We start from the raw sequence: 144179 nt of genomic DNA, 5'->3' as shown, positions 1-144179 counted from the left end.
AAAAAGGAGAGAAACCCACAGTAAACAGAACCAGAGCCCTCATCAAACTGTGCATGAAACTGACCCTGCCACTATTTCTTTTTTCAGTCATGGGAAGTAATAGATTGTTTGCTTTTATTGGTTATGCGATCTTAGGTTGAGCTCTCTTTTACTTGCATCTGAAAGCATCCTACTCAGTACACCTATTGTATTTATCCAACATTTTCAATTGAAACATCACACCGAAACATTTATTTTTTTAATAAAAAACTGCAAAGAATTAAATCCTTGGAGAGAGATAAATGCTACCCAAAGGAAGTACTGAATTCTTTTTACTGACTACTGAGATTTTTAGGGAATAATTTTTTCTCTTTTCCTGCCCACTGTATTAAAAGAATCACTAAATAGTCTGATTTTTGTCCTCCTCATGATCATTAACCTTCATTAGGCCCTAGAGATGCAACCAGAGACTAATCTTGAACTTATTTTTTTATCTGTTAGTGCAACATTTTTTTATCTGTTAGTGCAATATCAAGCTTTCCGATACTTCCTAGAAAGTATTTCAAAGATTCAGTGACTTAACCCACCAGCCATCCTTAAGACCCAAGAACCAAGATGAGCAGTCATTGAGGGGACACTCCCAGGCTGTATTCAGAGCTCAGTCAGGAGGGGACTGTTGGGATCCAGGGCGTTAAAGACAGAGGAATCAATGGAAATAGCATATTCAGTGGAGCCTGGCTACATTTGGGAGACTCTGGTTGTCCTTTCCCAAACAGTTCAGCTATTCTGAACAACGAATTGATTTCTTAATTGGAATGGTTAGTACTTAGTCAAAAGCATAGACTAAAATGCCAAAACTTGAAGTCTGATTCACATCAACATAAAAATACTACTGATAGGAAGTTCTTTTCAGTGGCTATAGAATTTCAGTTTTACAAGATGAAAAAATTATGGAAACTGGATATCTTAACACTATTGAACTGTACACTTCAAAATGGTTAATCTGGTAAATATTACATGTGTATTTTACCACAACTGTGTTTGTGTGTGTGTGTGTGTGTGTGTGTCTATAACTGAAAGGGGAGGAGAATTAACTTTCATTGTCACCAAATAAGGTTTGGACTTGTATATGTAATCGTATTGATAATAATATCATCACATATGTAGTAGTAATTTCAATGTGCCAGTTACTGATTCTTGAGTGTTTTTCACTTATCTAATGTAATTCTCACAACAATACTATAGGTAGGGTAGTATTATTATTATTACTGTTATTATTATTCCAATTTTCTCATAAGGGAAGTGACCCATGGAGAAGTTTTTCCCCACCCCACACCCCCCCACCCCCACCCCACCCCCACCCCCACCCCTGCCCCTAGCCTCTGTAGTTGGTTTCTCTTGCTCATGGGCCCAGAGTCCTCAGCATGTTGGGGCGGGCGAGAGGCCAAGGGCCCAGTCTGGATCAACCCAGAGGACCTTAGGGAAGGAGACCAGAGACAGTGGCTGGGTTTGCTGCAGGAGAATTTTCCCTCTGAGGTTCCAAGTCTCCAAAGCACTGGGGATCAAATCAAGAAGTAGAAAGAAACACTCAAAGTGAAATTCAAGATGCTGGAAAAGATGGAAAGGCCTCTTCTCCCTGGAGTCTCCCCTTCTCCCCTCCTTCCGGCAGGCAGGAAAGGGAAGGCTGTTCCAGGCGGGGAGGAGAGGGCTTCAGAGGGTCTTCTGGGGCAACTCAATCAAAGAAATTATTTTCCCACAGACGAAGCCAAGAAAATCTTAATGGCTTTTTCCTGATTGAGGAATAAATCTATTAATTTATGGCCCAGCCCCAAACCAGTTGTGTCAACCCCACCCATCTCCTTAAAAAAAAAAAAAAATGCGAGAAATGCTTCAAACTTCCACTTATTTTCATGATTTCTATCTTCTTTCTCCTATTTCTTGTTCTTTGTTCACCCACACTGTTCTTCCATACACCACCCTGCTCCTCTCACTCCTATCTCTTCACCTATTTTCCAATAAATTGCCACCTTTGTCAATGCCATGTTCCTATCCCAGGACACACTAAATCTGAGGTGCTAAAGCTTCAGAGGTATGACCCCTCACCTTCCCCAGGCAAAGTAAAGACACCAGTGCCCTTGCAGAAACCTCAAGGTGCCTCATACCTAAACGGCCTTCTGCATCCCAGAGCATGCGTTGTAATCAAAACTGGGGTCCAGGAGAGTTTTAGGGTACAGAGACCCGGCCCCAGAGAGGCACAATTATTACTGGAATTAACACGCTGGAGGGGCGGTGGCGGCGAGGGGGGGGGGGACCCTGAGGGGCCGGTGGGGGTGGTAATTGCTAGATGGCTCGTATTTACCACACTCTGCCACCCTGCTGGCCTGACCTTGAGAGCCCCAAGCTCTGAGAGCCAGGATGAGTGTCCTACCCCTTTGCAGAAACACTAGGAATGGGAAACTCTGGATTTCTGAGGCAATTCAGCGCCCTGGCACCTGCATGACCCACTACTCGACATAAGTATTTGTTTCAGTAGTACTATAGATGATTTAGATAGTGTAGGCTATGGAGAAAGGGAGATGTAAATTACTCCCCACTCCTCTTGCTAACGTGTGTCCTTCGAAAAGTCTATTAAATATATTTTGCCACAGTTTACTCATCTGTAAGATGGGGATAATATAAGACATCACCTAACCGGAGTTTGGTAAAAAGCAAATGAGTTAATACATAGGAAGTTTTTAGAACAGCGCCTGACATGGAAGCATGCCACAATTTTCTACGTGTCAATTGAAAAGTCGTTCCCGGTTTTATTGGTTAAACTATGTTAGGCTAAACCGCCCCTACAGGTGGCTGGTCACGCGGTTACACTGCATGACCCCAGCCCTGATGACAACATGAATAAAGGGACCTGTCTTGCTCTGGCCCCGTGCTCACAGTTCATGAGGGCCAGTGTGACCAGACACTCTTGGTGCTAACCCAGTAAGAATGAAGTGTGCGCGCTCAGACCTCTACCGAGTCTCCCCACCCGGCTGGTCGCCCTCACCATCTTCGCACCTCCTTCGGTACCCAAGGCCCCAGTTCTCACCCAGTCTGGCTTTTTGATGCTCCCTTTAATCTGCCACCGGTCGAAGGGCCGAGGACTGAGTCTAGGCCCCGACGTGACCCCAGGAGGAAGCGACCGAAGGGACCCGTGAGCTGTTCGCACAGCGCATCACTTAGCCTTACGCTGGGCTTGCAGTCCCACCCGCGCCCAGGGCGCGATTCCAAACCCCTAGTATAGACGAGCCCCCCGCTCACGCCTCGGGGTGCGGGTGTCCTAGGTTCGAGCCCATCTCCTGCCAGACTTTCGTTTTCAGCCGCGCCCTCGGGGGGAGGTTCGTGGCCTGAGCGAGACGGGAAGGAGACTCGTGGGTACCATACATGGCCCTGTGCCTGCCGCCCCAGTTCGCGGCCTCGGCTCACAGGGCCCCATCCTGCTGGTGCGCTGGCCTCTGGAGCCAGAAAGTGTACACAGACCATAAATTTCCAGCCCCGCCCGGCGCGGCTCTCGGAAGCCGGGGTCCGCCCGCCTCTCGCGGACTCCCCGCGCCGGGCCCCTCACTCGAGCCGGGGGGACTGCGGCGGGCAGCAGAGCGCTGCTGGGAGCCGCGGCGGCGCCTGTCCGGGTCGCCTCTCCGCTCTGCGGCCGCAAGGGCTGCATAGCAGCGCTAGGAGCCGGGCCACAGCTTCCAGGAGTCTCCTCCACGCAGCCGAGGAGGTTGGGTTGGAGAGATGGAGCGGCGCGGGAGACGGAAGAGACCTGGGGGAGGCCAGCAGAGGATGGAACGAGGACGAGGTGACTCGGAGCGCGGAGGGGAAAGTGTCTTTGACTTCAAGACCACCTCTCACTGGAGGTGAAGGAGAACCGTGCACGTGGGGATCAGTCGCTTAGCGCTGTTTTTGTGGTAGGCCCTCACCTCCTGTGGTCGTCCGCTACCCACCTGGCATGCGTTCTCCCAGGAGGTGAAGTGACTGGAATCTTAACAGATTTCCACGTGGTTGCGTCAACATTCACAATTTAAGGTGGATATTGGATAGAAGGATCCCAAAAGTTCATCATAAAAGAGAACAAAGGTTTTCTTTGAACGTTTGCTTTGTAGAGAGACTCCCAGAAGCCCACCAGCTCAGTAATTGGATCAAGAAACTTGTGAGTTTCAGGGTCAGAGGCTCGGCCACGCCCCCTGCTAGTCGAGTACCTACCTGGATCAAATTACCCCATCTCTATGTCTTATCCTATTAAAAAAAAAAAAGGAAGAACAGTGTCTTCCCGCCTAGTGTTGCTGAGAAGGGTAAATGAGATGCGAGATTGTCAATTCCCGCTTAAAGAGTGGGCGAGGATCGCATCTGCTTCCTCCATTTTCACTTGCACGCCCGGACTGTGGATGATTGCAAACCGCGAATAACGAGGCATCTCCAGCCAGAAGAGATTAGCGGTGTAATGATGGTATAGTGGTGATCGTTTAATAACAATCCTCACTTGTAGAGATCGGTCTCCCCAAGACCATTCTTCTGTGATAGGAAAACCGAAAAGGGTGAAAAAGAGGTGACAAAGGAAGGTTCCGGCTTCTCAAACTTTGGGGTCGGAGGACATACCTCCGGGAGCCTTCAGATCGCTGCAGCCTGCGCGGGCGCCAGTCCCTAAACCAGAACCCGCCCAGCACGTAGTTAGGGCTCACATCGCAGGCGCGGGCGATGATGGATGACCAGGAGGCTACGGACGGCCCGTAGGTCGCAGGCACATCGTCCTCGGTTCCTAAACAATGCCTCTGTGAAGGAAGTCACCCTTGAGGGTCTTTTATTTTGTTTTTAGGAACCCATTCCTTTTTTAAAATCATGATGAAAATCATTGTCTTTCGTTATATTTTGGTTCATAGACGAGGCTGGAGCCACCACCTATGCAGGCATATCGCTCCTGTAATGCCACATACCCTGCCGCTCACCTTGTCCCCCATAATGGCCCCGGAACCAAGCCAGCATGGCCCAGCTCCCTTTCAGGTCCTGAGTGGAGCCTTGAACCATCTCAGGAACAACGGAAGGTCGGAGCACAGGGAGAGGAGAGGGGGAAAAAAAATGGGAAAGGGTGGGGATGTCCAAAGCGCAGAGGAGGATAAGGGAGTGTTAATCCGAAGGAAATGGGAAAGCTTAAATCATACTCTTCATTGAATTTTTAAACTGTGTATTTGACTCCTTTTTCTACCCTAGCTTTTCATCCCATTTGTTCAACCACAAAACTGCGCTCTTGGCGTGCAGGACAGAAGCTAGCACTGGCAGCGGGGACTCTGAGGGAGGCAGGGTCCAGGAGACTGGTTTACTTCGCTGCGGAGAACCCGGAGGAAGCCTTACAAGGACGAGCTCCCCGGCGCTGCCCACCCGCGCGGGGCAGATGTCTGGACCAACCTAGGCGACTTCGAGGCCTGAGGGCCCTGACCTTGGCCTCGGGGCTTGGCCGGCGGGTTGAGTATCCAAGAAGACAGAGGACTCGGGACCCTCCACTAGACCCAAAAGAGTGGTGAACGGGGCGGAGTCAGGTGACTCCCGGAAGCCTGAGGCTTTGAGCGGGATCTGCTTGCGGAAGGGGCGGGGGAGGGGGAAGGTGGAAGATTGGCCGCGGGGCGCCTCGTGGACACTGCCTTGGACGGCGTGCACGGCCTGTGATTCTCTCCATGGAGGGATCCAGAAAATAGCTGGATGCAGCGACCCTTGCCTGTGGGGATGGCTAGAGGCGCAGTCTTATTCACGCATTAGTTTATTTGCTCGTTCATTTCTTCATCTGCTCACTTCTTGAGCTCCCATCACGTGTTAGGAACTATGCGGTGTGCACTCTTCACCCCGATTCTGACAAATACAAATAAACAGCCCTGACTAATCAAAGTGAGGCTGAAATTCACTGACCAGAAAATCATCCGACGCGAGTAAGGGGGTCGTGAGGGTAGCTCCGGAATCCCACCACATAGCCAACGCTGCTTCCCAGCAGAGGGAGAGGTGCAGATTCACTGAAGTCAGCTCATCACCCCGTCTTTCTGGCTCTGCACTACCTTTCCTTGATCCCAGAGATGCTCCCGTAAGCCCCAGCGCCCTGCGCCGCGAGGCCCGAGTGGGGTCCGAAGGAATCACAGAAAGCCTCGATGGCTTTAGTTTTGATCCTTCTGCCGACCGCTAGCAACATGACTGTGGACGAGTCATTCAACTTACGAGATGCGGCCAACGGTGTCCATCTATGCGCAACTGCCGGGATGACCTGGAGCTAACAGCTGTGTTGAGCGCTGCTCGTGAATTCGTTTTCTCGCTGCTCTGTGACGGCCTTAGTATCGCGGACCCTTGTGTGTATACTCAGCCAGATGATTGAGGGCTTCCAAGTCCACTCCTCCCAGGGTCACCGCTCGGTAACTCCGTACTTTGTTCTTAGCTTTCTCCTGTGTTCACAGTGCTAAGGAGGCGATCACATTGTATAGGATCTACTGAGTCTACAAATAATCACAAGGGCAGCAGTAATTGTGTTATTCGTTTATTCAATAAACACTTTCTGAGGAGCCTTCCCTGTGCCAAGCTCTGCCATAGCTGTAAAATTTCTCCAACCGCGCAGCAGAGCCCAGCCAGGCGCTCAAGTGCCTTTCCCTGTTTAAAAGGAGAATTGATGTCCGGTTTCCGTTTTGAACACCCTCCCTGTACGCAGTCAGTTAAGAACATAAAAAAAAATTCCTGAAGTTCCATGTGTCCTGACAGGATCTTAGCAGCGGGCACATATTTTTCCCTCCTTGGGCCCCTGACACTTCCTTTAAAGCCAAAGTGTCAGAAGATTCTAGCTTCTTTCCCTTCCAACTCCCAAAGGAACGTCCCAACCACACCCACAAGAGTCCTATGGGGCTCCTGCTGTGTGCACAGAGTACAGTGCTGGGAGTACCAAGAGGAAGAAGTGTCAGTGGGCATCTTGCAAGGCAACCCCTGCTGTCATCTAGCAGCGCATCCAAACACTCTGGGCTGCTCCTTAAAGGATTTCCCCAGGGACACTGTGTCTGCACCACATTAAAGATCCGCCTATGCATTTAATTTTCTGGAAAGTAGGGATGGTCATGCATTTTTTTCCAACTGTGCAAATACCTCCAAGGACCTCAAATACTGCAATGGATAAACGAATAAATGAATATAATAACATCTAAGCCTAGAGCGTTGATTTGATGCCGCTCACTATTCTCATTTCACATTTGATAATGCAATTAATTGTCAATGACTTGTAAGTTAGGTAACTTCGATTATCTCCTCAGGTAATTTCATTTCCTGCTGTACAGATGAGGAAACTGAAAGTCAAATGATTAATTTCCCAAAGTCTCGCCGTTAGTTATTAGTGAATGAATCGATGTTTCTTGGGCTAGTTTGGCTTCCCCTATTCGGGCTTGGGATCAGGTATGTGTGCTCCTTTTGACACGCATGACTTGGTGCCCCACCCGCCAGCCTCTTCCCATACCGGATCCCCAGAAAGTGTTCATTGGGGTCACCCAGCTGCCAGCTCTGAGTGCACCTCAGGTGGTGCTCAAAAGAGGGATGATCAATTATCTGCCCCGGATGGGACCAGGTCCAAGAGCAGGGAAGAGAGGAGTCGGTGTGGCTAGGTAGCCACCATCAGACCTGGCACCCTGTGCTGCCCAGAATCCCAACCATCAGCAACGATCGACGGAAGCGGAAAAGCACCAAGGATGAGGAGGTATTCTGTGAACAGGGCGAGGCTGGGGGTCTTAGACACTATAAGCAAAGCTAAGCCTGTACCTAGGGGGTGCAGGCTGAAGGGCAGGGGTGTCAATCCCCGGGGAAGCCCAGACCTGCGGCTCTTGAAGGACCCCTCTTCTTTGGCACCTTAAGAAGCACTAACCCCACGGCCAGACCGAGAGTTGGCACTCATTCTCTAGAGGAACTGGGCAAACGTCAAGACTCCTGACCTTCGTGGCCTCGTCCTTTAAAATGAAGTAATCGCACCTGCGGGGACTTTTCATCTTCGTTCCCAAAGTGAATGAGGGCAAGGCAGCTAAGGAACCCAGGGGCCTAGGGCTTCTCTAAACTCGGAGGGCCGCAGCTGGCCTCGCAGAGTATGTTCTCCGTTAGAACCGGGTGGGATGGGAGACTGTTATCTTACAAAGTGCACCCGGTGTGAGTAGTTGGGAATCCCAGGGGGCGCTGCAGGTCTTGATACTCCAAGAAGAAGCCGCCGCGGAGAATGCGGGTCTTTGGCACGCCGGCCAATCCCACCGCAACCTCGAAGGTGTGGCTGTGGGCCAGATATGAGCACACTAAACCGGGGTGTATCTCCCCCCACCACCCCACCCGCGACCATCTGCAGTTAAAGTCCTGCTTAAAACCTAGTAGTTACATCTTCACAAAGACCACGGAGTGTGCAACCCTCTTACCCCCACTCCACCCCAGACTAAACTGGAGGGGATCCGAGAGCCCTGAGCATTTAGGGTCCTCTCGGGCATCTTTCATGCATTGGAGAAGGAAATGGCAACCCACTCCAGTGTTCTTGCCAGGAGGATCCCAGGGACGGGGGAGCCTGGTGGGCTGCCGTCTATGGGGTCGCAGCAGCAGCAGCAACCGGCATCTTGAAGTAACATCACTGCGTCGTAAGGGAAGGCCTGAGCTCTCAGCACCTCTACCCGCTCTTCCTTCTTAAGAAAAGACGAAGGTGGAGGGAATCTAGGGCGCGCTCAAACCGGAGGAGGGTGCGAGGACCTCAGCCTCTGACTTCTCTCCACTGCTTGCTTCAGAGTCGCGCAAGGCACATCCTGCACTCCGAGAGTCTGTCTGAGGTCTTCGGTGGGGTCAGATCCTGGAACAGGTTAAAGCTCAACAAGCTAGAGCTCAAGACTCAAACGCCCGTAGAAAATCCTCTACTGCAGGGGACCCCACAGTTCCCGGAGACTGTGGTTACAGGAGAACCCGGGGTCAGCTTCCCGTTAGCTAACTTCGGCTTCTGCTACCTAGAGCAGGAGCGACCAGCAGGCCGAGCACTCAGCGCTCACCTGCCCCAAACTGGCCGCGCACTGGAACCCTTGCCAAACCCCAATGTAGACCCTAGTTAAAGGGAGCAAGGTAGATCCTAGAGCCACTGGGACCCTCTGAGGTGCGCAAGGATTTGTGACAACGGGAGCTACTGCCCCCACACCCATCATACACGCAAATTCAAGCTGGAGGAGGGGAAGAGGGGGAGATCAGGGGGATCTCCTTGTCGGGTATGCGGGCCACAGCTTCAAGACTCCACTTGAAGTGAGGCAGGGTCAGACAGTGTTAACCTCGGTGGGGACAGGACGGCGAGGCTACACGCTCCCAACACCTCCCAGTGTCGCGGTCCTGCCCACCCTCGACTGAGGCTGACAAACGCAGCGGAACGCGGCGCCTGCTTTCAGGTGCTTAGTCGGCGAATCTTGGCGCAAGAAAACTTTTCTAGAGACAAGCGCTCCACCCACCCACACTGGCAGAGAAAGGCGGTGTGAGGCTCCTGACTTGGCCATTTAGAGGAAAACGCGGGACTTGATTTGCGTGGTTTACTCACGAAGCCCTGAGCTAGCCCGTAGACGGTCCCTCGTGCTCGTCTGCGTCTACGTTTATGTGTGCCTCGGAGGGCCTGTGCATTTGTATTTGACCTCCGTGTGTAAAAAAGTTGTGTGTGTGTGCGCACGTGCGTGCAGTCGAAGGGCATAGCAGATCTTCTTCGCGTCCCAGAGAGGCGCGCGTAGGTCGCCAGCTCTCTGCGCGCCCTGAGCAGCGCCTTGGTAACCTTGCTCGGAGGGCTTGGCGCCGCCAGGACTCCGGGGCTGGCGAGGCGGGGCTCTGCTCTGGGCAAAGAGTTATTACTGCTTTGAGCAAAAGGCGAGGCCTGGGGGGCGCGCGGGTAGGGGCAGGGGTCTCGGCTCAGCTCCAGGGCACGCGCGCACCAGCTCACGCCACGCCCCAGCCTGGAGGGTCTCGGCAGGCCTGGGGTCCGCGGACCTTGCGCTCTCTTCCTTCTCTTCCATGCCTGCGAAATCTCGGTCTTTGTTCAACAATTTCTAGCCTCCCTGGCCACTCTTGTTAGCATCGAGCGCCACTGGGAAAAACCCCGTATCCCGGGCCAAGCGAGCAGTCCCAGGATGAGGCGGCCTGGCCCAAAATGTGGGTTTTCCATCCAGCTACTCGGCCGCCTAGAGAGACCCTCCGAAAGGGCAGCTTTTCTTTAAAACGAACTTCAACTTCTCCCGGACTTATGATACTCCCTTCTTGAGTAGACAGCCGCCAGATTTTCATGTGCAAAATACTCAGGAATGAGAGGTGGGGTGGTTGGGGAGGGGGCGCCTCCTACGACACTCTCCCCCACCCTCCGCCCCGCCCTGCGAGCATCCCGACTCTGGCTGCCGGCTCATTTTCTTCCCAGCCCCCCAGCTCCATCATGCCCTCTAGTCTGGCTGGGACCTGGCCAGGATGAGGACGAATTCTACCTGAAATCACACCACTGCAGTCCCTGGGCGACGTTTTCCTTGCGTTTCAAAAGCTGGGGACGCAGGCAAAGAAACGCGGCGCGGGGTTTGAGAGCCTGCAGCATCCCGCCGACCTCGGGAGTGGCGGGGCGGCTGCGGTGTGCATAAAGCACCTCCCCCCGCCTCAGCTCGCCTTCTCAGCCAGAACTGCATTTAAGTGCCTCAAAATTCAACGTTCCTGGGATGTCCCGGTTTCAGTATTTCGGGAATAGGAAGAAATGAATCTGGCTACTGAAGGCAAAATAGAGGCACAGAGACAATCCTACAGTTCAGGCAGCAGAGCCCGTGCCTGAAAGTGTGAAGGAATCAACCTAACTTAGGGTTGGGACTCACAGCCAAGTGGTGAGACTGCCATCACCCCCCAAAACAAGTGGCCCATTTAGGGATAACAGCTGGATGATGTCCCCATTTACCTTGAGGTCCCTTCCAGGGCGCTGTACCTTTCTCTTATCTTTCCTAGGCCAGACCACCCCAGCGGTTCCCTCTCCCCACTGTGAACATTCCTCCAGGAGCTCAGCTCCACTGGGGGTACTGAGTGGCTGACTGAGGCAAGGAATGGTCAGCCTTGCATCCCTGGGCTGCACTCTGGGACTTGTCCAGGTAACCAGCCGAGCCAGGCCAAAGAGAGCTAAATCTGGGGGCTCCACTGTGTCCTTGGGCCCATAAGTCTAGAACAGAAGTCTTTGTGCTCAAGCAAGTGGGTCAAAAGGGGGAGGCAGCTAAGCCAGACCAGGGAGCCTCTTGGAGCTCCAACCAGGGCTGGGTCTAGGGGTATCCTAGGTTCACTGTCCTCGCATCTCTTCAGGGGCAACATTCTCCCTCCCAATGGGCCCCATGGGACAACTGGCTTCCTGTGATGGATGGTGGGTCTGTAAGAGGGCTATGCCCTCGCCCCAGCTCAGTGTCAAAGACCGGGGTGATCAGGTTTTGTCCACAAGGCCTATTTGTTCTAAACTCTCCTGAAATAACATTTTACCAACTCCAGACATTTCGTAGTTTCGAGGGAAAGGGGTGTGGCTGTCTTGGAGAGAGATTTGACTCTTCAAGTTTTCAAAAAAAAAAAAAAAAGAGGAAAAAATTGAATGGCCCATCCCAGAAGCTACGTGGAGGCAAAAATAGATTTGCTATATTCCATTTGCAGTATGAGGGGAAAACTGCCTTTCATCCCACCTCAGCTTGCGGATGGTCGCCTGTAGTGACCCATCTATCAGAAGATCGTGTGTGTGTGTGTGTGTGTGTGTGCATGCTGATGGGGGAGGTACAGATGGTGTGCAGTGTTTCAGGCCCTTCACTGACCAAATATGAGCCAGAAGGTCCAAGTTCTGGTTTGGGCTCCTCCTCAATCTGGGACAAGGGAAGTGACCTTGAACAAATCACCATTCTGCCATGCAATACTTTGGCAGCTTTAAAATCATCACAGGCTCAGTCTTCCAGCCCTAACCACTGGCAGATAGTGTGTGGTCCTTTTCTCTGGACACTGCGAACCTGCCCAGTCCCCCTACTCCATCCACAATCAAGGGGTGGGTTTGCCCTGGAATTGCCTCTCTAGACTCCAGTACCAGCGCTGGAGAGGTTAACCTTGTCCCCCACTACCCTCTTCTCCATCAGCCCTGCTTAACTCTGCTTACAGCTGCTGTGGAAAGCTGGTGCACACACTCCTGGTGAAGCCATCTGCGGGACAGGCCTAACAGAGTCTATGGCCGACAGGGCTCCCAGGACATACTCTGGTGCATAGATCGCTCGATGGATCGTGGCAGCTGGCGTGGGCTATGGACTAATGGAACCTCTAAGCCTTTGCCCAAGTCTGCAGAGAGGTGGCTCCGGGGTTGCAGTATGCTCCCCCCCAAGCTCTAGTCCCCCACCTCCAGCGGCTGCACCCCGCAGTGCCTCGGGCTAAAGTCCAGGTCAGAGATCCCAGACCCTAAGGACCACCTCGCCCCAGCAAGCCAAGTGGCCTTTACAAACCAGAGTAAACATTTTATTTACAAGTTTGTGGTATCCTAAGTGCATCACGTCTTTGCACCGTGACCCCTAGTGAGGGGAAAACTGTTTAGTCCAACGCTTCACAGTGTGAGCTGCTTGTATCCGGGCAGGAGTGTTCGTCTGGCGCTGGGAGCCTGGCGGTGGCGGTTGGGGTGGGTGGCGGGGGGCACTCAGACTCGCCTCGGCTCTGTGCCGGGTGGGCTGCACCGGCCCGGAGAGGCGATGAGCGAAACTCCGCCGCCGCGTCTCAAACCCCGGGGCCCCGCCGCCACTGGAGAGTAGGCACAGAATCCAGCCCACACTGGAAGGCTGGGGGTCTGCACGCAGGACTCCTCCAATCTCGTCCAGTCTAGAGGCCGCCGAGGGGCGCCGGGACGGGCTCGGGGCTTTTGGGAGCGCTGCTGAGGGAGGGCTGGGGTGCGGGGAGCAGCTCTGAGGCGCCGCCGCTGCTGTGACTGCCGGAGCTCCCGGCGCTGGTGGTGCTGCCGCTACTCAGGCCGCCGAAGTTGAAGCCGCCGCCGCCGCCGCCGCCACTGCCTCCACTGCCTCCGCTGCTGGCGGCCAGGAGGGCGCCGGCCGCTGAGGCCTTGATGACCGTCGTTTGGTGCAGAGACCGCTCGGTCCCTTCAGTCCGCTCCGTGTCGCTGGGGGCCATGTCCAGTGACTCGGGGTCGCTGCTCTCGCTCTCCGCCTCACCCTCCGAGCGGCTAGGGCTCCGCTCCTCCGGCTCGCCGTCGGGGGCCGGGGCTCCGCCCGACGGCTTCTCGCCCGCCTCCTTGTCTTTGTCCTTCTGGGCCTGAGCCTCCTTGGAGTGCCGCCACTTCATCCGCCGGTTCTGGAACCACACTTTCACCTGCGACGCGCCGAGCCGCACCGGGAGACAAAAAGGGACGTGGAGATGAGAGGCAAGCTCGCTCCAATCCGGCTCTCGAGCATCCCAGACCCTCTCCCAAAGGCGGGAAAACATCACTGATCGTCCCCAGCACCTCTACCACAGGCCAGGTACTGGGCTAGGAGCAGGGACCCAGAGGCAGCCGAGGGAAACCACGGGGACCACCAGGGATCCTGGTTTAGGGAAGCCGCTAGGACCGTTTCTCAAAATGTGGTCCTCCGACCTGTAGCCTGAAGTCACCTGGATGCTTGTTGGAAAGGCGGGTCCTTGCACCTTGCCCTCAAACTAGGGGCACCAATACTCTAAGTCGATGCTTCTTAACCCCACGTAAGCCAGGACCACCCCCTGCCACGAATCTGATTAATCTATGGATCCCTGGTCCAGAAAAATGCACATATACCCAAGATTTTGCACACAATTTCAAGGGTTTGGTAGCCCACTGTTAAGAATCCTTGCTAAGTCCGCTGCTCCTCTACTGCCATTACTGAAGGCAAGTCAGTACAAAAGTATTTCTTTTTAAGGAGGAACCCTGAGAAACAAGGGGAAGGGGATTCAAAGAGTTAATCCCAGTGGCATGGGGGCACCAATGGACCTTCAGTAAAAGAGCATTTTCTTGGTGTGTGTGTACTCAGAGACTGATAAGGATCCTGCCCCTGCCTGGATAAACTAATTCTTCTGAGGGCTCAGAAAACGCTGGCATTAAACCTGTGCAAAGTGGAGGAAGGGGGTAGGGATGGTTCGGAGAATCTATATAAATATATAATCCCCTGGGGGACCCAATGCTTTCACACAAGTCCCAGCTTCCCTTTTAAAAATAACATCCACAGCTGGTGGAAAACGGCTGGGCTCTTCCAGTGTGTGTGCTGGGGAAGGGAGTTGTGTAATGAAGGACAGAAGGGGGGTGGGCTAAGGGAGCTGTGAAAAAATGCCTTTGGCGTCTGCCCTGTTCAGAATATTCAGCACCCAGGAAGCAAGGGCCACTGCTGTGAGGTATGGAAGAACTGTGACTCTTTATTTTCAAAACTTAAAATAGTTTTAAGTTTTGAAAATAAAGTTTTCAAAACCTTTATTTTTTATTAAAAAATAAAAATCCAGGTCTTGAACTTGAGAAAAGGAAAAAGTTGAATTCAGGCACAAGAGATTCACTATTTGAAGATTTGTTTTAAAAAACAAACCAAACCAAAAAAAAAAAAAAAACTCAAGCAGGCAGAACCTGGTGTAATGTTCTTAGGCGCTCTAAGAAAATCTTTTTTTTCTTTCTCTTCCTCACTGCCCCCCTCCCATCAGGCCGTTAGAAAAGGGGACTGACTGTGGCCGCTCCAAGTGGACTTCTCACCCTACTGGGGCTAAGTAATTCCGTTTGAAATGATGTTTTCACTTCCTCACAACTGGGGATTTCACAATCCAGCAGCAGCAGAAGGAGGAGGAGGAGGAGGGGAGGACAAGAGGAGGGGAAACAACAACAACAACAATCTCTTGACTTTGGATTTTTATCTCTTCTGAAACTGCCCCCTACGGCCAACTGCGCCACATTGGAGTACATAATTATTATCTCCTGCGGCCTATTTGCTTTCTCAGCAACAGGCTTTCCCTTGTTGGCCAAAATAAACATGCGGCAGCTTGTGACATATATCTTTAGGGTGGGCTATTCTTTGTGCCCTTCTCCCCCCACCCTCTTCCTCTCTCCCTCTCAAGTTAAGAAGTCCACGAAGTCTCGTGAAATTCAAGATTTAGTGTTTCCACCGCAAAAGGAGAGTCAGGCCGGGCGGAGGGGCCTTGGGGCTAGGCCGCGAGCTGCTGCCCCACCGAAGGGCTGTGCGTCGGGGCCCGTGCGGGCTTACCTGCGCATCCGTGAGACCCAGCATCGCGGCCAGCTGCTTTCGGTCTGGCTTGGTCACGTACTTCTGAATCTCAAACCTTTTCTCCAGACCTTTTCTCTGCAGGTTAGAGAAGACTGCCCGAGACCACGAGCGCTTTCTCTTGTACGTCTGAGGCATCGTGTCCTTCGTGAGCACGGCATAGGGACCTGCCAGCAGCGGGGAGCCGGAACAGGAGAGAGACAGGAGGGCCCAGTTAGTGCTCTGTCCGCGGCCTGCGCGCCTGGGGCTCACACGATGCTTAAAATTGTTTTGCCTCAACAGTCGGCTCTGAAAGCTCTTTCACGCAGGCACGGAATGGCCTCTCTAAAGAGGAAACTTAGGGCTCATAAGACCATAGGCGGAAGGCCTAATGGGAGTGTGGAGTGGACAAGCCCGGGGTTTCGTCGGTTAATTCCAAAGAAAAGACATAAACCGAATGCGTGACCATCGGTTATTCTCAGAGTGGGCGAAAATAACCCTTGGGCCTAAAGGATCCAAAGATGACAGCCTCGATTCTCTACTCGTGTGTGTGTGTGCACTCGCTTGCGCACCCAGGTGCGCAAGTGTTTGAGGTCATTCCAAAATGTGTGTATGTTAACAAGCAATACCACTTGGTGCACTTTCAAACCACCCTGTCGGGAGAAGTGACTAGGGAAAGCCCCTTCCCCATCACCCCACCGGCCCCCCACACACTTTCTTGACTCCCCAAGCTCCCCCATCCCCCAGGCTACAGAAGACTGAGCTAGCTTCCTGGGAAATCTTTCGCTTTCTCTCCCGCATCAACTCCGGGATTGCTAAACCGCGGCGTGCATGTGAAACTCCAGTAGATGTGTGGGCGGTCGACCTAAGCGTGAGGCGGGCGCTCGGGAGGGTTTTCGTACCTGGAAATGTGTCTTGAAACTGATGTTGAACTGAATTTCTCGGGTTTGAGCTTAAGGGACTCAGGATGGCAGAGGCCTCGTTAATGGGATCTAGAGACGCGAAGAACTGGCCGGCGGAGGGCTGCAGGCCAGGAAGATGCACCCCCGCAGGCCGCCCGCCAGTGAGCAGCGACGTGAGATCTGGGGACAAGGGAAAAGAAGAGGTGTTATCCCTCCACAGACCCACACTCACATTCTCTGGGATTTGTTTCTGTCTGTCGCCCAACACCCCCTCCATTCCGCTTTCCTGGAGCGAAGTCGTGAGAGACCTCTGTCTCCAGCCCCCAAGACGCCTCTCTCCGGACACTGGCAAAAGGGCAGTGCACGAAATGTTCCTGTGTGTGCCCTGTAGGTCCACATCCATGCGTATAACTGGGAAGGGCTTTTGGCAAAGAGGCCTAAACAAGACACTTTCAGGTGTCTTCCAAGAATTCCATAGAACTAAACCATCCCCTCCCACCCCTAAAGAAGCCCTCACTCTGCTCTCTCCTCTTGAGGAGTTCAGTCAGTATTGTTCATCTACAGTCCTTGGGTGGAATTGCACCAGAAATCAGACCAAAGGAAGCGAAAATGTTCCCCAAAAGGGCTTTTCCTGTCCAATAATGTAGTTCTCTCTCCAGATATGTTATTAAAGAGACACACAGATGATAGTCCATTGAGCAAATATTTACACCAACCATTTTTATGAATATTGATTCTGTGACTGTGTGTTTTTAAAGCATCCCTGGATTCTTCGTGTTTTTGTTTTTATTTTAACGTAGAGCAAGTGAGTTTCAAACCTAATGCTTCACAGTCTCCTTACAATTCATTTCCTTTTCCCTCATTTTACCAACTTGTTCTTAATCCTAAAAACACTCAAAGGCATCCCAAACGGCCCCAGGGATCGGTGAGTGCGTCAGTTCCCTGATCAGAGGCCTGCAGCCTCTCTCCCAAGACCTACCTCTCAGTGTGTTGCCTTCCTTGACTTTGGGGTCAAATTCTGCAGACAAAATGCGGTCTATTCCAAACTTGAGGTCCTTGCTGGAGGGGGCCGGGGCGGAGCCGCTCTGGTGGGGGTTAGGGACCACCCGCGACCCGGAGGCCGGGGGCTGCAAGGCTCCAGCCCGGGGTGGAGGCGGAGGCTGTTGCTGCTGCGGTTGTTGCTGCTGCTGTTGTTGCTGTGGGTGATGGTGGTGGTAGGCGGCTGAGAGCGGGGACAGTCGCTGAGGGAAGCCAGCAGGGACCTCGGAGGGCGCCACCACCGGGGTGGGTCGAAGCGGGGATCTGGCGGCAGCTTGGAAAGAGGCGTGCGGGTGAGCCGATCCCAAGTGCGCGGTGAGGGCAGCGGCCGAGGCCCCCGCCAGACCCTCCGGGGTCGCCCCGGGCTCCCCAACACCCGCGTGCAGGATGTCCGCGATGCAGAAGGAGGGTTTCTTGACGGCGGCGGGGTCCAGAGGAAAGGAGCAGCCGCCGGGGCCGGCAGAGGAGCAGTAGGCGGCCGACCAGAGGCTGAAGTTGGACGCGTAGAAGGGAGCCAGCCCGGCGGCAAACATCCTGGCGGGGTGCGCCGAGAGGCCGCCGCGGCCTGGCTCGGCCGGGTGGATGGGTGGGTGCGCGGGGAGAGGAACGCTAAGTCCAGGAGGAGGCGGCAGCCCCGCCGGGGACGCTCAGCTTACTCGTCTCCGTCCGAACTGCAGACAGGCCAGGGAGCCCTAGCGCCACGGAGGGAGGAGGCGAGGGCCGGATCTCGGCCGGCCGGCCACAGCCTCGGCCCCTGGCCTCACTTTAAAGGCGGCGCGGCGCCCGCGCTCCCCGCGGGCTGGTAGGCGAACCAGGGGCGCTGGAGCGGCTAGGCGGGCGGGGGCCGCGGTTGCACGAACGCCAGGGAAGCCGGGGAGACGGGAATCGGGCACCGAAAGAAACACCCAAACAGCTAAGCCTTAAGAGCTAAATTTAAAACAACAACAATAATAATCCGTTAGTTTGAAAAAAAAAAAAAAAATAGAGAGGGGGGGAAAAAAACTCCTCTCTAAAAACTCCCAAAGTTTTGGCAGGAGCTTTCGAGTCAGACCCAGGGTAGAACCTCGATCCGATCGCTCATTGGCCACGCTGGCGACCAATGGGGAGTGGGAAACGGAGGGGAACTGGGAAAGGGGGCGTGTCCCGCCCCCTCGGCCACGCCCCGGCCACGCCAAACTGTTTGCTGCTGCCGCGTGGGCTGAGCTGTGTTAGGCGCGCACTCTGCATAGAGCAGGGGCCCGAACCGCTGCTCCAGGGAGTCCTAACCTCCCACTAACTTCTACGGCTCCGAATCGGCACCAGGCGTGGAGAGTTGGCCACAGCGCTCCTGGAGCGCTCTCTCAAGGAAACTGGTGCTCCTGCCTATTTTCGAGGGTACAAAGCCGGCCTCTTAGAATGCTGACGGCGCCCAAGTCTTCCCTCCTCTCTTTACTTCTCTCGGCCCGATTTTTCTCCAGTCGGCCTCTATCCCCGAGAGTAGGTGTCCTCTACCAAGCTCAGTCTTTCGTAGGTCCCGGCCCCCGCGCGGCCCTGCCCTGGGCTATCGCACGCGAGTGCCCCGGCACTGAGCACCCCCCTCCCTCGCCCCCCGCAAGTGAGCACCTCGTCTGCTTCCCGGCCGCGGAGATCCTTAGGGAAGAGAGGAGGGGCGGTCACAAATGAGCTTTATTCTGAGCTGTCACACACTGACAACTTGAACGAGTAACTTTTCAAACAAAATAAGACGGATGTCTCCGAACGCCTCCCTTGGACGCAGTCAAACCTTCTCCCCTCCCCACCCCTCGAGCCTCAGGGACAACAAAACAGGCCGCCGTCCGAAACCCGGGAGCGCGGCACGCGCGTCCCCTCCTCTGCTGCACCTTGTAGGAAATGTCACCCTCCCTCCTCCGCCACATCCCCGATCACGTGGCGTCCGTTGTTTTGCAAGTGCCCACAAGAGTCGATTTCCTTGGGGTTAAATGCTGCTTTCATTGCGACTGTTTCCCCAGGGAACCCCTTAGGCCTGGTCGCAGGAAAAGCTGCAGTGGGGGCGGACGCCTTCTATTCGCACTTGGGGTCTTTGGAGCACAGAGTCGGTGTAGTGGGGGTTTTCTGCAACATCAACATCTCTATTTTAAGAATTCGTTCTCTTTTAAATTAGACTCAGAATGGATTTCCCCACCCCTCTCCCAAACAAACCACAGGCCACCCAGATGAGTTCTTCCTGCACATTTTCAGGAAGAAAATAAAATGATACTAATAGTGAAGCCACGAAATCTTTTGTTTTCGATTGTCCTAATAAGCATCTTCTAATAGAACTTCCGTGCTTCTGTGGCATTTTCCTCCCCAAACTTTCAGTATCGTTGCCATAAAGCTTCTGTGGCATTTTAAAATTTCACTTCAGTACTAACAGGTCTTTACCAAAGAAACCCAGGAAGACAACTGAATTTGCTTTGCCTATCTCGAGTTCGGGGTTTGGGCTAGTGGTTTCTGGTCACTAGTTGCATATGCTGTCATTTTAAGTTTTTGGCTTTCTCCAGGAAAGTAACAATCACTAATCAATTATTTGTAACCAGTCAGCTTTGAGAACAACACTGGCCCCGCCTCTCTCCCCAACCAGCTTCTGTCTCTCTCTGTCCTCTGTCTCTCCCTGCCTCTCTTACTCAAGAGGGTTTCTTGCCCTGCTCCGTGGAGCCGGGAAAGAAGTCTTAGGTCCAGAGACTGAAAGGGGGTAGCAGTGGGGTGATCTGCTAAGGTCATGGGCAGCTAGGGCAAGAGAAATGCAGGAAGACCAGCCCTTTTGTTAGACGAGTATAAAGCCACTTGAGGTGTTGGACCCTCCTTAAAAGGCTCCAGCGCAGGCTTTGCAGGAATACGCTAAGGATTCCAGGGAAACTCTAGTGGGAGGGCGCGGCCTCTGTATAACTTCGCTGCCCTCGGGGAAAGACACTAGCGCCAGTGTGTGTAGGGGCTGCCTGGAGCCCTCTCTTCCTCCCTTTTTTTCTGGTGTCACTTCCAATTCCGCTGAAGCCACGGCCTAAGCACAAACTCACAGTTCGAAAAGAGGCGCATTTAGGCCTCACCCCAGGCAGCCCGCCCGCAAATGCGAAGCGACCCTCGGGAACCGGCGCGGGATGCATGCGGGGCGGAACGTGGGCTCTGCGGGTTTCCAGCGAAGCCCACTACCCGCATCTGCAGCATTTCAAGGCCCGGAGCAGGAGGGGCGAGGATGGGGCCACAGGGTGCATTTACCCCGCAGACTCCTAACACTGCCGCCCACTCCTCTCTGCCCGCCAAACCCGCACGGCCTGATTGTAAATTGCCACCGGACCAGCGTGCCCTTCATTACTCTCAGTTTCATTGCAACCGCATCAGCGCCTCTCAGACCCACCCGGAGCTCCCGGAGGGAAACGCGAAAAAGGAAACCTTTGGAACCCCTTTCTGCCTCCCCTCCACACGCCTTTGGCCCAGGCTCCGACTCTGCGAGCCCCTCGCCCTCTTTTGAGTGCTCAGAATCTCCTCCTCCTCCCTACTCCCTCCACCCACTCAGAACCAAGAAAGCAGCAGGAAACCCTGGACTCGCCGGAGTTCAGGTCATCTCCTGTTTTTTGATGGGCTCAAACTCCGGCTAAATGAGCGGATGTGCCTGCGAGATTGGGCTCAAAATAGAAGCGGCCTTAGTATTTTAGGATACTGCAGAAATCCTTATTTCTTCCGGAGAAAAACTCTATAATGACTCCTAGCACTTCCCCTTTCAATATTTGTGCAACTTTATCTCCACCGACAAGTTGCTCGGGTGACGCAAATCCGCCCTTGTGTATTACAACTACCAAAATAAATGCGCGGAAATCAATTCCCTTCTAGCAATGAAAATATAAATATACAGCTGCGACTTTCCCCTTTAATCTTTGCTTTCCGAGCGGCTCCGGGCTGTGGCAAAATGAACCGGTCCAGAGCAATTGAGACAGGCCAAGGCCCTGGGGGCAGAGGCGAGGGCTCCGGGGGCCTGGTAGCCGCGGATTCCGGGTTCTAGCAGAAGTGAAGAGGGCCAGACTGAGCCAAATTAACTTGAGCTTAAATTTGGCAGCGCTGTCTTTTGAGGAAGCTCAGAAGAAAAGACATTTGCATAGCTACACTGGGCAAATTACAATTGACAATAGAGCAACAGAAGTAGTGGTTTATACTAAAAGGTTTAACAACTTTGGGCGGTGGGGGACGGGGAGGAGGGACGCTAGAGGGGTAGATGCCACAATGGCATCGAATTAATTCTAAGAGCTGTCTTTAATGCATACGACCCTTCCCTTCTAAATCAGAGGTTTATGCATTGACTGAAGCAAGAGATGGGTCCCATTGCCCTCTGGTTGTGCTGTATTCCAAGTCTCCATCCTCCAATGCAAATTCTTGTCCTAAACTTGGGGACACAGATACACACCCACTGAGCATAAAAACTCAAGCTTGAGCTTTGCTTATTATATAACATAACTCTTCAAGGGCTTCAGCTGTCCAGATGTGCTTTCTGCTTTGTTCTTGCTTTTGGATTCTGAGCAGAATAACGCACAAATTAATTGCTCTGTGGATTTGGGACCCCCTTACGCACAATCTTAATTTTAAATACTTTTTCAAACAAAGGAAAGGATGGAAATAATTAAATATTCACAGTCAAAATAAGAAGGAAACTTAGCTTACCCAGCTCTCAGGATATGAGAGGTTTGCAGCAATGTAGGAATCTGAGTATATTCCGCCTGTCATTCTGCCAGCCCAAGATTTATAGACTGCTGGGCCAGTGCTTGCATTTAGTAGTGGGTGCGGGCTTTCTGTTCCTTATGGATGCTATGTACTAGAGTTTGGGACTCTAGGGAACACACACACGTCCCTTAGATTATTCTAAATAGGCCACAATGCCCTTGTCCTGGAGACCTTAATATTCTGGAAGTTAATATAGTTCCTGAGTTTTTAAAGATAGTTAGACTTTGATAGAGGTTAGGAAAGGTGAATAACGATGTGGTAGGACCACAAAGTCCATAGCCACTTGATTTATTCCTTTTCTCATTTCCCAGGTGAGGTAGACTCACAGGTGGCCATCTCTTTATGTGTCCATAGCCCTGCCCTTGACCTCTTGCCAACAGGACTGGTTTTGGAGCTGCAGACAGCCTTTTGGGTCTGGTCTCACTTAGCTTTTCTTCTCATAGAGTTTCTCACATATTTCTTTTATCCCATGAATAGGATATACCACTTCACATACATGTACTTCCTCTCTCCCTCTTTCTCTCTCTCTCCCTCTCTCTTTCTTACACACACACACACACACACACACACACACACACACACACACCCCAATCACTGGGGATCTTAGAGACTGGGGAGAAGGGCAGGACAGGCAGTTTGGGGTTTTCTCCAGGCAGTTTGGAGCTTTCTGCTGTTGTAAAATGCTGTATCTCTGTCTCTCCAAGTCGTCTCTCCACACTCAGCCAAGAAAGACCTCAGACCTCATAAGGCATAATGATAGAACCCATTTCCACGTGGCATTTATAACAGAGACTCACATATATGTGCAGTGAAGTCATGTCCTCCTAAGAGTAAGTTACGAGAGACCATCTTAACATGGAAGCATTTTAGTACTTCATTCAACAGGTTTCTGTGTGGTAGCCGGAAGCATTCTCACTTCTCCTCCACATATTAGTCACTTGCCTTGTAGAAGCTGGATTTGCTGCTTGAGTTATTGAATCTGAATAGCTGAGATTTGACATCTAGGGAGTGAGTTGAATGTCAAGGTAAGAGAAGCAGGTGTAGGTGAAAATTGTATGTTAAAAAACAACTCTGGTGTTGAGAGGGAGAGAGAAAAGGCATTCCCAGAAGAATATTTATCTAGATGAACAAAGCTTTCCTTTCCTTTGAGATAATATTCCCATGTTAGAGAATAGGTTCTAAGAACAGAGGAGGGACTTAATTACTTCCAGATTAAGAGGCAGGAGTGAGAAGGAATCCTCTGAAGGGAGAGGATTCTCAGTTTAATGTAGATAGAGCCCAAGGGCTGTCCCCATCTCAGTGGTGCCAGTTCTGCCCTTCCAGAATTGAGACAGCTCTGAATTTAAGGGTGGAATCCTGCCAGGCCTGTTACAGCTCAAGTCCCTGCATCACTTCATCCCTCAGTGAGCCCCCTTCATACCAAAAGTTGGTTCTCTACTGACACCTGCTGGGCCATCTCTGCATCGTTGTCTAGTAGTGCTTGTCCTTGGCCAGCAACATTGCTGTGATGAGAGCTGACTCTTCCTTTTGCAAAAATGCAGGTTTCTAAAATTGGCTTGGACCAGCAGCTGCTTCCTTCCATATTGCCGACAATATGGAAAGATCTTGTAGGATGTCTTTGAAATCACCAGAGGGGGTGAGGGAAGTTGTCAGCCTTCAGTTCTGATACCTTACATTTTACAGATCTCAAGGCCAGCTCACATTTATTATTTTACTTATTCTTTAAAATACCCATTGTAAGAATGAAGAGGAGGTATTATTATCCCTCCTCATGTGAGTTTAGGAAGTTACCCCTCAGAGAGGTTAAGTGGCTTGTCTAAGGTTACATGGTTAGGAAATGGTGTTGCAGGGAGCAAAGGCTACATTTTCTGACTCATCAGCCAGAGCTATGCCCCTTGGCCAATTTCTTTAGGGGAAATGGTTTATTCAGAGGAAAAACTCTCTGCCCTCCATCTGAATGTGCATCAATTTCAGGCAAGGGGCTAGAGTGTAGAATTGTGTCTAACACGGGGGTTGTCACAGGAATGCTGTTAAACAAGAACAGATGGGTGATCACACCACTAAATTGTGATTAGAGGTGTTTGGAAGATCCTGGATTCATATCATTTCTCTCCCCTTCTCCTCAAGGTAGCTGAAATTCTACTCTTGGAGGATTTTCCTATTTGGAGATGAGGCATCTTACTATAAATCCATGTATCTGATCCTTTTCATCGTGCACCACCAATCTGAGGGCAAAGAGCCTTTGCAGGGGGAGGACAGAAGGATACTGTGAGCATGACAAGCACACAAGGGCTCAGGCCTTAGTGGAGCAAAGGGAGGAGCGTGAGAGCATTGGGCTCCTTGCAGGAAACTAAAGAGGGAAATTGCAGAATGGATTTTTTTTAATTTTTATTGGCATATAGTTGCTTTACAATTTTGTGTTAGTTTCTGCTGTACAACGAAGTAAACCAGCTACATATATACACCCCACCCCATCCCACCCCATCTAGGACATCACAGAGTACCAGGCTGAGCTCCGTGTGCCATACAGCACCTTCCCACTAGCGGTCTATTTTACACAGGGCAGTGTATATAAGTCAGCCCTAATCTCTCAATTCATCTCACCCTTCCCTTCTCCCCCTGTGTCTACATGTCCTTTCTCTATGTCTGCGTCTCTATTCCTGCCCTAGAAATTGGTTCATCTATACTGGTTTTCTAGAACCCACATATATGCATTAATATTAGAGATCTGCTTTTCTCTTTCTGGCTTACTTCACTCTGTATGACAGACTCGAGGTCCATCCACATCTCTACAAATGGCATTTTAGAGTTCTTCTAGGGTCTGTCCTCTGTCTACAAATTGTCTAAATAGTAAGAAAGAAGCAAAGATGGGTACTTCAATGCCCAGAGCTCTGCCATTCATTTTCCCCCATCAGCACCAAATAGTTTTATAGGATTTCAATCCCCAACTGAAAGACACACAAAAAAGATAACCTTTCACTTTTGAATCCCAGAGAGAACAGTATAGCTGTATTCTAGTTATTTCATGTTCTTTTATCTGAATCTTGGGTATTAAAAAGTGACTATAATACTCTCTTCATGGGTCTTAGAATCAGAATCATAAAGAAGTAGAAAAGCAAGTCCAGGGTCACAAAGACCCCAGTGGAAATGGGATCTTCCTGCTAACCAGTATCCACCTACCTCAGCCTGGTTACAGAAACTTTGTTCCTGAGAGAAATAGGGGTGGCATGAAGTGTAGATGGAGGTAAAGGTGGGAAGAGAGGATGAATTCAAAAAGTTTAGATGATAGAGTAGACAGGATACTCAGTGACTTCATTTAAACAGTCCCTGTTAGAGCACATACTGTATTAGAACATGGATATAACCACATTCAATCACAAATTCGTAGACGGGGTGCTTGATGAGAATTTAACATTCAGCTTTATGGTTTGTTTTTTCTTGTGTGGCTGCTTCCTCCCTTGGGAGATGCTGACAAAATTTTCATGTTTCTTCCAAGTGATGAATTGTGCTTGAATTTATACTTTTGAACTCAGGGCTCACTGTTCTGTTTGTAATCAGACTCAGATAAATAAGCTGGTAGGTTCAAAGTGGAAGTATTTACAAAAGCCTAATTTGATAATTTGGGGTGGCCATGAGCCTGTTGGGGAAGGCAAGGTTTGTAACATAATTGTATTTCAGTACCCTCATTTTGTAGAGAATAGAATACAATTAGTGTTGACTTCCCAAGTGGCTCAATGGTAAAGAATCTGCCTACCAATGCAGGAGATGCAGATGTGGGTTCAATCCCTCGGTAGGGAAGATCCCCTGGAGGAAGGCATGGCAAGTCACTCCAGTATACTTGCTTGGAAAATCCCATGGTCAGAGTAGCCTGGTGGGCTACAGTCTATGGGGTAGCAAAGAGTTGAACATGACTGCGTGCTCCCTGTCCACCACCACCAGGGATGCAATCTTCAGGAGGTTTATCTTATTATTCATTTAGTTGTTAGCCTTAACAGCGCTTTACCAGCAAAGTGAGAAATCCCAACACTCAGAATATATGAGGTCTCTTGGTGATGGAGAAGAAACCATTACAGAACCAACTGCCACTTCAGAGTGTGAGTTCTTCCCTTGATGGGCCCCACTGTGTTGTTTGTTCATTGTGTTTTTTTCAGAATCCACAAAGGGAAGAAGTTTTATTTCAAGAATACTAAAATTTAGACCTCTTTGATGGTCCAGTGGTTGAAAATCCGCCTGCCAATGTGGGGAATGTGGGTTGGATCCCTGCTCCGGGAAGATCCCACATGCCCGGGGGCAACTAAGCCCATGCACCACAAGTACTGAGCCCACGTGCCAACTACTGAAGACTGTGCTCTGAGACAAGAGAAGCCACTAAAATGAGAAGCCCACGCCCCACAACAGAGAGTAGCGCCTGCTGGCTGCAACTAGAGAAAGGCTGCACACAGCAATGAAGACCCAGAGCAACCATAAAGAAATATTTTTTAATTCCTTAAAAGAAAAGAACATGAACATTTCAGATGCTCCCTGGTATCACCACATGGGAAACCATGTGAGCAGAAAATGAACACAAAGATGAAGCTGGCCCACACAGGTGACACACACAGGTTGACTCTTCTTTCCCACCTGGAAGAGGGTGAATTGTTGACAATTCTCCACCTAATTCAGGTGCAAGCTCTCCTAAAACATTGGCTTGGCGTTGAGTTCATATGAATAACTCCCTGACTCTTCTGTGTATATGGAGCCCCCTACTCAAACTCCCTACTTGTTTGTCACACTGGTACCTCACACCGGGCACATCCCACACTGAGCTCATCATTTATCTTCACGAACTCTTTCTCCTCCGAGGTTCTTGGTAAAGGCACCACAGCCTCTGTTTGGTTTTTGAACCCAAATCTGATAGTCATCCTGGACTCTTTTTCACTCATTTTTCACATCTAATCAGTCTTCCAGCTCTCGAGGATATCAAAAAGCCTTCCACTTCTGTCTGTACCCTGACCGCCACCTCAGTCCAGCCACCATCCATCCTCCCCTAAACTGTTATGGAGCCTCCTACTGGCCTTCCTGCAGCCATCCTTGTCCCCCTCCAGTCTGCTCTCTATTCCACAAACCAAGGGATCTACTGACAACTCATTTTTAATCAAAGCCCTCCTCTATCCTACTGCCCTTAGCATACAGTCTCTAATCTTGCACATCTCCTCCAAAGCTCTCCATGCTCTGGTCACTGGCCCAGACCCATCCGGTTCCACCATCTTCACCCTCTGGATGAAGCTGAGTCAGCCTCCTCTAGGCCCTGTGAGCACACCGTGCCTTCTCTGCTGTGGAGTCTTTGCAGGACCTTTCCTGACTAAGCCTCTGTGTAGCCCACTCACTTACCTTTCAGCTGTCAGTGTAAAAGACGCTTCCTCAAGGAAGCCTCCCTTGATTTCACAGCTAAGTTAGGTCTGCCCCTCCTTTGGTCCAGCCTCTAGGTCTGAGTACCTCTTGGAAGTGGCCCTCATCACTTGTCCTCTGCCTCTCCTCCAAGGACAGGGCCTATGTGTATGTGCCTAGCAAAGTGCCAGATACATATTAGGTGTTCAAGGAACATTTGTGGACAAGTTTATGGTTGAAATAATGGGTTGGCTCCTTGATTCCGTATCTCAGTTGGTTCATCTTAGTCTCTCGCGTCTGCTGCCGCCCACCTGTTCTTTTGCCTTTGTCCCCTTTCTGTGTATGAAACTAAGTCAACAGACAGAGAGGTGGGAAGCAAGCTCCCTTCGCTCCTTTTACTCAAAACTTGGCAGTTTCCTTTGTTCTTGCCACTGAATGGGGCTGTTGACTTAGTGGGAGAGTCTGCTTCCTCACACGTGGGTCTTCCCCTTACCCAAGATATTTTACTTTATACAGCAGTACCAATAGACTGCAGAAATATGACAGGCGAGAGGTTAAGTAAGTCCCCTTCTCTCTTTGCAATCAATTTCATAGAAAATTGAAGGTTATGAAAAGTTTTCAGTAGTATAGGAAAATGCACTACCTGTTCAAGTATTTTTATTAGCATTATGAGCTGAACTCTACTAATACATGCATATGCATAGAGAAAAGATAGGTGAGTATCATAGTGAACATCTGTTATCTTTTTATTTGTTTATTTATTTGCTTGTTTGGCTGTACCAGATCTCGGTTGTGGCACACAGGATCTTTGTTGCAGCATGTGGAATCTAGTTTCCTGACCCGGGATCGAACCCAGACCCCCTGCATGGGAGCTCAGAGTCTTAGCCACTGAACCACCAGGGAAGTCCCCATCTGTTACTTTTTTGATCAGTCTAGCATGCTCCCTTTTGGAAACAACCCAACTTCTTCCCCAGAGTTTGAGTTGTGAATTATGGGACCCTGCACGGGACAGGTATATGACAAGTTTATGAGAGTGGGACCAATCAGAGTCCTTTTCCAAGATGGATGGAGATGATGAAAAACAGGATCTCTCCCTTTCCCCAGAATTACCAGTTCAGAGAAAAATACATGTCTGGATGCCCAGCTTGCCATTAGGAGAAGAAAACCTATCCGAGAGAAAACCCAAGAAGAACTGAGAGAGAGAGAGGCTTGAATGTCAGCATCTAATGTTCTTTGGGCTGCTGGGTGGGATTCATGGCCTTCCTTTGTGAACTACACTATTGTGCTATCTATTTCCAGGGCTTTGTTGCTCCTGTTGAAAATCGTGGGATTTAATTTGATTTTTCCTCTGTTTCTCATTGCTTTTGATTTGGATAACATTCTGTAATGTGAATGTGTGATAATATATCATCCCTGTATTGATGGGCATTAACTAGGTTTCTAGTTGTTTCTCCACTATGACCACAATCAGTTCTGCAAGAAGCACCATTGTGTATCAGTCCTTATATACTGACTACTCTATTTCTGTTTTTAAAAAAAAAGATTCCCCAAAGTAAGGTTGCTGGGTCAAAGGGGACATAAATATATAATTATATTTTAATTAGTTTTTTATATAATTAATTAAATACTGTTATATATATTTTATCTGAATATCTATATACACATATTAAGTAGACATTGTCAGATTGCTTTCTAAAATAGTTGTAACAATTCACATTTCCACTGTTAATTATAACATTATCTTTCTTCCCCACAGCCCTGCCAGCAATAGACATTGTTTTGGTCTTTTTAAACTTCTGCCAACTTGATGGATATGAATTGATATCTCATTATTATTTCAATTCACATTACCCCAACTTCTCACAAGGGTGCCCAATTCTCCTATTCTCTTGTTCCATAGATGTTCACAGACTTTAATGATTGCAGCTCTAATTGGTAAAAACACATAACTCTTCAAGCACCCCATTTTCAACTTCCCCTTGTCAGAGGAATCCCAGCTCCACAAGCCCTTGCATTAGCCTGAAACCTCTTTCTCTCTCTAGCATTCAGAGCACATGCTTTTTCTTGCCTCCCGCTTTTGGTATCAGGCTGCCCATGATCAGAATTCAATGAGGGCAAAAGTCTGTGTCCGGTTCATGAGCAAAATGAAATCCTTCAGTTTATACTCAGGTGTCGGTGCACTACTAAAAGTGAATCACCCTGAATACTTAAAGTATCTGACCAACTAGGTACGGTTTGGAAACAGGCCTAGGAAGGCCTTGATCCAAACCATCTCACCCTCCACTCCTGCCCTCAGCTGAACATCCAGGTCACCTTTTTCCACTGCAACTTGAGAGCGGAGTCTATTTTGGTGGCCGGCAGAGCCCCAACTCCACCTCGATGACTCTGGCTCTGAGAATGCCTCTCAGCTTCAAATGTCTCTCTCTCTCTCTCTAGCACCTACCCCTCCTCCCTCCACCCCACCCTTCTCTCCCCAGCAGCCACGTGTGATGGAGAATTCACAGGAAAAGTGCAATCTGAGGTGATCAAAGGCTTCCCTGGTGGCTCAGCTGATAAGGAATTCACCTGCAATGTGGGAGACCTGGGTTCAATCCCAGACCTGGGTTCAAGCCCAGAAGCCAGCATCTCAGACGGCAGTGAACCTCAAGCTTCGATGCAGGCACGGCGTGGACAGTTACCCCAATCTGTGGGAAAGTTAAAAAGGTTTCAACTATCCTCTCTCTTCCTTTGCCCTTCTCTCTCTTCTCCCATCAACTGTCCCATTTAATCATCAAAGTCATGGAGAATCTTCTGAAATTTCTCACAAAATGATCCAAAGTGAAAGTGAAAGTTGCTCAGTCGTGTCCAACTCTTTGCGACCCCATGAACCACACAGTCCATGGAATTCTCCAGGCCAGAATACTTGAGTGGGTAGCCTTTCCCTTCTCCAGGGTATTTTCCCAACCTAGGGATCGAACCCAGGTCTCCTGCGCTGCAGGTGGATTCTTTACCAGCTGAGCTATCGGGAAGCCCAAAACCTATTGCCAACATCCCTGAGTCAGATAGACACAAATAGTGAGTGCTGCTGCTGCTGCTGCTAAGTCTCTTCAGTCTTGTCAACTCTGTGCAACCCCATAGATGGCAGCCCACCACGCTCCCCCATCCCTGGGATTCTCCAGGCAAGAACACTGGAGTGGGTTGCCATTTCCTTCTCCAATGCATGAAAGTGAAAAGTGAAAGTGAAGTCGCTCAGTCATGTCCGACTCTTAGTGACCCCATGGACTGCAGCCCACCAGGCTCCTCCATCCATGGGATTCGCCCAAAAACAAACTAAGCACTTACAGACATCCTCTCGCTTGATTCAGAAAACAAGCCCAGGAAGGAGCTGTCCTGTGTTGCCATTTCACTTGGGGAAGCAGAGTTTTAAACGCTTAAGTAACTTCCCTAAGGTCACAGGTAGTAAGCCATGGACCCTGGATTTGAACTTGCTTTTTTGGCCACTATGGCCCATTCTCATCTCTGGCCTTTCTTCTTTTTGTTGTTGTTCTTTCTGTAGATAATCAGTCAGGAATTTCTCTCCTAGGCACCACTGCCTCTTGAATTGTAGCCCCCTGCTTAGGAATCCTCTCCAAGGGGGACTTCCCTGGTGGTCCAGTGGCTAAGAATCCACCTGCCAATGCAGGGGACATGGGTTTAATCACTGGGAAACTAAGATCCCATATGTCATGGAGCAAATAAGCCCAAGCGCCACAGCTAGAGAGTCTGTGCACCACAACTAGAGAGTCCACACGCTGCAGCAAAAGATCCCGCGTGATACAATGAAGGTCCCTTGTGCTGCATAAGACCGAGGCAGCCAAATAAATAAACAGAAATGTTTTAAGTTTTAAAAAAAGAGAAAATCTTTTTCCTGCCTTTCATATCTGAAATTCTCCATCTCCATTGACTAAGCCAGATTCCCTTCACCAAGTCAAGTGTGTTCTCTTTTCCTACCTGGCCCTCGGATTTCACCTCCTTTCATCCTCCCTTTTTCCCTGGGCTTCAGCCTCTCTGCCCTTTCTGATCGTACAACATGCTAAGCTCAGTGACTTTGCATTTCCTGTTCTTTCTACTTAGGACACTCTTTCTTGACTTTTGCATGACTTGTGCATTTTGTGTCACTCAGAACTGAACTCAACTGTTATCTTATAAAAGAGCATCCTTGCAACTTCCCTGATGGCCCAGTGGTTAAGACTCTATGCTTCCAAGGCAGGGGCGTGGGTTCCGTCCCTGGTCAGGGAACTAAGATCCCACATGCTATACGGTGTCGCCTAGCCAGGAGAAATATCAATAACCTCAGATATGCAGATGACACCACCCTTATGGCAGAAAGTGAAGAGGAACTAAAGAGCCTCCTGAGGAAAGTGAAGGAGGAGAGTGAAAAAGTTGGCTTAAAGCTCAACATTCAGAAAACGAAGATCATGGCATCCGGTCCCATCACTTCATGGCAAATAGATGGGGAAACAGTGGAAACAGTGTCAGACTTTATTTTTGGGGGCTCCAAAATCACTGCAGATGGTGACTGCAGTCATGAAATTAAAACGCTTACTCCTTGGAAGGAAAGTTATGACCAACCTAGATAGCATACTCAAAAGCAGAGACATTACTTTGCCAACAAAGGTCTGTCTAGTCAAGGCTATAGTTTTTCCTGTGGTCATGTATGGATGTGAGAGTTGGACTGTGAAGAAAGCTGAGCGCCAAAGAATTGATGCTTTTGAACTGTGATGTTAGAGAAGACTCTTGAGAGTCCCTTGGATTGCAAAGAGATCCAACCAGACCATTCTAAAGGAGATCAGCCCTGGGTGTTGTTTGGAAGGACTGATGCTAAAGCTGAAACTCCGGTACTTTGGCCACCTCATGCAAAGAGTTGACTCATTGGAAAAGACCCTGATGCTGGGAGGGATTAGGGGCAGGAAGAGAAGGGGACAACAGAGGATGAGATGGCTGGATGGCATTACCGACTCGATAGACATGAGTTTGAGTGAACTCCGGGGGTTGGTGATGGACAGGGAGGCCTGGGGTGCTGCCAGTTCATGGGGTCGCAAAGACTCGGACACGACTGAGTGACTGAACTAAACTGAACTGAAAGATTAAAAAAAAAAAAAAGAGGTCATCCCTGAAGCCCGCTTGTTACTCTCTGTCACACTATCCTATTTTCTTTTCTTCTTTTTTTTTTAAATTTCTTTCCTTTCATAAACAGCTGGAACTGTTTTATTGTTTTGCACACATGTTGATTGTTTATCTGTCTCCACTCAACTGTAAACTCCATGAGAATAAGTCTTTATCTGCCAGGTCACCACTGTTTCTCTTATAAGATGCACCAAGCACATAGAATATGTTCAACAGCTTTTGTTGGTTGACTGATAACCAGAATGCACCATAGTGTCTTCCTCATTCTAACATCTCCACTGAAAAACATTCATCCTCCCAAATCTATATCCACCATTTCTTTCACAATTCGGACTAAGCTCACTTGTGAAGATCATCTTGAGGAGTCCCTCCTGGTGATACCTGTTCAATGTCTCTTTTATAAAAATCTACAGAAGCTCTGATTCCATGCTCACCACTTTCCCATGTGTCACTTTTCAGATGCCTTGCCATTTTCAGATGTCTTATACACCCTATTTCTTAGGGGTGCTCTTTCTCTAAATATTCCAAGAAGATGAAACATACTAGGTAGTTTTAAAGGAAAACACAGATGTAGCTATCAAAATAGCTTATTTATAGCTTTGAATGCTCTAATTTGCAATGTTTTAGTTTTCTATATGACATCACAAATTCCCATCAATTTATTGGTTTAAAACAAAACATCTCTTATTAGGCTACCGTGGTTCTCAAGGCCACTCTTTTAATTCTGTAATTGATTTTCCACAGACTTGACATTTTCACATGGTTTTCTGTTGTTTTCGGTTTTCTTTACTTAAGCTGTTGTTTCTTGATGTTCACTCATTTCTTCCTGATGACATTTTAATGTTTTTCTATTGGTAGTCATGAATTTTTATTTATTGAAGATGCCTTATGACTTTTTTGTCATAGTTCCTTATCCCAGTTATGGGACTTGCCTTTATTTGCTTTATCCCTGTCCCTTAACCTCCATGAGAGCTTGGGACCTTGCCGTACAAGCCCAGGTGTCAAAGGGTCCACATCCTCCTCCCAGCCTCTGCTACACTCCCTACACTTGGGGAACAACCCCTCCTTCCTTGTCAGACTTGTCCAGTGATGTCTGATTTCCTGTGCTGCCTACTATAGTCTAAGGCTGCATCTTCTGTATATAGCAAGAGCCTGCTGTGTCTACTTGCAGACCTAGTTTCCTGGCAACTGAGACTTTAGTCTGCTTAGTTTCAGTTTCAGCTATTCTCAGGTAACCTCTCAAGGCTGAATTGAACACGTCAAATATGTAAAACAAAGGGAGGGGACAGTGACCCTTAAACTATCCCCAGCCAAAAATCTATGGCCAGTCATTTGATGAGTTTGGTGGTCACAACTCATTACAGATGGCCTTGAAATATGTTTAGTACAATTGTTTAACAAATTTGATTGTTGTTAAATTGTTGTTGTCTAACAAATTTGATTGTTGTTAAACAAATTAAATAATTGTTTAACAAATAAACACAATGTTATTCTTGTGTCTATTGAATTATTTTAAATAGTTCTTTTTAATGCTCTCAATAGTGTTTCACTATGAGGGCTCTTTGTTTCTTTGAAGCTGGTATGTCTCAGTACTTTTTTAAATATAGACATTATCTAATAACTATAGAAAATGTAGGTTTTATGGAAATATCATAGGAAACTATGTAACTTCACTCTTATGAAGAGACTGTAAAGGGGGGAGTATATCTCAGAAGAGAGGGATGTACGATTCTCAGAGCAAACTCCACACTTAACAATTGTATTTACATAACTCCAGTGAAAGAAAGGAAGACCCCAACATGTGTATATGGGGAGGAGGAATGCTCTACAATAGGTTTCAATTTTTAAAACATCATGTACCAAAGCTTAAAGTTACCAAGATCAAGACCAAAAGAGTGGTAGGAACTTCTAAATGTAGTTGCAGAATGGCTAGAGCCCATGGTGAAATTAGATTTCTAAGAAAGAAAGAAAAAAAAATAGGACTTCCAAGTCTGTGTCTAAAAAGGATGAAAAAACAGCATGCTTCAGTGAAAATCATGTGATATCAGCTGATAACAAAGAGAAATCATAATTATTCAACTCATTTTATTCACTTCTTCTTCAGAGAGAATGATTTTCAAAATTTTTAATAGCTAATGTAAAGTCGGAGTTCCAATACAGTATACTCTTCTACAATCTCTTCTTCCTTGGAGGTACTAAAAAGTAGTTACCTTAAATTAGTTCAGTTCTTGAGCCTAGAAATACTATATCCCAAAGTGCTAAAAAGCATTCAGATATGATATTAAGTAGTTGCTAACTATATCATTGGGAATTTGTGAGGAATGGGAGAGTTACCAAAATCTAGAGACAAAAATTAGCCCAAATTTTAAAGATTTTTAAATGTTAGACTGGTAAAGATGATGATGTTCTCTAGGCAAGTTGATAATTTGTCTGATTTTGAAAAACATGATTCCACTGAAACAATATGGATTTTTAAAAGAACAAGTCATGTCAAACTCATAACATTTTTCCCTAAAAAGTTATTAACTTGATAGAATAATTCATTCATTTCATTCACAAATATTTATTGAGCCAGGTATTACATACCAAGAACTCTTCTAGGCAACCTAGCAGAACAAAACAGATTAATCCTTGTTTTAAAAAGCATGCTTTCTACTGGTGTAGCAGGCAAAAACTGAATCGATATGTCATATCTATTAATGATGATAAATGCTGTGGAGAAAAATAAAGCTGGGTAAGGGGTTAAACATAAAAGAAAGTGAAAGTTGCTCAGTCTTTATGACCTCATGGACTGTTGCCTGCCAGGCTCCTCTGTCCATGGAATTTTTCAGGGCAGAATACTGGAGTAGGTAGCCATTCCCTTCTCCAGGGGATTTTCCCAACAGGAGAACTTCATTTTGATAAAAGCAAAATATTCAAACAGTGGCTCATAATATATTTTAGGACAAGACGGTGAAATGTGGATTACTGATGTGATGCTCCTGGTTGACGTTTTCAACCAACCTTGTCACACAGTTGTTGACACAGACAAAGAGGGATTGGTTGAAGAATACGCCTCAGACTATTTCTGGTCCAGTCCTGATCAACACTGCTATCTATGATTTGGATGGAGATATAGAAGGAGTTTTATCCATGTGCAGTGCAACAAAGCTAGGAAGAAAATTGAACAAAACCAACAGAAAACCGAAAAAAGGGCAAAATAATGATATAAGACCTCTGAGAACTCACTCCCTTATAAGCACAGCAAGAATATAGGCAAAAATGGTCAAAATGAAAATTTTCAGAACTCTAGAAATTAACCAAAACCTTGCAATAATTTGAGAAATATTTGAGAAAAATAGCTGAATCTTGTTAGCAACAGTGTGCTCTGTGGCACTTTACCTTGCCATATTCTGAACCCCTTCTCCCCATTTATGCAATAGCCATGAAAACCAATAACTTTGCAATCATACTACAATGAAAACCAGCAGCCTAGCAGCCATTTGACTAAGTTAAATAATTTTGGGCTTCCCAAAGTCCTATCTCCAGAGAAATGTCACTATTTGACCTCTCTGGCAGTTTACTGGAGACCTCCACTCACAGGTGGAGAAGGCGATGGCACCCCACTCCAGTCCTCTTGCCTGGAAAATCCCATGGACAGAGGAGCCTGGTAGGCTGCAGTCCATGGGGTTGCTAAGAGTTGGACACGACTGAGCGACTTCACATTCACTTTCACTTTCCTGCATTGGAGAAGGAAATGGCAACGCACTCCAGTGTTCTTGTCTGGAGAATCCCAGGGACGAGGGAGCCTGGTGAGCTGCCGTCTATGGGGTCGCACAGAGTCAGACACGACTGAAGCGACTTAGGAGCAGCAGCAGCCACTCACAGGACTGATCTTTTTTTCCTTAATATTTTCCCTTTTTAAAAAATTATATGTTTTAGGTGTAAAGCATTATAGTTCTTCATCTATATACAGTACAGAGTGATCACCACCGCAAGTCTAGTGAACATCTATCATCATAGAGCTGACTCCTTTTACCCCTTTTGTCAACCCCCTAACCCTCTTCCCTTCTGGTAACCATTAACCTACTTTCTGTGTCTATGAGTATGTTTTGGTTTTATTTCATTTGTTCATTGGCTTTGCGGGTTGTTTTTTGCTTTTAGATTCTACATATGAGTGAAATCATATGATATTTGTCTTTCTCCACTGGACTTATTTCACAGAGCATAATAATCTTAATGTCTATCTATGTAGTTCATAGGCAGTATTTCATTCATTTTTATGTTTGAGAAGTGAAGGGTGAAAGTCGTTCAGTCACGTCCGACTCTTTGTGACCCCATGGACTGTATGGTCCATGGAATTCTCCAGGCCAGAATATTGGAGTGGGTAGCCTTTCCCTTCTCCGGAGGATCTTCCCAACCCAGGAATCGAACCCAGGTCTCCCACATTTCGAGTGGATTCTTTACCAGCTGAGCCAAGAGGGTGGGTATTTAATCTTCTTTGAATGCCTTGTAGAATTTGCCACTGAAGCTATCTAGGCCTGGGTTTTTGTTTGTTGCTAGTTTTTTGATGTGCTCCAATCTCCTTATTCCTGGAAGAGGAAATGGCAATTCACTCCAGTATTCTTGCCTGGAAAATCCTATGGACAGAGGAGCCTGGCAGACTACAGGCCATAAGGTCACAGAGTTGGACACAAATGAGCACGAGCAATTGCCTCTTTAGTATCCAGATTTTTGGCTTTCTATCAAGATTTTCTATTTCTTCATGATTCAGTCTTGGAAGACTGTATGTTTCCAGAAATTTATCCATTTCTTCTAGGTTGTCCAATTTGTTGACATATACTTGTACTAGTCTCATGATTTTTTTGTATTTCTGTGGATTCAGTTGTAATTTTCTCTCTTTCACTTTTGATGTTAATTACTTGAGCTCTCTTTGTTTTTTCTCTTGTTAACCTAGCTATTTTTTTTTATCAGTTTTGTTTCTCTTTTCAAAAAACAACTCCGTTTCATTGATCTTTTCTATTTTTTTTAACCTGTCATTGATTTTTTTTTTCTTTTTACTTTGATCTTTATTATTTCCTTCCTTCTACTAACTTTGGACTCAGAGTTTTTTCTAGTTCTTTTAGGTGTAAAATTAGATTGCTTATTTGGGATTTTTCTTTCTTCTTGAGGTATGCCTGTTTGCTATGAACTTTCTTCTCAGAACCTCTTTTGCCATACATTTTGGTATGTCATGTTTCTGGTCTCACTTGCCTCTGATTTCTCCTTTGGTTTCTTTGAGGAACATTGTTTATTCAATAGCGTGTTGTTTAATCTCCATGTTTTTATGAGTTTTCCCTTTTTTTCCTTATGGTTGATTTCTAGTCATAACATCATGGTTGGAAAAGACGTTTGATGTAATTTCAGTCTTCTTAAATTTATTGAGACTTATTTTGTGACCTAAGTTGTGATCTATTCTGGAGAATGTTCCATGTGCTCTTGAAAAGAATGTGCATTCTGCCATTTTTTGGATAGAATGTTCTGCATATAAACCTAAGTTTATTTGGTTAATGTGATTGATCCACATCTTTATTATATATTTACCTTATCCAGTGAAATGTTTATTTATTTTTTATTATAAATTGGTGCTACTTCTTTTCAGGTTAAGGAAATCCCTTAATATCTCTTGTAGGGTTATTTTGATGTTGGTACACTCCTTTAGCTTTTGTGTATCTGGGAAACTCTCAGTTTCTTTGTGGATTCTGAATAACAACCTTAATGTGTAGAGAATTATTGGTTGGACGCTTTCTCCTCACAGCACTTTGAATATGTCATGCCTCTGTCTTCTGGTATGTAAATTTTCTGCTGAAAAATCTGCTACAGCTCTATGGGGTCTTTCTTATATGTAACCACTTGTGTTTTCTTTTACTGCCTTCAGGTTTCTCTCTTTATCCTTAACTTTTGCCATTTCAATTATAATATGTCTTGGTGTATCTCTTGGATTCATCTTATTCAGAAAGCCAGAAACCAGTAGGATGCCATATTCATGGTGTAGAAACAACAAAAAAAAAAGATTTTCAAGAAAGAACTCTGTGTCAAGCAAAAATATCATTTAAAATTAAGTAGAAATTAAGCTATTTCTAGATACATAAAACATGAGAGAATCATTGCTATCAAACATGCCCTACAAAAAGTACTAATGGAGATCCTTCAGAATAAAATGAAAGTTTTTTTCATGTATGTTAAAAATGCACATGAAGAAATAAAGAGCACTGGTAAAAGCAGCTACATGCTGCTACTGCTAAGTCGCTTCAGTCATGTCCAACTCTGAAGGATCTCTTAGATGGCAGCCCTCCAGGCTCCCCCGTCCCTGGGATTCTCCAGGCAAGAATACTGGAGTGGGGTGCCATTTCCTTTTCCAATTCAGGAAAGTGAAAGTGAAAGTGAAGTCGCTCAGTTGTGTCCGACTCTTTGCAACCCCATGGACTGTAGCCTACCAGGCTCCTCCATTCATGGGATTTTCCGGGCAAAGAGTACCGGAAAGGGGTGCCATTGCCTTCTCTGAAAAGCAACTACATAAATAAATATAAAAGACAGTATAAGTGTAATTTTGCTTTGTAACTTTTTCTTTTAACTTATTTAAAAGATACCTGCATAGACCAATAATTAGAAAGCTATGTTGCAGGTTTACAATGTATAAGGCTTAATTTGTGTGACAATGATACCACAAAAGAGAGCTATTTAAGATCAAAGTTTAGGTATATTATTGAAAGTTAAGTTTGTAATAATTCAAATTAGGTTACTAGATTGTTATAAATTAAGATGCTAATTGTAATCCTGAAGGTAACCAGTAAGAAAATAACAACTATAAATATATGAAATATATGTATATACAAGAGAATTAAATGGTGTAGTAGAAAATGTCTAACAAAATATAAGGGAAAAAAAATAAGGCATCAGTGGAGGAATAGAGGAACAAAAAAACTTATGACATGTGTAAAACAAAAACAAAAGGGAGATGTAAATCTTGCTTTATCAGTAATTATATTAAATGGAAAAGGATTAAATACTCCAATAACATGGCAGAAATTGGAAGAACAGATTTTTTAAAACATCATTTACCCATACTGTCTACAGAAGACACATTCAAGATTCAAAGACACAAACAGGTTGAAGGTTTAAAAACTGAAAAAGATACACGTTGTTCGAACAGCACCAAAATGATATGGAATGCCTATCAGCCAAAACAGATGTTAAGGCAAAAGTTATTACTAGAGCTAAAGAGAGACTTTTTACAGTGACAAAGTGTCAATCTATCAAGACACAATTATAATCACATAGGCAGTTAACAATAGAGCCCCAAAATATGTGAAGCAAAAGCTGGCAGAATTGAAGGAAGAAATAAATAATTCAACAGTAATAGGTGGGGCTTCAATCCCACTTTCAACAATGGATGAAACTAGACAGAAGATCATTGAGAAAACTGAAGACTTGAATAACACTATAAATCAACTAGGTCTAACAGATGTCTATAAAACACTCAAGCCAACAACAGAAGAATATACATTCTCCTTAAGTGTGCATGGGGCATTCTCCAAGATAGATAATGATAAGCCATAAAACAAGTCTCAATACATTTAAAAGGATATAAGTCATAAAAAGTATGTTCTCAAACCACATGAAACTAGAAATCAATAACAGAAAGAAATGTGGGGGATTCACTAATGTGATAATTAATTAAACAATACATTCCTAAATAACCAATGGATTTTTTTTTAAATAAATCACAAGGGAAAATAAAGAATATTTTGAGTTGAATGAAATGAAAATACAACATACCAAAATTTATGTGTGCATGCTCAGTCACTGAATCGTGTTTGATTCTTTGAGTCCCCATGGACTGTAGCCTGCTAGGCTCCTCTATCCAAGGGATTCTCCAGGCAAGAATCATGGAGTGAGTTGCTATTTTCTCTTCCATGGGATCTTTCTGAACCAGAGATCAAACCTGCATCTTTTGCATTGGTAGGCAGATTGTTTACCATTGAGTCACCTGGGAAGCTCACCAAAATTTATAACATATAGCAAAAGTGGTGCTTAGAGGGAACTATACAGCTATAAATATCCATTCTTTTAAAAAAGTAAGATCTCAAGTCAAAAAACTTTAATGAAAAGGAAAAAGAAGAACAACTAAACCCAAAGCTAGCAGAAGGCAGGAAATAATAAAGATTAAAGCAGAAATAAATAAAGACTAGGAAAATAATAAAGAAAATCACTGAACTAAAAGCTGGCTCTTTGAAAAGATTAATAAAAATTGCCAAACTTTCAGGTAGACTGACCAAGAAAAAAAAGTCTCAAATTACTAAAATCAGGAATGAAAGAACTGACATTATTACTTACCTTATAGAAATAAAAAATACAAAGGAATATTATGAACAATTATATACCAACAACTTAGATTAAATAACTAGCATCCTAGAATGACATAACTACCAAAACTCATTCAAGAAGAAACAAATTTTCAATAGATATGTAACAAGTTAAGAGATTGAATTAGTAATAAAAAAAATCTTCCCACAAAAAAAAGAAAACTTGTCAAAAAGGCTTAGATGGGTTAATTGATAAATTCTATCAAAAATTTAAAGAAGAATTAACATCAATACTTCACAAACTCTTCCAAGACATAAAAAGGAGGTAACACTTCTCAACTTGTTCTACGAGATCAAAATTACCTTAATATAACAAAATTGGACAAAGACATCTCAAGAAAAGTACACAGCAATCTCCCTTATGAATACAGGTGCAAAAATTCTCAACACAATACTGACAGACATAATCCAGCAACGTATAAATAGAATCAAATCCTTTGGCCAGGAGGAATCCAGAAATTCAAAGTTGGTGCAACATATGAAAATGAAACTTTATTAGTAAAGTTAAAGGGAAAAAGGATGTGATTATCTCAATAGGCAAAATAGCCTTGAAAAAGAGTAAATTTGGAAGGCTCACACTTCAAGTTAATTTTAAATCTTACTACAAAGCTATAGCAATCAAGACAATGAGGCACCAGCACAAAGACAGACATGTAGACCAATGGAATACAACTGAGAGTACAGAAATAAACCTTTACACAAGTCAATAGATTTTGACAACAGTACCAAGTCAATTTAATAGAGAAAGAATAGTCTTCAACAAAGGGTGTGGGACAACTGGATATCATTTGGAAAGAATGAAGCTAACACACACTATACACAAAAATTAACTCAAAATAGATCTAAATGTAGGATAAAACTACAAAATTCTTAGAAGAAAACATAGGGCTAAATCTTGATGATCTCGTGTTGGGCAATGGTTTCTTATGTGACACCAAAATATATTCAACAAAAGAAATAATTTAGACATTGTGCTTCAAAGGATAGCATCAATAAAGTAAAAGCAACCAATGGAATAGGAGAACATATTTGCAAACCATGTGTCAGATGAAGGGCTCAGTGGTAAAGAATCCACCTGCCAATGCACTAGACATGGATTGATCCCTGATCCAGGAAGACCCCACATGTCAAGGAGTAACTAATTCCATATGCCACAACTATTGAGCCTGTGCTCTAGAGCCTGGGAGCCAAACCACTGAGCCCACATGCCACAATTACTGAAGTGTGTGCACCCTAGAGCCCATGCTCCACAACAAGAGAAGCCTGAGAAATCTGTGCACCTCAACTAGAGAGTTGCACTCAACTAGAGTGCACTCGCTGAAACTAGAGAAAAGCCCACACAGCAACAAAGACCCAGAACAGCCAAAGGTAAATAAATAAATATTTTTAAAAGAATATATAAAGAACTCTTACAATCAACAATAAAAGACAAACAATCCAATTAAAATGAACAAAGGATTTGAACAGATGTTTCTCCTAAGATAAGCATATAGCCAATAAGCAGATGAAAAAATATTCAACATCATTCGTCATTTCAGAAATGCAAATCAAAACCACAGTTATCACTTCACATCTACTAGAATGACTAAAATTTTAAAAAAAAACAATAACAAGGATTGTTGAGGATGTGGAGAAATTGCAACCTTCATATGTTGCTAATGGGTTATACAGTGGGAAGGCCACTTTGGAAAACAATGCTCAGTTCAGTTCAGTTCAGTCACTCAGTCGTGTCCGACTCTTTGTGACCCCATGAACTGGCAGCACGCCAGGCCTCCCTGTCCATCGCCAACTCCCAGAGTTCACTCCAAATGTTATTAACAGTTATATGACCTGGCAATTCCACTCTTAGGTATTTACTCAAGAATACTGAAAACATATGCCCACACAAAAAAGTTTACATAAGTGTTCACAGCACATAACTCATAATAGCTAAAAAGTGGAAACAGCACAAATGTCCATCAATTGATGAATGGACAGTCAAAATGTGGTATATCCATTCAATGAAGTATTATTCAGTCATAAAAAGAAGGGAAGAAACCTGATTGTGGTAACGATTGTGCAATTTTATGAATGACAGGGCATTCATTTTAAAAACCACTTGCACAGGTACAGATTAGGGCAATCTACTGTAGCAGAGGTTTATATGAGGAAATTCTGTGAGCTAACTGCTTAACACCCTTGAAAACAAGATGTTTCCCCTCATTTTATTGCATTTACACATACTATTTTTCTCTCTGAAGCATTCTTCATCCCCACCCCATACTCTATGTTCTTGGCGAACTGCTGCTTGTCCTCTAGAACTCATCCTACAAGACAGGTCTTCCTGAAAGTCTTCCCTGACTTCATTTCCATTCATTATTTGATGAATACTGGGAATTTTCCTCTGGAGTTCCAAAGCAGTTTGCATTTACCTTGGTCACAGCCCCTATACACTCACAACTTGCTCAGGATCCCTTCCGAGCAGGGACTGTCTTATTCATTCTGTATGTACTGTTCCTAGCACATGGACTGACAAATAGTAGTTTTTCAGTAAATGATTTTCAATCACTTAATGAGCCAACAGTGCTACTGAAACAATAAATATAGGTGTTAACAAAACAAACTGATTGCATTTACAATATTAAGTGAAGGTGTAGTTTTCTGAACTCACTGTGCATTGACCAACCCATCAGATAGATTCCTACAAAAAGAGAAAGACAACGGCGAATAATGGAGGGCTCAAGGAATAACATAGAAGGTAAAACATAGGATTCTATCTCACATAAGGAAAAGATAAATCATTGGCATGTTGAGTCCAATAAGAGAAGCAAGGACTATGCACAGGCATGATGCCTGTCTTATTTGGCCATATATTTGGAAAAGTATTGGTATAAAAGAGAGTAGATTGATTCTAGGTTCTGAGATTGGGGGAACTAGGACAGGGAGTTGAGGCAGTCACTAATAGAACTAGAGAGAAACATTATCTCAAAGCAAATTTCAGTTCATTAAATCAAAAAAAGATTTTTTAAAATTCCAAATGAGCTTCTTTGCAACTTCTCTGTCAGGCACACATAAAATTAGTGGTAATAATAGTTGTTAAATAGTATTTATTCTGGAAGGCTTCCCAGGGGCACAGTGGTAAAGAATTTGCCTGGCAATCCTGGAGACATGGGTTTGATCCCTGGGTCAGGAAGATCCCCTGGAGGAGGAAATGGTAACCCACTCCAGTATTCTTGCCTGGGAAATCCCATGGACAGAGGAGCCTGGTGGATGACCGTCCATAGGGCAGCAAAGAATCAGACGCAACTGACCACACACATTTATTTTGGTGCCAGGCTCTGCATCAAATCCTTTACTTGTGTTATATCATTTAATTCTAATAATTTGAGTAAAATACAACAGAAATCGTTCTTACTGCTACTTTCTTTAAATAGATATTCGACAATGTCCATTTTAATGTATTCTATAGAAGAAATCCCCCCAGAGGACAATAGTTTCTTTTTTAAATGGTTGAATATGCATGCACATTAATATTTTCCTAGTTTATTATTTTTTATTTTTGTATTGATTAGCTTTTTTGTTATTGATATTATTCCTGAATTGAATGCTTTGGTTATTTTTTAATCTTTCATTATCTGAAAAATAAATGCAAGTTAAAACTACAAAATTTTCTCTGAGTATGCATGCTTGCTTTGTGAGACTTTGAACAGTAGCCCACCAGGCTCCTCTGTCCATGGGATTCCCCAGGCAGGAACACTAGAGTGGGTTGCCATGCCCTCTTCCAGGGGAATTTTCCCAACCCAGGGATCAAACCTGCAGCTCCTGCAGCTCCTGTATTGCAGATGGATTCTTTACCCACTAAGCCATCGGTGCTTTGGTCATATCTCATTTGTTTTGATAATTGACCTTCTTACAGTTTATTTATAAGTAGTTTTGACTTGCTTTCAAACTCAAGAACTTAGAAGGACATTTAAAATTTTTCAAAGAGTGAGATTTCTATGCATGGATGTGACAATCATTTCTAATTATTTTTATTTTTAATGCATTGCACACAGAGAATGCAACTGGTATGATTTCATTCACTTTGGAATTTGTTTCTTCTATTTTCTCTGGGGCTCAGTATATGTTCTAATTGTTTTTAATATTCTTAAAAATAATATGTGTTCTCTATTGAATATCAAGTTTTACATAGATCTATTAACTATGTGTGTAATTTAAAATGGTACTATAGTATTACTTATTTTATATTTTTCATCTTATTTTTTGTCTATATCAGTTTCTTCTTGAATTTTTATTGGTTTTCTTTTGTATATTTTGATGTTGTTAGATGTTGATGCTAATGTCTTTTTTGCTTTTCAACACTTTTGGCTTTAAATGTCATTTTGTCTCATACCAATACTCTAATACTATCTTATTCAAATTTAATTTAAAATTTTTGAATAGTGTTATATATTCCAGCCTTGAAAATTTAAAAAAAAAAGTATTTTCAGAGAAGTTGCCTTTTCACTCGAACTTTCCTCAGCTGCAGAATTTCCCTCCCCCGACACAAGTGTTATCAGTGTGTTAAATGTAAGTCAGTATTTGGGGAGGGTCTGGTAGGACATCTTGATTCAGCTTCCATCTTGATTCAGTCTCTGAATATTGTTCCAATGGGGGGATTGCAGCTAGAATATGTTCTCTTGCATCAGTCTAGAGTTGCAAACCCTAGAGAGGCCCCATGTGAGGCCCAAAGAGAATATATTGTGATCTATACACTTTGGGCCTTGTGGTTAGGGAAGCCCTTCCATATTGCTGGCCCTAGACTATTTTCTTCAATACTTGTTGGTCAGGTGGGAGAAAAGGGTGGTAGGTGCAAAAGTGTTGCCATAGGTTTGAGCCTTGATTTACCTTGTCTTGAAGTTTTCAATTTTTTAATTTTTCTGGCTACACTGGGTCTTTGTTGCTACGTGCAGACTTTCTCTAGTTGCAGCAGGCAGGGGATTCTCTCTAGTTTCAGTTCTCAAGCTTCTCATTGCGGTGTTTTCTCTTGTTGCAGAGCACAGCCTCTAGAGCACGTGGGCTTCTGTAGTTGTAGTGCACAGGCTTAGTTGCCCCGCAGCATGTGGGATCTTCTGGGACCAGGGATTGAACCTGTGTACCCTGCATTGGCAGGTGGATTCTTAACACTGGATCACCAGGGAAGACCCAGTTTTTATATCTTGAAATACCCATGCATGCAGATCTTCTGACATTTTAAGACAATATGATTCAATCAATTGATTGATCAATCAATCACCAGTGTTGGCTGATGCTTATTTGTCTTGATGTGGATAACCATTAGATACACAGCCAGTTCTTACCCTAGGGAGCTTAAAATTTAATTGGGGCTAAAAATACTTATGAAACAAGGAACAACACGAAGAACATAAAACTAAGTGTATGTCTCAGGGTGATCCTGTTGGTCTTAGTCCTCTTTGGACAGTTTATAGAATAGCCAGCTAACTAGAAAGGTAGACAGACATGTGCATGTGTGCTCAGTCACTCTCTTGTATCCAACTCTTTGTGATCCCATGGACAGCAGTCTGCCAGGCTCCTCTGTCCATAGGATTCTCCAGGCAAGAATATTGGAGTAGGTAGCCATTTCCTTCTCCAGGGAATCTTCCTGACCCAGGGATCAAACTGCCATCTCTTGTGTTTCCTACACTGCAGGCAGATTCTTTACCACTGCACCACCAGGAAAATCCTCGAAACAGACATAGATATAGTTATATATATTCTTTATGTAACTTATAATTTATAGTGCTATAGAACTCATATATGTGCATATTTCTACATATATCTATTCCATAGAACTCTGATATATCTTTTTCTTCTTATATGAAATTCAAATTTTCTTTTTCTTGTATATATTTCAATATTTATTAATACTGGGGAAGTATAAATTATGTTAATGAAGAACATTCAAGAAATGGGATTAGCTCTTTAAATTTTAAATAGAACCACTATTTTTAAATGGAGCATTTATATCTTTAAATAGAGGATTATTTCCTGCTGGCCATTTCTTACACATAGTGTTTGAAAAACAGCCCCCCATATATAAATAGGTAATGGGACTCACACCCAAAGCACAATTTATGTTAACCGATCATGTACAGTTGCTGAATATTTTGTGCCACAGATGGAGAATTAACACTTCTCCCTTTCATTTAGCACTCTTTATCCCTCCCCCCTCACCCTGCCCCTATCCTTTCTTAATCTTGTCCTGTCTTTTCTTTCTCTCTCCCACCCCACTATCCTTCTCCCGCCAGGTCTGATGAGTTCTTCCCAGCAAGCACTCTGCACAAACCCTCCTCTGTGGGCCTCCCTCCTGAGAAGTTAGGTGGCTGTGTCAGTGCCTCTGATGCCTATTTTTACACTCGTGTTTGTCCGGAGTCTGACGTGGTTTATCACAGTCTCTCCAAAGACCCATTGTTCAGCACTTCAAGAAGAATGTTGTTATATTGACTGCTAGTGCGTCAGCCCGGCTCTCTCTGGAGGAGCTCTTGGATGAAATTAGATAATTTCCATTAGGAGACCGTGCATTATTAGTCCCTGGTGCCAAACCGGAGAAGGAGCCAAGATGACTATTTCTGGCCAGGCTCACCTCAGGAAGGAACCTTCTCAGCTTTAATGGGATTTTGCTATTGTTGGTTGCCTTCTGTTTGACACCAGGCCAGCCCAGGGTTGGAAATTGTTTAGAAAGCTGCATGAAATATAATAGAACCCCAGCCATTTGCTGAGGCACATTCCTGCACAGTGTTTATTTTGAAGAAGGGAAAAAAATATATTGTCCTTGGCAGACAACAATAAAAAAAAAAAAAGCAGTAACTTGAATCTCTGACCATATGCTTCTTGTTGCCAGTTGTGTTTAAAAACTCCCTGCCGGTATCGGAGAATTTCACACTGAAGTGGTAAATCTCTTGTAATATTTATAATCATCTTCATTACAGACCCAGGAAGATATTTAAAGTCATCAAGTCCTTCAAGGCTGAAGCTATTTGAAATGGGTGGGTGCTGAAGAGAAGATGGAAACTGAAAGAATATTCCAGAATATCCCAGTCTGGCCCCAGATGTGGACCCCCCCCAAAAAAAAAAAAATCCCTCCACCCTCCTATCTAGCCAAAACTTTTCACCCCCAACAGCTGTAGGAGCTGAGCCTTTCTGAACTGCTTGTGTTCTGAGCAGACTTAATCACTGAAGCATTAGAGGACAATAGGAATAAATGCCTCTTTAGTCTTGAGAACATTGTAAAAATCAACCTTTGATCACAATGGTAGGGAGTTTTGTTTGGCTTTATTTTTGTTTCCATTCTCAAAAAACTAGCTCACCATCACAGTTGAATTTGGAGAAACAGTTGTCTCTGTTTTGGCAGGACTATGCCATGAACTGTCTAATGATATTAAAGGTTGGACATTTTTAAATGAGATTAAAATCCCTAAACTGCTTTCTTACAAATTTACTCAGTGTCACACACTTAGCTTTCTTTAATGGTCCCATTCTTTTTGGGGTTGTGTGTGTGCGTGAAAATCGTAAACAGAATAAAACAAAAGAAAGGAAAAAAACCTAAGGTGGGGTTTCAATAGACAATTCTTGAAAAAGCAATTCAACTCCATTTATAAGAGTTCCTTGGTTGAGTTAAAATGCAGCTTCCCAAGACAGCTTAAAGATAAAATCTTCAAGTCTAGGAGCTGATTCCATCAAATGACATTTAGATGCCCTCAGACACGTTGCTTCCTTTCAAGTATTTGGCCTTAACCTTGACCTTTTCCTCTTTAATTTATTTAATAAATAATATGTCCAACAACGTCTTGACCATCAACAACAATGGGAGAGAGGGGAAGCAGAGCTAATTAAAAAATACTCACCAAACCTGATCACCAAGTCAACTTCTGGCGTAAATGTCACCCCTTTCCCATGAAATTTTTCATCAGAAATGCTGACCCATGGCCAAAACTGACTGAGGGGTGACAGATGGGCCCTTCACAAGGGAGAACTGGGGAGAAAATTTTCAAAGTACATGCAGTCAGTAAACAGACTCTGCTCTGGCCCTGCCTAGACAACGGGGTCCTGATTTCATCTGAGGGAGGCGGGTGAACCCATGGGCACCAGCAATGAGTTTCAAGCGGCGGGTAGAATTCTAAGACAACCCCCAAATTCCAGCCCCCGAGTGTGTATGTCCTATGCAATCCCCTCCCCTTGAGTAGGGACAGAACCTGTAAACGGGATGGGATGTCACTCTTTGACTAGTGTCCCTTATATAGAAAAGAAGAAGAGACTTTGCTGTTGTAACTGAGATCTCAAATCAGGTGAAAGTGAAAGTCACTCAGTCATGTCCGACTTTTTGTGACCCCATGGACTATAGAGTCCATGGAATTCTCCGGGCCAGAATACTGGAGTGAGTAGCCTTTCCCTTCTCCAGGGGATCTTCCCAACCCAGGGATCAAACTCAGGTCTCCCGCATTGCGGGCAGATTCTTTACCAGCTGAGCCACAAGGGAAGCCCAAGAATACTGGAGTGGGTAGCCTATCCCTTTTCCAGAGGATCTTCCCAACCCAGAAATTGAACCAGGGTCTCCTGCATTGCTGGCAGATTCTTTACCAACTGAGCTATGAGGGAAAGGGAGATTATCTTGAGCGGATCTGACTTACAAGGGGGATTGGGTCCTTCCCCAGGGGCATTCTCTTTCTGGCCTTGAAGCAGCAAACAGCTCTACTGTGAACTCCAGTGGTGAGGGGGCATTGTCCAGGTGCTGAGGAGCCCAACACCTGCACAGAATTGAATGCTCCCAATCCCAGGGACGGCGGAGCCTGGTGGGCTGCCGTCTACGGGGTTGCACAGAGTCGGACACGACTGAAGCAACTTAGCAGCAGCAGCAACAATCTGAATGAGACTGGAAGTGGATCTTCAGCTCCACAGGAGAATGCAGCAGGCTCATAGTCTGATTGCAGCCTTGTGAGAGCCTGAGCAGAGGACATAGCTAAGCTGTGTCCAAGCTCCTGACACATAGAAACTGTGAGATCAGAATGGTATTGGTTTAAGCCATTAAACTTGTAGTAATTTTCTATGAAACCATAGATGACTAATACAAAAGCTCTACAGACAGCTTGACCAGTTTTGAAATGCTGGACACTCTACCTGAAGTCTGCTATTGCTACAGGCAGGTCATCTATATGTGTGTGCCTACAGTGGGCTGGAGGCTTTTCAGGATCCATGCCTGAGATCTCCCAGTACCTTCAGTTGGATATGACTGCCTTCCTGCAGTTCCAGAGGCTCTAAGGTACCATTCACTGGCCATTTGTTTTACTTAAGGCAACATCATGGACACTGGGGGAAATAACATATTTTGAGACCATACTAGGCTGGGTTTGAGTGCCTCTTTTGACATGTTTTAAGCCAGGTAACTCAGTCAAGTCATTTACACTTTTTGAGTCTCACATTTCTAAAATGCGGATGATAATATAACTTCCAGAGTTTTCATGAGAAGTAAACGAATTACCTGTATGAAACACCTGGCCCAGAGATTGGACTCTAGCATGTGCTAAATACGTTCATTTTCTTCAAGACTTAGCTTAAGATCTACCAGAAAGCTAGCTTTGATTTTGCCTCTGCTGCCTGCTAGTAAGTTACTTAACTGTACTCTGCTTCCACATTATCATGAATAAAATGAAAATAGCATTAGTACTTATTGGATACCTTTATTGTAAGGATGTAAATAAAATAATCCATAAACAAATCACTTATCACCTGCATGGTACACAGTAATGTTAGTGTTTTTAATTATCATTCCCCTTCCACTTACCAAACTGGAATGCCTCACTTCCTTCTCCATGGTCTCATGAGCTTTGACTGGATTTCTAAGATAGCTCTTCTCATATTCTCAGATATGGGTATTGTAAGAAATTGTATGTATTTCTTTGTCTCCCAATTTACCTTTTGCTTTCAGGGGACAGGAGCCATGACTAATTCATCTCTGTAAGCCACTCAAAGCCTTGCCTCTTGCCTTCCAAATAGTAGATGGTCAAGAAGTATTGACTTGGGACTTCTCTGGTGGTCCAGAGGTTAAAACTTCGTCTTTCAATGCAGAGGTGTGGATTCAATCCTTGGTTGGGAAGCTAAGATCCCACATGTCTCATGGCCAGAAAACCAAACATAAAACAGAAGCAATACTGTAACAAATTCAATAAAGACTTTAAAAATGGTCCACAACAAAAAAATCTTTTAAAAAAGTACTGACTTGACCAAATTTTCAATTGACTTGGACAGAGCCAATACTAGATAAAAGCTAATTACAGAACCCAAGCAAAGTAGTGACCTTGTAGGCTCATTTGGTCCCTCCTGCTCGGGAGATCAAGTCAGCCAAGGTGAACGTGTCTCAAGCTTGGTGGAAAGATCCTCATGTACAGAGTTGGTATTATCGTTCATTAATTAATCCCTTGAACATTAATTTTCTCGGAATGTGTGTATCTAGTAGATGCTATATGCTCAGACGCTCAGTTGCATCCGACTCTTTGTGACCCCCTGCAGAGGACCAGCCAGGCTCCTCTGTCCATGGGCATTCTCCGGGCAAGAATACTGGAGTGGGTTGCCATGCCCTCCTCCAGGGGATCTTTCCAACCCAGGGATCGAACACAGGTCTCCCACTTTGCAGGTGGATTCTTTACCATCTGAGCCACCAGGGAAGATAGAGCGGTACAAACCAAGAAGTAGAAGACAGATTCCTTCTCTCAGAAAAGCTTCCTGATCTGTCAGCCAATACTATCCCCCTGGGCTTTGTAGGTGGCACTATCGGTAAAGAACCTGCCGGCCAGTGCAGGAGTAAGAGATGGGGCTCAATCCCTGGGGGTACAGTAAGTACTAATGCACCATCCCCCTTGACGGGGAGCTCTCTCTCAGCTCTCTCTAATATCCATCTCTCCTTGCTGAAATTCTGCCCACAGTCTCTGCTCTGAACTCAGGAGAGGGCCCGGAGGACAGCTGTTCCCCATCCTCAGCCACGTGACCCTCACATAGTTAAAGCCCATTACTGAGTCACCCCTCAGCTCTTGCCTCACTTAAGCTGTGCCTCTAAAGCAGGGATATTGATGACGACCTGACTGGTAGGGCGACTGTGAGAAATAACTCATTAAAATGGCTGCAGGGTGCAATGAAAAGGCCAGAGAACAGGGCCAAGCGGCTTCCCCCAGCACTCCATTCATTTTCAAGGGAAAACAATTCTAGATCGGAGCTATAAAAAGAACGCTGAAGATAAAGTGTACCTCTCTCCCCACCTCGCTATTTGTCTTCTATGAGGATCCGGGCACTTGCCAGGCCTCCTTTTCAGCCTTTATCACAGAACAGTTCTCATTTGTTCTTTTATTCATGCTGGGCCCTTTTCATTGTCTCCTGCTCAGAAATGTGTGATAAGGATCTAGCTGCCTGGCATTAGGAAACTCAGCTGTTCAACAAAGGAACCTGTCATTGTGCCCCAGGCACTTCAAAGCTCTCACAATATCTTATTTTAATTATTTGTTGTTTTTTTTTTTTAAAGTTTGAACAATGTGTTTTGCATCCTAGATTGTCTGTGGGAAAATATATTTCTCGTTAGTTGGAGCCAGAGCTGCTGACAACTGCGAAAATAACTACACAGTAATTCATGCTAAAGTTTGTGAAAATACTTGAAATTCTTTTTTAAAGAATTAGAAGTATGCTTCTATTGTGTACCATAGTACTGATTAGACCTCATTGTGGGCATCAGTAGAAGCTAAGGATCTGGATGGCGCAACTAGATTATCCAGACTCAATATTAGCACATTTTTGCTAATATTAATTCAATGTGACTGTGTAGTATTATTGTAGAGGTAAAGACAGTGGAAGGAGCTTTCATTCTCATAAGAAGGGCCTGACGTGTCTACCAGACACTACAGTAACAGGGGCCTGATGACTGGGATGGACAGTGAGTATAAAGTTCAAGTGAATTTTAGACTTGAATTCCCAGCTCAGGCCTCACATTTCCACGCTTAACACTACAAAGGGCTATTTAACAGATCAAGTTAATCAAAACAAAACTGATAATACACTATGGACACCAGGAATTAGGAGGGAATACTGCAAATGGCAAGGAAGTATAAATTGAGAGGAAATGATAAAGTGGCTTATTGTGATCCATTCATAGAAGCAGAAGCAATAGCGCAAACTCAGCAAAAATGGTTATTCTGGACTTTTCTTCATCTCCAACACCACTCGTGGCCTTCTCCAGTGGCAGATGATTAAGACTCACTCTTCTAGGCCAGGTCCTGAACTGCAGTCAACAAGAGAGGTTCCTATCTTATTCAGACTGCTCACCAAGCATCTAACAAGGTGCTTTCATACTCACTCACTATGTGCTGCATGAATGAGTCAATACATAAAAACTTAAGTCTAAGAGGCATCTTGAAAGGCACTCAGCATTGCTTTGTTTTGTTTTGGACACCAGTGGCAGGTATTTCATCCTATTTTTCTGTCCATGGTGTACCATCATCATCAGTCCTTGCAAGTCTCCTCTCTTATTTTACGTCTACTTTATTATTATTTCTTTCCTCTGCTCCTTCAGCCTGAATCCCATTTTTCTCTCTACCATAAGCACCCACCCCAGAGTATCTAATTTATGTTCTTAGTTATATGCATATTTATAAATATCATGATATTATTGTGTGTGTTTAATTTACACATAGTATTAGCTGTGTTATCTCATTATATTTCTTACTCTAGTCATGCAACAGTATCTTTTAAAGATCTACACATGTTGTTTTATGTATATACATGTTTTTAATTTTGACTGCTGCATTATATACCATTATTTTTGTATATCATCTTACATTTATCCAAGGGAATGGATATATGATTGCCTTTAACCCCTGCAATTTTAATCACTCTTCAGTTCAGTTCAGTCCAGTCACTCAGTCGTGTTCGACTCTTTGTGACCCCATGAGTAACAGCACGCCAGGCCTCGCTGTCCATCACCAACTCCCGGAGTTCACTCAGACTCACGTCCATCGAGTCAGTGATGCCATCCAGCCATCTCATCCTCTGTCGTCCCCTTCTCCTCCTGCCCCCAATTCTCTTAGTAATAATCAATCCTTTCCCCATTTATTTTGTTGATAACTTATAATTTTAATATAATTTGAAACAAAGAAAGGTGAAAAGAATAGTACACAGAACTCCCATCAGTATACCCCAATTTACCAACTAATTACATTTTGTCCCATTTGCTTTCTCATGATCAATTTACCTATATTTATAAGTGTATTTTTTTGATCATTTAAGAGTAAGTTAGAGATATGATCAAGTCCATCTATCACTAAATTTATCTACTAAAAAGTCAATGGTCAAAAAATAAATCAAAGAGAATATCATGAAATACCTTAAGACAAAGGAAAACTGAAAACACAGCACTCCAAATCTATGGAAGACACCAAAAGCAGTTCTAAAAAGGAAGTTTGGTGATACAGGCCTACCTCAATAAAGAAAAACCTCAAATAAACAATCTTGCTGCTGCTGCTGAGTCACTTCAGTCGTGTCCGACTCTGTGCAACCCCACAGACGGCAGCCCACTAGGATGCCCCATCCCTGGGATTCTCCAGGCAAGATTTACCATCTAAAGGAGTTAAAAAAAAATGTTCAAAATCAATAGAAGGAAAGAAATAATAAAGATCAGAGAGGAAATAAATAGAAATTTTTAAAAAACTATAAAAGATCAGTGAAATTGAAAACTGGGTTTTGGCAAAGATAAACAAAATTGATAAATCTTTTGCCATTTTATTGTCATGAAGTGCCTCTCTTATCTCTGACACTGTGTCTCGCTTTGAAGTTTATTTTGCCTAATTTTAGTATAGCCATTCAAACTTTCTCATACTTTCGTTTGCCTCATATGTCACTGTCCATTCTTTAACTTTCAATCCATCTATTTTCTTATACTTAAGGTACCTCTCTTGAAGATAACAGACACTTTTAGTCTTGCTTTTTTTATCCACTCCTACAAACTTTGCCTATTTAGTTGGCCTATTTACATTTAGTTTAATTATTGCTGTGTAGGATTGAGGTCTACCATTTGCTCTTTGCTTTCTGTTTCTCCTATTTGTTGTTGTTTTTTTTTTTAAATTTTATTTAATTGGAGGCTAATTACTTTACAATATTGTGGTGTTTTTTGCCATACATCGACATGAATCAGCCACAGTGTACATGTGTTCCCCCATCCTGAACCTCCCTCCCACCTACCTCCCCACTCCATCCGTCAGGGTTGTCCCAGAGCACCAGCTTTGAGTCCCTTGCTTCATGCTTTGAACTCGCACTGGTCATCTGTTTTACATATGGTAATATACATGTTTCAATGCTATTCTCTCAAGTCATCCCAGCCTCATCTTCTCCCACATAGTCCAAGAGTCTGATCTTTACATCTGTGTCTCTTTACATCTGTGTCAACTCTGCTGTCTTGCATATAGGGTCATCATTACCGTCTTTCTAAATTCCATACATATGTGTTAATATACTATATTGGTGTTTCTCTTTCTGACTTACTTCACTCTGTATAATAGGCTCCAGTTTCATCCACCTCATTAGAACTGACTCAAATGCTAAAGCTGAAACTCCAGTACTTTGGCCACCTCATGCGAAGAGTTGACTCATTGGAAAAGACTCTGCTGCTGGGAGGGATTGGGGGCAGGAGGAGAAGGGGATGACAGAGGATGAGATGGCTGGATGGCATCACTGACTCGATGGACGTGAGTCTGAGTGAACTCCGGGAGTTGGTGAGGGACAGGGAGGCCTGGCGTGCTGCGATTCATGGGGTCACAAAGAGTCAGACACGACTGAGCGACTGATCTGATCTGATCTGAATAGTCCATTGTGTATATCTCCCATTTGTCTTTTATTTTTCTGTGCTCTACCTTCTTTTGGTTAATTGAATATTTTTTACTATTCCATTCTTCCACTGGCTTTACCTCCTTGCACTTTTTTTTTTTTGCTTTTGTTTTTGTTTAGTAGTTGTTTTAGGAATTCTTAACTGGTTACTTAGAGCTAATATTGTATGAAGTGTTAAAAAAAATCCTTGCCAACAGTATAGTTCCATTCATCCACTCCCCTTCAACCTTTATGCTATTATTTCATACATATTACAAGTCTACACCTTATAACCCCTATATATATTTTAAATTAAGAAAGAAAAAGTAGTTTTAATCCAAGTGCTGAATTTTTTATTTTTACTGCTAGATTTTTCATACTAAGACCTAGGAGAGCTGATATGTAGTTCTAGCCCAAGTCCAAAGGCCCAAGGACCTGGAGAACCAATAGTCTAAGTTCCAGTCCGAAAGCTGGCAGGCTCAAGACCCCAAAAGAGCTAATGTTTCAGTTTCAGTATGGAAAAGGCTGATGTCCCAGTTGAGCAGTCAGGCAGAAGGAATTCCTTCTTAGCCTTTTTGTTCTATTCAGGTCTTTAATTGGACGCGGCTCACCCACATTAGGGTGGGTAATCTGCTACTCAGTCTACCAATTCAAACATTAATCTAATTCAGAGACATCATCACAGATACATTCAGGATAATGTTTGACCAAATTTTTGGGTTCCGCATGGCTTGTCAAGTTGACACAAAAAATTAGTCATCACATCCTGTTTGTCCTACAGTTTCTCTCTTAGCTTCTGACATCCATCAACTTCCTCTCACTTCTCCAAGATTTGGCTCTAAATGGAAGCTGGCACCCTTTGCTAGTTGATCATCTTTTGTGGAAAAGAAAGCTTCCAAAGTATTATTTTAAAATAGTCAACTTATTTAGGAAACTCCAAATTTTAGGATAGTTCCAAGACATTTCTTTAAAAAGCATGGAAATCTCCTTAGCAGCTTTTTTTTTTTAACATTTCTCTGGTTTTGCTTCTTTACATTATTTTAGTCTATATGTGTGCTTAATCATGTCCAACTTAAAGAAATTTAAGAGGAAAACATGGGCTTGCTATCTACCAAGTTTTGTTTGATTATTTGCAATTTTATTTATGTTTTGTTTTTAATAAACAAGTGCTAATGGTTGAAATTCAATATATTAGCCATATAAGATATATGACAAGTTATGGGCCAAAAGAAGTCAACTATAGGAAGCGGAAGTTCTGAATAAGACAGTTAATGAGACTCACTGCATGATAAATATAGTACATTAAGCGATCTTTGAATCCCAGAGGAAAATGATATTATAGACTGAATGTTCTTGATGGTGCCTGATTTCCCCTTCCCCCGAGGAAGCATTCTTCAGCTCTTTTTCCTAATGGTTATCTCCAAAGCCCCAGTTAGAGAATGCTGCAGGGTCAGTGGAGAGGCGCAGAGTTTAAGCCTTCAAATACTGAAATCGAGATAAATATGCCAAGCATCCAAGTGCTGTTAAAACCTCCAGAAAGGCTCTGGAGCGGTCTGTTTATTTCTCAGTATTTTTGAGTCAGTCCCTTGGTTCTCAAGGAAGAGGGAAGGACGTGAGAATTCCAGTGCATTATTATTCATTCTTCTGTCCTGTGGGGAGCAAGGCTCTGATCACTCTTGGAGAGGGAGGCAGACATAGGCTGGCTTACAGATTTCTTTCTTTCTTTCTTTCTTTCTTTTTTTACTGCCAGGTTAGGTGATCTCAGAAGAGGCAACTGGTTGCCAGGAATCACAGATTTTGTAAAAGCCAAAAGTCACACTGGAAATACTCTGATCACCTCTCAATTTACAGGAGAAAGAAACAGGCCCAGATGCAGTCAGTAGATTGCTCCAGATCTTACAGTGGGAAAGGTGGACAAGAAGCCAAATGATCTAACTCCTGAATCAATGATTTTCCCATGACACTGAGACTTCACATGAATACCGATTCTTTAAATCTGCTTTCTTTAATGGTCTCATCTCTTCAATGGAGTATGGTACTCACCTTGACATTTTTTGAATGAATGAATGACTTTAACTCTCAGAGATAATACTTTCATTCGTATTGATTTCTATGGTTTTGCTTCTTTACATTATTTTAGCCTATGTGTGTGCTTAGTCGTGTCCGACTCCTTGCAACCCTATGGACTGTAGCCTGCCAGGCTCCTCTGTCCATGGTATTGTCCAGGCAAGAATACTGGAGTGGGTTGCCATTTCCTTTTCCAGAGGATCTTCCCAACCCAGGGATCAAATCCACAACTCTTGCATCTCCTGAATTGGCAGGCAAGTTTTTGGCCACTAATGCCACCTGGGAATGGAGAAGGCAATGGCACCCCACTCCAGTACTCTTGCCTGGAAAATCCCATGGACAGAGGAGCCTGGTAGGCTGCAGTCCATGGGGTCACTAAGAGTCAGAAACGACTGAGCGACTTCACTTTGACTTTTCACTTTCATGCACTGGAGAAGGAAATGGCAATCCACTCCAGTGTTCTTGCCTGGAGAATCCCAGGGACGGGGGAGCCTGGTGGGCTGCTGTCTCTGGGGTGGCACAGAGTCGGACATGACTGAAGTGACTTAGCAGCAGCAGCAGCAGCCACCTGGGAAGCCCTTATTATGGCCTATTTTAGGACAATTAGCATTTGCTTTTTTTCTTGACAAAAGAGTTTAAAAATCTGGGGTTGAAGGTAGGAATAGAAGCTGGACACAGGGAGACCCTTCTTTGCTTTCACTGCCCTGAATGACCCGTGAGTGGGTGAGTGGGCTGCTTACTCACTTGTCAGTCCTTAAGCTTTTCCAAAACCACTACAGTGTGTTAGGTCCTGGGTCAGGTTAGAAGCTGGGGGTACAGAACTGAAGTATATGGTTCAGGTAGCAGGTAAGTAGGATGTCACAGAGCTAGGAAGACACAGCCCAGCAAAATGTGAGTTTCCAGCCAGTGTGTTCAGTGCACAGGTGCTATGGGAGCAGAGGAGAGGTTGATCCAGCTGGACACAGGTCACGTCACACTGACATTCCTTATGTAGGGATATATTGCATCTTGGTTATCTGCTTTCCCTAACTCCCTGTGTAGTACCAGCTCAGGAGAGATGAAGAGAATTATCAAATGAATGAATGCATAAAGTATTTCAGGTTTTGTAAATGTAGAAGGTGCAAAGAATCCACTACTTTGCCTACACACACAGGTAGCAAAGCAGCCACAGGTAAATCTGACCCAGACTTTTGTTTTGGCCCATGTCGTGATTTTTAGAAACTTGAACCACACTGTGCTTTAAAATATTGACGTCTGACTTCTTTTCAAAAATCAGCAGAATATCTGACAACACTGTGCACTTATTCCAGAATGACTGGCTGGTTGGCGCTGGTAGAACCTATATTTTCCTACTGAGCATAAGCCTTGAGGTGGCCGTGTCCCCATTGGTCATTCTGTGTGGGCCTGTGCACCTCACCCGGACATCTACTCTCGCATTCTGGGTCTGGACATCCACAGGAGTGGAGATCAGTGTGGGGAACAGCAGGTGTACCCGAGGGAACCAGGGAAGGATTTCTGGAGTTCCAGGGACTCTCGGAAGTGCAGCATGTGAAGCTGGAGAGAGCGGGCTGGCCTGACGGGAGGCGATCCTTCCTGATACTCAAGGTGGGCGCTCCACCAAGGGGATGGCTGAAGACAAGGAGACCATGCCTCCAGTTTTCCTCCTGAAAAAGCAGATATTTTCTTTTGAGAAATTAAAAAATACATTTAGTAAGTCTTCTAAAAAGCAATAGTCAGCTCACTACACGTTAGCATGAATACCATATTTTTAAAAACAATTATATCTCCCCTCCAAAATTTTAGTGCTAAGTGGCATTATCTTATATTTCTGCAAATATCTTTATGTTTTGCTTAACAGAAGACAGCTGGTGTTCATTTTTATATTCAGTCTACAGTGGTATACTGTTTTCATTGAAGTATATGAAGAAAATAAACACACAGAGATGAAATCAGAAAAGAGGAAAGTATTTTAATAGTCTTTTCATATAACTGTGGCTGTCCTTCTGTAAATGGAATATATGGCATCACGTCCTTTCCCAGGGAAGAATATGTTCATATGTAGGTTCCTTTTGCTGGGAAAGTGTCTCCCCACATCTAATCCTAACCACCACCACATCCTGCATTGCATGAGGCGGTTATCCTCCAGGGCTAGGCTGAAATGGTCTCTTGGGACCCTGAACTTCCCCTTGGTAATGTTCGTCACACTTGCAATTAGTTATTTGTGTCATTAGCTGCTTCATGCCAGGCTTTCCCACTGTAGGGGAAGCTCCATTACTGACTGCAGCACTGTGTCTGTTTTGTTGATGACTGTGTGGAGCCCATAGTAGGTGCTCAATAAGCATTTTATGAACATCTTTAAGATGTCTTCCATGGGACTTCCCTGGTGGTCCCGTGGTTAAGACTTCACCTTCCAATGTAGGGATGAGGGTTCGATACCTGGTCAGGGAGCTAAGGTTCCACATGCCTCATGGCCAATAAACCAGGACATTTTTTTTAAAAAAAGCAATATTGTAAAAAATTCAATAAAGACTTTAAAATGGTCCACATCAGTAAAGTGACACAACCACTATTGAGAACAGTAAAAAACTAGGACTAAAACTACCACATGGGCCAGCAGTCCCGCTACTGGGCGTATACCCTAAGGGAACCGTAATACAAAAAGACACATGTACCTCAATGGTTATTGCAGCACTATTTACAGTAGTCAGAACATAGACACAACCTAGATGTCCTTCGACAGGTGACTGAATAAAGAAATTCTGGTACATATATACAATGAAATATTAATCACCCATAAAAGGAATGAATTTGAGTCAGTTCTAGAGGATGGAGGAGCCTGGTAGGCTGCCGTCTACAGGGTCGCACAGAGTCGGACACGACTGAAGCGACTTAGCAGCAGCAGCAGCAGCTACTGAAGTGGATGAACCGAGAGCCTGTTGTTACAGAGTGAAGTAAGTCAGAAAGAGAAAAACAAATATCATATATTTACACATATATATGGAATCTAGAAAAACTGTATTGATGAACCTATTTGCAGGGTAAGAACAGAGACACAAACATAGAGAGCAGCCTTGTGGAGAGGGTGGGATGAATTGAGAGAGTAGCCTTGAAGCATATACATTATCATATGTAAAACAGATAGCTAGTGGGAACTTACTGTATAACACAGGAAGCTCAACCCAGTGGTCTGTGACAACCTAGAAGGGTGGGATGGGGTGGGAGGTGGGAGGGAGGTTCAAGAGGGAGAGGACATATGTAGACTTATGACTGATTCATGTTGTTGTATGGTCAAAACAGCACTGTAAAGCAATTATCCTCCAATTAAAAAAATATTTAATGGTCCAAATTAAAAAAAAAACAAAACTGTCTCTGGCCTCTAACGCCTCATCATCTTTAGGGAGCCTATTCAGCGGGCAGCTAAGCAGGAGAAAGGCTTTCAATAAGCTGCTCCTAGCCTGCCCTCTCTCTAGATAACTACCCTGGCACTTCACATTTTTACACTGCTTAGAGAGACAGGCCTCACAGACGGGGAGCTCGTTGGACCGGGCCTAAACAAGCAATGCAGAAAGAACGTCTATGTATAGCTGAGTCATTTTGCTGTGCAGCAGAAACTAACACAACATTGTAAAGCAACCATACTCCAATAAAAATTAATTAAAAAAAAAGAAAGAAAGAACTTATAAAGGCATTGACTGCTGTGCAAGAGGTGAGTTGAGGGTGGGAATCTGCTCCCTGGTGCAGACATGTGTCTGAGCAGGAGAGAAAGGCCCCAGGGGTGGACTAAGAACAAAGTGATTTCAGATGTGACCCCAAAATGCCATCCCAAGGTTTTCTATTGAGGTGCTTCTCTCATTTATTTATTTATTGGCCGTGGCCCCACAGGATTTTGGATCTTAGTTCCAAGACCAGCGATTGAACCCACGGCCACTGCAGTGGAAGCATAGACTCTTAACCACTGGATGGGCAGGAAAGTCTCAAGCAGCTTTTCTCTTAAGTAACAAGCATTGAGGGTTAGCTAATTTTTATCAGGATCTTGATTTTCCTTAAAGATTCTCTAACATAAAAGTAAAACATTTGCAAACTGGAGTTCTGTGCATTCTCTGTAACAATTTTCTGCCCACACACCCTAGCAGACCACTCTGATAACCCCTGCCATAAAGTTCCCAGGGAGGCGCTCTGCAGTTCACAAAGTACTTTTACATACCTGCTATCAGATAGTCGTGTATACATGAGGCCTCAGTAGTATCATATGATGGATGGTGCGTTAGCATACTCATTCCTATTTTATGGCTGTTTCAGTGAAGACCCACAAAGGTTAGGAAGCCTGGCCCCCAGTCACTCAACCAGCACAGCCAGCGCTGAGGTCTGAACAGGCAGTTTTCCTGGTCACCTTCCAGTTCCCTCTCGCCTATCTTATGGGGCTGAAGTTTTTCCAAGGGAACCAGATGACTTCCAGCAGGCTGGCGGACCTGAACCTTAGCACTTCAAAGTAGGGCCACATCTGATCATTTCTGGTTGTGATCCAAAGAAACAAAAACCTCTCCAAGGGTCAACAACATTGTCATGAACCTCCCCTGAACCAGTTCCCTGACAGGGACACGGCATTTGGTGCCCCTGGTGATCCAGCTGGACACATCTCCTTGGGCACTTTGCACTTGTAGAGGTGGGGGTGGGGGTGGGGGGTGGGAGCATGTAGGAATCCTGCCGCAGGCTGGTTTTGGGGGGCAAGGTCACTGCGAGAAACTAACTGGCTATGGGGGAAGGAGGCAGGAGCCAGGCCCCGTTTACAAAATCAGCCTTCAGGCTGTTGTCTGCAGCAGAGGAGATCTCAGGAGCGACCTCTTCCAGGCACAAAACAAAAGGGTGGAGGGGAGGAAGCAAGTGAGCTTGCTAATCTCAGTTGTTTATTTTTCCTCCCTCATTTCCTCCTGTGTTCCTCCAACCCAAATCCCCCAGCCTCTGGTTTCCCGCCCCTATCTGGTTAATAACCTCCCAGGGCAGCCTCCTCAGCAGCCCTCCTTGGCTCCCCCCTGTAATCTCTTCTCCAGGCTTTGCTGAGGCTGTATTTACCACTACACAGGATTTCCGTAGGTGATAACCACAGGGCCTGGTGGCTCCGGGGCAGTCCCCCCTCCCCTCACGGGGGTCTATTTACGGCAGGGGAAGAATTCCAATCTCTCCCAAGAATATGATTGTCCTGAGGGGGTCTCACCTACACCAGTGGCTGAGCCCGCCTCTTGTTAAGAGTCACTCAAGCTCACACCCCTCCCTCCCTGACCTCCAAGTGTGTGGGGGCCCCAAATGCAGAGACAGGAGAGAAGGTACAACGGTGAATTGTCTGAGGCGAGTCGCTCACTCACAAAGATCACAGGCAGAGGGTCTTGGGGCGGGACCTCCGAAAGTCTCCACCTCTTCCTCCTGGACTGACCTTGTCAATCCAAGTCCCGCCGGAAGTGGGTATGCACCAGCCACCCCGCGTTCACTCATTCCAGGGCTGGTCGCTCAACACTCAGAGAAGTATCCACCTCCCAGGGTGGTTTGTTTTTAAACTTGGTATTGATGAGGAATGCACATGGGGTCACCAATTCAATGGTTTCACCATATGGACTTACTGAGGTAAGGAGCACCCAGATCAGAATATTGGCCGCACTCACAAGCCCTTCGCGATACCCCAACCTGTGCACTGCCACCTCCTTTCACTTCCAGCCCCCAGGACCACTGTCCTGACTCCTGACACCACAGATCCATTTTGCCTCCTGAGGTGTACACTGAAGAAGCTGGATTCCAGAGATGCAGAGATAAGACTTTCGTTTTTCTCAGTCAACAGTATCTGGGAGGCAGGAGGCTTGTGGAGCCTGATCTGAGTGTTCTATTTTATTTTCAACTGTCAAGATCGCTAATTCCTTAACACCACATAACTGTGAGGAATTTTAGGGAAGGAGTTATCTTTAGTGAGAAACCCTGCAATGGGCAGCATGCCAAGTGTGGAGGAAAAGTGGAATGAGACAAGTTAGAGGAAGGCGTTGCAAAGAGATAGGGACTGCGTGAAGCCAAGGCCTCCAGGGGCTTCAGGAAACGTGTTAACATTTTCACCAAAGGGAGAGAGAAAAGAATTCTAAACTCTCTCAACCACCTTCAGTCCATGCTTGCCTCTTTCCACATTTTTCTCTATTTCTTGTTGTTGTTGTTCAGTCACTAAGTCATTTCTGACTCTTTGCAATCCCATTGACTGTAGCCCACCAGGCTCCCCTGTCTGTGGGATTTCCCAGGCAAGATAACCAGAGTGGGTTGCCAATTCCTGGGGACCTTCCCAACCCAGGGATCGAACCCATGTCTCTGGCATTGGCAAGTGGATTCTTTACACTGACTCACCAGGGAAGCCCTCTGTATTTCTAGAGACACTATTTTAAGCAAAGCCATACCCCCTACCTCTTTACTTTAAACACGTGAAAACAGAAGGATAATATAAGCCACATATGTAATTGTGTGTGTGTGTGTGTGATAAAATACACATGACATAAAATTTACCATTAGTGATATTTAGTACATTCACAATATTGTGCAGCCATCACCACTACCTGGATCCAGAACCTTTATATCATCCTAAAAGGACACCTCACACTCATTAAGCTATCACTCTCCTTTCTCAAAACCATGTTCAGATGTTACCAAATAGGTGGCAATGTCTTCACTATATGTGTGTTGTCCAGGCCCTCCCCTACTCTTGTCAAAAAGAATGCTAATCTTCTCTCTTCATACAAGACCCACATAATGTCATTTTAAATTTTCTGGTAGTCATGCCAAAAAGGTAAAAAAAAAAAGTGAAAATAGTTTTACTAATTTATTAATAGCCAATCCATTTTTATGGCTGAGTATTTCATTGTATATATCTTCTTAATTCGTTCATCTGTTGATGGACATTTAGGTTGCTTCTGTTTACAGAAACATGGATGAACCTAGAGATGATCATGCTAAGTCAGAAAGAGAAAGACTAATATCATCTGATATCACTTATATGTGGAATCTAAAATATGACACAGAAGAATGTATCTATGAAACACAAACAGACTCACAGACATAGAGAACAGACTTGTGGTTGCCAAAGGGAGAGGGTAGGGAAGGATGGCTTGTGAGTTTGGAATTAGCAGATGCAAACTATTATATACAGATGGATAAACAATAGGTCCTACTGTATAGAATAGGAAACACCACTCAATATCCTGTAATAATCATAATAAACCATTTAGCATATGAAAAAGATTATATATGTATACATATACATGTATAACTGAATCACTTTGCTATACAGCAGAAATTAACGCATACAGCTATACTTCAATAAAATAAATTTTAAAAAATAATTAATTTAATCCAATATTTCCAAACTGTTGTCATTTCAATGCATCATCATTATAAAAATGATTGCTGATCTATCTTGCACTCTTTTATTTGCACTAGGTATTTGAAATTGGGTGTGTATCTCTCATATATTGTACATCTCTGGGGGGACCAGCCATATTTCAGGAACCCCACATGGCTAATGGCTACCATGTTGGACAATGTGGCTCTACACAATTTGTAGAATGCTACCAAAATCCCAAATCATCTTTCTTAAAGGTGATTGTTAAATACTCAAACTTTTTTAAGGCTACAATTATGTTTTGAATATCCATTTACTTTCTCCCATTATGAAAAATAATACACCTGGAAACTAAGGAAATAAAAATTACCACTAAGCGCCAACACAAGAAAAACTATAATTGCTCTTTGGCACTCTGTACCTCATGATTTCTTTGTAGTTTTTTTCTCATTGTTTTGTGCACCACACAGCAGCATTACCACCACTTTGAGGCAGAAGCTCAAGGCCAACATAACCACTTACCAGAGGCAATTGTGCCGCTCTCTCCAGGGTCATGAGGAGGTTGGTGAACTAGCTTGTGTCTAAGAGTCTCTCCAACCCAGACATGCCAGGGTAGTAGGATGCCATTCATCCCTGCCATTTAACAGACACACACGGACACACACACACACACACACACACACGTCCCAGGCCTTTCCTTCTACCCCATAGAACAGCCTGCAAAGGAGCAAGAACATCATCAGTCAGCCTTGCTAACTTGCTGGGAAAACACAAGGATCTAAACAGAAGCACTTTTATTTAGCATTCATACTCAGAAAGAAGAAAACCTAGCAGAAACCAGACTTGGTATGCAAGAATGTAAAAACATTTTTTTTTTTTTTTTGAGATTCCCAGAAGCTTCATGCCACAATGCCCCAAGCTGGGGAAAAACGTGCCATTTCATATGTTTATAACAACATCTGATTTAATATTATACAATTTTGCTTAGTCAAAACCAGAACAAATACCTTCAGATTTATTACATCCTTCTATTCAGTAACTTAAGTTATCATAGTTAATAATCCAACCATTTCAGAGCCCAAGAAAAAAAGCTTTCTAATTCTTTGGGATGAAAGATTCTGGAGATGCAGGGTTTTTTTCATGGAGGATTTTAGGTTTTCAAGATCTCAATGAAGCTTGAAATTCATCTTTTCCAGTTCACATGAAAAGAGTTTCCTCTGAAGCTTGGCTGGAAGGTACAAAGAGAGGAAAACCAGTTGACAGACAGAATCTCTGTGGGCTTTTAGAGAATGTGGCAATTTCTCACCAGCATCTCTAACTCTTACCTTGTCTGGAAAAATAAAATAAACACAAAGAAACAAACACACAAAAAAACCCATACCAATGGCCCCATGTTCTTTACATTGGTAATGCTGTATTTTGGACTTCCTTCTTACTTCTTGATTCATTAAAAGGCACCAATTGATTTTTGCTTAGATTTGTTTTGTTCACACAGCTTGTAGGATCTTAGTTCCCTGACCAGGGATCAAACCTAGGCCAACTGTAGTGGAAATGCAGAGTCTTAACCACTGGACCACCAGGGAAGTCCCATCAATTGATTTTAAAAAAGAAGCAAATGCCATTCTCTCAAAACATCCTACCCTTGCCTTCACCCATGGTGTCTGAAAGTCCATTCTCTATGTCTGCTTCTCCATTCCTTCTCTGCAAATAGTTTCATCAGTACTATTTTTCTAGATTCCATGTATGTATTAATATATGTATTAATACACAATATTTGGGCTTTCCTGATGGCTCAGACAATAAAGAATCTCCCTGCAATGCAGGAGACCTGGGTTCGATTCCTGGGACAGGATAATCCTTGGGAAAAGGGAATGGCTACCTGCTCCAGTACTCCTGCCTGGAGAATTCAATGGACAGAGGAGCCTGGCAGGCTATAGTCCATGGGGTCGCTAGGAGCTGGACATGACTGAGCGACTATCACTTTCACTGATACTTTATTCTGACTGTAAGGCCCACACAACAATTACCTTCCAAGTAAAAATAAATTTAAAATAAACAAAATAAAAAGAAGCAAATATGCTTACAAAGCACTTTTTCTCATTATTTCCTCATGCATACATTATCACACAGGCATTTGTTACACAATTTGTGCACAATTGCTCAGCCCCAAGCATTGCCCCTTCCTGCCCAATTGAACTGAATTGAGCTGAATGATGCAGGAGTTGACTCAGTTGCCTGAAGGTCCATCCAAGTTTTGCCTTCAGAGCTCTGCTCTCATTCAGGACACAGGTGGTCTCCCACTGCCTCCAGATGTGGGCGCTAGGGTCCTCAGAGAGCTGGGAGACGCGTGTTTGGATCAGAATGAACCGGTCACCCAATGTGGACATATCCGTGTCTTACCACAATGTATGCTAGTGAGTTCCATTTCTCAAAGAAAGCTAACATTTCTTTACACACCATTAGAGGGAATGCCAACATTAGAGTGGGGAGAGAGAGGACTCAGTAATGAGGTAAGAGTTTAGAACAGTTTGAGGCCTTCCTAAAAAGGAGGATTCCTAGGTCCCACTGCAGACCCACCACATGGGGATATCAGAGTATCAGATACAGGAATAGCCACTTTGAACAAAATCGTTAGGTGATTCACAAACCCACTACAATCTCCACACAACAGTATTAAAGTTCCCTTCATTAAGTCACAAGTGAATGTTTCAAATGTAGGATTAAACCAGATTCCACTTGAAGATACTTTGAATTCTTGCCAACAGATTTTTTAAATTTTTATTGGAGTATAGTTGATTTACAATGTTGTGTTAGTTTCAGGGATATAGTGAAGTGAATCAGTTATACACATACACTGCCAACAGATTTTTAGCAGCAAGTTGCCAAAGTCAAAAGCCTTGAGTTCTGTTCTAACCCACCACCTATAACGTGTTACTTAACTTTTTCAAACCTCCTTGACATGAGTTATGCAACTAAGGGCAAGTGTGATTATAATACTGAAATAGCTTACGGAAGGCTTTCCCATCCATCCACCTCACTGGATCATCAGGAGGATCAAGTGGCATGCAGTGGATGAACTTGTTCTGCAGACTTCATGGCACCTGGCAAAGGCGGAGCACAATTAGTGTGTGGACACAGTTTTAGATCAAACATCTGATTTTTTTGAGGTCACATAAATCAGTCAGTCCTAAAGGAAATCAACCCTGAATATTCATTGAAAGGACTGATGCTGAAGCTGAAGTTCCAGTACTTTGGCCACCTGATGTGAAGAGCTGACTCACTGGAAAAGACCCTGATGCTGGAAAACATTGAGGGCAGGGGAAGAAGGGGGTGACAGATATTGAGATGGTTGGATGGCATCATCCACTCAATGGACATGAGTTTGAGCAAACTCCAGGAGATAGTGAGGGACAGGGAAGCCTGGCATGCTGTAGCCTATGGGGTTGAAAAGAGTTGTACATGAATGAGAGACTGAACCACAGATATCTGTTTTATTACTGAACAAAAAACAAAGCTAGCCTGGAGGATGTGCTTGAGGAATATAATATAGAAGTAATTAGACAACAATTTCTAATATAGACTCTCAGTAGAAAATTTATTCACCAAGCCTCAGGAAGCACTGGACAGCTACAGGCCTCTCCCATCTAGGGCAAGGTTTTTCTGCCAAGTTTACCACTTGGACCAAGGAGACTTCCCAGCAGTTTGAAGGTGGGCTGAGCCCAGGAAGAAAGAGGAAGGAGGAGAAGCAGAGTTCAGTTGCTACTCCCGAGTTTACCAGTCATTTTTCTCCTAAGAAGAAGGATGAGAGGAAATGGGAGGGGCCAAGACTAATTAATGCCTCTTCATTGGATGCATAAGAAATAAATATGAATACTCAAGCAGCCTGAGAGAAATTACTTTATCTGTCCCCAGATTCCTACCTGCCAATGCAGGAGATCCTGGTTTGATCCCTGGGTCAGGAAGATCCCCTGGAGGAGGAAACAGCAACCCACTCCAGGGTTCTTGCCTGGGAAATCCCATGGACAGAGGAGCCTGGTGGGCTACAATCCATGGGGTCACAAAAGAGTCAAACATAACTTAGGGACTAAACCACAACAGTGGTCAACCAGAAGGGGCACGGCACCTTCAGAGAGGGAATCAGCTCCCTACCACCACCACCAAACCAGCCACTGCTCCACTAGAGACCTTCCCCTGCAGGAAGTGTGGAGTTTTCCCCCGTAAGTTTCTGAGAAGGGTCAGTTAAGTACATTGTGTTTCTCAAGGCCTTTCTATATTCAAGATGAAAAATGTAGCTCTTCTTCAGTTTTTCATCTCAAATTATTTCAAGCTACATTGACCAACATAGCGCATCAGAAGTTATGCATTAAAACCAACATATCTTAATTTATATCATAAAAGCATCCCAAATATAAGATGTTCTACACTTGAACTTACCCTTCTCAGTATCAAGTTACTAGTGAGCCCCAAGACCAAAATTTAATCCTCTTATAAGATCCAAAGAAGTTAAAGCCTGAAATTAAATTATCCCACTCTCAGTCAAGTTCAAAGACATTACATGTCAAATTCTTATTCTCTTTAGCTTCAGTAAGAAGAGTTCTTGATGTCCTGGGGTGTGGGGAGGAGAAGGTTGTGGCTCTGACAGCAGCTGTAGCCTGCGCTGGCTTTCCAGGAAGGGGCCTTAGAGTTTGGATTAATTCAACTCTAAGCCTCTCTTGTACCTCATTTTTTTTAATATTGTTTTTTATTTGGTGTAGAATACACATAAAACTTATGCTGTTAACAATTTTCAAGTATACAATTCAGTAGTATTATGTATTTTCACATTGTTGTGTAACCATCACCACCATTCCTCTCCAGAACTCTTGTCCTCTTGCAAACCTGAAGGCCCACACTCATTAAACAATAACCACCATCCTCTCTCCTCCAGCCCCTGACAATCACAACTCTTCTATCTCTATACATTTGATTATACTAGATACCTCGTATGAGTAGAATCATACAGCATTTGTCATTTTGTGACTGGCCTTTTTCACATAGCATAATGTCCTTAAGGTTCATCTGTGTTGTAGCACATGTCAGAATTATTTTCCTCTCTGAGGCTGAATCACCTTCCATTGTATGGATACAATTTGTTTATCCATTCATCTGTCGGTGGACATTTCATTTGTTTTCCACTCTTGGCTGCTACGAACTTGGGTGTACGTGCCTCAGTTTCTGTTGTTGGATTGGCACATATACACTATTGATACTATACTATACTAATAAACAATTGATGGGAACCTATTGTATAGCACAGGGAACTCTACTCAGTGCTCTGGGGTGTCCTAAATGGGAGGGAAATCCAAAGGGAGGGAATATATGTATATGTACGACTGATTCATTTTACTGTGCAGAAGAAGCTAGCACAACATTGTAAAGCAGCTGTGTGTGTGCGTGCTAAGTCGCTTTAGTCATGTCCGACTCTTTGCAACCCCATGGACTATAGCCTGCTACACTCCTCTGCCCATAGGATTCTCCAGACAGGAATACTGGAGTGTGTTGCCATCTCCTCCAGGGGATCTTCCCGACCCAGGGATTGAACCCAAGCCTCTTAGGTCTCCTGCGTGGCAGGTGGGTTCTTTACCACTAGCGCCACCTGGTAAACAATTACACTGCAATAAAAAGTATTTTTTAAAAAGTGCCCCATGTGTGTTTTGCCAAAGGCCATAGCAAATTGAGAAGGAAAGATTCTTCTCAAAGGACTCCTTTAAAGGAAGAAGGGTAAATGGTTTTATTTGAGGTGCTCATCAATCATTGCCAGGTGACTGTAATCCACAAAGAGGTTAATGATGGCACCATGTTTACCGTATCTGGGGGAGATGAACTCATCCCTATAAACAGTCTGCTCTCTCGGGGGTAGCATGTGAGACATTACCGCCTTAAACACATTTTCATGGTTCAGTATAAAAACATGATGAGAAAGGGCTTCTTAGAACAAGTATTTATTTTCTGCCTGAGAAGCTTGAAATGTGGATACTACTAATAAAGACCCACACTTCTAAACGTAGCGTAACAAAGAGTAAAAGTATTGGACTCTTCCGACAGCTCATGTCCAGAACATTATCTGCAAATATACTCATTGCCAACTGAGATGATGCAAAACATCAGACACGCATCTGTGGGAAGGCACCTCCTCCCACAGGAAGCAAGATGTTGGGGCAAGTGAGATTAATACAATTAAAACTTTAAAACACAGTCTGAAACAGGGAAATACGGTTGAGCAACACGTGGCTGAGACTTGAGATCTGTATCTCCTTTCCTTTCAAAAGCCCTGCGAGCATAATGAGAGTACAGCTTTAAGAACTAAGATTCACCCCACCAGGCATTAATGGTGTCCAGAAACTATGTGAACAATCTGATTTGACATCCCCAAGACGTTAATATCTGTCCAACGCCAAACCCGAGGGGGAAACATGTTAATTTTCTCAACCTTCTGATAGCACGTATACAAGATCTCTGAGTCCCACAAAAGGCTCCAAATATATTCTCTAGGACTTCAACTGCCTTAAAATATAGGCTTGCATTTATCTTGGCCACATTAACGAGATCTGTTTGACCAATACATTTATATTTATGATGACTGAGGGCAGATTATGGTTGTTAAAATTTGTCCTTGGGACATGAAAACACTCCTCTGTCATTAATACATTCTGTAATATAAACTATGATGTCAGGTCAACGTAAAGGGTAAAAACGTTCCGAAAGTATGCACACATCATTTTTTAAAGCAATTGAGCCTAATGGAATAACAAAGGTCATCATAACAAACCATTACAGCCTTGGTCTTGGCAACTCTGGCCACAGAAGAATCTCCAAGAAACGATCATCATTCCTCCAATGTTATGGCATCCAGACGACAGGAATGGCTCGCAAATGAGTCATACGGGCTCAGATCCTCGGTAGCTATGTGAGCGCGGGACGATCAATTATTCATGTGTTTACAAAGAGCTTTCCCGGTTGATGTTAACCAGAGCTGCTTGCAAAGAAGAGCTCTCCAGCTGTCCTTGGTCGTCCTGGGCCTCCGACTAACAAGCCACTTTAATTGTTGGCAAGTCATCTGGAAGATGGTCCTCCCCTAGACCAAGTACACGCCATCACTTTGAGACTTTATTAGGTGTAAAAACATTAATCAGAAATAATTATGACAACAATACCTTATTTACAATACTCCCAGAAAAGCCCATAGAGGTTTGAACTTGACTTAGATCCCACCAAGCTCCATATGGACTAGAACCTTGACCATTGAAGACACAGGCAGAGAGAAGAGGGGCTTCCAAGGATGAAGAAGAATCAGGGGCTGTGGGCCTCATGAGGGAGGCAGAGGGAAGAACCATTTAAAATGCTGTAGGAGGGGGCTTCCCTGGTGATCCACTGGTTAAGACTCCACACTTCCACTGCAGGGAGTGTGGGTTCGAGCCTTGGTCAGAGAACTAAGATCCCATGTGTTGCAAAGGGTGGCCAAATAAATAATTTTTAAAAATTAAACACAAAAAATTTTCAAAGCTAGTATAGTATTAAAAGTAAATACAATAAACTAAAATGCTCTCTAAAGGTAAAGGAGCGTGACAGAGGATCACCAAGGGTGAAGAGATGAGATCTGTCAATAATCAAATATGAATGAACTTGACCCATCGAATAAAACCAGCCTTGCTGCTGCTGCTAAGTCGCTTCAGTCGTGTCCGACTCTGTGCGACCCCATAGACGGCAGCCCACTAGGCTCCTCTGTCCCCGGGATTCTCCAGGCAAGAACACTGGAGTGGGTTGCCATTTCCTTCTCCAATGCATAAAAGTGAAAAGTGAAAGTGAAGTCGCTCAGTCATGTCCGACTCTTAGCGACCCCATGGACTGGAGCCTTCCAGGCTCCTCCGTCCACGGGATTTTCCAGGCAAGAGTACTAGAGTGTGGTGCCGTTGCCTTCTCTGAAAACCAGCCTTGGAAGAAGTCAAATGGGAAGTCACTTCTCAGGTCCCTTTCTTCCTTAATACAGCTGACTGTCTGTTCAGGAAGACTAATAATGTGATTAAGGCAACTCCTCTTTCTGAGCTAGACCGTGGAGCGTGGGACCAGGTGGTCCCCTCGGTCCCCTGTCAGCTGTGTTTTGAGGGAGAGCAGGATCAGAGTCAAGGCTGTGGCCTGAGCCTTCTCCTCTGAAGACAATCCAGTCCATGCAGACAAAGGAATGCCTCAGGTACATTTTTATTATCCCAGTTCTAAGAACATCGTGGTACTGAGCCAGATCCTTCCCCTTTCTTGAAACTGGGTAACTTGAGACACTATCATCACTCACTCATCCATTTCTAAGAAAGCGGTAGAAGCAAGTAATGTCTGTTCTTGCTGGTATGAGATCATAGTATAGAGTGAATGTGTATGTACAGTCGGGAGCACTAGCACCCCTGGGGTAATTCTGCTTAATGTGGTGGGAGGCAACTTTGGTTGAGCATAGTTGCCAAAGAAAAGTGAAGCTGGCGGACAAGGGATGGGGCCTCCCTGGCCCATGAAGCATGCTGGAGCCCTTGTGTTACATACTACTGTAAGACCAGGACTGGAGAGCCTGGGTTTCCGCCTCTCACTCTGATCCACTCCATCTAACCACGAAAACAGGTTTGGAAAATGAGTCCAAAGAAAGGAACTGCTTCTTCCTACGGGCTTTGGCAGGAGAGCTGGTCTAAGACACCCTCTCCACTCCTCCCTTTAACGTTTTAGTCCAGTCCCATCCTTCTGGTCCAGTGAGAGGCCTCTTCCACGTGGCAGGGGCCCTTTATCGTCTTCCCTCTTCTAATGAACAACCTCTGGCTCAGCACAGACCTCATTTCTGGCTGGTCCTCCCTCTAGAGATCAGTGCAAAGCTTCCCAAAAGGTGACCAGAAATAGACCTCTGAGGAGGGCAGTGTTAAACCCAAACAGAATTCTTCACTGCAGTTCTCTCTGGCGCCCTGTACTGGCTGCTGGGCCTTTGGAAGAGGAGTGAGGCATGCCAGACTTCCCAAAGTTATTAGTCCAGGGAATTCATTTTTTAGTAGCTTCCCTGCAAGCTCCGACAGTAAATAATCCACTTGCAATGCAAGAGGCCTGGGTTCGATCTCTGAGTAGGGAAGATCCCCTGGAGAAGGGAATAGCTACCAACTCCAGTATTCTTGCCTGGAGAATTCCGTGGACAGAGGAGCCTAGAGGGCTGCAGTCCATGGAGTGGCAGAGTCGAACACAACTGAGTGTCTAACACTGCAAGCAAACTTTCAGAACATCCCGGACCCAGTCAAACTTAGTGATGTGCGGTGTTAAGGTATCAACAGGCCTGAGAGTCACTCTGGCATCTTTGAGAGACTCCACAGTATCTGTTCTTGGCCACCATGGATTGCTTTGATTTGTCACTGAGTTTGGGGGGTACCTGCCTACCGTCACTGCTGGTGACAGCCTCCAGATGGTTTTCCAAAGTCACACTTGGCTAAGTCAAGCTTGCCTGACCTTTTCACACAGTTCTAGCAAACCAGCAGCCCTCCCCCAAGGGCATCTCCTCAACCGGTAGGAGACGAGGAGTTTTTCGCATTGTCCGGCCTAATTTCCATCAGGCCCACCCTGATTTCTTTCTGCCCTTGTGTGTAAGTTGCTGTTTCTTGCTCCTATTTGTGATGATCTGACCTTTTCTGGGGAGTAGCTGGCAATGTGGCCCTTTAAGCAGCCTGCCTAGGCTTTTTCCCACACGGTCCTTTGCAGGGTCTCCAGCTGTTCTGTAATTCTCAGACTGCACAGTGTGGCTGCAGAAGACACTGCCACCCAGAACGAAACACACACCGACAGTGGCTGCTTTTGTCTGACCGTGAAAGCCCATCGTCCACAGCTTTAAGGAGACCTCTCTGACAGTCTGCGATGGTCTCTACTCCTGACCCTCTATTTCAAGTCGAATTGTGTGCAAAGGTTCAGTCTCCAAAATAAACCAGACTTCAGTCCTGCCTTTGGCATTAACCAACTCATTAAATATAAAATAAACACAAGTAAATGGTTTTTAAATCTCACTGACAGAAAGCTTGGCAACGACTCTGAGATTCTAGAGGTCACTGGAACCTCTGTCTTAAAACTGGAATCTTCCTCACACTCTGAGGAGCAGGAGACTCTGCACAAATGAGGAGGGGGTTAGGGTACCCCTTCAATTGGAAGGCTGCCCTGCAATGCACAGGACAGGGTCTGCATGAGTGTGGCCTTTGACACACACTGAGTTCCTTGGGAAGTGGCTGTTACTATTGAAAAGGGGTTAGAAGTTCCGGTCTAAGGCATTCACCTTGCCCTGAATACTATCTAGGGCCAGCCACCAAACCAACCTTGAGTTTCTCATCACTGTCTAAGTATTGGCTGCTCTCAACAGAACTGATAATCACATGGTTCCCTAAATCCTGTGTGCGTTCTGCCATGGATTTCCAAGGTCCAATTAGTAATGCTACTTGCTGAATTCTTTCTGGGTTGGCCAGAAAGTTTGTTTGGGTTTTTCCATTGTATTGGCCAATCCAATATTTTTACTTTAATTTATCTGTAGTTTCAGCATAAAGTGAATTTATTGGGGAAGGTGATGGGCCAAGGATGACTGATTAATTATTTTAATTCCACTTCACTTCAAGCGTGGGGAAAACAAATTCCAATAATTCACCAACCAGAAAACATATATACGTGCACCTGTTACCTTATAACTTAACCTCAGAACTAGGCTAGGTTCCAACCATTACTAACCACTTGTATAAAACCAAAGTGAAACATACACGGCTTTAGGTTGAAAAGTATGTTTACATGACAGCCCTTCAAAGACGAGAGTATGCCTGAAGATGTTGTGTATGTGTGTATGTGTGTGAGGTGACAGAATGATTGGTTTTGCCCATTCACATCTGTCAGCTTCAAAGTCTGACTTCTTGCCAAGAAGTGAGTACAACCTGAAACTAGTCAAAGCAGCTTCCATTTATTTACAGTTTAGAAACACATTTTTCATGACTTAGCTTCCTAATACAAAGAGCAAAATGGCAATGAAAGATAAACATCATCAGATACTAGAGTTATATAATTTGATGAGGAGAAAAATTAGATACTGGTTGTTAAGTGAATTGACATATGTTTTGCTTTTCTCCTTTGAAAGATTTTATTCAAAACCTGAAATACAGTGGTTTATTTCAAATCACACAATCACATTTCTTCTCATCCATGGGTCTCAGGACTTTTTCATCCTGGTTTTGAGGAGGAGCAACCAGTCTTGAGTTGATGGGACCAGCAAGATCCAGAAGGACCCCGTGACAGCACAGCCACGCTTTTAGGGCCAAGTTCCCACAGCAGAGCAGCAGAGAATACCTAGAGGTTATCTCAGTTTCTTTCAAAAAAAATTTTCTAGGCTAGAAAACTAAAACCTATCGGTCCGTTTCCCTCTTTTCAACAGCATGGCTGAGCTGTGACAATGCCACTAGGTGGCATCATGTCCCCTCCAGACCATTTCTTTGGGCATCGTTTCCCAGGGTGACATCAACAGCATCTCAGACAACAGGAGGCAAGGGTGCCTCGCCTACTTAGTGTGACTGTTCCCTCTTGTATACTGGGAAAAGTTTGGTCTCACCAATGGGATATAGTTGATATTCTGTTCCATGGCAAGGAAGATTTTGTCTTCCATTCCTCCTACTCCATATCAGAGTCTGACAACAATGCTGCTCTCTTGAGTTGATTTTCTTCCCTGACATCTCTGCTGTCTTGCCGCCCAGAGGCACAGTGTGCCCTGAAGGATCCATCAAATGCCATGGACACTAAGGTAATAGTGCCAGATCCAAAACGATCTAGGGGAAACCAACGTCTGAGTGTTTACTGAAGGCCAGGCTCTTTATACCCTTTTAAAAGCCTGTCTAGGACTTGAGGGGGAAAAGTGAAGTGACAGTCCAGCCTTATTTGGAGTGCTATTTAATTTCCATTGCATGCTGAGGAACGGGGTAAGAAAATATTCCAGAACATTTCTCTCGATCCCCCACCCTTTCTCTTCTCTCCTTTTCCCTAAGGCATAGCAGTAAGATGATGGAGGTTATGAGTAGGTGAATGGAGAAGAAGGAGAAAACATTATTCCACAATCATAGTTAAACAAGTGATTTTTAGAATCCTGCCTTATCATTTAGATGACTTACTGAAGTCCTATTAAGTTATCAAACCTTTCTTTGCTTGTAGGCTGGGACGCTGGAAGCACTGGGACACAAGGAAGAAGTCCAGAGAAAGATGAAAAACTTGGAGATCACAGTTCTAAAGAAAATGCCGAAGAGTCAAATGCCCCATTTCAAAATCCTGTGTTTCAAGTGTTGTCAGTTTTGAGGACATTTTTTTAAACGCATCTGCTATTCCAGGACATATGATTCCTATTCCTGGCCGAGCAGGTACACAGGGTCTCCCACGTGGATGGTCCCTGGGTTTTCCAGGACAAAATATTGTCCAAAGAGGGGTGATTTTCCGTATAACTTTCGTTCAGAAGGGTCACACAGGCGGTAACTGCAACAGGAAAAAGACCATAATGAGTCACAGCCAATCAGAAGGAAGAGCTCAAACGGTACGTGATCTCTTCTCAGCGGACGGATCCACACACAGGGCCGCCATGTTGCCCCGCTCCAGCGAGCGCGTTCCCTTCAAGAGGTCAGAACAGCGACTCCTGGGGTTGTGCCCAGTGCACAGACGACCAAAGTGTTACCAATGGCCACATTCCCACCTCTTTTCTCTTTGGAATGTTCCCTTTTTCGGCATTAAGGAATTAGGGACTCAGTATGCTTCAGTTCAGTTCAGTCGCTCAGTCGTGTCCGACTCTTTGCGACCCCATGAATCGCAGCACGGGCCAGGCCTCCCTGTCCATCACCAACTCCCGGAGTTCACTCAGACTCTCGTCCATCGAGTCAGTGATGCCATCCAGCCATCTCATCCTCTGTCGTTCCCTTCTCCTCCTGCCCCCAATCCCTCCCAGCATCAGAGTCTTTTCCAATGAGTCAAAAGGTGGCCAAAGTACTGGAGTTTCAGCTTTAGCATCACTCCTTCCAAAGAAATCCCAGGGCTGATCTCCTTCAGAATGGACTGGTTGGATAGACATTACTTTATCACTTCCCTCGGCATCTCTCCTCCTGACTCCACATCTGTGATCAAAACCACAGCCTGAGCAGTCCGTCAGGCTGAGAGGCCTGGAGTCATCCTTTGCACTGGTTCCCTCCCTTTCCAGTGTGTTCATAGCTGCCAGGTCCTGAGGTTTTTCCTGTACCAAGTCTTTTGAATTTTCTCACTTTTTTCTTCCACTGTCAATAATCTCACTTTATGCATCCTCAGATAACTCTAATAACTCTTTTCTACCCCCCTGGCTTGGTGGCTCCTCTCTGGGCTCCCCTCCCCCAGTTCCCCAAGCACTAGAATTCTACCTTTTCTTCAAGGCCCAACTCCAAAGCCACATGTCCTAGGAAAGAAACTCAGGATCCCCAGGCTAGGAGCGGTCTCTCCATCCTGGATTTCCTCTGCTGCCCCTTGAACACACATGTGCTGTGTCCTGCACTGTTAGAGCATGTCTGCCTGTTCTACAAGACAGAGAGTCTGTGGAGAGCAGGAAATGTGACTAACTCCCTTGTATCACTCACACCCAAGGCTGGGCCCTGTATGTCACCGGTGACCCACAATCATCTGTTGAACAAATTAAACGTGTTGGTATAAAACCCTCTGTTAGGAGCAATATTCCTATCTTTGGAGCTTCCCCAGTGGCTCAACGGCAAAGAATTTGCCTGCAAGGCAGGAGAATCAGGTTGGATCCCTGGGTTGGAAAGATCCCCTGGAGGAGGAAACGGCAACCCACTCCAGTATTCTTGCCTGGGAAATCCCATGGCCAGAGGAGCCTGGCAGGCTACAGCCCATGGGATCACAAAAGAGTCGAACACGAATGAACAACTAAATGGAAACAACAAATTCACATCTTTTTCAGGCAAAAAATGCAAGAATCACCAGGAAAAGTGTACATGGGATGTGCATGAATAACATGGCAAGATTCTCCCCTCCCCCACCTCCACCAGGAGAAAGGTTTCCTTCTGTCTCTCATTTAATCTAACTCCAACTTTAATCATTTTTATAGCATTTTGATGGAAAGCACTTTTTCATTCTACTGTTTTCTGAGAAAAACAACCATTGCAACAACTCAGGTCTAATTTTGTTCTGCATATCAGAGGTGGCTAATGAGAAAATGGGGAGGGTGAAACCTCTAGCCTCTGCCCCCAGCTGCAGGCGCTATGTCTGTTCTGGTCATTGTTGTATGCCAGCAGCCTGGCACCTGGTACGTTGAAGCCACTCGAAATGAGGTTGGTTGAGCCAACAAATAAATCAACAGGTGGATGGGAACCATGAGCCGCTGATCCAGCCGGTCCTGCCTGGCCAACAACATTCCCCTGCTCTGCAGTCAGGTCTGCACTGATGCTGGACCCTGGGGACCAGGCACGTCTCCTAGCCTGCCTCTCCAGTCTCAGCCTGCAATACCAGGGACATTTGGAGATGTGTCTGTCGGAGGGTGACTTCTTCAGGATGGAGGCAGATCGGGCACTTTATGACTCGGGATTTCTGCTTCTTGCAAGCTGGGGAGCCTGAGGCTCTGATTATCTGAGAGAGGGGATTGAGAGTCAGTTCTGTGCAAACACTGACAGTTTACAAAGAACATCACACAGATTATCTGTTAATCCCTACAATGTGCCTATGTGGGAATATGTATCGCCCCCACTTCACAGGGAGGTCTCAGAGGAGTAACAGACTTGCCCAGGATCTAAGTGGTCAGGCTCAGGCCAGAACTGAGGTCTGGCTCACTTCAGAGTCAGGACTTTTCCCACCAGGGATGTGACCCCTGGTCATCTTTGTACCTCCTGGGTACTACACACACACACATGAGAAGAGGTGAGGGGGTTAATATTTATTCTGCACAAACCTTCAGCCATGCATGGGTTTCCTTGCCCCTTGACATCACCACCCACACACACAGGTACTCCCCCTCCAGGTAATTTAGGAAGGGAGGACCCACAGGGGTTGCCACCCCTCCCAGCCCAGCCCCTTAACCTGCTCAGGGTTGGGCCAAGGAGTTGGTTTGTAGGCGCGGCACCACCAAAAGCCCCCAGCTCTGTCCCACTGACGCTCCTGCTGACATTGTCGCCATTGATCTGTGGGGAGACTCGACAAACGAGATCAACAGCGACCCCTTGTGGGACTGAGGCGATATTGTCCACTGTCTGTGAATTCACATCCACACCAAGCTTTTTGTTCAAGAGACTGAAAACAAGGCATGATCTCATACATGGATCTTCCTTGATTTTTTTCTTCCAAATATACAAATTTTGCTTTTGCAGCTGATGATAGGATTGTGGTGCTGGTAACCCCATGGACTGTAGCCCACCAAGCTCCTCTATCCATGGGATTCTACAGGCAAGAATACGGGAGTGGGTTGCCATTTCCTTCTCCAGGGGATCTTCCCAACCCAGGGATGAAACCCAGGTCTCCTATTTTGCAGGCAGATTCTTTACCATCTGAGCCACAAGGGAAGCCCTGATGATGGGATTAATAATTGCAAATCCATGTAAAATCACCTTTCTTGGGCTTCCCTGGTGGCTCAGTGGTTAAGAATCCACCTGCCAATGCAGGAGACACGGGTTTGATCCCTGGTCTGTGAAGATTCCACATGCCACAGAGCAATTAAGCCCATGCACCACAACTACTGAGCCTGTGCTCTAGAACCCAGGAGCTGCAACTATTGAAGCCCGGTGCCCTAGAGCCTGTGCTCTGCAACAAGAGTAGCCACCACAGTGACAAGCCCAAGCACGGCAGCTAAAGAGTAGCCCCCACTCACCATAAGTAGAGAAAAGCCCTCATAGCAATGAAGACCCAGCACAGCCAAAAAATAAATAAAATTGCCTTTCTTAGTGAATTTTCTCTTCCAGTGAATATGAAACACACTACCACATTAATGGGAGACACACATTTTGTTTCACTTAAAACAAAGGTCTCCATCCTTAAGGGTGTGGTGTGAGTGGAAACTGTTACCTGTAAAGTGCTGCGGACTGGTGAGAGCTGCTTGCTTTACTCACTTATTGGTCAATGCCCAGACCATGGTTTGCAAGCAGGGTCTCTGATCACCACTGGGTCCCCACTGAGGGCACAGGATACTTCTGGGGACACCCAACTTGCTATGTGTATGAGCAGGTCAGGAATAAAACAGCACTGTGAAGACACCACAGACAGGAGGGACTGAAGGCCAAGCAGGTTGGGCTACCTTGCATTTAATGCAGCCTCAGAAAACGGAAAGAAGTGTCTCCAGGATTTTCCTTCTCTCAGAATGTGCCAAGCTCATAAGCGGAAACTATCAATAACCACAGTCTACATGGTCATTATGTATTTTATCATCTATTTTAAAAAGTAGTGTTTATTGCTTTATTCTAACCAAGGGGGAGCATAAACCAGGAGAGATATACAGTCCATGCGTGTGTGCTCACTCTCAGTTATGTCCAACTCTTTGCCACCCCGTGGACTGTAACCCTCCAGGCTCCTCTGTCCATGGGATTCTCCAGGCAAGAATACTGGAGTGGGTAGCTATTCCCTTCTCCAGGGGATCTTCCTGACCCAGGGATTGAACCCTGGTCTCCTGTGTGTCCTGCACTGGCAGGTGGATTCTTTACCACCAAGCCACTTACTCTTATTAGGTCCGTTTTTACAAATAAACTGAAACATCAAGCACATAACTGACTTGCCAAAGTCACACAATTACGGGGGCAGGGGAGGACAGAGCCTGGTGGGTGGGGGGAGCTGTCTCCTTCCATAGTATCACTCGCACCAAATCCTTCTGTCTTTACTTCAGCACAGCACAGCCTGACACAGGCAGAGAGCAGCAAATGTCATTGTCCAAGTCCTCCTGCATCTAACAAAACATATGTTTCGACAGAACGAACGAGGTGATTCTTCGTATCGAAAGGAACAATGACAGACCCACACCGCTCCTGTGGGATCAGCATGGGAGTCACTCTCCCTCCAGCAAGAAAATAATAATTCCTTCTTCATATTTTCCTGCCAGCAGACCAGCCTCCACTGTGAGTATTTCACAGACAAAGGTTCCTCTGGGCCTGCGATCAGCAGCCATTCAACACTGGTCTCCCAGCTGAGAACCTGCCTTCCTGGAGCACTGCCCTGGGACACAGGGGACCCGGGAAGAGGGAAAGCAGAGCTCCCAGATATCCTGCCCAGGAGGAAAGCCAGGGAGCAGAGAGGAGGCCCCCGAAACCACTTTGCTTCACTTCTTTGATTTATGTCAGGCGGCCCAGGCCTTTCTCTTCCCAATTTATGGCCATCTGTCCTGGGAGGGACATAAATTACGGCATCTATGGCAATTTAAATCTCAGTAAGATACAGGAGAAGACACCTAGGCTGGCTGTCCCGTCTCCTGGGGTATTAAGAGCAATTAGGGTGGACTGGTTGGGCTGCTGAGGGGCTGCAGGAGATCCAGAAGGCTGGGCTACTCCCAGGGGTCAATTTTCCTCCTTCTATAAACACAAGATCCCAGTGGAAGGAGGGGCACCAAAGATTCAGAGGACTGGCCCCAAAGACACTTTCTGAATCCAGAAGGAAAGGTACCAGGCACCAAGCACTGTTGGGAGGAGAGAACAAGATGATGTATACAAATGGATAACAGCCAATTTTCCAAATCATTTGGCTGGCTTGCACACAGAACCCATGGAGGTCTGTCCTGCTCCACTGACTTCATAGGGAGGAACAGCCAGGGCCTGAGCTAGAGAAGAGCCTGCTGATCAGCTGGCAGAACCAGGACTCTAACCCCATGATGGGGGGCTTTCCCCACCTGCCCTGCCCTCCTCCTCCACAGAGCTGCTCAGTGATCACAGAAAAGTGGGAAGATGGAAGATTTTCCAGTTTGTGCTAATAGTGAGTGAACCAGCACATTTGGAGGAATCACTAGTCCTTCGCTGCAGCTTCTCTGACTCGCTCCCCTCCGGAGTGTCCGGTCATGTCTAATAAAGTCTCCTCTAACATTTCATTACTATCATCCTCAAACAGATGGGCTTCCCTGGTGTCTTGGACGGAAAGAATCTGTCTGCAATGCAGGAAAGGGAGTCTGTTTCATTCCATCTTTCACCAAGCTTGTTAGTCCAAGCTCTTTGGACCACCAGCCTCCTTTGATCAGCACCCATCCCTCTCTTGGGCTTCCCTGGTGACTCAGATGGTAAAGAATCAGCCTGCATTGCAAGGGACCTGGGTTCGACTCCTGAGTCAGGAAGATCCCCTGGAGGAGGGAATGGCCACCCACTCTAGTATTCTGGCCTGGAGAATTCCATGGACAGAGGAGCCTGGTGAGCTACAGTCCATGGAGACACAAAGAGTCAGACACGACTAAGCAACTACACTTTGATCATCAAACAGGCAGATGAGTTCAAAGAATTTTACAGAGAACATCCAATTGTCAGTCATTTGACCCAAAACATAACATTTTACTGTATTTCCTTTATCATATGTATTTATCCATCCATCAATCCATCGTCATTTTTTTTCCATTTCCAAGTAAGTCACAGATGTCAGCAAATTTCACCTTGAAACAGTTCAGCTGGAATATCATTTCCTAGGGTTAAAATTTCTTAACTATTTTTGAGGGATGATAAAATTTACATGGAGTGAAATGTATAAATCTTAGGTGTTCTATTAACATTTTGTTGTTATTCAGTTGCTAAGTCGTGTCCAACTCTTTTTTTTTCCTTCTTTTTTCTTTTTTTTTATTGAAGCATAGTTGATGTACAATATTATATGTTCCAGGTGTAGTGATTTATGATTTTTAAAGATAATACTCCATTTATAGTTATTATAAAATATTGGCTATGCTCCCTGTGTTGTACAATATATCCTTGTAGCTTATTTTTTTAACTTTTTATTTTGTATTGAAATATAGCCAATTAATGGGACTTCTCTGGTGGCTCAGATGGTAAAGAATCTGCTTGCTAAGCAGGAAACACAGGAGATTCAGGTTCGATCCCTGGGTTGGGAAGATCCCCTGGAGAAGGGAAGGCAATACACTCCAGTATTCTTGACTAAAGAGCTCCATGGACAGAGGAGCCTGGCAGGCTACAGTCTATAGGGTTGCAAAGAGTCAGACATGACTGAGTGAGTAAGCCACACAGACACACAGACACACACACACACACACACACACACACACACACAGTCGATTAACAATGTTGTGATAGTTTCAGGTGTACAGCAGAGCGACTCAGCCATACATATACATGTATGATTTCTCCCCCAAACTCCCCTCCCATCCAGGTGTAGCCTCCTCTTTGAATGTTTCTGCAAATTTGCACTCAATGGTGGGGATCCAAGAAAAAGCAGCCATTTGCCCTTCACCTCAGTAATCTGGAATCTCCCCTCCCAACCTCCCTCCAACCCACCTCGTTTGACTCTGCTCCTGACCTCCCTCTCTGCCATGTGGCCTGGCCCTGGAATGACTGTCCACCTCGCTGTAGCCTGGTCTTGATGCAGGACGCTGGTCTCCATGGACCGCAGGTGCTGGCTTCATGCCTGGGGGCAACATGCTGTCTGGGACAGAGTCCCCACCCCCAGGCTTCAGCCTGCCAGGGAGGGGCCGATAGTAGTTTCTGGGTCAGCAGAATCAGCAGAGAGGGATGTATGTGTACACAGTCAGCCGTGTCTGACTCTTTGCAACCCCATGGACTGAAGCCAACCAGGCTCCTCTGACCATAGGATTCTCCCGGCAAGAATACTGGAGTGGGTAGCCATTCCCTTCTCCAGGCGATCTTCCTGACTCAGGGGTTGAACCCAGGTCTCCTGCATTGCAGGCAGATTCTTTACCATCTGAGCCACTAGGGAAACCCAGGAGAGGGATGAGTGCTGATTAAAGGAGACTGGTGGTCCAGAGAGCTTAGACCAATGAGCTCGGTGAAAGATGGAACGAAACAGACTCCCATTCCAGGGGAACAAATTTGGTCACACAAGTCCCAGTATAACCTCCTCTTAATGTGCTCTTCATGATGCCTTTTATGTCAGATGGCCAAAGTTCACTTCATTCCTTCCTCAAGTCTTCTGGGGCTTTGACTAAAGCAGAAGTTACCAACCACCCCCCCCCACTTCTTCCCTCTCCTCTTCTGCAAGTAATACCCAAGGATTCATGTCAGGGTCCAAGCTGAGGGCCTCAGAGGCTGAAGAAATGAGACCTGACACCTGACCTGTGATCCTGCATTCAAAATGGAAGACCAAGGAAGATGAGCATCACTTTGAGGGTTTCCACCATGTCCTGGCTCCAGATTTGGCAGAAAACAGCACAGAAGGGCATGGATCATGAATTGTTGTTTTAGCTAAAGTACTGCAGCTTGCTTATAGAAAGTTTAGAGCCTACATATCAGAATATATATTTCCCCATAATTCCATTACCAAAAGAGCACCTCCATTAATGTTTCATTTTACAGACTTCCAGCCTTTTAGCTACTCAGATTCATTTATATATTTTAAAAAGGAAAATCAAATTAAAAAGTCAATGCTATATATGCAGTTTTATAATCAGCTTTTTAAAATGAACATTATCGTAAATATTGGTCTATGCAATTTAAACTTATCTGTCACTGTCTTTCATTAAAAGAATTTTACTGTGAAACTTTTAAGATAAAGAAAAAAGTAGAAAAAAAATAATGCAATGAATCCCCACCTAATTATCACCCAGATTCTATTTATCAAGATTTGACATATTTTTCCATGTGTGCTTTTGCTAAAATAACAGCACACCCCAGGTATCACTTCACTTTACTCCTGCATGCTTCAACATGCTCCTCCAAAACAGTCGGGCCTTTCTTAAAGCACCGGAAAGCCCTTATCACACCTAATGAATTTGTGAGGTCACCTAATGGGAAGTCCATCGTAAAGTTGGTCAAAATACCTAAACCATATATTGTTGCTTTTTAACTGGTGTGCTCGGATCACAAATTCTAAATGAAAAGTAAAATTAGTTGTGCAAGTAGGCATTCTGAGACCAAAGCACCCGGAATATTTCCTAAATTACCCAGTCACTAGTACCCTCTTCTGCTTCAAGAATACTCCCGCGTGGTGTTCTCCCTGCTTCTTCGAAGAGATATTAAATTGCATAGTCTTACCTCTTCAGGGTCTCCAGTGGCTCCTTCCTGCTCATGACGCCGGTGTCCGGGTCCACTGTGGTTAAAATGCACCTGCACACACACACACAGGGCATCATACACTGGAAAAAGCAGACACTCCCCCCCTTCTCCCCGCTTCTCGAGCAGCAGCGCGTTTGTCTCACCTGGAGCAAGCCATCACCCTTTTCAGTTCCACATCACCAATAAGAAGCTCATTCCATGAGTCCTGGGGCCAAAGCACATAAATCAGGTGAGCACTTTGGAGCCCCAGCCCTGACTCACCCCTGTAGGGGGGACATCACGGGATTCGACAGCTAAGCAGCCATTTCCATCAGTGACGGCTGGCTTTACATCATGCCTTCCTGTTTCCGCCCTCTGCCTTTGATCTGTCAATTCTTTCCCCTGAAATGAAACCCTCCCCTTCCTCTCACTTGTAAAACCGGAATTGAAACTCATCTCTGAAGAATAAATACTGTACGGTATCACTCATATGTGGAATCTAGAAAAATGGGACAGACAAATTTATTTGCAGAGAGATGCTGATGTAGAGAACACATATGGATACCAAGGGGGACGAGAGGGTGAAAGGAATTGGGAAATGGAGATGGACACATATACACTATTGATACTATGTATAAGGTAGATAGCTAATGAGAACCCGCACAGGGAACTCTACTCAATGCTCCTACACTGGAAGGAAATCCAAAAACAGAGGGGATATAGGTACAAATATTACTTTGCCAACAAAGGTCCGTCTAGTCAAGGCTATGGTTTTTCCAGTGGTCATGTATGGATGTGAGAGTTGGACTTTGAAGAAAGCTGAGTGATGAAGAATTGATGCTTTTGAACTGTGGTGTTGGAGAAGACTCTTGAGAGTCTCTTGGGCTGCAAGGAGATCCAACCAGTCCATCCTAAAGGAGCTCAGTTCTGAGTGTTCATTGAAAGGACTGATGATAAAGCTGAAACTCCAATGCTCTGGCCACCTGATGTGAAGAGCTGACTCATTTGAAAAGACTCTGATGCTGGAAAAGATTGAAGGCGAGAGGAGAAGGGGATGACTGAGGATGAGATGGTTGGATGGCATCACCGACTCAATGAACGTGAGTTTAGGTAAACTCCGGGAGTTGATGATAGACAGGGAGGCCTGGCGTGCTGCAGTCCATGGGATTGCAAAGAGTCAGACACAACTGAGCAACTGAACTGAACTGATAGCTGATTCAATTTGGTATACGGAAGAAATTTACACAACATTGTAAAGCAACTATACTCCAATAAAAATTTAAAAATAAAAATGAAATTCGTCTCCTTCAGGAAGCCTCCTTGACTAACCCTGCCTGACTGGAGGCTGTAGGGAAGGCAAGGGTGGGGGCTGAGGCAGGCAGCAGGTGAAATAGAGGAGGGATTATGGAGAGGGGAGATTACTCTAAGTTGTAGGAGAGCTTTTCCTGCTCGCCTAAAATGGATTAAGACATCTCCCCTGGCTGGACAGGAACAAATCTAGAGGAGGCCAGTAACCTTACTTCCCTCTGCATCTCCAGAGGAGCATTTATTAATACAAAGCTCTCAGGCCCAGAAAGTTCCTCGGGCATTTGTCTACGGCCTGGGTCACTGGTGCCCACTTTAAGGACAAATCAGATAGATGGACTGTGCCCCTCAAATCCAGCAGGGGAGACAGTACATACACATAAGAAAAGTGAATGGTCAGTATTCCTTTTAAAAGGTCCAGAAAACCGGAGAGAAAGCATTACAAGACCGCACCCTTGTGCTGGTTGATCTGTGCAGGAAAGCCTGGTGCTGGTGGTTTAGAAAAGAGATTTTCAGGCTGCCCTGCTCTGGTCAGGGGAGGTTTTAAGGAAAAGGTGGAATCTGAATTGAGTCTTCCAGGGTGGAAACTTGGAGAGATACAAAAAAAAAGGGTGAGGGACTCAAGGCAAGAATAAGAAGGACATCTGATTGTGGTCCTGACCATCTTACCCTCACAGGGAAGGGGCTGAAGACAAGAATCCAGAGTTAAAACAAACCCGCCCAGTCCTTTGTTGATCACAAGCCAGAGAAAGTTCCAGACCCAGAATTTTGACTCTGATAGTGTGCATTATTCTTCACATGTAAACTGCGGAATTTCGTTTTTGCTTTTTTAATCATAAAATGAGTCTCTTGTATACCCATTCCAGTATTCTTGCCTGGAGAATACCTTGGGCAGAGGAGCCTGCAGGCTACACAGTCCATGGGGTTGCAAGACTTAGCAGGACTTAGCAACTAAACCGCTTGTATGTTTCACAACAGTCCAAAATGCTGGGCACCTCAGCTTAGAGTGCCCCAGCCTGTTCTGTGTACATTTCTCCACCAGGAGGCACTGTAGTCTTCCCCAAAAATATGCATCCTTCAGAATAATCTAATCAAGCATCAAAGACTTACACCTTAAAAAAAAAAAGTTAAGTCCAAGGAAAGGAGCAAAGAAGGCATAGTGTTACCTCTGCATAGACACCACAGCCTGAAATTACGATATTGGGCCTGAAGTTGGCTATTTTAACTTTCTTCTCTAGCCTGGAGTTGAGATCTGCCAATGATGCCTCAGAAAGGATCAAGAAAGGGCTGGCATCTGAGTATGGGATCTGAGGAGGAAAGAAGAATTGTTAGAGCATGACACACATAAAGGCATTTCTCAGAGGTCACAGGGGTCTGGTTCCTGGAACCTTCCACCCCTCCCTCACCCTACCTCCCCACGCAATCTTTCTAAGTATTTCTCTATTCCTTTTTATAGCAAAGTCACAGCAATTCAGAAGCTTTAAATAGCCTTGCAGATAACAGGAACTGCATGATGGAGTGAAGAAAACGGGGTCTCAGAATCTTAGAGCTTCCCCTTTTCTCATCCTCTGAACTCTCATATGTTGATTTTAATAAGGTGGTTGGGTTTGATGACCTCATTAGGTATGATAAAAAAATATTCACTGGTTCTATGGATATGTATTTTTCATGCAACCTGCAAATCAGCATTCAACATGGCTGTGGCAACGGTGCCACGAAGCCTTGTATGTTTCACTCTTAGGATGAATTCTTAAAGCCTTATTCCTTTAAGGGCCAGTCTGGTCATTTAAAATCTGTGGATCTCCATAGCCACACTCATTTGCCCAACTGAGATCTGACACAACATGGCAATCCCAGTGTAAAAAGGCTGGATTCCTCATGAAATTACAGAGGGATTGGGAAAGATGCTGACCTAGAAGAGTTTTGAAGCCATGTTGGCACCAGAAGCTTCTGTAAATAGGAATTTTTGCTCTCGGGCAAAAATGCAAGAGTCCTCCAAATCAAGAAACACAGATGATGCTCCCAAGGGAAGGGCTTTATTTTTTACCAATAGCTTATGGCAAAAGTAACAGCTTTTGTCATGAGAGATCACAAAAGATAAAAGATGAGAACTGAGCTCAGCAGATATGTGCCATGCTCTCCACTTCCAAGGAAGCCTGCCTTCCTGACCTGGTCCGTGGGTGAGAATGCGTCTTCTACTTGGTGAGAATTTCTCGGTTGCATGTGGGGTTCAAAGTGCACCAGCCTGTAGGGCTGTGTCTTCAGGAAGTTTGTTATCCACTGGGCCGCAGCCTCACCACAGTCTCTGCCCTCGATCTCCAAGCCGTGCACTCTGCAAGGGACAGGGACAAAGAACAGGCATGACTTTGACAACCTGGATACCCTGCCAATGCTGCACAGATCCAAAAGGTTGCACCTCGCTGTGACGTCGCTGTAATTCCTTCATTACCAGAAGACATCATTTTAGCCTGGCCCTTACTCTGAGCCACATGGAAACCCAAATAAAGACAGAAGTTCAATCCCTCTTTTCTGCATTTTTTTTTATAGTTGATTTACAATATTGGGTTAATTTCAGGTGCACAATATATTGGCTCAGCTTTTTTTCAGATTATACTCCATTATAGGTTATTGTAAGATGTTGGATGTGATTCCCTGTGCTATAGAGTAAATCCTCATTGCTTATCTATTTTATAAACCTGAGATGCAGATGCAGTCTTATGATTCCTTGCCTGGAAGGAATGCAGGCAGAATAAAATGAGATCATGTGTTTGAAAAGAGAAGGAGTTCTCCAGAAGAAATCTAATGTATTAGTATAAAATAAAATTGCTGCAAAAATATGGTTCACTCAGTTGGACAGAAATCTTTATTAAAAGGCTGGTATAATGATAATAGGGGCTTCCTAGGTGGCTCAGTGGTAAAGAATCCACCTGCCAATGCAGGAGATGCAGAAGACCTGGGTTGGATCCCTGGGTTGGGAAGATCCCCTGGAGAAAAGAATGACAATCCATTCCAGTATTCTTGCCTGGAGAATCCCATGGACAGAGGAGCCTGGTGGCGTACAGACCACGGGATCGCAGAATCAGACACAACTGAGCAACTAACCCTTCCTTCCATATTTCAGGTTTTTAAAAAGTTGAATAAATTTAAAGAAAAACATCAAGTAAGTAAGTAAGTGGTTTATAATTTAACGTAAATCATGATCATGTTTCGAAAATGCTGAAGTTTGGGAAAGAGGACAGAGTCAAGGGACCTATGTCTTCTATATGAAATGTCTACTTAGTTCCTCTGCCCATTTTTAATTGGACTGTTTGCGTTTTTATCCTGTTGAGTTATTAACCCCTTACCAGATACATGTTTTGCAAATATTTCTTCTCATTTTGCTGAGAGTTTTCTTTTGTTGTGCAGAAGTTTTTTAGTTTAATGGAGTCCCATTTATTTATTTTTGCTTTTCTTGTTTGTGCTTCTCATGTCATATCTAAAAAATCTCTGCCAACCAGAGAAGCCCTTTCATCACATTGATTGATAGAAAATCTCTTCCAGATTTGGAAATTTCTTAGCTTTAAATAATCTTTCTCCCACCTTCCATTTCTCCTCTCCTGCTGCTGCTGCTGCTGCTAAGTCACTTCAGTCGTGTCCGACTCTGTGCGACCCCATAGACAGAGGCCCACCAGGCTCCCCCGTCCCTTGGATTCTCCAGGCAAGAACACTGGAGTGGGTTGCCATATCCTTCTCCAATGCATGAAAGTGAAAAGTGAAAGTGAAAGTGAAGTCGTGTCCAACTCTTAGCGACCCCATGGACTGCAGCCCACCAGGCTCCTCCATCCCTGGGATTTTCCAGGCAAGAGTACTGGAGTGAGGTGCCATTGCCTTCTCCTCTCTTCTCCTATGGGAACTCCAATAATTCACAAATTGTTTCTTTTAATGATATCCCCATAGACCGCATAGGTTTTATTCACTCTTTTTGTTGTTCTCTTCTGACCAGATAATTTCAAAGATCCTGTGTTTATTCTCACATTCTTTCCTTCGCTTGATCCATTCAGCTGTTGATGCACTCCACCGCATTTTTAATTTCATTCATTTTATTCTTCCCCTCCAGAATTTGTTTGGTTCTTTTTTTTTTTTTTATGATTTCTACCTCTTTAACTTCTCATTTTGTCCACTTATAGTTTCCATGATTTAATCAAATTGTCTATGTTCTCTTATATATCACTGAGAGTCTTTAAAACAGCTATTTTCAGTTAATCGGGCACATCACAGATATCCATGTCTTTGAAATAGATTAGTGAAAAATTATTACGATTCTTTGGCGATATAATGTTTGAATGATTTTTTTGCATTCCTTAGAGTTTTGTGTTGCTGGCTTTGCATCTGAAGTAGCAGTCACCTCCTCCAGTCTTTACCAACTGTTTTCCAGAGAGAAACACCTTGCCTCAGTCCTGGTGGGTATTCTGAGACTTTCTCAGGCCTTCTCCGGATACACCTACTCCATGCTTCTTGCTCTCTTATATGGCAGGATTCTTAAGCTTGTATGCTTTCTCTCAGTCCTGAAACCCATGAGACCAAATGCTGTCAGATTCCCTTTCTCCCTTCAAAAGTGGCACTAACACTTATGTTTGTGGGCTTTCCTGGGCCTGCAGATTTAAGCTACCTACCTGTACCTGCTCACTGTATGTACTGTCTGCCAAAGTGTGCTGGAAGTGCATACCGGGAGCCAGCCAGAGTTGGGGGTGATGTGGGTGAGGTATGCTAAGAGCTGGGGGTACCTAGGGGGCCAATTGGGGGTGTCAATTGAAAAAATGCACAACATGAGGGCTGCGAGTTCAGTTTAATTTGGGGACTTACTGAGGACTATGGCCCAGGAGACAGCCTCTCAGATAGCTCTGAGGAAATGTTCCATAGAGGTGGGAGGAGGTCTGCTCCTTTGTGATTTTGGTGACAGAGCATTTGCGCGATCAAGCACACATCTTAGTAGAAGGTTGCTGCAAGTCACAAGGGGCAGAGTTTATTGCCTTTTTTAGGTATGAGAAGATACGAGAATTTGGGCTCATAAAACTTCTGAAAACATCTATCTGAAGCTGTGAAAACAAGTGTAGTGACTATGATCATGAACTTTGGAAAGTTTTGGCCCTCCAAACGCATCACAAATCTTTAGGAAAGTGAGCTGAAGTTACAGCTCCTTCACAAGAGAATAGCCTGGGTTGCTAAAGGAAATCTAAGTTCAAAGCATTTTTGGCATCTTTCATCTATAGCATGTCTAAGCCTCCTTATTTTGCAATTTCCCAACATGCCGTTGTGTAGTCTTTGGGGGAATGGACCAAAAGCCTGTATGGGACCAGGAAAAGCTTCCATGTGATTCCAAGTGAACCAATAGTTAAATGAAAAATGGTTAACCACAAGAAATTATGGGTAAATATCTCACCCTAGCAGGCAAGCAGGAACCAGATGATGGAGAAACATGAAATACACAGTGCAATAGGCATATTAAAAAATCTGCCTCAGACAATCAAAAATACAAATTAAATCATAAGAAATTACCGTTTTTTCTCACAAAAATGGCAAAAGATTTCTTAACATAATGGTCAAAAAGAAATGAGACACATATACTTATAAACTGCTGGTAAATATATACCTGGTATAACCACTCTGCAAAATGATTTAGCAGTATATACATATATATGTATGTATATACATACAAATGCATGTATATACTCTCTATGTCTACAGGAGGGCTTCTCTGGTGACCCAACGGTAAAGAGTCCACCTGACAATGCAGATGACACAGATCTGGGAAGATCTTATATGCTGCAGAGCAGCTAAGTCCATGCACCACAGCGACTGAGCCAGCCCTCTAGAGCTTGGGAGCTGCAACTACCGGTAGCCCGCATGCCCTTGAGCCCATGCTCTGCAACAGAAGCCACCGCAATGAAAAGCCTGCGCACCACAACTAGAGTAGTCCCTGCTCACCACAACTAGATAAAGTCCACGCAACGAAGACCTAGCACAGCCAAATAAATAAATAAAAGTCTACAGGAGTCATACTCTTGTTGTTGGTGAAACCACTGCTAAAAATTTTCCCCTAAGGACATAATAAAAGATATGAACAGACATTTATGCCAAGTTATTCATCACATTCTTCTTCATACCTAGAAAAAAACTGAAAACAATCCAAATGTTTAATCTTGGGGACTTGTCAAAAGGCATTCAAAGACATTCATGGGATGAAATATCACACCAACATGAAAATGGTATGTTTGAAGACTTTTTTAACAGTCTGAAAAATACTCAACATGTCCACTTAAGTATGTGAATCATATTCAAGACAGTCTTCTGTACTATTTCAATGGTTTTTAAAGTATTAGTGATTAAAGACAGAAAGAAGATACATCAAAATACAAATTATGGTTGTCTCAGAAGGGTTTTCTTTTTTTTGGTATTTTCCAATTTTAAACAATGAATATGTATAACTTTTATAATCAGAAAAACCACCAAAATGTTGTTGAGTCACTAAGTCATGTCTGATTGTTTGCAAACCCATGAATTGTAGCGGCCAGCCTCATTCTATCCATGGGATTTTCCAGGCAAGAATACGGGAGTGGGTTGCATTTCCTACTCCAGGGGATCTTCCTGACCCAGGGATTGAACTCGAGTCTCCCGTATTAGCAGGCAGATTCTTCACTGCTGAGCCACAGGGGAAGACCCAAATTAAAATTAAACATTATATTTACAATTCTGATATTATGGAAATTATACTAATTTTGCATTTTATGAGTTTTGGGGGTTTTTAGAATTTTTTAGGTAACCTCATTTTCTTTCCAGTCAAGTAACTACATTTTTTTGATGTTTATTATTCTCTATAATAAGCTGTGGACTAATTTAGCATTCATGTTGCATTTTAATTCAAAATGCAGACATTATTACAACAGTATAATCAGATCACATTTTGGCTTTCCCATAATAAGATTTAAAAAAACCCAACTCTAGACATGATTTCTTAAGACAGAGCCACTTTTCCTGGAATAATTGCCCCCTTGTCCTTCTGATGTTAAGGAAAGAGCCTCTGTATAGAGCAGCCTCCTGGCTGAATATCTACTCTCACTATTACAGGGACCCCTACGCATCTGCAGGTCAGATCACTCTTCTGATCACAGACATTCTTTTCTATTCTGGAAGTTCCTTTCATTAGGACTAAATATCATTGGTCATATAGCCATTTGTGACTCCTTCCATAACTCAAATTTGGAAAGTTCCCAGTCTTTCCAAGCAACACAGAGATGATCCTAAGGTAATACATGGATCTAACCTCACCTCTTCTAGGATCCTCTCTCCACTCCTTCTGCCCCGATTTGCATCCTTTATCCTCTGGTGATGTTATGTCAATATGCCTTTGTTCCCATAGTTTACTGCAAAAGACATTTTTTTCTCTGTCCCACATCGACGCATATTTTTCTGAAGTTGCCCCCTTTCCCACCTTCTTTTAGATCATCAGCATGTTGAGAACTTGACCCTACATATGGTACATTTGCAATCAATAGTCAATTACTGATAACATTTCTCTGAATTCCCTCCACAGCCCACAATTTGCCAAAACTGTACGAAGAAATATTCACGCCAAGATTAAGATCTATCCTTTCCTTACCTGCACCTGTGCACCACATTTGTGGTGGGTGTCTTGACGGGCAGCTGCAGGTCTTTGGTGTAGGCTGCACTGAGGGTCAGCGTGTCACCCTCACAGGTCAGGGAAATCAGGACCAGGCGGGGTTCCTGTCGAGCTGTAACCATATTCCCCTCCTTGTTGATCACAAGCCAAAACCTGCCATTTTCAAAACACAAGATATTCACGGACCACCATGACAGACAGCCCATCTCTGGGGGGGCTTCAGGGGTGCACCATCATCTTTGATTTCCTCACTGTAAGCCTCGTGTGTCTGTGCATCTGTCTGTCCTAAACATCAGTTCATCAGTCCAGCAAGACCGAATCTGTCAGTTCATTTCATAGTGTTTAATAATCACTCATGCATCGAACAAAATATCTGCAGAACATTCTGAGCTCCTTGATGGCACAAAAATCAAAGAAGTTATATCTTCCTCTTAATTGCCCTAAGTAGATGATATCTCAGAGAAAGACGAGGAAGCATGGTTCCTGGCACCAGGAGGCATTCCTGCTGATGGAAACAAGACACTGCAGTATTGTCCGAAGACTGTGGAGTCGAGCTGAACAGCAATCAATGCCACTTACACTTCGCCAAATCCACTCCCACCTTTCAAAAAAGTTAGCTGTGACTTCTGCAATTTATCAAAAGGGCTATTGTTAATGTGGACAATATTCTTTTCTGGCTCAGTACTCAGGGTCTAGAGGTACTTCCCAGAACAAACAGAAATAGAGAAAGAAGAGCAAAAGAACTGTTTCCAGGAAAAAAAAAAATGATGCATTTGCATAGAGGGCGCTTCAGCTATCCAGGAAGCTAGACACACTAACATTTTGGTCATTTCTATTCATACTGAATGGAAAGACCCTGATGCTGGGAAAGACAGAAGGCTGGAGGAGAAGGGGACAACAGAGGATGAGATAGTTGGATGGCATCACCGACTTAATGGACATGAGTTTGAGTCAACTCCGGGAGTTGGTAATGGACAGGGAGGCCTGGCGTGCTGCAGTCCATGGGGTCACAAAGAGTTAGACATGACTGAGTGACTGAACTGAACTGGAGATTCACACTGAGTGGAATGATTATGACTGGAGTCAGCTTGTGTTTCTTTTTTTCTTTTGCATGTATCTTTTATTTGGCCATTCATATTTTTTTATTTTTCATTTTCTTAATTTTTATAATGTTGTGCTGGTTTCTGCCATGTGAGTGAGTGAGTGAGTGAGTGAAGGCGCTCAGTCGTGTCCAACTCTTTGCGACCCCGTGGACTGTAGCCCACCAGGCTCCTCCGTCCATGGGATTCTCCAGGCAGGAATACTGGAGTGGGTTGCCATTTCCTTCTCCAGGGGATCTTCCTGACCCAAGGATCGAACCCAGGTCTCTCGCATTGCAGGAAGACTCTTTAACTTCTGAGCCACCAGGGGTTTCTGCCATACAACAGTGCAAATCAGCTGTAATTATACACACATCCCGTCCCTCCAGAGCCTCACTCCCTTCCTGCCATCCCATCCCTCCAGTTTATCACAGAGTGCCTGACTGGGTTCCCCATGCCACACAGCGACTTCTTACCAGCTATCCATCTTACACCTGATAGTATATATACACTGATGCTACTTCTCCATTTGTCCCACTCTCTCCCTCCCCTGAGATCCACAGACAGAAGTAAAAAATATGGCAGATACTCAAGATCACCACCTCCAGCAGGTGGCTGAGTTGCTCAGCCCTGCTAAAAAATAAACTTCGTGTAAGTCCTGTCCTAAAGGAACTTCCTCTTAGCAGTTCTTCATCCTGGACACAGATAGTTCTATCCTGTCCCAGATCCCTGGTACCAGCATTTGAATATTCTTTCTGCTAATCCTTCCTTGTAACAGTGATAGTCTTGTATTTCTAAAATACAAATCTAATCATGTCACCCTCATACAAAGTTCCCCATAGTTCCAGTTTTTAGAATAAATCTCACTCTTCTGCAAGACCTTTTACAATCCAGCTGCCCTTCCAGTCATTCTCACCGTCTGTGATCTCACATATGCCAGCCTTTCTTTTCCTTTTCAATTTTTTCACTGTGGTAAAATACACACAGCATAAAATATCCAGCATATTCTTAGGTATATACCCAGAAGAACTAAAAGCAAGGACTCAAATAGGTACTTGCGCACCAATGTTCACTGCAGCATTATTCACGATGCCAAAAGTAAACACAGTGTAAATCTCCAACAACAGAGAATGGACATGAAAAAAATAGGGTCTTAGACACGACTGAGCGACTTCACTTTCACTTTTCACTTTCATGCATTGGAGAAGGAAATGGCAACCCACTCCAGTGTTCTTGCCTGGAGAATCCCAGGGATGGGGGAGCCTGGTGGGCTGCCGTCTATGGGGTCGCACAGAGTCGGACATGACTGAAGCGACTTAGCAGCAGCAACAGCAGCAACCATATTTAAGCACAGAATTCAGTGGCATTAAGTAATTTCACAATGTTGTGCAACCATCACCACTATCTATTTCCAGAACCTTTTCATCATCCCAAACAGATACTCTGTATCCATGAAGCAATAATTACCTATTTCCTTCCCATCTGGCCCCTGCCCCTGGCTATCTCTAATTCACTTTCCCTCTCTGTGAATTTGCCTATTCTAGATATTTCATATAACTGGAACGATAAAGTGTTTGTCTTTTTGTATCTGGCTTATTTCACTTAACATGATGTTTTCAAGATCTATGCTGTAGCATGGATCAGAACATCATCCCTGGGTAAATAATAGAGTGTGTATAGACCACATTTTCAGTTCCAGCTAGGAAGTCCTTCCACCCGTTCCTTCCTCTGGCTTCCCTGGCACTTGTCATATTGAGTCAATTATCATCTAGGACTGCAAGCCTGTGTTTGCTTTTCTTTATCACATTTTCTGATGCGATGGTAACAAAAACAGCTCACCTTTCCACTACCTCATGAATTACCCTCTGGGCAGCCAGAAGAGGGAAATGTACAGCCTGCATCTGTCCTGCCTGTTCCCTGCAGAAACTGAGGGCTGGTCTGGGAGGGAGTCTGAAGTGCAGCCTTACAATGGGGCTGAAGCCAGACCCAGAGGAGGACAAAGCTGCTTGCTTGGGGCCCTGGCCATCTTCGCTGAACCCCAGGAATTCACACAGGTCATGACCACCCAGGTAGAATAAAACCACTGTTTACAAAGCACCAGCATGCTAAAGGAAACAGGAACCATGATTCCACTCATGGTGGTGTGGCTCTGAATCTCAGGGGTTTTTTTTGTTGTTGTTGTTGACTCATAAAAGAGTGCATGAGAGAATTAGAGAAAATAACATAAGCAATAGCACTTTTTAAGCTGCAAGAAGCTCAAGCTTTAACTGCTGTTATTACGATTATGTGCTCCACCTTGGTGTGCTCCTTGAAGGCTGGGCTCCATGGCTCCTTGTGTCCCCAAGTTCTCAAGAGATAATTGCTAAAAATAGAGTGGCCAGGACTAAGCCTGTGAAGCTCGCGTTTCCCGCTAGACTACGTTGAAGTTTGCTCGCGCACCGGCAAACACCTGGGGACAGATGAGAAGATGCCGCACTTACTCTGGAGCGCAAGCCCTGAGAGAGCCGGTGGGAGGTGGAAATACAGCTATATCCCGAAGGCGGGTCGGGACCCTGGGTCTGCCATTGGGAGGTGATGGCCGCCTTTTCTCTATTTCCTTGCCTGCCTCCGTCACCCCCCTCGCCATATCCCATTTTGTAAGGGAAGGATCCTGCAGGCCTCCTCCGCTCCCGCTGGCGTTCCGAGCCCATCCCGCGCAGTTCCCGCGCCCAGCCCTACCTGTCCCGCAGGTGGCCGCTGCGCAGCCCCAGGGCCGTGCACTCGGCCGCGTCCACCGACGCCCCCTTGCAGGACTTGATCGGGTAGATCCACAGCTCGCTCACCGTGCCCACCTGCTGCAGCCGCCCGCGCCGCCGGGACCGCGCGCGGCGCCAGGCGACGGCTCCCAGCGCCACAGCGGCCAGTCCCAGGGCAGCCACCCCCAGCCAGCGGGGCCCGGGCGGCGCGGGGAGGCCAGGGCGGGCCAGAGCCGAGGAGCCGGCGGCGCCCATGACCCAGCGATCGCTGGCGCGGCGGGGCCCACCAGGGACGTGCCAACTTGAGCCCGGCGGGAGCGCGCCCGCCGCCCGGGGCTGCTGGGGGAGGTGCGGTCCTTGGCCGAGAGTCCAAAGGAAGGACGACTTCTGAACCCCTTTCCGGCCGATCGGAATGTCGCGTCCTTCTCACGAGGGGTGGCCCGGGGGATCTGAGGGTGGGAGGTGGGAGCACCTCCCACCGCCTCCTCCACTTCCGCCGCCTACGGCTGCAAAGCGAGGTACCCTCCCGCATGATCGCTACAAGGGACCATTTTATTTACGTATTTGTGGGTTGTTTATTTAACCTAAATTTTTTTTTAAAGTTCGCAGTACTCATCAGGCAGCCGGCAGATCCCTTTCTTGGTAATAGGGAGCAACTGGCACCCGGTGGCCTTCGCAGGGTGCCCGGCTGCCTTCAGCCACTCTCCTCATCTACGGCTGCTGGGGCCGGGGAGCTTTGGGCGGGTGGGAATCTGAGGGCGAGACACGCGACCAGGGTCTCGGGACCTGAAAGCCCAGGTATTCAGGGCCGCAGCCCGCAGCTCCGAACAGCAAAGCCGAGCGGAGACTGCCCTCTATAGGACTGCACACTTGGTTGGCTCCTCCAGGCACAAAGCCTCAGAGATGCAGCTGCATTTGCCAGGAACCCCGGCTATGACAGAGGATACTGGCACAAGGTCCCGAGGCTTCTTCAAGGCAGCAGGGGATGTCCTCGATAATCCTTTCGAATTGTGGTGCGGAAGACTCTTGAGAGTCCCTTGGACAGCAAGAACAAACCAGTCAATCCCAAAGGAAATCATCCCTGAATATTCATTGGAAGGACTGATGCTGAAGCTGAAGCTCCAATACTTCGGCCACCTGATGCGGAAGAGCTGACTCACTGGAAGAGACCCTGATGCTGGGAAAGATTTAAGGCAGGAGAAGGGGCAGCAGAGGATGAGATGGTTGGATGGCATCACTCACTCAATGGACATGAATTTGAGCAAACTCAGGGAGATGGTGAAGAATGAGGAAGCCTGGCGTGCTGCAGTCCATGGGGTCACAAAGAGTGGGACACGACTTAGCAACTGAACAATAACAACAAATCCTTGTAAGGCACTGACGTCAGGCTCTTGTCACAAAATCAGGCCATGTTTGGGATTTTCCTGGTGGCTCAGTGCTAGTGCAGGGGACATGGGTTCCATCCCTGGTAGGGGAACTAAGATCCCACATGCAGCAGGGGCAACTAAACCGGGGCGCTGCAGCTAGAGAGAAGTCCACACGCTGCAGTAAAGAGCCTGTATGCTGAAACTAAGACCAAACGCAGCCAAAAATAAATAAATAGATAAGTAATTTTTAAAAGAAATACCAAAGAAAAAGTACAATTGAGAATCACATTTATTCAATATATTCAATGATATTCAAGAAACCACAAAATTATAGGTGAGTTCATTCATTCACATGTTACATCAGTGAGAATTCTTGTTCAGTTTTACCAGAATAGTTCAAAAATTACTTGCATCTAAAAAAAAAAAAAACAACAAAACAGGTTCATGATTCCTTCCTCCTATTGTTATTCTCAAAATTCCTTTTGCTTTCAAATCCCATTCTCTTCTTTATCATACTTGGAATTTGTACTGTTTGTCCCTGTCAGTTACAATTACTTTTACATGGCTTAAAAGAGGCATAATCAAAAAAGAAACAAAGTCTGCAGAATAATTTCCATTTCAAATACAACACAGTTCCATAATGGTGGGGACAAAACCACATGAGCAAAACTCAACAGGACTCAATGGCATTGTAAAACCCAATAAGATGGATTTGTGTGTTAACGTGTTAAGGCACTCTGGAAATCTTTTGTTTCCCATTTTTCCTAAAATACACAACAATACATAATAAAATATAAACATTCAGAAGAAAACTGTAGCTTTTCAGTTGATTCTTTCAACTTTCTTTACTCATCAGTATTAACGTCAGAGACTGAAGAAGTGTAATAGCTACCATCACATTCCAAATAATTTTATGGACAATTGTATTTATTTTAAAAGTCTTCATTACCTAAAATCTATATGCGTTCTTATTCCCAAATCACCTTTAATACTTTCCTTGTATTAACTCAGAACATTTGTAACTCCAAAAAGAGGTTCATTTCCAGGATGAAATTACCAGCTGGGTAATAAGGATTTGCCCAGATAGTGGTGCTGCTGCGGTCATAAAAGTGCTGATCAATCCCTCTCAGATGCTGAAATCTGAATAAATTGTAAGAATCTCTGATTATTTTTTTTCTCTTACCAGTCATAAATAATTCAAACATGTACAAACCAGTGACTTATTAAGGTTAAAATGCAGGAAATATAAAGTATGTCCTGCACCAAATGACCCTGGTAAAGGCCAGAGCCAAGGATCTTTCTCACATAACAAGTTGGAGGCAGGTGGGAAGAATTGTTTTGATAGCAATTGGTCAAAATGCTGAAAAAATGCCTATATCCCACAAGTCAATAATTCCACTTGAGAAATCTAACTTATAGAAAAATAATCTTACAATGCTCTGCATACAACAGTGTGTATGTACTCAGTCACTCAGTCCTATCCAAGTCTTTGCTACCCCAGGGACTGTAGCCCACCAGGCTCCTCGGTCCACGTGATTCTCCAGACAAGAATACGGGAGTGGGCTGCCATTCCCTTCTCTAGGGGATCTTCCTGACCCAGGGATTGAACCCACATCTCTGTGTCTTCTGCATTGGCAGGTGGATTCTTTACCACTGAGCTACCTGGGAAGCCACAATTGTGTCTACTAGACTTTCACTGGTAACAAAGTTGGATTATAGCCTGAGTGTCAAATAGTATAAAGTGGTCTTTACAAAGTGTCATGTAACATTAGGAAGCCATCAAAAATGACTTTTGAACAGGTTGGAGGACTATAAATATGATACATGGTTTACAATTCCTAGATACATATTTATAAGCTCATAATTCATAGATATACATGTATATGTGTGACATGTGGCATGTGGACAGGAAATGCTGTCTGCCCTTTCAGTAAACAAAAAATGTTGCCCACCAACCCAGTTTTACAAGAATCATGCCATCAGTCCTTGCAGCTGCCCAAGGAAGGTGTGCCCTGAGGGCAATTCAGGATGGCGAAAAAGAGCATTCTGTGCTTTAGATACTGGCCCTAGATAGGTAAGATGCATATCTAAGGAATCATTTCAATGAGCTCAGATTCCTGCATCTTCTCAAACATAGAAAAGTCTAAAATCATTACCTTGAGATTTCTATTCTTTGTGATTAGCAGTAATCCTTGGATTACTGACTCCTCCATGTGTCTGACTCCTCCCTTACCTCTTTGGAGCAGTTCCTTGGAGCTATCTGAGAGGCTGTCTCCCACGTTATAGTCCTCAGTAAGGTCCTCCAATAAGACCTCACTCACAACTCTTAGGCTGTGCATTTTTCTTTAGTCAACAGATACATATTTGTATATATGAATTATATACAAAAATACATGCATTATATATGATATATATGATTCTATCATACAGATCATGATATATCATATAGATCATGGCTACCTTAAACAAACGACAAAAAAAATAAAATAAAATTTATAAACAGTAACAATGGGCGATTTTTTCTTCTACATTTCTGATGTCTTCAATATTTGCTGTGATGATCATGAATTGCATTTATAATGGAACAGATAAACTTCTATATAATAGTATTTTAAAAGGACCAAAAAAACCAACTCAAATAACCCTTGTGCAAGTAGTAACAGCTACTTTTTTTTAACGACTTTAATCAACCTGTTGGAAAAAGGAGACCCTCCAGAATCAGAAACCATAGTAGGCTCACCATCAAAGTAAAGGAGCAAGGTTATTGTTTTTAAAGCCCAACAGAAATGCCCACCAGAGAGGAAGCCCTTGGTGCCCTTGAGGGGTAGGCAGTAGGGATGACTAGATACCGTGTTCCCCAGGTGGGACTCTGAGGGGCTGACACTTAACCCTCTTCAAGTGGAAGCATGTTCAGAGCAAAGAAGCAGGAGACAGCCATCAGGAAGCACTCGGGGTCTGTGCAGGGGAGCGGTGATGAAAAAGCTAGAAGGGAACTTAGGACCAAAGGTCAAACAGCACCTGTGGCATGCTGGCAACCTGGGCTCTCCATATGCCTCTCTGCACCTGTGACCTCCACCCCACTTAAGTCACGTGCTGTCACACCTGCCTGACCTTTCCTCTCTTGCCCACTTCCAGTCCGTCCCACACACAGCTCTTAGAAAGACCTTCCAAAAGCACCGTTTTTTAACATAATTATTTATTTGGCCATCAGGCCTTAGTTGCGGCTGCTGCTGCTAAGTCACTTCAGTCGTGTCCGACTGTGTGCAACCCCATAGACGGCAGCCCACCAGGCTCCCCCGTCCCTGGGATTCTTTAGGCAAGAACATTGGAGTGGGTTGCCATTTCCTTCTCCAATGCATGAAAGTGAAAAGTGAAAGTGAAGTCGCTTAGTCCTGTCCGACTCTTATCGACCCCATGGACTGCAGCCTACCAGGCTCCTGCGTCCATGGGATTTTCCAGGCAAGAGTACTAGAGTGGGGTGCCATTGCCTTCTCCGTTAGTTGCGGCAGGCAGGATATTTCATAGGAGCTCACGGATTCTGTAGTTGTAGCACGTGGGCTCAGTTCAGCTCTGCAGCTTGTGGGATCTTAGTTCCCTGTCCATGGATAGAACTTCCCCTGCATTGCAGAGCAGATGTTTAACCACTGGACCACCAGGGAATTCCCTTAAGAAGCTTTAACAGGCTTCATGTGTCCTCTTAGTTGACCTGAATCTTTGTTCATTGCCCTTTGAAATGCTGATTATCACATCTACCTCATGGAGACCCTACAGGGACTGGAAAAGGTAACATGTTATCTTAGGCTCTCTAACACAAGGTCTCCTGGGAGTGGAGACAACTGGAAACAGCTGGGTGTGAGCAAAACATGGGTGTTCCTTGCTTCAAACCACTGCAACACAAAAGGATCTGATTCTGAGGGGGTTTGAGACTGAGCAACACAGTGGAGTATCTGCCAGAGGGCAGATAGAATGGAAACCACCATTACAGAAAGCTATCCAAACTCACCACTTGGATCACAGCCTTGTCTAACTCATGAAACTGTGAGCCATGCCACGTAGAGTTCTGACAAAATGTGGTCCACGGGAGAAGGAAATGGCAAACCACCTCAGTATTCTTGCCTTGAGAACCCCATGAACAGTATGAAAAGGCAAAAAGATAGGACACTGAAAGATGAACTTCCCTGGTCGGTAGGTGCCCAATATGCTACTGGAGATGAGTAGAGAAATAAATCCATAAAGAATGAAGAAGCTGAGCCAAAGCAGAAACAACGCCCAGTTGTGGAACTGTGGATGTGACTGGTGATGGAAGTAAAGCCTGATGCTGTAAAGAACAATATCGCATAGGAACCTGGAATGTTAGGTCCATGAATCAAGGTAAATTGGAAGTGGTCAAACAGGAGATGGCAAGAGTGAACATTGACATTTTAGGAATCAGTGAACTCAAATGGACTGGAATGGGTGAATTTAATTCAGATGACCATTATATCTACTACTGTGGGCAAGAATCCCTTAGAAGAAATAGAGTAGCCCTCACGGTCAACAAAAGAGTCTGAAATGCAGTACTTGGATGCAGTCTCAAAAATGAAAAAAGGATCTCTGTTTCCAAGGCAAACCATTCAATAGTAATCCAAATCTATACCCCAAGCACCAATGCCGAAAAAGCTGAAGTTGAATGATTATGTGAAGACCTACAAGACCTTCTAGAACTAACACCCAAAAAAGATGACCTTTATATCATAGGGGACTGGGAAGAAAAAGTAGGAAGTCAAGAAACACCTGGAGTAACATGCAAATTTGGCCTTGGAACACAGAATGAAGCAGGGCAAAGGCTAATAGAGTTTTGCCAAGAGAACACACTGGTCATGGCAAACACCCTCTTCCAACAACACAAGAGAAGACTCTACACATGGACATCACCAGATGGTCAATACCAAAATCAGGTTGATTATATTCTTTGCAGCCAAAGATGGAGAAGCTCTATACAGTCAGCAAAAATAAAACCAGGAGCTGACTGTGTCTCAGATCATGAATTCCTTATTGCCAAATTCAGACTTAAATTGAAGAAAGTAGGGAAAACCACCGGACCGTTCAGGTAGGACCTAAATCAAATCCTTTAAGATTATACAGTGAAAGCGACAAATAGATTCATGGGATTAGATCTGATGGATAGAATGTCTGAAGAACTATGGACAGAGGTTCGTAACATTATATAGGAAGCAGTGATCAAAACCATCCCCAAGAAGAAATGCAAAAAAGGCAAAATGGTTGTCTGAGGAGGCCTTACAAATAGCTGAGAAAAGAAGAGACGTGAAACTCAAAGGAGAAAAGGAAAGATACACCCATTTGAATGCAGAGTTCCAAAGAAAATCAAGAAGAGATAAGAAAGCCTTCTTCAGTGATCAGTGTGGAAAAAAAATGGAGGAGAACAATAGAATGGGCAAGACTAGAGATCGCTTCAAGAAAATTAGAGATACCAAGGGAACATTTCATGCAAAGATGTGCACAATAAAGGACAGAAACAGTATGGACCTAACAGAAGCAGAAGATACTAAGAAATATGCTGTGTTTACTTCTCAGTAAGTTGCTCAGTCATGTCCAAAACTCTTTGCAACCCCATGCACTGTAGCCTGACACGTTCCTCTATCTATGGGATTCTCCAGGCAAGAATACTAGAGTGGGTTGCCATTTCCTCCTCCAGGGGCTCTTCCCAACCCAGGGATCAAATCCAGGTCTTCCACACTGTAGGCAGACTCTTTACTGTCTGAGCCACTAGGGAAGTCACATATTAAGAAGAGGTAGCAAGAATACACAGAACAAAACAGATTTTAATGACCCAGATAACCATGATGGTGTGATCACTCATCTAGAGCCAGACATCCTGGAATGTGAAGTCAACTGGGCCTTAGGAAGCATCACTATGAACAAAGCCAGTGAAGGTGATAGAATTCTAGCTGAGCTATTACAAATCCTAAAAGATGATGCTATGAAAGTGCTGCACTCAATATGCCAGCAAATTTGGAAAAGTCAGCAGTGGCCACAGGACTGGAAAATGTCAGTTTTCATTTCAATCCCTAAGTAAGGTAATGCTAAAGAATGTTCAAACTACCGCACAATTGCGCTCACCTGACACACTAGCAAATACTCAAAATTCTCCAAGCTAGGCTTCAACAGTGCGTGAACTGAGAAATTCCACATGTTCAAGCTGAATTTAGAAAGGGCAGAGGAACCAGAGATCAAATTGCAAACATCTATTGGATCACAGAACAAACAAGAGAATTCCAAAAAACATCTACTTCTGCTTTATTGACTATGACAAAGCCTTTGACTGTGGGGATCACAACAAACTGTGGAAAATTCTTCAAGAGATAGGAATACCAGACCATCTTATCTGCCTCCTGAGAAATTTGTATGCAGGTCAAGAAGCAACAGTTAGAACCAGATATGGAACAACAGACTGGTTCCAAATTGGGAAAGGAGTATGTAAAGGCTGTGTATTTTCACCTTGCTTATTTAAATTATATGCAGAGTACATCATGCCAAATGCTGAACTGGATGAAGCCCAAGCTGGAATCAAGACTGCAGGGAGAAATATCAATAACCTCAGATATGCAGTTGACACCACCCTTAGGGCAGAAAGCAAAGAGGAACTAAAAAGCAGCCTCTTGATAAAAGTGAAAGAGGAGAGTGAAAAAGCTGGCTTAAAACTCAACATTCAAAAGATCATGGCATCTGATCCCATCACTTCATGGCAAATAGATAGGGAAACAATGAAAATAGTGACAGACTTATTTTCTTGGGCTCCAAAATCACTGCAGATGGTGACTGCAGTCATGAAATTAAAAGATGCCTGCTCCTTGGAAGAAAAGCTATGATAAACCTAGACAGCATATTAAAAAGCAGAGACATTACTTTGCCAACAAAGGTCCGTCAAAGCTATGGTTTTTCCAGTAGTCATGTATGGATGTGAGAGTTGGACTGTAAAGAAAGCTGAGTGCTGAAGAATTGATGCTTTTGAACTGTGGTGTTGGAGAAGACTCTTGAGAGTCCCTTGCACTGCAAGGAGACCCAACCAGTCCATCCTAAAGGAAATCAGTCCTGGGTGTTCATTGGAAAGACTGATGTTGAAGCTGAAACTCCAATACTTTGGCCACCTGATACAAAGAACTGACTCATTGGAAAAGACCCTGATGCTGGGAAAGACTGAGGCAGGAGGAGAAGGGGAAGACAGAGGATGAGATGGTTGGATGGCATCACCAACTTGATGGGCATGAGTTTGAGCAAAGTCCAGGTGTTTGTGATGGACAGGGAAGCCTAGTGTGCTGCAGTCCATGGGGTGGCAAATAGTTGGACATGACTGAGTGACTGAACTGAATACAGTGGACCCCTATTTGCTAAGGTACCCCTGAGACCACTGGTTTCTTCAAATGCAGACAACATGTGAAAGATGTTGGCTCAGGCATCAATCCGGGTCCAGTTAATGGTGGCCTGACCAGCAGGGATACATAATCAGGTCAAGTTAGATGACTCAGGCTTGAGTCCACTTTCCCCAGATGCTTTTAGAAATGGTAGGTACTTGGGAATTTCACAAGATTTTCTGTAGTATTTACTGTACTTGATTGAATCCAAGATGCATCAATCCTAGGATAACACCATTATTTTGTGCACATTAAGGTTTTTCTAAAAGACATCTTGAGGGACTTCTCTAGCTGTCCAGTGGCTAAGACTCCAAGCACTCAATGCAGGGGGCCCAGGTTCGATCCCTGGTTAGGGAATTAGATCCTATGAGACTTGGATTATAAAGAAAGCTGAGTGCCGAAGAATTGATGCTTTTGAACTGTGGTGTTGGAGAAGACTCTTGAGAGTCCCTTGGACTGCAAGGAAACCCAACCAGTCCATCCTAAAGGAAATCAGTCCTGGGTGTTCATTGGAAGGACTGATGTTGAAGCTGAAACTCCAGTACTTTGGCCACCTGATGTGAAGAGCTGACTCATTTGAAAAGACACTGATGCTGGGAAAGATTGAGGGCAGGAGGAGAAGGGGAAGACAGAGGATGAGATGGTTGGATGGCATCTCCGACTCAATGGACATGGGTTTGGGTGAACTTCGGGAGTTGGTGATGGACATGGAGGCCTGGGGTGCTACAGTCCATGGGGTCACAAAGAGTCGGACAAGACTGAGCGACTGAATGAAACCGAACTGGTATCATAACTAAGAGTTTGATGCTGCAACAAAGATCGAAGATGTCTCATGCCACAACTAAGACCCAGCACAATCAAATACAATTTTTTCATTAAAAAAAAAAAGACTTTAAAATGTTATAAGAGGTTTTATGATCTCAGAGGTTTTAAATGTGGGGAAAACAGGCATTGTAGAACTGAAGAAATATGTAACATGTATGTATAATATCATATGAAAGATGCAATATGGTTATGTACATGCCTGACCATCACCAGTAGAAGTTTCTTTTTTGTCCAGCCTCTAGCATCTTTACATTCACTATGGCATCTGACACTGGGCCTTACATGGAGGACTTGTTGCAGTGATGACAAGAAAGATCATAGCTCTTATTTATGGATCACTTTTCAGGCAATGCTGCAACTTCATACGAATTACTCTCAAAATAACCTTTATTGGTTGTTTGTGCGACTATTATTCCCACTTTGCAGATAAGGGCACTGAGGCTAAGAGGCATTAAACAACTCAGCCAAGGTGGGAAAGGGGGCTGCTAGGGTTACACATCCAAATCTACTTAAGGCTCAGTCCAGATGGTCTTGCCATGGGTCCTGAAGGATGGGCAGGCCAGAAGGTGAGAAAGCCAGGCCAGGATAAGAAAGAAAGCTACTCAAGAGTTTTGGAGATGAAGTGACTTTAAAATCTGGGTTCTGGATATTGTGAGGAGAGTTACTTATAAACTTCAATTTGAAGTCTTCTGACTGACTTCCCCATTCCTATAATTTAGGGGGTAGGCATTTTGCTCCAGGAGTCTGAATTTTATTTGACCTGATGAACTCAAGGTTAGAACACCATTTTATTCCATGAGATTCAGAATCCAGGCACCCTGCCCTGTTGCACTGACTTTTTTCAAACTTTATATCATATTTTTAAACTACATTTGATAAAAACCATTTGATTAAACACATTTTCCCCAAGTTGACTTTGAATAGTCCATGTATTTCCCCTTCACTTTTCTATCAGAGACAGAAAAAACAAATATAAAATTCTGGAGAATCGTTCACTTACTTATTCCTTCATGATATTCCCCAAAAAACCAGGACCCAACCTGTCTTTCTGCCTGGGCTCCTGCATCCACATTGTATAACTGGCTGGGGAAGTGGGAGGTAGGAGGAACACTGATTGCTGAAGGGAATAAAAATAAAGGTCAGGGGCCCCCCTGGTGGCCCAGTGGTTAAGACTCCACACTCCCAGTACAGGGGGTGGGGGTTCAATCCCTGTCAGGGAACTAGATCCCACATGCCGCAATGAAAGATCCTGCAGGCTCCAACAGAGATCAAAGAAGATCCTGCGTGCTGCAACTAAGATCTGGCACAGCCAGATAAATAAATAAATATTTTTAAAAAGAAAAGTTGTTCAAAACAAATAAATAAAGGGCATTTTCCAGCTCCAAAGATAAGAACAGAAACTGCTCATTCTCCCAGGAGTTACAGCAGCAGAACAGAAAAACATCTCCATACAAGAAAATGTGGCCCTGGCTTCAAGGCACTGCACTCCTGAAGCAAAGACTGCCCTTTACCTGGTGGTTCCGTCACTGCACCATCTGGTACACGGGGTCACCAACTTTCAGGCTTCCAATTTTTTCCACCGAGTAATAGATTCCAAACAGTGGGGACGACTTGTAAATTGACTTCTCAGAAGGATCACACAGGCGGTAACTGAAAGAAGCAAAAATTCACCCTCAGGCACAAGAAAGGACTAATCTAGGCGCTCTCAACGGAATTCAGCTTCCATGCTCAGCTTCTCTATAAATAACGAGCAAACCTTTTCTAAAATGTGGACAGAGAAATCTGGGTAAGTCAAACGGCAAATAAATCTGGTGTTTCTAGAATATCCTGAGAGTCTAAACAATTTTTCTACGGCTTCAGTTTGAAGTCCCAATGAAAAACTTGTATGTGTCACTTAAAATACTTTGCATGCATACCTTCAGCTTCACACACATGGGAAATCAGTGCTCATACAATCTCACAGAGGACCTGCCCTGAACTCCAGGCTTTCTGCCCCTCCATGGTTATAAGTCCAAGCCTGGGATCTTTGAAAAAACTGAAGACAGAGGCAGGTGGAATGGGCTGTCACTGAGGTTAATTTTTTTAAAGGCTTGTCTAAAGAAAAAATAATCAGTTCACTGGGTCTTAAAAATAAAAAACAAAATAGAATTGCCAATCTGAAGGCTTTAAGAAGTAATCTCCTCTGGAACTTAAATCCATTAGAAACACACAAAAAACAGAGGAAAGGGAAACAGAATAGAATACAACTTCCAGAAAAAGTTAATTTAAGTTTAAAAATACATTCTATATTGAGAACAAAAGTCGGCCAAAACTCTGTAAGTAACAAAACAACCTAACACAAAAGAAGCTCTTGAATAAACAAACTCAGATAACTCATTTCATTCCCCTTTTCAACTATTTCATTATACAACTCAATTATTCTCATCCTCCTGCTACTGATTCTAAAAAATAAATGAGAGTTGCAAACAAGGTCTTAATTTGGAAATAGATGTGTAAAGGTTATTAAAAACTGAAGTCAGAGAGATGAAAATTTCAAAATGTGGAATCATGCAATTGAAAATTTGTCCAAAACTCTATAAGAGTCATCTAGAAAAAAAAAAAAAAAAGAGGCAACAAATACTCACTGACATTAATAACAGACACAAAGAACCAGAAGGCACGAAGGTGCCCAGACAGAGCACCTGTAGCCACAAGTACTTTGAGGCTGGGGATAATATAAAAATACACCAGACACATAGACGTTCTACCTCTTCAGGGTTTCGAGTGGCTCCTTCCTGTCAATCACTCCAGTATCTGGGTCCACCGTGGTCATAATGCACCTGTCACACAATAATGAAGGGTCAGGGCACAGTTAAGAACCAGCGACCCTGCCAGGCACCAGAGGTCCAGGCTCACAAGAATCCTTACCTGGGGCAAGCCAAAATCTTTTTCATTTCTACATTGCCAATGAGAAGTTCATCCCAAGTGTCCTAGGAGAAAAGGAGATGGTATCTTTTAAATTAAGGCTCCATCCAGCCTTATTCCAGTTTATTCTTCGGCTGGTCCTATGTAGCTGAAGAACAGAGTACAAGAGGATGCCGCAAAGTACCCCAGAAAGGACCCAAAGGAAGGAGGGTGTGGGATGCAGAATTGTTTTTTTTTTTTTTTGGCTGCATCATGCAGCACCTAAAATCTTAGTTCCCCAACCAGGGATCAAGCCCTCGCCCCCCGTCCTAGAAGCATGGGTTGTTAAGCACTGGATGGACAAGGAAGTTCCAGGACGCAGTTCTTGATGGGGCCTCAGAAGCCTTCCTCTGTCAGCACAACAAAATACATCTCCAGGGGCTAGTTTGCCATGAGAACCCTCAAGCAACTCCAGGTAAAGTTAATGATGTATAATGAGAAGTGGAAAGCTTACATGACTGCCCACTCTTTCCTTTTGCTAAGCTGCAATGGAAGCCAAGTTACAATCTTATGCTTCTTTGATGAGTGGGACATGGCCCAAGAGAAGTTGGTTCTAAGATGCACCCATTCAGCACTGCCTTTGGTCCTGACCAGCCTCAGCCAACCGCCCTGCCTTGTTTTCCCAATCTTAAACCGTGGTAGATCCGGCCGATGTCTGCCTTGGGATTTTCTTCAAACCTCATGACTGGGGGAGGAATTAATATGGTCCCACTTTTACACAAAGATACAGAGGCAGAGAAAGTTTACAAAATATTTTCAGGGTCACAGCAGCTAGGTTTGAAAACTTTTCTGATTCTGAAGGAGGGCTTTTAACCACCCAGCTTTTAACTATCCCCATGTCTATACCACCTGGTATAGGTCTGTCTAGTCAAAACTGTGGTTTTTCCAGTGGACGTGTGTGGATGTGAGAGTTGAACTATAAAGAAAGCTGAGCGCCAAAAAATTGATGCTTTTGAACTGTGGTGTTGGAGAAGACTCTTGAGAGTCCCTTGGACTGCAAGGAGATCCAACCAGTCCATCCTAAAGGAAATCAGTCCTGAATATTCATTGGAAGGACTGATGCTGAAGGTGAAACTCCAATACTTTGGCCACTCGATGCAAAGAACTGACTAATTGGAAAAGACCCTGATGCTGGGAAAGATTGAAGGCCAGAGGAGAAGGGGATGACAGAGGATGAGATGGTTGGGTGGCATCACCGGCTCAGTGGACATGAGTTTGAGTAAACTCTGGGAGTTGGTGATGGACAGGGAAGCCTGGGGTGCTGCAGTCCATGGGGTCGCAAAGAGTTTAACACAACTGAGTGACCTAACTGAACTGAAGATTCACACTGAGTGGAATGATTATGACAGGAGTCAGCTTGTGTTTCTTTTTTTCTTTTGCATGTATAATTTTTTTGGCCGTTCATATTTGGGAGTTGGTGATGGACAGGGAGGCCTGGCATGCTGCAGTCCATGGGATCACAAAGAGTTGGACACAACTGACTGACTGAACTGAACTGATACCACCTGGAGTAGAAAATGGTTAGCCACTCCAGTATTCCTGCATGGAGAATTTTCCATGGACAGAGAAGCCTGGTGGACTACAGATCACAGGATTGCAGAATCAGACACAACTGGGCACGCACATACATCTATATACCTACCTATCTGTACACACGTACACAAGTATACATACATACATATAAACACATAAATATGGAGGTTGTATTAATTACAGTATATATACATATACGAAAGTGAAAGTCACTCAGTCGTGTCTGACTCTTTGCAAGCCCATGGACTATACACAGTCCATGGAATTCTCCAGGCCAGAATACTAGATATGTAGCTTTTCCCTTCTCCAGGGGATCTTCCCAACCCAGGGATCGAACCCAGGTTTCCCGAATTGCAGGAGGATTCTTTACCAGCTGAGCCACAAGGTAAGCCCATAAACAAACATATATATACACATACATATATGCATTCACACACACACACACACACACACACACACACACATATATATACGAGCAGAATATGTTACAGGCCTTTCTTGCTAACAGGAAAGCCATCTGTAAAGCCTGAATTTCACAAGCCAATCCTTTGTCAAGGCCCCAAGGGAGACATGGGGGGCATCAGGGGACAGGGCCTCACTCTAGGCTCCCTACACCAAGAGTGTCTATAACTAGATGTGTTAGGGGAAGCACACTGACTGAAGTCGCCCACCCTGGCCAGGCACCATAGTAATCATTTGCATGAGTTGTTTTATGACAGGAGGTCCTGGTAAGGAACACAAAACTAATAAGCCACTACCAACCGGAAGAGTTCAAGAAAGGTCAAAAGGGGACACCGCATGTCCGACCACCTCCCAGAATCCTCCTCTCTGGCATCCATCTTGGCTGAACAAGGCGTGCGCCACCAGGAAGGACTCTGAGTCAGAATGATTGGCTAAAGACAACCCGGAAACTAATCCCGTCACCATAAAACCCAGACTGTGAGCCATGTGCAATGTGCCTTAAAAATTTGTTTCCTGATCTCATACCAAGTGAGCTTTTGGAGATCATGGGATCTGGTGAGAAATCCAGCCTCCAAGTGAGGCAGTGGGGCATCCAGTCCTCTCAGCTGGTGGCTCACTGCCCTGGAGACAGGAGAGGAGACCAGTCTGCCCCTGCAGGAGGCAGGGCAGAGGGGGGAAGGGGGCCTCACAGGTAATGTCCCCCCTCCCCTGCTGATGGCCAGGCTGTGATCACACTAGGGACCTCTTTCAGGGAACACTAGACCACCCCTTCCCCACCCCGGGCGTATTGGGGAGACTTAGCAAATGCACAAAGAAGTCCAGTGCCCACTGGGTCTTCCCAACTGGGAAATCTCTGCGGGGTATGACTGAGGTGAGGGGGTTTCTGTGGATGCCTGGGGTTCCCAAATGTCATTTGTGAAACTCTGTGATGTAAGAAATGAAGTGTTTCCTGCCATATCAAAGAACAAGGATGTCACAGCCACCAGCCCTCCAAATGTGAATTCCTGAGCCCAGAGAGCGCCCAGGAGTAACAATACCTGCTATCAGGCAGCCATCAGCCACTCCCTCGCTCAGCATTCAGCAGCTGGGAAGAGCAGGAGGTGGGGCAAGGGGGAGGGGGTTGGGATGGGAGACTGGGAGGTGAGAAACGCAGGAAGCTGGCCCCGGAGAGCTGAGATGCATTTGAAAGGAATGATTTCAGTGAACCCAGAATCTTGTATCTTCCCATATGCAGAAAAAAGGATAAATTCCTTAACTTGAGGTATCTGTGTGTGTGTGTGTGTGTGTGTGTGTGTGTGTGTATGTGTTAGTCGTTCAGTCTTGTCCGACTCTTTGCAACCCCATGGACTGTAGCCCACCAGGCTTCTCTGTCCATGGGATTCTCCAGGCAAGAATACTGGAGTGGGTTGCCATTTCCTCCTGCAGGGGATCTTCCCAACCCAGGGATCGAATTGTCCCTTATGTCCCCTGCACCGGCAGGTGGGTTCCTTACTGTTATGGCCACCTGAGATACCTGGTCTCCCTTAATTAACAATAATTTTTCCATGTTCAGACTACCTGACATTTATCGAAAACTTCTATACAACCTGAACACACACCTCCCACCCTCCCCCACCCCCACCCCTGTCTGCTAGGGGCAGTTCCCTCAGGGTCACTTGAAATGCTGTCTCTGGGGTCTGAAGTCCTAAAAATTCCCACCGAATAAAACATAACTCTCTGCTCCTAGGTTGTGACTATTTTTTAAGTCAACAGTGGAAATAAACTCTGAGTTTCAAACAACAATTGAGGGACGAAAAGGCAAGGCCACATCATATAAAATCCTTTGTTGCTGTTGTTCAGTCGCTAAGTCAAGTCATGTAAAATGGAATCTCTAGAGTCTAGCCAGGACTTTTGACGAGCAATGTTCAAATGCAACACTGCAAGACGGTCATAGAGCCTGGCTCGCCTTCTGAAGAACCGCGACCTCCCAGAGGGTGTGACCAATAACACAGCTCCTGTATCTGGAAGTGATAGGTCTCTGGCGCCCGGGCCTGGAAGGAGCTAACAAGAGTAGACGCACTTCGCCACACGAGGGCGCTGCGGGCACAGGCATGCAAGCCCATCGGGCAGCCAGTGCAGAACCCTGCCAGCTCTTCTCAGCTTCCCAAGCACCTCTCCGTTCCATTTCTTTTTACAAGTGCTGATGAATTTCATATAGCAAAGCCACATAGCTATGTAAAGCCGACCTCATGATTATCATATAAAGCGAGAAGCCTGAAATTTTCAGTTAGATTTCCTAGTTTACAAGACATTTAATCTGCTCTTAACGGGCTTCCCAGGTGACTCAGTGGTAAAGAGACACAGGTTCAGGCCCTGGATGCGGAAGATCCCCTGGAGAAAGAAATGGCAACCCACTCCAGTATTCTTGCCTGGAGAAATCCCACGGACAGAGGAGCCCGGCGGGCTACAGTCCATGGGGTCACAAAGAACTGGACACGACTGAGTGACTGCTGCTGCTGCTGTTAAGTTGCTTCAGTCGTGTCCGACTCTTTGCAACCCCATAGACGGCAGCCCACCAGGCTCCCCCGTCCCTGAGATTCTCCAGGCAAGAACACTGGAGTGGGTTGCCATTTCCTTCTCCAATGCATGAAAGTGAAAAGTGAAAGTGAAGACGCTCAGTCGTGTCCGACTCTTAGCGACCCCATGGCTGCAGCCTTCCAGGCTCCTCCATCCGTGGGATTTCCCAGGCAAGAGTACTGGAGTGGGGTGCCATCGCCTTCTCCGACTGAGTGACTACACAGAGCAGAAGAGGAGCTGAAGCTCTCTAGACTCTAGCTTCACATACTTCTGCCCCTCTTTCTCAGCCCCTCAAAGTCTCTGTGGCAAATAGTTCAAGTTACTGAGACGCAATCAAAAAATAAAGGTATAGGGAGATCCTCTTAAGTAAAGGCAGTAACACCATCGACAACTTCTTGAGGAACATGAATGTCTGACTGCTCCTCCATCCAGAACTTGTGTCTCCCTTGTGCTCATCATGTTGGCTTTTCTAAATCAGGACTAATTTCCCTGAGGTCCTTCGAGGTCCCCTAGCAAAGTGGGGATGTCATAAAAGTTCCCTGGAGGAGAACAGAGACCCCTATTTGAAAGGCATGCCATAAAGTGATGAGGGGAGCCCCTGTAGTCAACCATATGCATACAACACCAAGAGTGAACCCTAAGGCCAGCTATGGACTTTGGGTGATTATGATGTCAGTATAGATTCATCCTTGGCTAAAAAATGCCAAGTGAGTGATGCTGATACCAGGGGAGGCTACATCTGGGAGGCTAGAAATAGATGGGAAATGGTCACTGAGATAAGAAGCACTGGTCGATTTTATTATTTTATTTAAATATTTATTTGTATATTTAGTTATTTGGCTGTGTAGGGTCCCAGCTGCAGCACTCAAGATCTTCTTTGTATCATGGGAGATCTTTCGTTGCGGCTCACAGACGCTCTAGCTGTGGCACACGGGATCAGTTGTTCCAGGGCATGTAAGGATCTTAGTTCCCCAACCAGGGATCCAACCCGTGTCCCCTGCATTGCAAGGCGGATTCCTAACCACTGGACCACCAGGGAAGTCCCAGTTTTATTATTTTTTAAACTTCATTGCTCCACATTCCCAGAATTCAAGCATACCACACCGGCCCAAAGGAAACTGCTTTTTAAAAAATCTGCTTAATATTCTGAATTACATAGAAAAAGTACAAAGTGCTTTGGGTCCCAAAGAGTAAATGTTGCGCAATGCATCCTCCTATTGCTCTATGATTTTGCAATAAATAATGGCCTGGATTTTTGCACTATGCTTAGGTTTACTGTATGTTTATTATTAGTTGGTCTATGAAATATTTAAGTGCATTATCATTTTACATTAATATTTAACAGAGTCCCGCTAACTGGAAGGGTTATAGATGGTGCCAGGTAGACAGGTGAGTGCATCAGGCCCTTAACTCTTGGGCTTTTTAATTTAAAGGAGAATAAATCAACCCTATTAGCATCATTTTATAGTAAAGATTTTTTTTAATATGCATTTCCAAAGGACTCTTCTATTCAAATAAGAATACTCTTCCTTATGTACTATTTCTGTAAGCCTATCACAATGCAGGAAAAAAACAACAAATGGACTTTGGAGTACAAGGTCACTTAACATTTTTTAAACTGAAAAAAGCAAGGCTCCACCCACTCAAATTGCCTAAGCAAATATAATTTGGCTTACATCAGCTCGGTTCAGTTTGACATGTTAGAGGTGAGCCAAAAATTCTTAGTTGGCAAGTTACAGGAAAGCAAAAATTCTTGAGCCAGGAATGGGAGTATCTTTTCTTCTTCTTCCTCTGGTTCAAGATCTTATACTAAAACTAATATCTTTAGTGGAGACAAATCAAGAAAAATTGTATTCCCTAAAAGAAAGTGTCTCAGCAAAGAATGGGCCAGTTTTACAGGAGTCCTGTGCAAGAATTTTTGCTTCATGGACTAATTTCTGATCAGTCTTCAGCATTATTAATCCTGAGTCTCATTTCATTCTGTATTTAACAAGTATCTAATGACTCTGAACTTCTGCACCCTCAATTCATCAGCACAGAAAAACAGAACAGGGGAGAAATAGGTGGGTTTACTGGGAATGTCTCTGGAAAGGCTTGAGCCTCAAGCTCTGGACCCTTTTGAGACCCTGCACTTAATCTTGGTTTTGTTATTTTCTTTTCTTAAAGAGCCCCTTCAAATTATATCCACTTCAGGTCACACCAAATCTGGGTTATTCCTGGGAGAAAACAAGTCTCTTCCATCAGGCGGCTGATGCCCAGAGCATGTCAGCTCCTGTTTCTCCCACCCCCTCTGTCACCCTTGGCCCCACCCCCCCCCAAAATCAGCACTTTCCTGGGCACTGTTTGCACAAGAGTCACCCAGGATGGTGCTGCCCACACAGTCACGGGCCTGATGGTAATTCTGACCCAGGTTTCAGGTAAGGCGGGCTGATCTCCCTCTGGGGACGAAGCATGGCATGGATGTTTCTGCCTCAGTTTCCCTAACTTTCCAAGCACTTTCTAGAGAGCTGCCCAGGGTAAAATCATGCAGCTCGCAGTATCATGCAGTTTGGTCATATTTGTTGGGTCTGTGAAAATAATAATTACTTCCTCATTCAAAATCATTACCAAGTCTTCCTTATCCACAATATAAAATCTAAACTCCTGGGACTTCTCTGGTAGTCTAGTGGTTATGAGTCCACCTTGTGATGCAGAGGACATGGGTTCAATCTCTGGTTCTGGGAACTAAGATCCACATGCTATGGGGCAACTAAGTCTGTGTGCTACAACTAGAGAAAGCCCTTTGCCACAGTGAAGATCTAGTGCCGCCCAAAAAAAAGATTTTTTACTTTATAAAAAATAAAATTCAACCTCCTCAGCATGGTGGCGTCTAGCAAGGTCCAGGTCCAGCCACCTCATGCCACTTCTCCTCTACCTGCAGCGTCCCTGTGATTCTGAAATGACCCCAGGCACCCTTGATGTAACAGCCTGTGCTGCTTTTAGGCCTTCTAACTGGTGGCCTCCTTTACCCACCGTGACCTTCGCTCCCCCTCACCAGCACACACAACAACACACTTCACAGCACAGCTCCTGGGTAGCTTGATCTGACCCCTCTCTGCTCCCACTCCTCCCTTCTCCAGGCAGGTGTAGGCACTTCTAAGCATCCTTGGCCCCTGATAAGTACGTGCATTAAAGCTCTCCTCATGCTGGCCTGCCATTGCCTCCCAGCCATTCCTCCCCTATCAGGAAATTCTGAAGGGCAGGGTCTGTATCTTTTCATCGCTGTATCCAGGATTCTTATTATGGGCCACAGTGCCAGTCAATTAAAAAAAATCATTTTTAATTAAAAAATTTAATTAAAATCAATTAAAAATTTTTTAACAAATGTAGAGAGGGATTCAAGATATTAGATAACAAACAACAGGATAATATCAACAAGTAGACAACTTCTGTATACCCTAGTTATTGCTTTCATTATCAAATGAAGTATCTTCATGTACGAGGATTATACTAGCCTCCGTGCAAAGGTTTATCCTAAAGAACAACATTTACCAGCAAATGGGGCACATTTTACTCACACAAAAGGATGCGGGGGTCAACCAAGGGAACAAAGAATTGAGAAGGTACTTAAGATCCTCTAAAAATTAGCTCCTTGGGATCTCTCGATTGTAATCAACATCTCCACTCCTCAGAAGCTGGAGCTGTAAGTCCTGGGTTCTAATCCAAAGCCACTACTTCCATGCCTAACAAGTTGTGTAACACCTGCAAGCTTCTGTTCCCTTATAAAAAGGAGAAAATAGTATAGACTTCACAGCACTGTCCTAAGGAACAAATAGAGTAATTTGCATGACGCCATCCATTGATTCTGTGTCTGGCACCCAGTAAACAATGAACGAATGGTTGCTGTTATTTCCAGTGCTTATAAAGTTAAGCTTTATAATACAATCCTGATGTTTAATAGGATTCCTAGTACTTGTTACTACAGAGCAACATACAACTATATATATTTCACATACAAGTCACAGGTACAAAGAGCTGATGTGGTTGTCCTTTTAGGGCTAAAAGGGGCTGAGTCTTTGGAGGGTGAAAATTTCTAGTTTCAACCACATAGCAGAGCATATGAGTCCTCTGGGAGATAATTCAGGCCACAGAGTGACATGTCTCCAGGTTGTGGTTTACAAGTAATCTCCTGTATCCTCCTGGCCTCCACTCTGGGGTCTGGAGCTTTCAGAAGTCTCAAATCTTTCAGCGCTCCTGGATGGTACAGGTACATTTTTTTTTTCCGTGTAGCTATCTCTGAGCTGTGGTTATCAATACACTCTAGCCTAGTTCCATTGTTGTTGTTTAGTTGCTCAATCTGACTCTTTGCAACCCCATGGACTGTAGCCTACCAGGCTTCTCTGTCCAAGTAATTTCCCAGGCAAGAGAGTTGTAATTTTTTTCTCCAGGGGATCTTCCCCACCCAGAGATGAAACCTGCCTCTCCTGAGTTGCAGGCGAATTCTTTATTGCTGACCCACCAGAAAAGTCCCAGTCTAGACCCAGTCTTGCTAGTTTGGGAGTTCCAATTGCTGGCTTTGGGGCCTGAGCAGTAAAGGGTGAGCAGCGCCCCCCGGAGGCCAGCGAGGAGATAGCGGCAGCAATAAGTGAACCACTCCACGCAAGACGCCGGCGAATCTCTCAAACCACCAACCTGGCCATCCTCAGAGAGTCCGACTTGGCGCTGACCCGGGGGCACCTCTAGACATTATGCATAAAAGCAGAGAGCCGCTTACCTCCTCAAAAGCACTGCAGCCTGTCACCACGATATTTGGCCTGAAATTGTTTATTTTCACTTTCTTCTCCATCCTGGTATTCAGATCGGCCAGGGAGGCTTCCGACAGGATCATGACGGGGCTGCAGTCCGGGTAGGCCACCTGCGCCAAGGACACAGCACCGTCAGGCCTCGCTGCCCGTGGAACGGGCTCAGCCCAGCTGCCAAGCTAGGTGAAGCCCAGAAGCCGACCCACCAGAGTGCAGAAGGGGTGAGCTGTGTTCAGGAGGGAGAGGTGACTCCACGGGCTTGGAAACGGCCGGATCAGCGCCGGAGCAGGGTTCCTGCCCCCAGCCCCCACCCCCACCCCGGGGGCGCAGATGGGGCTCTCTGTCCACACACAGAAAGCAGCAGGGCCAATGCTACCCTGCAGCCCCATTTCTTGCTCCTCACTCCCGCCCAGGAGCCTCTGCCACATCACCACCACCATCACCAGACAGGGGAAGGGTCTGCTGCCAATCAGCTCTGCTCTAGCCCTGGTTTCCTTTAGTTGCGCCATTCACTCCTGTGCATTTAGTAAGCACCACCTATGCATCAGACACTGTTCTAGGAGGGGAAATAGCGTGAATACAGCAGATAAAACCACCTGCATTCAAGGAGCTTATAGTTCAGGGATCGTGGGGAGAGACACCCCGAGATGGATTTTGAGCCTCATCTCACTGCAGAATCAAAGCCTTTGGTTTGGGGGCTGTAGCTGACTCAGGGGAGGTGAGGTGCCTTTTAAACACCAGAAATGATCACACCTCACTGACTGTGAAGGGTGGACTTGGATAAACTCTGCTTCTGTGATTTTAGAAGACCTGGATTTAGAAAACCTCATGGGGTCACACAGAGTCAGACACGACTGAAGTGACGTAGCAGCAGCAGCATGGACAGAGAAGCCTGATGGGCTACAGTCCATGGGGTCACAAAGAGTTGGACACGACTGAATGACTGAGTACATAAGCACATAAACCTCACTTTGGCCTGCCAGCTCATCTTCTCTGTCCTCGACACCTGTCCAGGTAGTGCCCTCAGAAGCCCCCTGGGTCACCCCTTAGTTCTGTTCAGTTCAGTCGCTCAGTCGTGTCCTGCTCCTTGCAACCCCACGGACTGCAGCACACCAGGCTTCCCTGTCCCATCACCAGCCCCCGGAGCTTGCTCAAACTCATGTCCAGCAAGTTGGTGATGCCATCCAAGCATCTCATCCTCTGTCATCCCCTTCTCCTCCTGCCTTCAACCTTTCCCAGCATCAGGGGCTTTTCCAATGAGTCAGTTCTTCGAATCAGGTGGCCAAAGGATTGGAGCTTCAGCTTCAGCATCAGTCCTTCCTAACTGGGGCCCCAAAGGAGGCTCTTTGTGGGCCCAGAAGGAAACCGGAAGGGAAGGGCAGCTCCCTGCAAGCTCACCTGGTAATTCTTGTCCAAAGAAGGGAAAATTTCATTTGACGCTCTTGCCTTCATGTTCTTTTCAAACTGAACCAGCCTGAACGCGTCCGTTTTCAAGAAGCTGGTGAACCACTGAGCAGCCTCGTCGCCACAGTCCCTGCCCTGGATGTCAAGACCAAACACCCTGGAAAGGTCACAGAGAGCAGGGGGTTTACATTCGTACCTCAACACACTGAGTGGTGGGGTCAAGGTGGAAGAGCTGGGCTGCTGGGATCTGACTATCCTGGGAGACGGTGAGTGGTCGGTGGGCCAAAACTGGGCAGAAGCAGAGCGGGAGGGAGCAGGGAAGAACCCGTAAGATGCTCACAACTCATGCAGTTACAAGCTGAAATACCGATTTTGTTTCAAGAGGCTGGGCTGGAGCCTGATGCTCTGCATTCCTAACAAGCTTCGGGATGCCTAGGTTACTGGTCCACAGACCACACTTTGAGTCACAAGGATTTAGGATGCTTCAGAAAGGGAGAGGGACCATGGTGTGGTAGAAACGCCCTGAACTTGGAGTCTGGTAGACCTGGTTCAAACTGGAACTCTGCCCTCTCTAATCTTATGACTTTTAGCAAATCATTAAACTCCTCTGACCTTCTGTCTCAGTTACAAATTGGAAATAATAATATATTACCTGCTTCACAAGGTGGACACAGGTTCCACCAGATAATGAAGTAGTCTTCAAGGATTTTTTTGCTTGAGCGGCCTCAAAAGATAAAAGCTATATACCTCCCCCCCTAAAAAAAGCTATGTACCCCTCACAGAATTGCAAGTTGACATGTAAACTTTTCTTCTTCTTTTTTTAACTGAAATATAGTTGATTGACAATATTGTGTTAGTTTCAGATATAAATGATTGAGTTATATATATACTTTTCCAGGTTATTTTCCACTACAAGTTACACAAGATATTGACTATAGTTCCCTGTTTTATGGGCTTTCCAAGTAGCCATAAAGAATCTACCTGCCAATGCAGGAATTCAATCCCTGGGTAAGGAAGATCCCCTGGAGGAGGAAATGGCAACCCAATTCAGTATTGTCACCTGGATAAGTCCATAGACAGAGAAGCCTGACGGGCTACGGTCCAGGGGGTCACGAAGAGTCAGACATGACTGAGCAGGCATGCACTGTGCGTGTCCCTGTTTTATACAGCAAATCCTTGTTGCTTATCTATTTTATGTATTGTAGTTCATATCTGTTCATCTCAGGCTCTTAATTTTTCCCTCTCTCCTTCACTTGCCCCTTGGGAAACAATAAGTTTGTTTTCTATGTCTGTGTTTCTGTTTCTGTTTTGTATATAGATTCATTTGTATTATATGTTAGATTTCACATATATGTGATAGCATATAATATTTGTCTTCCTCTGTCTGCAGTTCACGGGGTGACAGAGTCAGACACAACTGAGCGACTGAACTGTCTGACTTACTTTACTTAGTATGATTTTCTCTAGGTCCATCTGTATTTTTTATAAGTTTAATTTATTATGAAAGATTAAATTTCCATTGAATTGTAAATATTAACATTTAAAGTAAAATTATATCATAATTTATATGTCATATCTTAATATTATAAATACATATAAATTATATTAAAATAAAATAAAATTATGCTTTTAAAAGCATGCAATGGAATTCAAATGCCAGGGAAGTTTGATAGCTATTTTTAAAAACTATTTTTAATAATACATGATTAAGTCCTGGGTGTTCATTGGAAGGACTGATGTTGAAGCTGAAACTCCAATACTTTGGCCACCTGATGGGAAGAGCTGATTCATTTGAAAAGACCCTGATGCTAGGAAAGATTGAGGGCAGGAGGAGAAGGGGACGACAGAGGATGAGATGGTTAGATGGCATCACCAACTCAATGGACATGGGTTTGGGTGGACTCCGGGAGTTGGTGATGGACAGGGAGGCCTGGCGTGCTGTGGTTCAGGGGGTCACAGAGTCGGACATGATTGAGCAACTGAACTGAACTGAACTGAACTGAAGGACTTCTTTTCTGGCCCACATTTTAAAAATTATTTTCAAATTTTTTCCCAGTCTAGGACTCCCCCAGTGGTCCAGTGGTTAAGATGCCATGCTTCTGCTGTAGGGGGCATGGGTTCCAACCCCGGTTGAGAAAGTTTCACATGCTACCTGGGGCAGCCAAAGGGAAAAAAATGTTTTCCTAGTTTTATTGAAACATAATTGACATACAGCACTGCATAAGTTCAGGGTATAGAGCATAAGGACTTGACTTACATGTATTGTGAAATGATTACAAGTTTAGTTAGCAGTCCTCATCTCATATTTTTTTAAGGTCCTTTTTTCTTATGATGAGAACTCTTAGGATTCACTGTCTTCACAGATGGAATGAAAGAAGTCGATTTATAATAATTCCACTCATCCTTTGAATCGTTCTATGATCTTTGGCATTTAGTAATCATTCATTAAAAGTGTTTTTAATAATTTATCAGCAACAATTTGACTAGACGGGCCTTCATTTTAGTGTAAGACAAAGACTTTGAATCACCATCTTGTGCAATGACTTTACTCCCATCATTAGAAAGATTCTCCTTTAGCAATACCAGTATTCTTTTCTTGTCTTGGCCCCACAGGTTTTTCCCTCCCAGGGCTGTGCTCTCTACCAAGACAAGGGATGGGCAAGCCTTTCCTCTGTGCCAAGGAGAGGTGGAGAAGAGAATTTGCCCCCTGCAGGTAATATCACAGCCGGAGAGAGAACCTATAAGATTCAAGGATCTGGAAACTGACTCCCTTAAAGGGATCCCAGCCCTCAGGTACCACGGGAGGTGTCTGCTTCCCTGTGAGTGCCTCTTCCAGTCTGAAGGCCCCTGGGGTGATGGATGTGAGGGAATCCGAGATGGACCGTGAGATGCTCCCCGAGGCCCACACCTTGTCTAATGGCTAGACTCACCCCACCTACTGTCAAATCTCCATGCAGTTCTTCTGAAGTTTCTTGGACCTTTGCCTTCTGTCTAAACGCTCTTCTTGGAGCCACTGTTCGGACTCTGACTAACCCCTGCTCCAACCCCATGGTCCTCTCATGATCCTCTCCCTCACCGCCTTCAGCTTTTCCCCTAAAACTCTCCTCCACCAGTTTACTACTCTGTACAGATCTGCTCCCCGGGCTGAGTGCTTCCTTCAACCCCCTTCAGGACAGCCCTCCTGCGTAAGTGCACACACTTCCACCCACTCCGGTGAGCCTAGTGCGGGCTCTTTGAGAAGCAGAGAGCACCCAGCAGGTCAGGGGAAGACTGATTATCCAGTGCCCCTGAAAGTTACCCCCAACTGATCCTTCCTCCCTCCCCTCCCTGCTGCAGACTCTACCCTTCTGTCATCCCACCTCCTGCAATTCTCTCCGAATTTTATGAAAAGTTCACTTTCTTCCATATTTCTAAATGAAATGTTCTATCATCACCACCCCACAGAAAAGAACCGCATCTCCCTGAGTGAGCATAACAGAACTACATTAGTTAGTAATCTAATTTAGTTCAGGGTTGAAGGTAAACAACTCTGAATATTTATCGGAAGGACTGATGCTGAAGCTGAAGCCCCAATACTTTGGTCACTTGATGCAAAGAGCCAACTCGTTAGAAAAGACTCTGATGCTGGGAAAGGTTGAAGGCAGGAGGAAAAGGGGACAACAGAGGATGAGATGGTTGGATGGCATCCCTGACTCAATGGACATGAGTTTGAGCAAACTCTGGGAGATAGTGAAAGACAGGGAAGCCTGGCATGCTGCAGTCCATGGGGTCACACAGAGTTGGACACGACTGAGCGACTGAACAACAACAAGGTTAGTGATCTACTAATTCATAAAGCAAAATAACTCACTAAAAATATTTGAGAAGACATAAAAGCTTGAATGGAGTTTTACAAAGAAAATCTAGGTAGTTTTACTGGAAAGTTTCACCAATAATAAAGGATAAAAACTATCAAATGTAAATAGAAAAAAATTTTAATTGTCGTCACTTAAAATAGGACAAAGAGATCAGATGTCTAGGACTCAATCTAACAAGAGATGTACAATTCTATTATAGAGAAAATTATGAAATTTTGTTAAAGAAATAAAATAAGACACAAATAAGGGAGAAAAGATAACACATTCATGGATAGAGAGGCTATGGACAATAAAGATGGTAACTATGTGAGACATCATTTATTTAAGGGCCTGCTATGAATCAGGCACTCTTGAAATAAATAAATAAATTCATTTCAATTTGCCCTAAATGGAGCCTCAAATTCAGTGCAATTCCAATCAAAATCCTAAAAGGATTTTACATGGAATTTGACAAGTTGATTCTAAAATTTGTAGGAAGAAATTCCCTGGCAGTCCAGAGGTTGGGACTCTGCACTTCTACTACAGTGGGAATGGGTTCGATCCCTGCTTGGAGAACCAAGATCCTGCCTTCCACACAGTGAGGCCAAAAAAATAAAATAAAAACAGTAACAATGTCCCATTGATTAAAAAATAAAAGTGTGAAGTCCAAGGATAGTCCAGACACTTGGAAGATAAAATAATGAGACTCATCTTACTTGATATCAAGATATAAAGTTAAAGAAATTAAGACAGTGACAGATAGGATCAGGAATGGATATAGAATCCAGTGCAAAGGAGAGAGAGCTCAGAAAATAACTGACACTTCCTAAAGAAGCAAGTGGCTCAGTGGTAAAGAAGCAGGAGATGCAGATTCAATCCCTGGGTAGGGAAGATCCCCTGGACACGGAAATAGCAACCCACTCCAGTATTCTTGCCTGGAAAATCCCATGGACAAAGAAGCCTGGCGGGCTGCAGTCCATGGGATTGCAAGAGTCAGACATTACTTTTGCAACAGCAAAAGATCTTAAGATGCCACAATGCAGGTGGCATTATAGATCACTGGGAAACAAATGATTGTTCAATAAAATACTGGAACACTTGATAACTGTATAAGAAAATCAAATTGAATTTCTACCTCAAATCACCATCAAAAATCAACAATAAAAAAATAAATAAATAAACTTTAGATGCAAAAACATAAGTAAGAAAGGCAAAACTTCAATAGTTTTAGAAAAAGAATAGTAGGAGAATTTTTTATAACTTTGGAATAGAGTATATTTCTTAAGACACATAAAAAAGGGCTAATTCCCCCTCAAAAGGTTAATTACTTTGAATATCATAAAATTTTAAATGTCTATTTTTCAGAAGATACCATAAAAAAGATTTAAAAAATCACAAAGCAGGATTTTGCATCTCTTAAAATTGACCAAAGATTTGTATAGATCCAACCTAAAGAACTCCCCATCAATAGGGAAAACTTGGGCATGAAACATAAAAAATAATTTCATAGACAAAAAGAACACAAGGAACCAACAACTATAAATAAAAAATATTTAGCCTCCAGATTTTAATGGAATGCCTAGAAATGCAAATTAAAACCACAAAGAGATACCACCTAATTCATTTTAAAGATACTTGCAGAATTAAAAATATAAGAAAAGCCAGATGATGAGGACTGGTAACAAATCTAATTGATGAGGACATGAGGCAATTAACCCTTACTCTGATGAGGTATAAATTGGTACAATTTTGGGAACCGATTAGATATTTCCTTATCAAAATTAACATGCAGATACCCAATGACTCAGTAATTCTACTCCTAAGCTCATGCTCTAAAGAATTAAAGATATGTACAAAAACGTTCTTAGGACATTTTTCATATTAGAAAAAAAACTGCAAAATGACATGAGTTAATGGAGAAGAGCAGCAAGAAGTTATAGCAAAGTCATACAATGGAAACTACACAGCAGTGAAAAAACTCAACTATAGCTTCCAGCCACAAGCCACAGATGAACCTTATAACGTTGAAAAGAACAGGCAGCTACAGAAGAATACATATTGCATAATGACATTTTATAAACTTGAAGCAAAACTTAACCATATATTATCTAGGAGCACATCCATATATAAAAAGGAGAGTAGCAGGAACCAGGAGAAAAAGAAATTCGGGACCCTGGTTTCTCTGAGGGGCAGGACATCATGAAGGTACTTGAAATAAATCCATTCATGTTGTATTTCCTAAGTTGGGTATGGTGCTACAGGTGTTTGTTTCAGTATTATGTTTTATAACTTACATATACTTTATGTGGGGCTTCCCTGATAGCTCAGTTGGTAAAGAATCCACCTGCAATGCAGGAAGGAGACCCTGGTTCCATTTCTGGGTCGGGAAGATCCGCTGGAGAAGGGTTAGGTTACCCACTCCAGTATTCTTGGGCTTCCCTTGTGGCTCAGCTGGTAAAGAATCCACCTGCAATGCTGGAGACTTGGGTTCAAATCCCTGGGTTGGGAAGATCCCCTGGAGAAGGGAAAGGCTACCCACTCCAGTATTCAGGCCTGGAGAATTCCACGGACTGTGTAGTCCATGGGTCACAAAGAGTCGGACATGACTGAGCGACTTTCATTTCCATACTTTATGTAGATTCCTCACATATCAAATATTTAATTATATGATATTGTCAGTGGTCAATATATCTCATAATGGAATGAAACCCAGCTGGAGAAATTTCTTCTTCAAAGCAAACTATTACTTTAGTTATAAAGAAAAAAAAAAAAAAACTTCTGTTGGACTGTCCAGGTTTTAAGTAATTTCTTTCTCACACCTGAAAATACGTTTGGACTTTTTAGACATCAATCGTTCATAAATCATGATAATTAAGAAGCCCTACTGCTCTACAATCACTCTCAAAAAATAAAACAACACCACATAAGGTGAACAGGGAAAGCTGGTTAAAGAAACTAACAATGAAAGTTAATCAAATCCACGACACTGCATCCCCATCCCTATGGTTCTGTTAAGGAATCTCCTTTACTTTTTCTGAGCTTGGTCTCCTCATTTGTAAAGTGTACTGATATCTGCCTCATAAACTTACTGAGATAATTAACTGAAATACTGTAGTCAATGAATGATTGCTTCAGGCTTTCAAAACTCTAGAACCTGGAGTGATGGTTTTCAGTTCAGACACTTAGCTAATAAAAGCACACCATGAGGGTACAGGGAGCATTCCAAGACTCTCCAATTTCCACATGCTGAGAATTCTCAGGTGGTTACAAAGGGAGCACCCATGACAAGTGTCTAAACCTCTAGGAAACGCCCTGCTAGCACAGGATAAGACCTTGAAAAGTCATGCAACTGGATGGCCCTGCAAGGGTCCCACAGACTGAAAGGAAGCCCAGGCTTGAGGTGCATGTCTGGCCAGAGGTCAAATCTCATACCTCCTGATGCCTTAGTCTCAATCTCAGACCTCAGGGGCCACAAGAGTCAGCAGGAAAAGCCTCAGCATCCATATCATTCAACCCAGAGATACAGGCGGGAACATCTCCACTAATGAATGCCCTTGTCTGCCTGGCAATTCTGAATAGAAGTCCCTGCTACTTGAACAAAAGGAGACAAACCCTAAAGACTGGCCCTCTGTATCCTCTCTATATTCGTATTACTTTTTCTATTTTTGATGCTTTGATATCTTGGGACTTGGTGACGCTGAAGGAACTCCCCCTTCCAGGGCTAACCAATTCAGAGAGATAGTGAAACACTGGGCTTTCATATGCAAACCAGCCAATCCAAAGTCCTCACTCCAACCACCTCCCCCGTGGCATTTTACACCCTGGCCACCTTCCCCTGCTCTAATCACCAGTGTCAGATACCAGACAACCAAGGACAGCCCCTGTGCCCCAGGGCCAATTTTCCCAGAGCCTGCAGAAACCAGAATAAAGAGTCTTGCAGTTTCCTCTGCCCTCTCTGCCTCCTGGCAGACCCCGGTATTTCCCCATATGGTCCTGCATGGCATGGACCTCTGGTTTCTAGGCATGTGTGAATATTAAAAAAAAACATCATGACAGTCATTTCTGTGTCTGCATGTCTTGCCGTATCTGATGAAAGCAAATCTAAATATCCTTAATGCAGTATTCTATTTCACTGTGTGATCTATTTCTATTTCACAAATGTGATCAAGCACTCACACTTGACCACTGGCTTGATCCCCAAATAGACTAGACTTCTCTTAAATATTTCCTTTACCAGTTTCATCATCTACTGTACAAAGTGTAGCAAAGTGGAGCACAGGGAAGAGCCTAAATGGAAATGAGTCCTGGCACAGGTCCCCGGAGCCCCAGAGCAGAGCACCTGCAGTCATGGAGCTTGTTTGAAGAAAGCAGTTTGGTCGGCAAAACCAGCTGGTCCATGCCTGGAGCCCTGAGGATCAGGCAATCGTCCTCATAGGTGATGGAGACCAGCACAAGCTGAGGTTCCTGCCGGCCAGTCACCATGTGTCCATCTTCCTTTATCACCAGCCAAAACCTGCCAAGAAACAAACAAGGGCACACTCAGAAAAGCCTTTGCCACCCACTCCAAAGCTCCCCTCTAGCTTTCTATTTCATCAAAACCCTCCCTCTCGGGGACTTCCCTGGTGGTCCAGAGGCTGAGACTTCAAGTTCCTAATGCAAAAGACCTGGGTTCGATCCCTAGTCAGGGAACTAGATCCCACACGCCGCAACTAAGAGTTTGCATGCAGCAACTAAAGATTCCAGGTGCTGCAACTAAGACTCGGAGCAACCAAATAAACATTAAAAAAAGAAAAAAAAAACTCCCTCTGCCCCCACTCAGGACCCAGCAATTTCTAGACAATATCCAAGTCTAGCCAAATTCTTTTGGTCCAAGACCCCAAAAGGAGTTTGTTTGGTACAAAGAACCCTGGGAAAGAGCATCTGGCCAATGTATGAAAATCCCCAGTCCCCAAAATCCTGGTGAGGCTGGTGTAGGGACCTCCTCTGCTGCTAGGGCTCATACATTGCTCACTTTGGGACTGTGTTTTGGTCAAAGACTTCCCTGGTTAAAGCAAAAGGTCTTCCAAGTCTTTCTGCTGTGGAACAAGAGGGAACTGACTAAATGACTACTGGTCCAGGTGGACTGAAACTCTAGACAAAGGTCTTAAATGTGTGTGACTCCAACGGATGCAAACCAGCCTCTGCTGGGTTTAACTTGCTGGGACATGTGGACCTTGATCAGGAAACCCGTAAACAGCCTTTCTTCTTCATGCACACGTTAAAACTTATATAAAGTTATAAACCAATGCCATGTCTGTATGTGTGTACTCAGTCACTCGGTTGTGTCCAATTCTTTGAGACCCCATGGACCATTTTTAAAAAGAAAGAAAATGTGGTATATCTATATGACAGAATATTATTTAGCCATAAAAAGAAGGAAATTCTGCAATTTTTAGACAACATGGATGAAACTTGAGGGTATTAATGGTAAGTGAAGTAAGTCAGACAGAGAAAGATAAATACTGTATAATCTTCCTTGTAAATGAAATCTAATAAGCTAGAATTGCTGGAAACAGAAAGTAGGGCACCTCCCTGGTGGTCCAGTGGCTAAGACTCCACGTTCCCCATGTGAGGGGCCCAGGTTTGCTCACTGGTGGGGGAACCGGATCCCACATGCCGCAACCAAGACCTGGTGCAGCCAAATAAGTAAATATTTTACAAAGAAAGTAACGGAGAGGAGACTGGTGGCTGCCGTGGGGTGGGGGAAATATGTGACCGCCTTCAGGCGGTCAAAGGGTACAAACTTCGAGCTCCAAGGGGAAAAAAATGTCTGTAATGTACATTATGACATCTCTAGTTAATAATACTGTATTTACACTTGAAAATTGTTAAGAGAGAAAAATCTCAAATGCTCTCATGATAACAACAGCGACACAATGGAAATTATGTGCGGTGAAGGATGTGCTCATTAGCCTTATTACGGAAATCATTTCACAATATATGTGCGGATCTAATCATCACGTTGTACACCTGAAACTTACTCAATGTTATACTTGAGTTATCTCAGTAAAGCTGGAGAAAAAAAAAATGACTTACGCAATTCATGTGTTAGATAAGAACTCATCCTCTGGACAGTCCCCACCCCCCACCCCACCTTCTGTTCGGCTCAGCTTTCACACTCTGTGTATCACATCCAGGGAGAGAGTGGGGTGCAGAGTGAGCTGAAGAATGGAATGTTAGGCTGGGTATGCTCTTATCTATAGTAATGCATATACTGACATTTTGGGTTATACCACACACACGAGTCGATTCCTCAGTGTGCCGCCCCTAGGGAAAATGAGTTTCAACGTCACTGTTTCAGACAGAACAAGAGCAGTGGGTGAGGAACTCTGCAGACTCGGATGAGTGAACCACCACTGAAAGCTGACGCCTCCCACACGTGAGCAGGATAAAAAAGATAGCCCCTGCTGGAATGAGGGAGACATTTCAAAATACGCCTGGAGCCAGCTGGAATGGTGAGATAACCTGGTGAGCCAGGTCTCTGCCCTCTCTGACTCTGGCAGGGAGTCTTCCCTCTGGAACCTCCCCTTCAGACAACCCATCCCTGTTCAAGTGCTGGATAACTTGCCTCCAAGCCGGCAGACACAGTCTGGGTCCTGAGCCCAGGTCCCCGTGCCGGTGCGAGGGTACGGCGGTGGCAGTGGCGGTGGTGCCGGAGCAAAGGCATTTGGGAACCGCTGTGGCTCCTCTCCCGGGAGCTGAGGATGCTGGGCAGTGCTAGGTCCCTGACCCTCTGAGGGGGCCTCCTTGTTTTTTTCCCCAGGCATCTTTGGCTTTCAGGGTTCCCTAGCCCGTTCACCTGCAGGGTGAGAGTGAGTTCTGGGACCCAGGGCTTTTCTGCCTACCTTGTCACAGCCCTGTGATGCTGGGAAAGATTGAGGGCAGGAGGAGAAGGGGGCGACAGAGGCTGAAATGATTGGATGGCATCAATGACTCAATGGACATGAGTCTGAGCAAACTCCAGGGGATGGTGAAAGACAGGGAAGCCTGGCGTGCTACAGTCCGTGGGGTTGCAAAGAGTCGGGCACCATTTAGCAGCTGAACAACAACAATTCCCTCAGGGCTGAGCCGTATTCCTTGTTTCCAGCTTCATCCTTGGGCACAGAGTCCTGGGTGGCCCTGCTCTGATGAACCCCACCAAAGCCTGCACCTGAACTTCCAACATGGCCCACCCTGCTCTGAAACGAGCCTCCCTCTGAGAGCCCCACATGACCAGGCTTATCCAGACAGGAGTCACACACCCCCACGGACCATTATTTCTAAAAATCAGCCCTTCCCTGGGCCAAGTCTAACCTCCCATCTTTCTCCCCACTTGAAACCCTGCACTCTGGTTCTCAAGCCTCACCCCCAGCTTATTGTATAATCACCTGGGTGTTAATCGCTGGGAGGGGGCAGAAGTGGTGGCTGGAAGTCCTGTGCTAACCTGCAATGGTTGGGGCAAGAGGCAACTTGCAAGCAGCCTGACCCTGGGACAAGACAACAGGTTGGGGGTGGCGGGGGGGAGGGGTGTATGCAAAGTGCCATCGGCAACACACACCAGCCACCCCTATCACCCTGTAACTGGAGGGATGCTATTTTTCACCTCTTGCACACAAATAATGACCTCTGCTCTGCCAGATGAGAAAGAAAGGATCTGTCTGAAGTGTGGATTTGATCATGACCCACTTTTCCTCACCTGCAACCCTGAAAGCCAGCACCTTTGTTTTACACAGAAAACACGAGTGTGTGGCATGAAGAGCATTGCAGAGCCCAGAACTAAGTCTCCAAAGGAACAGCGATGCCCTGAACAACCCACAGCAGTGTTCAGGGAGCAAAGTGCCAGACAGATGAAAAGTGTCATTTCTAAATGAACAGACTGGCCTGGGAAGTGGGAAGGACTGAGCCAGCAAAGGAAGGAAAACAGGAGCCCCACCACAGAGAGCTGGAGGGTAAAGGAAGGAGGGAAGGACACTTGGGATAATGAACTTAGGGGACTCAGGTCTCCAAGAGGGAATAGTCTGTGCAGAAGAAATGAAGGGCTGGCTTCATAAAGGGCTGGGGTGGATTTATCAATGGGTGAGACATTCGGCCAAGGAGGACAGCCCAGAATCTGTGCCAAACAGCCAGAGTCAGCATTTTTCTGGACAGTCTTGAAACCAGCTCAAAGCTCAGGGTGCTCAGGTCCAGCGTTCACAGACACGTTAAAGGCTTTGACTAGAACAGCTCTAGAAATTGAAGTCCCAGAGCACTTAGAGAGGAAGTGCTCAGTGTCTGAGAACAGTTCCAAAGACACAGGTTCAAAATGGAAATAAATCAAGGTGGCTTTTTCCTGCCTTCTAGACTCTTTGTAATTTCATGATGGAAATCTCAAGTCGGGAGAATAACAGCATTATAGCAGATTTCTTTCCAGTTTGTTTTCCAGTTTCAGTTATCGCTTAATAAATAAAATATAGATTAGACAGGGACTTGGAGATCATCAAATTCAACCTCTTTAGCCAATGAAAAACAGGCTCAGAAGAGGTTAAATGACTTCTCTGGAGGTCTCCTGAGACGTGCTGTGATTCTTGCCCCTGTAAATTACATACTGGCTTCACAGCAAGGCCATGAGTGTTGCCCTCAGAGATACCAGTTCAAATCCCTTCAGCATATAGTGGTCTTGTTGTGATAGATGGGCTCTAGGTTAGATAGTTACAACTGGCCTCCTGTTTGCATTTCACAGGGGCCCAAAGAAGTGGGCTTCAGGCTGGATACTTACAACTGTTAGCATTTTCTAAGACAAGAGATAGGTGGGCTCCTCCTCACTAAAAGGGCTGCCTACACCCTATCTCTCCACATTGCTAATAACAAACTTTGTATCGGCATTTACAATTTCTGCCTCTGTGATAAATGCGTTTTTCACTGGGGGCAAAGATCCAGGGGAAAAATAGCTTCTAGCCTCTAGCCCTTGCTGGCCTGGTGGCTAAGATTCCTGATTCTCATCCAGGCTATCCAGGTTCAATTCCTGGGCTGGGAATTAAGATCTCACTTCACTGCCACCTCACCGAGATCACTGTGATCTCGGGTCAGATACTCATCCTTTCTGATGCCATTTCCTTATTTGCTAAGTGGACACAATATCTAGCCCACAAGATTGCTGGATGCTTGGGGCTGGTGCACTGGGATGACCCAGAGGGATGGTGTGGGGAGGGAGGAGGGAGGAGGATTTTGGATGGGGAACACGTGTATACTAATTAAATAATTAAAAAAAAAAAAAAAGAAACATGAAGTTTAAATTATATTATCTGTTGAAAGGTCTTAGTTCAGTGTCTGCTGAGAATCAACCACTGAATAAAAGTATTCCATCGCTTTTCCCTGCCTCACCCAGTCTCCACACCACACTATCCCATCTCAAGCATGTATTGTTCAAAACAAGGGAAACCTCATACAGTTCCATCTATTTTCAGACGTCCACGGAGGCAGAAAATATTCTTTTTCCATGGAAGCCAGAATCACAGCAAAGTAGTGGCAACATGCAGTGGGAAACAATAGTTCTTCCTGATGAAAAGCGGACGCAGAGGCAAGCACTGACTCTCTGTGAAATAGCATCAGTGCTTCATGTGAAGAAGAAGGGTGCAGATGTGCAGCATGAGAATGTATGTCTTCACTCTGGCTCAAGTCTTCCCAGAAATCAGGAGGCTTTTCTAATCGGTCACACTTTAATCAGCTCAGATTTTTCTTAATGGTCCCAGAGAAAACCCTCTAATGATAGCATCAGAATCACCTAGGGAGACTTTAACACCTGAGAAATGGAGTATTTGCTGCCGTATCAGCAAATATGGATGTCAACAGGCGTGCTAAGTCACTTCAATCCTGTCCGACTCTTTGTGACCCTATGGACTGTAGTGCACCAGGCTCCTCTGTCCATGGGATTCTCCAGCCAAGAATATTGGAGTGGGTTGTCTGCCTTTTCTAGGGGATCTTCCCAACCCAGGAATGAAACCCGTATCTCTTACATCCCCTGTATTGGCAGGCGGGTTCTTTACCAGTCAGCAGCAATTTCAGCCCTCCGTTGTGAGCTGGTGAGCCCTAAGGGAGCTCAGGAAGAATACCTGCCATGCAGCAACTCCCTTTGTGAGCCCTGAGGAACTCAGGGTCTAAAAATAGGATGCTGGCCCCAGATACTCAGTCAGTCAGTTCAGTCGCTCAGTCGTGTCCGACTCTTTGCGACCCCATGAATCGCAGCACGCCAGGCCTCCCTGTCCATCACCAACTCCCAGAGTTCACTCAGACTCATGTCCATCGAGTCAGTGATGCCACCCAGCCATCTCATCCTCTGTCATCCCCTTCTCCTCCTGCCCTCAATCCCTCCCAGTATCAGAGTCTTTTCCAATGAGTCAACTCTTTGCATGAGGTGGCCAAAGTACTGGAGTTTCAGCTTCAGCATCAGTCCTTCAAAAGAAATTCCAGGGATGATCTCCTTCAGAATGGACTGGTTGGATCTCCTTGCAGTCCAAAGGACTCTCAAGAGTCTTCTCTAACACCACAGTTCAAAGGCATCAATTCTTCAGTGCTCAGCCTTCTTCACAGTGCAACTCTCACATCCATACATGACCACAGGAAAAACCATAGCCTTGACTAGAGGGACCTTTGTTGGCAAAGTAATGTCTCTGCTTTTGAATATGCTATCTAGGTTGGTCATAACTTTCCTTGCAAGGAGTAAGCGTCTTTTAATTTCATGGCTGCAGTCACCATCTGCAGTGATTTTGGAGCCCAGAAAAATAAAGTCTGACACTGTTTCCACTGTTTCCCCATCTATTTCCCATGAAGTGATGGGACCAGATGCCATGATCTTTGTTTTCTGAATGTTGAGCTTTAAGCCAACTTTTTCACTCTCCACTTTCACTTTCATCAAGAGGCTCTTTAGTTCTCTTCACTTTCTGCCATAAGGGTGGTGTCATCTGCATACCTGAGGTTATTCCTATTTCTCCTGGCAATCTTGATTCCAGCTTGTGTTTCTTCCAGCCCAGTGTTTCTCATGATGTACTCTGCATATAAGTTAAATAAGCAGGGTGACAATATACAGCCTTGATGTATTCCTTTTCCTATTTGGAAACAGTCTGTTGTTCCATGTCCAGTTCTAACTGTTGCTTCCTGACCGGCATACAGATTTATCAAGAGGCAGGTCAGGTGGTCTGGTATTCTCATCTCTTGAAGAATTTCCCACAATTGATTGTGATCCACACAGTCAAAGGCTTTGGCATAGTCAAGAAAGCAGAAATAGATGTTTTTCTGGAACTCTCTTGCTTTTTCCATGATCCACTGGATGTTGGCAATTTGATCTCTGGTTCCTCTGCCTTTTCTAAAACCAGCTTGAACATCAAGAAGTTCACGGTTCACATATTGCTGAAGCCTGCCTTGGAGAATTTTGAGCATTACTTTACTAGCATGTGAGATGAGTGCAATTGTGCGGTAGTTTGAGCATTCTTTGGCATGGCCTTTCTTTGGGATTGGAATGAAAACGGACCTTTTCCAGTCCTGTGGCCACTGCTGAGTTTTCCAAATTTTCTGGCAGACTGAGTGCAGCACTTTCACAGCATCATCTTTCAGGATTTGAAATATCTCAACTGGAATTCCATCACTTCCACTAGCTTTGTTCATAGTGATGCTTTCTAAGGTCCACTTGACTTCACATTCCAGGATGTCTGGCTCTAGATGAGTGATTACACCATTGTGATTATCTGGGTCCTTGCCGGGAGCCAGCACAGGAGTCCCCACCCATGACAAGGTCATGTGGGAGAGTTCTGGTGGGCAAGGCAGCCAGAACTCGAGGGCTGCCCATCTGGGCCTGCCTGAGCGTCTACCCCAAAATCAGAATCTGTCTGTTTTACTTTCACCAACTCCTCTGACATTCACGGGGGCTATCCCCAATCACTTTTCTCTGTAAGAAAATTAACTTAGAGCTGTAGTTAATAATTCTCCTGGGCGTAATAGGAGTGTTTCAATTCAAACCCCTCTGATGACTTTCTAGCTTGCCTGACAGGTTTGTTCAGATTCACAGCCTCCCAACCACGAGAGGCACAGGAAGCTTAAGATATTCTAACAATGCAGAGCTCCTCCGAGAGTTAAAATTGTTAGAATAGAACTAGTAGAGGATTTCTTTGTTGAGCTAATGCTTGCTGCCAAGTTTCCATATCCCTTACCTACTGTGTCCCTGGGAGTGTATTGATTAATATAGTTGGTGTATAGAAATGTAAGTAGTAGCTTTAATGTTTGTAACCTTGGACCCTTGAGTTAATTCTTTTCATGTTATAACCCATCACACTTTTGCCCTATAGGAATGCAACTTTATCTAATGCTTTCGGAGGGTGGTGCCTGACTTTAGAATAATCACCTTTAGAGAAAAATAAGTTTTCTGAAGAAGGGGTCATAAAATGTTAACAGGCCTCCTGGCCAGAAAATGATGTAAATCACCTAAAACTTTTGCATATGATAAGTTTGCAGAAAGAAAGCCTGGCTTCGATAAGGATCAAGGACTGCTGACCTTGCATGACTCTACTCCTTCCCCCATTATCCTCTATGTACCACTTAGGTATAAAAACTACTTTGGAAAATAAAGTGCAGGCCTTGCTCACTGAAGCTTGGTCTCCCCATGTCGTTCTTTCTCTTTCCTTTTCCTTTTCAGGCTGATCCCCTGGCGTGCAGGGGCTCTCTGCGTTCACTTTCCTGCCTGGGCTTCTAAGACCCACTCGAGAAGGTGCCTAAGGTGGGGCACCTTCCGCGATTCAAGAGGGCGCCTGTGGCCTACGTGAACAGACCAAGTCCCGTGCTGGGGCTTTACTGGCTTTCTGTGTAAACCAAGGAATATCAGCCTCTTTTCTCTCCTCTATTTTCTTAACTGCAAAATTCTTTCCTTATCTCTATCTCTTTATCTATCCTTTTAATCGCCGACACGGTCCTCTGGAAGGAATCCCTGGATCCAAGCGGGGCAGCACCCCAGTAAGTCGTGAAGATCTTTTTTGTACAGTTCTTCTGTGTATTCTTGCCAGCTCTTCTTAATATCTTCTGCTTCTGTTAGGTCCATACCATTTCTGTCCTTTATCGAGCCCATCTTTGCATGAAATGTTCCCTTGGTATCTCTAATTTTCTTGAAGAGAGCTCTAGTCTTTCCCATTCTGTTGTTTTCCTCTATTTCTTTGCATTGATCGCTGAGGAAGGCTTTCTTATCTCTTCTTGCTATTCTTTGGAACTCTGCATTCAGATGCTTATATCTTTCCTTTTCTCCTTTGCTTTTTGCTTCTCTTCTTTTCACAGCTATTTGTAAGGCCTCCCCAGACAGCCATTTTGCTTTTTTGCATTTCTTTTCCATGGGGATGGTCTTGACCCTGTCTCCTGTACAATGTCACGAACCTCATTCCATAGTTCATCAGGCACTCTATCTATCAGATCTGGGCCATTAAATCTATTTCTCACTTCCACTGTATAATCATAAAGGATTTGATTTAGGTCATACCTGAATGGTCTAATGGTTTTCCCTACTTTCTTCAATTTAAGTCTGAATTTGGCAATAAGGAGTTCATGATCTGAGCCACAGTCAGCTCCTGGTCTTGTTTTTGTTGACTGTATGGAGCTTCTCCATCTTTGGCTGCAAAGAATATAATCAATCTAATTTCGGTGTTGACCATCTGGTGATGTCCATGTGTAGAGTCGTCTCTTGTGTTGTTGGAAGAGGGTGTTTGCTATGACCAGTGCATTTTCTTGGCAAAACTCTATTAGTCTTTGCCCTGCTTCATTCTGTATTCCAAGGCCAAATTTGCATGTTACTCCAGGTGTTTCTTGACTTCCTGCTTTTGCATTCCAGTCCCCTATAATGAAAAGGACACTTTTTTTGGCTGTTAGTTCTAAAAGGTCTTGTAGGTCTTCATAGAACCGTTCAACTTCAGCTCTTCAGCATTACTGGTTGGGGCATAGACTTGGATTACTGTGATATTGAATGGTTTGCCTTGGAAACGAACAGAGATCATTCTGTCGTTTTTGAGATTGCATCCAAGTACTGCATTTAGGACTCTTTTGTTGACCATGATGGCCACTCCATTTCTTCTGAGGGATTCCTGCCCGCAGTAGTAGATATAATGGTCATCTGAGTTAAATTCACCCATTCCAGTCCATTTCAGTTCGCTGATTCCTAGAATGTCGACATTCACCATTGCCATCTCTTGTTTGACCACTTCCAATTTGCCTTGATTCATGGACCTGACATTCCAGGTTCCTATGCAGTATTGCTCTTTACAGCGTCGGACCTTGCTTCTATCACCAGTCACATCCGCAGCTGGGTATTCTTTTTGCTTTGGCTCCATCCCTTCATTCTTTCTGGAGTTATTTCTCCACTGATCTCCAGTAGTATATTGGGCACCTACTGACCTGGGGAGTTCCTCTTTCAGTATCCTATCATTTTGCCTTTTCATACTGTTCATGGGATAGGTATGGTGCATATCAGATGAATGATTTCAGTGAGCTCAGACTCTTGCATCTTCCCATAATAGAAAAGTGCTAAATTCTTTAACTTGGGATATCTAGTTTTTTTTTTTTAATTTACAAAAAACTTTTGACAATCAGACTGACTACCTGCCCTTTGTTGCAAAACTCCTATATAACCTGGCTCCTCTCTTCTGCATCTTCAAACCAGTTCTCTCAAGGTCACTTGAGATGCTATCTCCCAGGTTTGAAGTCCTAAAAATTCCCACCAAATAGAACTCAACTTAGAACTCAACACAGTTCTCAACTTGTAGGTTGTGACTATGTTTTAAGTCGACACACCCCACATGAGCTTGTTTCACTCCTATTCCATTGGCCTGGGCAGTCTTAAAAAACCTTCCAGGGACTTCCTTGGTGGTACAGTGGATAGGAATCTACCTGCCAATGCAGGGGCCAAGGGTTCATTCCATCTTTGTCCAGGAAGATTCCACAGGGTGTGGAGCCACTGAAGTCCATGTGCCACAACTGCTGAGCCTGCACACCCAGAGCCTGTGCTCCTCAAGAGAAGACACCACAATAGGAACCCTTCGTACAGCAAGGAAGAGCAGGCCCGCTCACCATAACTAGAGAAAGCGTGTACAGGAATGAAGAGCCAGCACAACCAAAAATAAATAACTCTCCAGGATTAGAAATCTGGGGTGAATGGGATGGAAAATCCCCTGTGAGCTTCATACAACACTTTTCTAAAACAACCTGAAGTTTTTCCATGCCATGGGAGCCCACATTTCTTTAAGGGAAGAGCAGTCTTCAGCGAAGAGAATACACGTGTCCCAGGAGTGAACTCAGGACAGCAGACATCCTCCGCTAGAAGGCTCCCGCAATGACCAATTTGCAAACCTCCCTCCTCTAGACACAGGACCACAGCTAATCCATCCCAGCCAGACAGCAAAGCATCTTCATCCTAAGGAAGCAAAAAAGGAGGTTCCATTCTTCCTTGATCACTCTTTCTAGGGTTTGGAATCCTTCCCTGTCTCAACTACCAATTGGCACATGCCAGGGGTCTGGCCATCTACCTCTACAAGGATTAAACCATGTGTTGCTGCAACTGCTGACTTTCAACACCCCCTGAAAGGAGTTCAGGGTGGAGAGCGGAAATGAGGCACTGTGTGCTCTGGGAAAAACTGAGAAGACAGATCCTCAGATGGTTAGACATTATCAGGAGCCAATTTTGTGAGCCCAATTTTTGTATCTCCTCATATTTGGAAAAGCACTAAAATCCTTGAAGGTGATGACTGTTCCTCATGACTAGCAAAGCTTCACGAGACTAGTAGAAATCTTCTGGAAAAATACGTGCTTGATTGCATGTATACCCCCTTCCCCAAATCACATGCATATTGACCTTTCCCCCTGCCTCTTTGGAACAGTTTCTCAGAGCTATCTGAGGGTCTGGCTCCTAGGAGGCAGTCCTCATTTGGCCCCTAGTAACACTCACGTTGTGCTTTTTTTTTTTTTTTTAAGTTGACACCTGTCAAGATGGCCTTCCCCTTATGCAGCTGCACCATTCTGTGTCCACAAGTATGTCTGTGGGCTCACCTCTGGGGGTAGAAAAACAACATGGCACCTTTTCTGAGGGAGGAGGATGAAATTCTGATGTGTCAGGTCCTCTGTAGGTAAGGACTTTACCTAAAGTTCTTCACTGAGGACCACTCTGCCTCTGGGGAAGGGGACACGGTCCACCTGCCATCTCCTCTCCCCAACAGAAGACTGCCCTCTGCTCATTAAGTATTATAGCGGGTCAGGGCCCCAACCTCCAGCATGTCTCAGGAACCTTCCCCGGGGATTAGAAATGATGAGGGACCAGCCCTGGCAAGGCCAAAGCCAGTGTGCTTGCACAAGACTTGGTTTCAGCATTGCTCCCGTCTACCCACTAGTGCCAAGAACATTTTATTTTTCTACTATTGTGTTCATACGAAGAATCAGAAAATTTAGAACAGCAGCCTTGGAGATAAGCAATCAGACTCCATGTTTTTATAAAGCCTCTCCTCCAGGGAGGGGCAGAGACTTTGTAAGCAAGCAGGACCTTGTGGGGCTTTCCCAGGACAGTCCCTCCCCACTCTCTGCTTTAGGTCCTCTCTGAAGTACTTTGTTGTTGTTCAGTGGCTAAGTCCAGACTCTTTGCAAACCCATGGACTACAACACGCCTAGATAACAGTATTTGATACATATTTCCTGGGCTGTTTTATAGATATGAAACCCCTCACCAAATGGAAGATGTTAACTACTAGATGACCATGAGTACACAGCTCCAAGCCTCCTGGAGCCTAAGGAATAATAACATTAACTCCTGTGACACCCCCATGTTACTTCACTGTAAGCCAGTCAAGAGAATTGTGCAGGATCTTATTTCTGACCCTGCAATACCCCTCACCTGGCTTTAAAAATGCTTTGTCAAGGGACTTCCCTGGTGGTTCAGTGGCTGGGACTCTGCGATCCCAGTGCAGGGCCGGGGTTTGATCTCTGGTCAGGGAGCTGGATCCCATGTGCTGCAACTAGTAGCTCACAGGTCACAAGCAGAGATCCCAGCACAGACCAACAAATAAAGATTTTTAAAAAGCTTTGTCAAAACCTTTCCAGGAGAGGTTTCAGAGAGGCCTGCGACACCAGTCTTCTTGCATGGTCCTGCAATAAAGATTTCTCCACTCCAAACTCCAGCCTTGTGGGTTGTTTGGCCTCACTGAGCCCTCCAGGCACAAAAACTTGCAGCTAACAGCTTGCCTCCACTACCTTTCCAAATCTGAACCAGACACGAACTTGACCTTTCTATCTACAAGATCAGAGACAACCCAGGAAACCCAAGCAGCAAACCTCTATTGTCCTTGCTTGGGACAAGCCCCAGCTCCCCCAACCCACCCCCTCCCCGGCAGGTCCCACGCTGTCCCTGCCCCCGGCGCTACCTGTCCCGCAGGTGGCCGCTGCGCAGCCCCAGGGCCGTGCACTCGGCCGCGTCCACCGACACCCCTTTGCAGGATTTGATCGGGTAGATCCACAGCTCGCTCACCGTGCCCACCTGCTGCAGCCGCCGGCGCCGACCGGGCCGCGCGCGGCGCCAGGCGACGGCCCCCAGCGCCACTGCGGCCAGTCCCAGGGCGGCCACCCCCAGCCAGCGGGGCCCGGGCAGCGCGGGGAGGCCCAAGCGGGCCAGAGCCGAGGAGCCGGCGGCGCCCATGACCCAGCGATCGCGGGCGCGGGCGGGGGCTTGAGCGCACACGGGGCAGCGTCTGGAGTGAGAAGGGCGCCGGGGCGCTCAGGGCTCCAAGCGAGAGGGCGGAGCCAGGGTTGGTCCAGTCAGGCGCTCTGGCACCCTTTACGCGCGGCGCGCCGAGGCGGCGGGACTGGCTGTGCGCAAGGAGGGGAGGCCTAACTGAGGCGCCGAGGATCCGGCAGTAACCGAGGGACATGAGACAGAGAGCGGGCCGGGATGTTCAGACGCCCCTGGGGGAGGCAGGGATCGGGAAACCGAAGCCGTAGGCCTGGCTGCCCATTCTCTCTCCGAACGGTCACTTTG

General features: G+C 44.9%; 3 protein-coding genes, 1 non-coding gene and 1 pseudogene across 5 annotated transcripts; all 5 read right to left on the bottom strand.

Moving 5' to 3' along the window:
- Nucleotides 1–12470: 12470 nt before the first annotated feature.
- On the bottom strand, nt 12471–18149 carry HLX (H2.0 like homeobox). The gene is given in 4 exon segments (NM_001101097.1): nt 12471–13350; nt 15231–15415; nt 16130–16309; nt 17109–18149. Coding segments are annotated over 4 exon segments (1461 nt in total). The 5' UTR covers nt 17701–18149; the 3' UTR covers nt 12471–12846.
- Nucleotides 18150–64351: 46202 nt separating this feature from the next.
- On the bottom strand, nt 64352–64469 carry LOC112441906 (uncharacterized; annotated as a pseudogene).
- Nucleotides 64470–66575: 2106 nt separating this feature from the next.
- On the bottom strand, nt 66576–66648 carry TRNAG-UCC (transfer RNA glycine (anticodon UCC)). The gene has a single exon. It is a non-coding gene; the product is annotated as a tRNA-Gly (tRNA).
- Nucleotides 66649–76206: 9558 nt separating this feature from the next.
- Nucleotides 76207–99304, bottom strand: MTARC1 (mitochondrial amidoxime reducing component 1). Its single transcript, XM_002693961.5, has 7 exons — nt 99010–99304; nt 95192–95365; nt 89725–89887; nt 88722–88862; nt 86415–86476; nt 86251–86322; nt 76207–77593 (listed from the first exon to the last, which is right to left on the bottom strand). Exons 1-7 carry the CDS (start codon nt 99279–99281, stop codon nt 77464–77466), a joined length of 1014 nt encoding a protein of 337 aa, XP_002694007.2. The 5' UTR covers nt 99282–99304; the 3' UTR covers nt 76207–77463.
- On the bottom strand, nt 95306–143899 carry MTARC2 (mitochondrial amidoxime reducing component 2). Of its 2 annotated transcripts, none has more exons than XM_024976504.2 (8): nt 143569–143894; nt 130485–130658; nt 122304–122466; nt 120878–121018; nt 111538–111599; nt 111378–111449; nt 110142–110280; nt 95306–95365 (listed from the first exon to the last, which is right to left on the bottom strand). In XM_024976504.2, exons 1-7 carry the CDS (start codon nt 143838–143840, stop codon nt 110154–110156), a joined length of 1011 nt encoding a protein of 336 aa, XP_024832272.1. In that variant the 5' UTR covers nt 143841–143894; the 3' UTR covers nt 95306–95365; nt 110142–110153.
- Between the last annotated feature and the right edge of the window lie 280 nt (nt 143900–144179).

The sequence above is a fragment of the Bos taurus genome, chromosome 16 (assembly GCF_002263795.3).
Source record: "Bos taurus isolate L1 Dominette 01449 registration number 42190680 breed Hereford chromosome 16, ARS-UCD2.0, whole genome shotgun sequence".
NCBI classification, from domain to species: Eukaryota; Metazoa; Chordata; class Mammalia; order Artiodactyla; family Bovidae; genus Bos; species Bos taurus.
This window is presented reverse-complemented; position numbering and strand designations above follow the sequence as displayed.

What these genes read in the sequence shown, in the direction of transcription:
- MTARC1 (XM_002693961.5), bottom strand. Translation starts at nt 99,281, where the DNA reads ATGGGCGCCGCCGGCTCCTCGGCTCTGGCCCGCCCTGGCCTCCCCGCG. An exon ending in CATTCTCACCCACGGACCAG is followed by an intron (nt 88,863 to 89,724) that starts GTCAGGAAGGCA and finishes TTTCCTCCTCAG; the next exon opens with ATCCCATACTCAGATGCCAG. An exon ending in CCACTGGAGACCCTGAAGAG is followed by an intron (nt 77,594 to 86,250) that starts GTAAGACTATGC and finishes TTCCTGTTGCAG; the next exon opens with TTACCGCCTGTGTGACCCTT.
- MTARC2 (XM_024976504.2), bottom strand. Translation starts at nt 143,840, where the DNA reads ATGGGCGCCGCCGGCTCCTCGGCTCTGGCCCGCTTGGGCCTCCCCGCG. An exon ending in GCTGCAGTGCTTTTGAGGAG is followed by an intron (nt 111,600 to 120,877) that starts GTAAGCGGCTCT and finishes CTTTTCTCCTAG; the next exon opens with GACACTTGGGATGAACTTCT. An exon ending in AAGATTTTGGCTTGCCCCAG is followed by an intron (nt 111,450 to 111,537) that starts GTAAGGATTCTT and finishes ATTGTGTGACAG; the next exon opens with GTGCATTATGACCACGGTGG.